This window comes from Crocodylus siamensis, chromosome 3 (assembly GCF_052110815.1).
Source record: "Crocodylus siamensis isolate JL-2025a chromosome 3, ASM5211081v1, whole genome shotgun sequence".
Classification (NCBI taxonomy): Eukaryota; Metazoa; Chordata; order Crocodylia; family Crocodylidae; genus Crocodylus; species Crocodylus siamensis.
In genome coordinates this window covers 245,424,610-245,568,788 of record NC_143397.1, presented here as the reverse complement: position 1 = coordinate 245,568,788, position 144,179 = coordinate 245,424,610, and positions in this window count along the sequence as shown.

The following is a 144,179-nucleotide window of genomic DNA, read 5'->3' as shown; positions in this document are numbered from 1 at the left end:
AAGGTTTTAATTATCTTCAAAAACTTCTGCAGATACCCTCAATTTTCATAGGGTTACTTATTATTTTTGCTTGGAGACATTTTATTATTACAGTTTCATTATTTGTACTTCTGCTGTGCTCAAAATATAATCTATGAAGACAGATCCTGCCTTTTGGAGCATCAGTAGTAAATCTGCTGAGCAACAATAAAAGAACAAGAAACTGAATGAAAAAAGGAGATTAATTTTCATCCTGTTTAAAGATGTCTACACAGCTTTGGGCTTTTCTTGTAGTCTGCTTTGAAGACCAGAGAAAATACTTATACTTACAGATGTGTTTCAATGCACAAAGGTAAATATTAGTAATATCTGCCATGAATATGGAGACTTTTACCTTGAAGGATTCCAAATACCTTTACAAAGATGTAGAGTATAAATATACAGGGTACTAAGCTACCTGAAAGCATGTCTCTTTCTATCCCATCCTTATAGTCGGTCCAATAAAAGAACACCCACGAGAATTCTTGCATTTTACAACTACAGCGAGCCATTCAACCACCACCATAATGCAACCCGCTCTGGTGTGAAATTTGGCAATAGGGTTCAATTACCGAAAGTAATAAAGATAAATACTGTATCCAAATATTACTGCAATAAAAACATGGCTCACCAGCTTGTGACCTCACAAGGTGGCATATAGTCGGATAGTAATGCAAATAGCCATATGCTTGAGAAAACTGGTCTGGGAAGGGATAAATTCAGAAGTAATGTGAAAAGAGGTGTACATTATATCTAAGACCCCTTCTACATATGCAGATAAAGGTGCGATAGGATCTAATGCGCAATTCACACAATCACATCTCCTGCCATGCCACGCGTGCACATGGAGGCGCAATTGTGGGATCACACATTAGATACCATGGCACCTTATTGCCAAAGCAGGGGAAGCTTGATGCAGGGCTCCCCACAGCTGGCAAGAAGCAAGCTCCCATGGCTGGGAGCCCCATTTACCCCATGATGGGAGCCCTAAACAGTCTCAGGACTGAAGGATAACTGTTGCAGTGATATCCTCATCCTTGTGGTGTAGGAAATTACCAGGGCCGGAGGATCACCTTGTGGTGATCCCTTTATCCCCAGGGTGCAGGGAAACCCCAGGGCTGTATGATCACTGCAGGATGATCTCCCCACCCTAGGGGTGTGGGAAACCCCTGGGGCTGGAGGATCATTGTGATCCTTCTGGCATGGGCGTTTCCCGCACCCCAGAGCCCTAGGGATCAGCCCAGTGTCTAGGGCTTTCCCATACCCATGAGCCCTAGGGATTGTGGCAGCCACAATCTCTAGGGCTCAGGGGTGCAGGGAGCCCCAGACTCTGCAGATCAGAGCTCCCTAGGGCTCCAGGGTTTTCTGCTGGGCATGGTGTACCCCTGCAGCTGGGAGCCTCATCAGCTAGTAGGGCTCCCAGCTGCAGGGAAGACCCTACTACATGTGCAAATTAAAGTCTGATAGCAACCAGCTATAACACTGGTCCACATCTGTTAGGTCTACCTTTATAGCTGGTTGGAGCTTTTTACTGTGTGGCAGCTACTTTGCACATGTAGCTGGTCTCCAGGTAATCACAAAATGAACCAGTTAAATGCACAGCACCTGTAATGTGTAGAGGCAGCCTAATCAGACATTGTGACACTCCTGTGATATGCCTACATCCAGCTGAGGGCATGTGTAGGGGAGTCTAAACCAGCTCCTTAAATACCAAGGAGCTGGAAAGTTTGTGGCCAATTAAAGTAGGACATGGATTATTTTTAACCTTCCTATTTCCCTCTCCCCGCTTATCACTCTCTCTTCCTCTGTGGCTTCAATTTTAGGCAGCCCTCTGCAGTTCCCTATAAATTGGCATAGTTTATCTGGCCTGACTCCCACCTCACAAGCTTCATTTCCCTTTCGATGCAGCTTGCTTTCAGTTTGCCTCACTCCAGTGCAATCAGTGCAGCCAGATGGAAAGGGCTTTGAAGCTCACTTTTTAAAATGGGAGCTTTAATTTCTCCTTTGATGTTTCTCATGGAGTTTTCCAGTTGTCCTTGCCCTTCCCATCTGGCCACAGCTTTTGCTCCCTGGCCCTTGCTTACTTCAGGCTTCAAGTCCACAAGCACCTCTATTTGCAGAAACATTTCTGTCCCAGGGACTTGTCACTTGAGCAGTAATCCACACTACTGCCAGCTCCATCCCATTAGGACAGCAACTGAAAATAAACCTACAAAATCTTCTGATAGAGAATTCTCTCCAGCTGCCAAGCAGCTGCAATGGCTTTAGAGTAGTCCGTCACAAGTGGAGGATCAGACAGTAGCAACGTCCATAGAGCAACGGTGCCGAGAACTCCCCAGTGTGAGGCAGGTCAAATCCTGTGTGTGATATCTGAGATGCATGAACAAGTGTGTGCAATATCTGAGATACATGCACTGGACATTTTTAATTAACATCAAACTCTTTATTTAACTCGTAACTTAAATTTTATTCACATGTACATGGCTCCCCTTGTTTACATGGCTTATTAGTCCAATTATGTTCCTGTTCTACTATATTATCTTCTTCTGACCACCTCCACTCTCTCAGGACACGGTCTGGGTCCACTTCAATGTTCAATGCTATTATTACATTGTGCATTTTCCCTATATTAAACCATGCCCGATGCACAAGACTCAAGGAGCCCTTGCCCCTTGCTCACCTGCACAAAGATAAATCATACCTGCAGATCTTTAGTTATATGACTGCAGGAAACTGCTGCTTTCAGACATGATGAAGGAAGCAGACTGTGCCTTATGCACAGCTGCAGCTGCTATGGGAGGATTAGACCTAAACTTCAAAAAAGGAAACGTAGGAGTATGCCTTTAAGTGCGTTTTCCCCAGAAATGAGAAGGGAATTCTTCCTTCCCAGACACTCGGTTGGCAGAGTGTATCCAGGGATGGTAAGATGTGCCAAGCCCTTCCGCAGACACAATCCCCACTGGGCTTTCACCTTTAGGATTAACACTATCTCCATGCCAGCCCCAGGAGCGCTGCACGGACACATGCCTTATCCTCCTGTTCCTGCTCTGTGACTCTGCCAAATCCAGGAAGTGAGGCAATGTAGGCTCCTTAAAATGTCTCTGATCATGCATCAAAGTGCATGGATGAAAGAGAGAGCCTCAGGCCATGTCTAAACCTAGCATGTTTTCTTCGAGATTTTCTTCAAATAGGTAGTGGAAGTATCCCGATCATGGGCCCATTTTTCTCATGGGAGACTTCACACACCCTAGCATCTCCTGGGAGGGCAACACAGAAGTCCACAGGCAATTCAGGAAGTTTTTGGAGAGCTGGGGACAGCTTCCTGGAGCAAGTGCTGAAGAGGCTAATGGGGGCTGTGCTCTTGTTGATCTGCCACTCACAAACAGGGAAGAATTGGTGGGGAATGTAGTAGTGGATGGCCACTTGGGCAGCAGTGACCTCAAGGTGGTTGAGTTCAGGATCCTGAGGAATGGAAAGAAGGACAGCAGCAGAGTAAGGACCCTGGACTTCAGAAAAGCAGACTTTACTCTCTCAGGGAACTGATGGGCAGAATCCCCTAGGAGGCTAGTCTGAGGGAGAGAGGAGTCCAAGAGAGCTGGAAACCTTACTGAGGATGCAGGAATGAACCATCCTGATGTGCAAGAAGACTAGCAAGACTAGCCAAAAAAAAAAAGCAGCTTGGTTCTCAGTGAGCTCAAACATCAAAAGTAAGCTTACAAGGAGTGGAAACTTGAACAAGCGACTAGGGAGGAGTTACAAGAGCATTGCTCAGTCATGCAGGTATGAAATCAGGAAGGCCAAAGCACAAGTGGAGTTGTAGCTAGCAAAGGATGTGAAAGGTGGAACAGCTGCTGCTGGATGCTCCCGTGTCTGGGAATTGGAGAAAGGTGCTTTTGGGGAAAGGGGACAGCGTGTGTTTCTTTGCAGATATCACAGACAGCTGGGGCAGAGGAGAGCTTCTCTTCTCCATGAGGCTCTAGCAGAAAGCAGGACTTTCTGAAGCAGCAGCACCAGCCATGGTGGTTGTGCTGCCAGCATGAAGGAGAGCTGACGTCTTGTTAACTCGGTGTGGTCTTGCTGAAATTCACTGGAGTCTCAAGGTTTAAGCTAGGGAGTTGTACTGAGGGTGCCTTTGATTCAGTGTGTACAGAGTGTTTTAGTTCACTGATACTTGCCTTCGACAATTAGATTATTGATATCGTGTTCTGCTATTAATTTCATTCATATGTTGACTGTTGTGTAAATAATAAACTGTGAAAATAGTTAGACTGTATGTACTCCAGTGTGTGGGGAAACCACAAGAAAGCACTCCACGGAGAGGTGGCCCCAGCCTTAGGGGCTGGGAGGTTGACCGAGGCTATATGCCACCCCAGGACCCTGAATCTGGACAGTCATGGGTAGCACTGTGGCTAGTGTTACAAGGGTAACAAGAAGGGTTTCTACAAGTATGTCAGCAAGAGGAAGATCAGGGAAGTGTGGGTCCCTTACTGAGTGTGGGAGGCAACCTAGTGACAGAGGATGGGGAAAAGGCTGAAATATTCAATACCCTTTTCACCTCGGTCTTCACAGGCAAAGCACCCAGACTACAGCACCAGGCAGCATAGTTTTGAGAGGAAATGAGCAGCCAACAGTGGTGAAAAAGCAGGTTAGGCACTATTTAGAAAAGCTGGATGTGTAGAAATCCAGGGGGCTGGACACAATGAACCTGAGGGTGCTGAGGGAGCTGGCTAACGTTATTGCAGAGACACTGGCCATCATCTTTGAAAACTCCTGGCAATTGGGAGAAGTCCCACATGACTGAAAAAGGGCAAATATAGTATCCATCTTTAAGAAAGGGAATAAGAAGTATCTGGGGAACTACAGACCAGTCAGCCTCATCTCAGTTCCTGGCAAAACCATGGAGCAGATCTTCAAGGAATCCATTTCTTAGCAATTGGAGAAGGAAGTGATTAGGAACAGTCAGCATGTATTCACCAGGGGCAAAGCATGCCTGACCAACCTGATTGCCTTCTATGATGAAATGATTGGCTTTGTCAATGCAGGAAGAGCAGTGGATGTGATATACCTTTAGGACAGCTTTCAATACAGCCTCCCACAACATTCTTGCAAGGAAGCCAAGGAAGTACAGGTTGGATGAATGGACTGTGAGTGGAGAGAAAATTGGCTGAATTAGCAGGCTCAAGGTGTAGTCATTAATCAGTGACTTGATGTTTAGCTGGCAGCTGGTGTCAGGTGCCATGCCCTGGGGGTTGCTCCTTGGGCCAGTTTTGTTTAATATTTTTATCAGTGACCTGGAAGATGGGATGGAGTGCACCTTCAGAAAGTTTGCAGATGATGCCAAACTTGGGGAAGTAGTAGATACTTTGGAGGGTAAGGCTAGGATTCAGAGATATTGAGAAATTGGAGGACTGGACCAAAATAAATCTCATGAAGGTCAATAAGGTCAAGTGCAAAAGTCCTGCACTGAGAACGTAACAACCCTATGTACTGGTGTGGGCTGGGGACTGACTGGCTAAGCAGCAGCTCTGCAGAAAAGGACCTGGGGTTTACAATGGACAATAACCTGGATATGAGCCAGCAGCGGGCATTTATACATGGGATATGGAGCAGGGGGGAAGGGGAGCGCTCTAAGGCACCCAGATAGTCACATTTACCAGCATGCCCATGCTGAAAAATGGCAGCAGGGGTGCTTTAACTAAATTTCATGGAATGAGCTTTAGTTAAAACGCCCCGTTGCCATTTTCCTACACAGGGACACTGACACACATGACACTGGAGTCTCCTGGAACATAGTCATTTCCAGGCTCCACTGAGTCTACTCCAACGCTATGTAATTACAGCATATTGGAGTGGCCTCACTTCACATTTATAGGCCCCCAGTGTGCCTTCTGGCCGAGAAGGCTAATGGCATACTGGGCTGCATTGGTAGGAGCATTCCCAGTGGATCAAGGGAAGAGATTCTTCCCCTTTATTCAGCACTGGTGAAGCCACATCTGGAGTGCTATGTCCATTTTTGGGCCCCCCGTTACAGGAAGGGTGTGGACAAATTGGAGAGAGTCCAGCAGAGGGCAATGAACATGGCTTGGGGGTTGGGGCACATAACTTCTGAGAAGAGGCTGAGGGATCTGGATTTATTTAGTCTGGAGAAGAAGAGACTGAGAGGGGATTTAATTGTAGCCTTTAACTACCTGAAGGGTTGTTCACCAGCAATCAAGCCTTGCATATTTGTTCCAGCTCTGCCTGCTCCCGGGCCTGGTAATTCAGCAGAATAAGGGGCTTAGATGGGTCCTGACCACAAGCTCCAGTGTTGTTCCCACTCTGTCTCATGAGAGAGCAGTAGTTGGCGCTTAATTCTCAGCTGTGTTTCTGGGCTTGACAAAGAGGTCATGTAGACATGCTAACACTTTCATTACTTTATTTCCACAATAGCAATGCCTCCTTCATAAAAATATGGACTTGAAATCTGGATCTTCTTTTAGAAAGCGGGAAGAGATATTTATGTTTCTGACAGTCACATTTCACTCTTGTCTTCCTGTTTTGGTTTTCAACTATTGTATTCTCACTTGGGATTAGTCATTTGGGCTGTAATAAAGATGTTCCCTAGCTTTTTTGAAAAGCCTTTTTGGGGTGGTTCCAGATCTTTGTTGTTATTCACATCAAAGTGAATTTCCACCGAGATGGCAACAGTGGTCATCATCCTGCAACCTGCCAAATTCCTCAAACCTCTGTCATTCAACTCTGTGCCTTGCTGTGGGATTCTTTCTGCAAAACGTATGTTGAGCCTTGCACCCAATGCAAATAGCAGCAGCATCAGAAACAGTACAGGTTGCAATGACTTAAATGTCCACCAAATTTCATTTTCATAGATTTCATAGATTTCATAGACATTAGGGCTGGAAGGGACCTCAGGAGATCATCGAGTCCAGCCCCCTGCCCAAAGGGCAGGAAGTCAGCTGGGGTCATAGGATCCCAACAAGATAAGCATCCAATTTACTCTTGAAGGTGCTCAATGTAGGTGCTTGAACCACCTCCGCTGGCAGACTGTTCCAGCCCTTGGGGGCTCGGACAGTAAAGAAATTCTTCCTTATGTCCAGCCTGTAACGGTCTTGCAGGAGTTTGTGACTGTTCGACCTCGTCATCCCTTGGGGCGCTCTGGTGAACAAGTGTTCCCCGAGATCCTGGTGGTCACCCTTGATAAATTTATAGGTGGCCATCAGATCACCCCTGAGCCTATGCTTTTCCAGGCTAAAGAGTCCCATGGCTCTCAGCCTGTCATCGTAACATCTGTTTTCCTGACCTCTGATCATGCGCGTGGCTCTCCTCTGGACTCTCTCAAGCTTCTCCACATCCTTTTTGAATTGTGGAGCCCAAAACTGGACGCAGTACTCCAGCTGCGGCCTCACCAAGGCCGAGTACAAGGGGAGAATGACGTCCCAGGATTTGCTCGAGAAGCATCGATGGATGCAAGCCAGCATTTTGGTCGCTTTATTAGCCGCAGCATCGCATTGCAGGCTCATGTTCAACTTGTGGTCAATGATGACCACCAAGTCTCTTTCTTCTGTAGTGCTAACCAACGAAGCACTGCCGAGCCTATAAGGGTGCTGCAGGTTTTTCCTCCCAAGGTGGAGAACCTTGCATTTTTTGGTGTTAAACACCATGAGGTTCTCATCTGCCCATTTGCTGAGCTTGTCCAGGTCAGCCTGGATCATCCGCCTGTCCTCTGGCGTGGATGCTTTGCCCCAAAGTTTGGTGTCATCGGCAAACTTGGCCAGTCCACTCCTGACTCCAATGTCCACATCATTAATGAAGATGTTGAACAGGATGGGTCCCAGGACAGAGCCTTGAGGGACCCCACTGGTCACAGGGCACCACAATGAGTGACTGCCATCAATTACAACCCTCTGGGTCTGACCACGAAGCCAATTTCCCAGCCAGCAGATCGTGGTGGAGCCAAGGCCACAACTGGCCAGTTTGGCCAAGAGGTGATCATGGGATACCAGATAAAAGGCTTTTTTGAAGTCAAGATATATGACATCAATCTCTTCTCCCTTGTCCAGGTGATAGGTCACCTGGTCATAGAAGGAAATGAGATTGATCAAACAAGACCTACCCGCAACAAACCCATGCTGGCTGTCCCTTAGAATGTTAGCCTGGGCCAGTCCATCAAGGATGGCCTCCTTAATAAACTTTTCTAAGATCTTCCCCAGGATAGAAATCAGGCTAATGGGCCTGTAGTTAGCCGGATCCACTCTCCTCCCTTTCTTGAAGATCGGCACCACATTGGCCTTCTTCCAGTCTTCGGGCACTACACCAGAGCGCCAGGAGTTTTCAAAGATCCATGCCAGGGGCTGGGCTATGACGCTCGCCAGCTCCTTGAGTACCCTGGGGTGCAGATTTGAGACATGCATCCTAATTTTTCTTTTGACAAATTATGACTGGGAGTTCTTCAAATGGTTTCTGACTCCTGCACTACCTCCTCACCTGCCAAACTCAGGCTCAACAAGAATACCCCATTGCCTGTGGGGTACTGCAGGTACTAAAGAGCTAGCTATGGGAGCTATATACCACCTGGGAATCCCATATGTCAAAGGAATGCCTATCTGTCCTATCTGAGATACCCTGGCAGAGCCCTGACATAAGGGGAAGGAGATGCAAGCCAGATCTGTAGACTTACAGTTTGATTTTCCTCTTACCAGCACTGGTCCAAATCAGGAATAAAAACTGATGGTGTGAAAAAGGCATGAAAGGAGAACAAGGACTTCCAATTTAATTAGAATAAAAGAATCACATAACCTACCTCCCTCTCTCTCCTCTTGAGAGAACCTTTCCAGTTCTGACTTCCGGTGTTAATCTGTTACTGAACCTCAACCTGAAATTATAATACTAATAAAAACAATAATGTTGCCTAAACTAACAAATAGCCTAAAGTAAGAGGGTACATGTGGAGAGGTTTTCTCTTCAGCTATATAATAACCTGATATTAGGTAGCTGGCCAGGGAATATTTCATGCTGCCACCTAGCTGATTTGATAGCTTGATTGTGTTAAAGTAATTGCTAAATTTGTTCCTGCTGGCTCTTTACTGGTCCCCTGAAGTAATCTCTGCTCAAACACACTTGAGACAAAGAGATTATAAAGTAAGTCTTCTCCTTTTAAAGTCTGACACCTTTAATAACACACTCCGCTTTAATTAACTTTTGTAAACATGCATCATCCAGGCAAGTAAGCATTATAAATAACCAGTAAGCAATATAACAATCAATTGCTTCAGGCTTCCCACATTTTGAAATATCTGCTTGAATACAGAATTACAGAAATATTGCACAGTGCAAATTACAGCAACTTGTTTCCTCATTATTTTAGCACAACATCATTCTTGAAGTGACCCATTGGCACTGGAATTCATGATGATGCGTCAAGTCTGCTTTTGGACATGCAGACTCAGAGCTCTTAGTCTGCAGATCTGTGTTAACAATTTTTGGAAATATTTTCCAAGCAAATATTTGTGCTTTTCTGTTTACAGCTCTGTGCAACTTGCACAGATCTTGGACTCCAATCTCTCTGATTTCTAGGGCTAGCATCCATTTAAGTTCTGAAGCTGCTGATACGCTACATCCACTACTTTAATTCTCACAACTGAAAATACAAGATCAAACTGAGGTTACATAGCTTTCTGCCTGAATGATTTTCAAGTCTTGGTCCCATATTGCATTCATGATGTAGGCTTTGGAAGGCTAGAAAGTAGGAGGGAAGATAGCTCTTCATTCTTAAGTATTTCATTTTCTACAGTGCATAATCCTCCAAAAGGCTTTTACTCCCAGGGGGCAAGGGCATGTTAAATATTTTTGTTTCTGAACTTGCTCCAGCCTGAAGAGCCCCGTGTCTGGCAAGAAGAATGAAATCTGTTCACTGCTATCTTCCTGGCAACTCAGCAGTCATTTATTCACCATGCAGCATATGACAAAAATGACATTAGAACAAGTCGCTCTGTGATATTCTGGGTGTTGGTGCTGAAGGTCTAACACTTTCCTGTCTATTGAAGTTGAGCAACCTTTTGTTATGAGCTGGTAACAACTTGTACTGTAACACTACTTGCTGGGGTTGTTTGACCCCAGTATTCTTTCCTGCCATGGCAGAGGGTCAGACTTGATGATTTGCTCAGGTCCCTTCCGACCCTAGAAACTATGAAACTATGAAACTATGAAAACTTGAACCAAAGTGGGGGGGCGTTTAATTCTAAAAAGTACCCTTAGGTTTCTCACCTCCCTCCCTCCATATTTGTCGGTGGACACTTCTGGCCTCATGCTAAAATGTATGACAAAACCCATTATTACATTTCCAAGTTGGTTTTGTGCACCACAGACCTAATCCAACTCTGATTCAATAGTTCTCTGAATCAAGGCTTTGAAAAATAAAATAAGGCTGAGCTGAGTATCCTGGCTTCTGAGTAATCACATCTTGGTGGTCTATCACAAATTCTTGATGCAAAGATAGATGCAAGTGTCATGGAGTGGGGCCTAGGAGCGACCGTGATCCCACTAGCGCCCCCTACTGTGTCAATTAGGCGATTCAGCACCCTCTTATCTCGCCTGCCACGTCTTGCTGGTATATATAAGGTTTTATGGGAGGCTGCCTTTTATCTCCTAATGCACGGTGTTATGCTGAACTATCCCCCATTCCATATAAGGTGACTCGGTGCACCCCAGCCTTATGGGCAATGCGTGCCTCCTACCTCCCCTTTAGCACGCCCCAAGCCTCGCAACTCTTCCTGGACATTATCCGGTCCTTAACCTTCTCTGCCCTACCTGGCACCCCTTGGCTTGTCACGCAACCTGCGCCCCTTATCTAGTGCCCCCTGGGTTTGTCACGCAACCTGTGCCCCTCATTTGGCGCCCCTTGGGCTTGTCTCGCAACCGGCGCCCCTTATCTGGCGCCCCCTGGGCTTGTCTCGCAACCGGCGCCCCTTATCTGGCGCCCCCGGGCTTGTATTACAACCGGCGCCCCTTATCTGGCGCCCCCTGGGCCTGTCACGCAACTGACGCCCCTCTCTGGCACCACTGGGCCTGTCACACAACCGACACCCCTCTGTCTGGCACCCCCTGGGCTTATCACGTGACCGGCACCCCTTTGTCCATTAGTCCTCTCAGGCTTATTAACCGTACCCTTATCAGTTGGGCTCCAGCAGCCTAAGACTTACCGGGCCCCTTTGGCCCTTCGGAGTCCCACCACTGTGGAGCTCCTCTAGGACCCTTTCCTGATCGTATCCCCGGTTGGGGTTCAGGCAGCCATAGCCGTGCCTGGCCCCCTAGACCACCATCTGGGTCTTTTGCCTTCCTAGGGCTTCTCTGTGAATCCCCCCACATGGCCGGGGTCAACGGCCCCTGACACGTCCCCCACCGGCGTGAACAGCTGTGCCCGCCCGGCACCGCTCACTGTACCCACTGGGCACCAGGAACCCCCAGATTATTGGGGAGCTCCCGTGAGGCCTCCTCACACCCCTACAGCCTATCACCCAGTCCTCCAGTTTTAGCAACATCCCACAGGGAACACAAAAGCCATGAGCCAACCAGCTGCAATACAACAATAAACCTTCTGGCTATAACATAAGGCCCAGGTCCCACCTGGCTTTCCAGTAAAGGCTCCTAGTCAGGGTTCTCTCCACCCGCGCCGTGATGCAGCTGCTCGTTCTATCAATCTGCTCACCTCGGCTTGACTCCCCTGAAGAGCTCCTACAGCTGCCAGAAGGGAACTGCTAGCTGGGCTTCAGCCTGGGCTGTTTATAAAGGCTCAGCCCTGCCCCCTTCTGGTCACCTGACCAGCATGGTTGCCCCAGCAGCCATCACCTGAGCTGCCCCCGGTGATTGGCAGCTGCCCTTATCCCTTCATAGGAACAGGGCACCTGCGTGACCCTGTGACAGCAAGATGGACTGGAAGAGTCTGTGAGAAGTGAAGTATTGCAAAAGTTTTTTCTGTTATGGGAAAAGGTCCCTAACACATTGGTGTTCGTAAGTGAGAGATGAATAAAACTGGCTAGGACCAAACTAAAAACCAGAAAATCACTACACAAGCTTCCTCCCATTCTTCTGCTACCTTGAACTTCAAACAGCCGTGCAATTATACTCTAGACCCTCTCTTGGGACTAGGTATTCCCAGGACTAGATACAGATATTCAAAAAGCCTGAGGCGGAATCAATCTAAATTATGTGGTTTTCTGTAAGCAGTATAGTTTAGATTGGTAGAAAACAGAATACACTTTTGTCCTTGGGGATGAGGGGGTCGGGTGGTGGTGGTGGTGGGGGGGGGGGTGTTCAAATCTTAGACTGGGTTCTGGCAGGTTTATCCTCACTACAGACCTAGCCATTTTTAAACCAGTCTATATGTGTCAAATTTCTGTTCTATTAGGGGTACAGACTGGTTTTGTGTGCCAAACTTCAGTTCTGTTATGGGTATAGACTGGTTTCTGGTCACTTATACTAGTAAAAGTGTGATGTCTGTATCTGGGGCCTAGGTGTTCAGAAGAGAGACAACTATGAGACAGCATAAGTTCTTCATGTAAGCAGTAGTAGAGGGGTGGATAAGCCAGGCATATGCCACAGCACCACCAAGGGGGAGGGGCATCTGGATGTTGGGGAGGGAGGGGAGGGCACATCCCAGGGTTGCAGCCTTGCTATGCTGGCTCTTTCCTGCCTCAGGAAGCAGGAACCCAAACAGAAGACTTTCTGGGTACTGTAGCTTTGTAGAGCAACAGTGGAGTTTGCTGCTGCTTGGGAAAGAACTGACCTCCATGTTTTTCACCAAACTTAGCAATTTTTTTTGTGTCCTCTGGACATGGGTTCCAGTTGCAAAAAAACTAACTGAAAATTTTCCCCCAGGCAGCAGCAAATTCCATTTCCAGTCTAAAGAACTGCAATTCAGGAAACACCTGAAAGCTTTGAAATGTTACCACCATCAACATCTTCAGAAATCCTCTATATCAACTGGAAGGACAGAAGAATGAACACCAGCATTCTGGTTCAAGCAAACACCACCAGCATTGAAACCATATTGATTTGTCATCAGCTCCTTTGAATAGGGCATGTGATAAGGATGCCTGACAACTGGCTCCTGAAACAAATCCTATACTCCCAACTCATCAATAGTCTCCGCTCTAGAGGTGGGCAAAAGAAGATATTCAAGGATACCCTGAAGGGTAAATCTGAAGAAATGCAATATCAACATCAAGACCAGGGAGACTCAAGTCCTGAAACATCCCCAGTGGCACCACGATGTATGACAAGGCATTGATCATTTCAAGGAAACTTGCCTTGCTATTGAGGTGGATAGACAAGAGACAAAGGGAAATACCTGGGACCTAACTAACACCACCAAATCTACTCCTTCCTCCTAGAATTACCATTGCATCTGCAGTCGAACACGTGGATATTGGATTGTCCTCTTCAGTCATCTGTGGACCCAATGATGACTTTCCAGTTGACCAAAGACTGTCATCCTCATACTGAGGAACCATTAATAACAAGGATTTCCAAAATGCCCTGCACTCTGCCAGGATCTCTGCTCTATTCCTGTGCTTGAAGCAGGCTGGGGGGTGAGGGGAGAGGGGCTGCTCAGGGCACAAATTTTCCACACAATGCATATAAGACACAATAAACTCTTAATTCACAATTTCATTTAAGAATTCAACCATGGTCTCCAGAGATTGTAGGTTAGGGCACTAAGCATTTTTATTACTAAGCCCAGTATGTGAGAAGAACTCAAAGCCAAGTGTGAATCTTCAAAGGAAAACTAAGTGTGATGACCTTCACTCTGTCTGAATTAAAAGAAGGACTGCAGGAAGCCAACTAATCCCCCATTTGTCCTTTTATACAAAAACGTATAAATGTCTGCGTTCTACATATATTTGCAGTCAATAACGAGGCTCCGATACAGGATACACATTAATATTTATGCTGTGTTCATAAACCTCAGAACATTTCTACTTTATGGTTATTTACTTTCTAGAAAGCAACCTACAATGATGTAAAAATGGGAGCTATAAACCAGGGAAATAAGATAAATTTAATACTTTATGCATACGAGCAGTGACAAGTTGAAGGAGGAAAGCAAAGATAAAGAGTGAGTCAGCTATATAAACAGTATTTAATTCATGCTTACAAGGTTTTATTATAATGAAATTGGAACTATAAGGTCTACGGAATCAAATAAAGAGCTTTGGAGCTTGTCACATCCAGTATATCCTAGGAAGGCAACAACCATAACTCAGTAATGCTGGTGTCCATTTGGTATGTTCTTCGAAAGGAATTGGTGTCTGCAGTCAACGTCTTAGTGAGGAAGGCATATGTAGCATGAAAATAGCCAGAAAAACAGGGCGCCACGGTAAACTGTAAGGATAGAATGGATGGATATGGAAACCAAACGGTTTTATTTTCACCACTGGAGGCACTGCTCTCCTCTTACTATTTCTTAGCAGGAAGAGAGAGGGGCATGGCTTTCTCAGTTCTGGATCCTAGGTCTGTAGTGAGGATAAAGCTGCCAGAAACCACCAGAGCCCAAGTCTCTCTCTTTTTAGAGCTCCGCTGAGATTCGGCTTTTCAAGAAACAGTAGAAAGTGGAAAGCACAGGGTTGATTTCCAAACCACCATGAACGATTTTCATTTGACTTCACAACTGACAGTTAAAGTATAGGCAGACATAACAAAGATACCACTATCGAAGGAAATTGATACAAGCAGTTATGATGTAGCTGTTACATATGCCTGAATGTGTAGCTACACAAAGGTAGCAAAACTTCTCCAGCCCTAACTCTGCTTTTAGGGCAATTCTATTAATTTGCATAATTGCAACCAAATGGGACACCACACATCATAACTGTGGATGTGCAGTGAGCCCCAATTGGGAGAAGCCAATTGGGAGAAAGAATAGGGCAGCTGCTCAAGGAGATAAGAACTGGTGTTAGACCAAGGCATAACAAAGTATTCTGATATTTCTGATTTTTTATCCCTTTGTCCTCAGTTTTAGTAAAAGTAAATGTGAGAATATTATTATGTTCTGATTTTGACCAGGCCTACTAAGTGTGGGTATCTACCCACCTTCTCTCCAATGCCCTCTCTCCGTTTCCTCTTTTTCCCATTAAACTTATCCCTTTCCAACTAATTCCACGACCAAAAAAAAAAAATGTATAACTGACACAACATTTTCTGCTACCACATTTCTCACTTGGTTTGTAGCATTTCCTGCATCTTTGCCTATTTAGATAGCAACTGCTTTTGGGCAAGGGCTCACTATTCTGGGTGAAGCTGCTCAATGAATGAGCCTCAACAAGGAGGTGCTCCCAGCACCGCCCAGCCTATGGCCTGCTGATTTGTCTTATGTGTTTTATGTGAGAGGTTAGGGCTTCATTTGTGCACGGTGCGGTGAGCACAGAACCTTGGTTCTCCGGGTCTTCCCTTGTCCTGGGCAGGTGCTGTAACTGCTGGGCTGTCAGACAAGGAGTTGGAAACAGACACTCACGAATGGTTTTCATTTGTTCTTTTCAGTTTGGATACCTGTACTGCACAAAACAAATAATCACACCCTTTCCTTTGGTAGGCCTACTGAATGTACTTTGGCTTTTTGCAGAAATAACAATGCAAAATAGTAGGTAATGACATACTCTGGGGTTTGCACTACTTCTTAGTTAAAAGTGTGAAACCAATTTTATTGTAATTATAACTTGCTTTATGGTATTTTCAGTTTACCTCAATATCCACAGCGTGACGCTTCTTTGAGAGAAAGACAGTGATCAATATATCTGGCACTGTTAATGCATTCACCGTGTGTGCCATATTGACTGGGATGAGAGAATGTGCTGGGGTATTATAATTCTGTTTGATGTGATGTTCAGTTGGTTGTTATCAATCAAACATTGTACTTTATCTCAATGTTATCTAATTTAGATAACACCAAAGCTGCATGTTATTTAGACATCACTGAAAAAAGACAACAGGCATAGTATCATAGACTCGTAGACAATTCGGGTTGCAAGGGACCTCAGGAGTCAACTAGTCCAACCCCCTCCTCAAAGCAGGACCATCCCCAACTAGATCATTCTAGTCTGGGCTTTGTCAGTCCTCCAAGGATGGAGATTCCACCACCTCTCTGGGTAACTTGTTCCAGTGCTCCACCACCTTCCCAATGAGAGAGTTTTTCCAAATATCCAACCTATCCCTTGCTGCAACTGAGACCATTTCTCCTTATTCTGTCATCTGTCACCAGTGAGAACAGTCTATATCCATGCAGTTGACATAAAAATGATTTCAGCTCACTATTATAAACATGGGTAGAATATGTGTGTAGATTGCAAGGCGAAAGGAGAGGAAAGAGAAAGTCAGACCCCACTCCCCCTAATATTTCATAGATTTCATAGATTTCATAGACATTAGGGCTGGAAGGGATCTCGGGAGATCATCGAGTCCAGCCCCCTGCCCAAAGGGCAGGAAGTCAGCTGGGGTCATAGGATCCCAGCAAGATAAGCATCCAATTTACTCTTGAAGGTGTTCAATGCAGGTGCTTGAACCGCCTCCGCTGGCAGGCTGTTCCAGACCTTGGGGGCTCGGACAGTAAAGAAATTCTTCCTTATGTCCAGCCTGAAACGGTCTTGCAGGAGTTTGTGACCGTTCAACCTAGTCATCCCTTGGGGCGCTCTGGTGAACAGACGTTCCCCCAGATCCTGGTGGTCACCCCTGATAAACTTATAGGTGGCCATCAGATCACCACTGAGCCTATGCTTTTCCAGGCTAAAGAGTCCCATGGCTCTCAGCCTGTCATTGTAAGATCTGTTTTTCTGACCTCTGATCATGCGCGTGGCTCTCCTCTGGACTCTCTCAAGCTTCTCCACATCCTTTTTGAATTGTGGAGCCAAAACTGGAGGCAGTACTCCAGCTGCGGCCTCACCAAGGCCGAGTACAAGGGGAGAATGACGTCCCGGGATTTGCTCGAGAAGCATCTATGGATGCAAGCCAGGTTTTGGTCGCTTTACTAGCCGCAGCATCGCATTGCAGGCTCATGTTCATCTTGTGGTCAATGATGACCCCCAAGTCTCTTTCTTCTGTAGTGCTATCCAATGTAGCACTGCCGAGCCTATAAGGATGCTGCAGGTTTTTCCTCCCAAGGTGGAGAATCTTGCATTTTTTGGTGTTAAACACCATCAGGTTCTCGTCCGCCCATTTGCTGAGCTTGTCCAGGTCAGCCTGGATCATCCGCCTATCTTCTGGCATGGATGCTCTGCCCCAAAGTTTGGTGTCATCGGCGAACTTAGGCCAGTCCACTCCTGACTCCAATGTCCACATCGTTAATGAAGATGTTGAACAGTATGGGTCCCAGGACAGAGCCTTGAGGGACCCCACTGGTCACAGGGCACCACGATGAGTGACTCCCATCAATTACAACCCTCTGGGTCCAACCATGGAGCCAGTTTCCCAGCCAGCGGATCGTGGTGGAGCCAAGGCCACAACTGGGCAGTTTGGCCATGAGGTGATCATGGGATACTAGATCAAAGGCTTTTTTGAAGTCAAGATATATGACATCAATCTCTTCTCCCTTGTCCAGGTGATAGGTCACCTGGTCATAGAAGGAAATGAGATTGGTGAAACAAGACCTACCCGCAACAAACCCGTGCTGGCTATCCCTTAGGATGTTAGCCTGGGCCAGTCCATCAAGGATGGCCTCCTTAATAAACTTTTCTAAGATCTTCCCCAGGATAGAAGTCAGGCTAATGGGCCTGTAGTTAGCCGGATCCACTCTCTTCCCTTTCTTGAAGATCGGCACCACATTGGCCTTCTTCCAGTCTTCGGGCACTACACCAGAGCGCCAGGAGTTTTCAAAGATCCGTGCCAGGGGCTGGGCTATGACGCTCGCCAGCTCCTTGAGTACCCTGGGGTGCAGATTGTCAGGGCCAGCTGACTTGAAGGTATCCAGCTTCTCAAGGTGTTCCTTCACGAGGTCAGCATTGATGGAGGGTAGGGGATCCCCCTCACCCAGATTTCCCTGTCCCATAGCAGGCAGGCATGATGAAAGACTGACGCAAAGTACCTATTTAATAGGTTGGCTTTTTCCTGGGCATCAGTTGTCAGTTGCCCCATCTGGTTTAGCAGGGGTCCAACATTGCCCTTGCTTTTCCTCCGGCTCCCCACATATCTGAAAAAGGACTTTTTGTTGTCCTTGATGCTTGAAGCTAGTTGGAGTTCAGTTGCAGCCTTGGCTTTCCTGGTTTGCTCCCTGCAGAACCGGACCAGCGCAGAATAATTCTCCTTGGAGGTGAATCCCATCCTCCATCTTTTGTAGGCTTTCCTTTTTAGCCGCAGGAGGTCTGCTAGGTCCCTAGAGAGCCAGGAGGGCTGCTGTGCCTTCTTGCTGCCTTTCCTCTGTGTTGGGATAGATTTAGCTTGTGCATTGAGGATCGCTTCCTTGAGAAGCAACCACTCTTCTTGAACTCCCATCTCCCTGGGGTCACGGTCCCTGAGGGACTGACCGACAAGCCTCCTGAGCTTGTCAAAGTCGGCTTTTCTGAAGTCAAGGACTTCTGTGTTGCTGACTGACTTGCCTGCTTTACAGCGGATGGTGAAGGTGATCAGCTCGTGGTCGCTGTCACCCAGCTTCCCATCGATCACTAGGTCACCGATTAGGTCGTCCCCCGTAGCCAGTACCAGATCGAGCAGCGCTTTGCCTCTCATTGTCCCATAGACTTCTTGAGTCAGGTAGAGGTCATCCACACATGAGAGAAAGCTTTGCGCCCCCTCAGATTTTGCTGAGTGATCTTCCCATGAGATGTCCGGGTAATTGAAGTCACCCATGACAACCAAGGTCCTGGAGCAAGCGGCCTCAGTCAGTTCCCGGGCGAACTCCTGGTCAAGCTCAGGACTTTGAGTGGGAGGTCTGTAGTAGACTCCCACCATTGTGTCCCCTGTGCCGTTTTCCCCACGTATTTTAACCCAGAGGGTCTCTAGCTGTCCATTCCGGTCACCAACATCAGTTTGCAGGGACGTGTAGCTTTCCTTCACATAGAGAGCTACACCCCTGCTCCTTCTGTCAACACGATCCCTCCTGTACAGGGTATAGCCCTCTATACCCGTGGTCCAGTCATGGGTGGAGTCCCACCAGGTCTCCGTTATCCCAATGACGTCATAATTCTTTGCACTGAGCAGGAGGACAAGCTCCTCTTGCTTGTTACCCAGGCTCCTGGCATTAGTGTTCAGGCAGGCAAGTGTGCCCTTGGGGGCTCTTGCCTTGCCCACAGATTGTGCCAGGGCTGGGGCAGGGGTGGGCTCCCTTAAGTGTCTTGGTGTGCTGGCTTTGCAAGAGTCGCTCAGTGGGCCAACAGTGGCAGTAGTCCCCCCATCCCCCAGCGGGCTTAGTTTAAAGCCCGGTGGAGCAGGTCAGCCAGCCTGGCTGAGAAGAGCCTCCTCCCCAGGGGAGAGAGGTGGAGGCCATCTCTTCCCAGCAGCTCGCTGCCTCTCTCGCCAAAGAGCGGGCTGTGGTCATGGAAGCCAAAGCCTTCCCGATGACACCAGCTCCGCAGTCTTTGGTTCACTGCATGGATCCTCCTCTCCCTCCTCAGCCCATAGCCCGAGACTGGGAGGATCGACGAAAACACCACCTGAGCTCCCAGAGCCCTAAGCCCCGCTCCCAACTCCCTGTAGCGCCTCATGACCTGGCTGGGGGTGTTCCGAGCCATGTCATTGGTGCCCATGTGAATAAGGAGCATGGTGTAGTGGTCTGTGGGCCGGAGGAGCTGCGGGATCCTCTCCGCAATGTCTCGAATGCGGGCCCCTGGGAAGCAGCAGACTTCCCGGGCTAAGGGGTCGGGGCGGCAGATTGCCCCCTCAGTGCCCCGCAGGATGGAGTCTCCCACAACAAACACCTTTTGCTTTGAGTTGGGGAGAGCGGGGCCAGTAGCTGCGGTTGAGCCTGGGTTGCCTGCAGGAGCTGGCAACTGAGCAGGTTCTGCTGGGGCTGCAAGAGGTGCAAACCTGTTGCTAAGCTCCGACAAGGAGGGGAGCCTTGGTGCGGCAGGCCTTCGGGCCCTTGACCACCTTGGTCCATGCCCTTGACTGGGCAAAGCGGGAGGTCCCAGAGTCCTCCTTAGTCCTGGAGGGAGATGGTGCTCTACCCTGTGGCTCCCGGGGGAGAAGGGTCTGGCAGTAGTTGTCTATCTCCTGCTCGCAGTCCCTGATGGTGCGCAGTCTCTGGACTGTGGCCTGGAGCTCCTCCAGCTGGTGCGCTAGAGACCCCAGTAGGGAACAGACCCTGCAAGGGGAGTTGGCCATGCTCCCGGGCCCCAGAGCCTGAAAAAGGGACAGGCAGCCCCCGCAGCCAAGAGCCAGGGGCTCCGTCTGCGTGAAGCCCGGAATCATGGGCTCCGTCTGGGTGGCCGTCTCTGAGGTGCCCAATGGGGGGGCCGCAGAGCCCAAGGGGACCCTCAGGGTGCGGCGCGTGCCCATCCGTGTCATGCCTCTGGTAGGCTGGCTACGGCTGGGGCTGAGTACTCTGGGGGGGTCGCAGGCAGGGTCTCGTGCCATCCCGCGCCCTCCCCTGCATGAACTCCACGCTAACTCGAGCGCCTGTTTACACAGCCTGTTCGCGTGGCTCCAGTCTCCCTGGGGGGCTGGGCCAAGTAGGGGCCTGGGCGGGGGCTTGACCCGGCCCGGCACCAGACAGTGGCCTCCTCCCAGGGAGTGAGGAGTTAACCCCTTCCCACCACAAGCCTCTTACCTCTGGCTGTGCTGGGGTCGGCAGGGGGCTCTGTGGCTGCTATGGAGGTATCTGGGGGGCTTCCGGGGAGCGGGGGTGCAGCGGGCTTCACCCGCGTGTCTCTCACCACTCCAGAGCCTAACTGTCTATCTCTTGATTCATTACTGATTCCACGGCAACGCACTGTCGTCCTTCTAGGACCCATTCTGAAGACCACAGAGCTGGAAGGGAGATGAGTTCAACCAAGAACTTGGCCAGCAGAAGACCAGGTGAGCTCATGCTTGGGGACGCTTTAATTGACCAATCTACAACATCATGATCTTTTTAGTATCTAGAAGGCAGGGTAGATTTTCACCATATGGACCAATCAAAGCAGAGTACTTAGCACAAGATTTCATGGGTTGAAGCTCACTTCATCAAATGCTGCATCTGATATCTACTTTGGGTAGTCTAGAAGTGCAAATCTACCTTGCCTTTAACCTGACTTCAGACTAACAAAGGCATCTTTTAATATCTGTCAGATTCCAGTAGTATGCAATTACTCTTCGTCCCTCCAGGTCATTTTAGGTTCTTTGGGTAGGTGAGGGAATTAGGAAGGGTAACATGGAGTCAAAGGGCAGAGGGAAGCCAGAAAGTTTTCATGCTTGGCCATGGACAAGTGTTGTGTTTATACTGGGAGAATCGCTATTCTTTCATTAGAAACCACAAATGTATAGATGCTTGTGGTGTTTCTCCCAGACCAAAAATAGTGGTTCTGGGAGAAAAATAACCAAACTTCAACCTAGTAGAAGTTGTTCCTGTGAAAGTGAAAGTCAGTACACTTCCAATGGCTTAACTCCTCCCACAGACCAGGAAAAGTCAAGCCATGGAAAAAGATTCCTGCCTCCCAGAGACCATTAGCCTCCCAGGGTCACCATTAGCTGCCCCCCAGTGTCTACTCATGCACTGTGAGAAACTGGAAGTGGGTTTACAGTGCTGCTTCCTCTGCTTGGTGTTCAAGAGTTGAGCAGACAAAGCAGCACAGCAAAGCCCATGAGGGCTTTCCTTCAGGGACTCCGGTGTGATGAGCTGGTAGGGGCTTCCCTGAGGTTTGGTGCACTGGAGCAGCCACTGGTCCTCATGTTTCTCAAAAGGTACAAGAGAGGGGGCCATTGCAGGCAGTTGCAGACAGTACTGCTTCCTTTCCAGGAGTCATTTCTAGCAGTGGAAATTTTCCACCAGTAGAAATAAATACTTGCATACAGCCTCTACAATGTAATTGTACAGATGTCTACTCATTCACCTGAAATCTTCCAGCTAGTATAAAGGAAGAAGGTGCAGTGGATCAATGTTCCCTCTAAGGTGTAGTGATCCATGAGCGCGCCGCTTCAATCTGTGAGTGCGATGCTTTGGTCTGTTCCCAAATTGGTCCCGCCTCCCCATTTTGGCACACACCAGGGGAATGACTGCATTCTGGAGCATAAGACAAGAAGGGTCCTTGTACCTGGGAGGTCTCTCAATACCTCCAGGGGCACCAGCACCCCCTCTCCCAGCCCATCTCCCACCTCTGGCTGTGGCCAATGACCAGAGCTTAAAGCTGAGAGGGGCAACCTCTTCCTTGCTTCTTCAGGTGATCAGCAGAAGTCCTGAAGCCTGGGACTACAACCCACCAATCTCCTCTCACAAGGCAGGTTCTCCATTCCTCCAACCACCCCGGGCCAGGGAGACACATTGCATTGGAGCTCAGGGTGAAGCTCACCTGAAGGGGTTGGGGAGCAGAGCAGTTCCCCAGAGCTGGCGGAGGCTGCATGGTGCCCAGCTCTTCCCCAGCTCCCATCCCCACCCCTGCTTCACCTCGGGGAGGAGCTGCTGCCAGCCCCATGCCACCCACCCTCCCCACGGGGATGCTGGCGCAGTGAGAAGCAGAGCGGAGCAGCCCCCATGCAGCCGAGCGGTAACGTACTGCTGGTAAGTGTCCTGTGCCAGCCTTGGTGCCTCCGCCGTGATCTGCGCCCAAAGTTTACAGGAAGCCACAGCTGAGCTCCTCTCTGGGTGGGTGTGTGGCATTAAAAAGTTACTGCGTGGCAAGATTTTTTTATTTTGCATGGCCACGCATGTGCGCAGCTTAGAGGGAACCTTGCAGTGGATGTGGGGAGTAGATGGAAAAGGTCATCCTAGAATGAAGCACCATTATACCCAGTTTACCACTGCCTTAAAGCCTCTGGATCTATGCTAGTGGTGTGAGTAAAAGCTGCCACCCTTCAGATCTCACTGAAAATTATGCCTGGTCCAAGGGGCTTTAGAGCAGGAAGCCACAAGCAGCTTTTTGTCAAGTGAGCCTCCCTTGCCTGAATCAAGCCCAGTATCTCAGAAGGAAACCCAAATCCTTAGGTAGGCAATACCTCTGGGACAAATAACTTGAAGAAAGCAGTAAAAAGTCACCACAATTTGCACCCTCTTCATCAAGCAATTGAAACAACCCATGTCTCTGTTTCTGAGGGTATACTTGGTAAGCTGTTGAGTCAGATCTTATAATTTAATTGAGAAGACTAGCTCAAGGGAGAGCTGTATGAAGTAAACTATAAGATACAAGGTATAGACTTCTCCTTAATCACACTGTCTGGATTCAAAATGCCAATGGGCTATACAAGGCAGAAAGAAAGGAAAAGGTAAGTATGAAATATGGAGGAATGTCTCATCACTCTCCAAATTAACTAACACCGGTAAGACTTACTGTGTAGATAACAGGTATCTTTATGCAGGACTTCTTGACAGGCTGCCAGAAAGATACTGGTTTTCTAACAAACTGTTGGTAAATAGCTGAAAATGCCCAATTGTCATTAATTAGCTTGAGGAGAGCTGCTCTGTATTCTGCACATCTTTTTTTTTTTTTAAATAACCAGGGACCTTTGGTATAGAAATGTTAGTAATTAAAGGAAGATTTTCCATTCCCAAAATGCTTTCAGCTTATCTGAAATGTGTAGGGTGTTGCCTCCCGCCTTCGCTTCTCATTTTAAAGAGCTTCTGTCTTAATTGCAAGGATTACTACAGAGTGAGCAAGGACAGAGTTATGAGCCATTTGGAAATGCACAGGTGAGTGCTGCTTTCTCTCCTGTCTCTGATTATAGCCCCAGATACTGAGGTCGTGTGATCACTGTAATGCTGTGCGCTGTTAAAGATGTTCACCTTCTTGATAAAAGCAAATATTGTTAATAAACCATTTTTCATAAAGAAATTAAATTAGACCAGTAACATTAACACTGTTCCATAAGTCTTTGTGGTGCTCGGCATAATCTGCTTGATCTGTGTGATGCTGCTTCAGCCTCCTCGGTGACTGGAGCAGGTGTCTGTTGTCCCCATTGCCTCTGACTCTCCTCTGAGCAGCCTTCCTGAGTCAGCTTGTGTGTAGTCTCCAGCAGTTCTCTCTTCCTATACTCCTCCCCTAGTTCAGGACTGCATTGCAAGCATCTACTCTTACATGGAAAAGATTGTCCATCCTGAGTCGATACACCATAAAGTCATGGAGCATCCTTACAAATAAACCATGCTTTCTGTTCCCAGCTTTCGCCATTATAAATACAACCTGTATCACTGGATTTCAGTGCGTGCAATGACCTTGACCCTTTGTCATAATACAGTTTTTGTTTAGCTATGGCCTTTTGCTGATACCTATGCAAATTAATGTCAGTCCTGTGATTTTTTTTTACTGTCAGTCCGGGTAACCTACTTCTCAACTTTCTGTTAAATAAAATCCCAGCAGGTGACAGGCCATGTGCTAGAGCAGCTAATTTGTAATTCAGAATTGTTAAATATGGATCACCATCTCAATTATTGGCTTTCTTTTAAGAACTTCTTTATTATCTTAACACCATTTTCCACAATACCATTAGACGGTGGGTATCTTGGGCTCCATGTAACATGCCAAAACCCATAGTCCCATGCAATTTTTTAAAATTTGTGTCCTGAAAACTGGGAGCCATTGTCAGATATAACCCTATGTGGCATTCAGTGTCTGGAAAAGATTGATTTAAGGTGCAGTATAATCTTCTGTGCTATCATATCATCCAATAAAGCAACTTCAAGATAGTGAGAAAAAATCATCTAAAACCAACAGATAATCTTTGCCAGCTAGTATAAACAAATCAATTCCCACTTTGTACCATGTCTCTTGAATATCATTGTCTATCCACATTGGTTCCTTCTTATTCTTAGGCTGCTATTTCTGGCACGTATCACATTCATATACAACATTTTCTATCAGACTATTCATGACTGGCTAATACAATACCTCCCTGACCCTCCTTTTGCATTTTTCAATGTCCAGATGACCCTCATGTGTTCTTTTATCTCATATCTGCTTGTAGTACTTTAAGGCATGTGTAGGCAAAACGGGGGGCCCTAAATTGAAGCAATGGGTTTTAAAAAACATTGCTTCAATTTAGGGCTGATTAAACCCCTGTGTCATGCACACACACTGACTTACCTACCTCTCCGGCAGGGAGAGAAGGGCAAGCTGCCGACAGGCGGAGCAGTCCCTGGGCTGTGAGACGGCTGGTGCTTCCCTCCGTGGCAGCAGTGGCCTCCCCTGGAGACAGCACCTGCCCACAGGCACCCAGCTCGGGTGGTCCGGGGGGGCACCGCAGCTATGGAGGGAAGCACCGTGTCCCTGCACAGCTCAGGCAGGCAGGAAGGCTCCAGTGGGGGGGTGGGGGAGAAAAAAAGATCAGGTTTGCCACTTTTTTTGGATGAAGCCTGCTTTCCCAGGCTGCTGCCAGGCTGCCTGCGGGGCGTCCTGCAGACCTGCAGCACTGCACGGAGCCTGGTGCTTCACTCTGCAGCTGTAGGGGCAGCAAACAAACTCCTCAGAGATGCGTTACGCCGCCAAATTTCCTACAGCGGCTGGAATTAATGCATAATATGCCACTGAGGCGTGCAAACACCAACACCATTAAAGCAGTACAAAAGCATTTAGCCCACTTTATAGTGTTGTGCACACGCCCCTGGTTTTTTCTACATGTAGCCTTAGGTACTACCATCTTGTGACCCTTGAACAAAAGACCATTAATCACGGAGAGCTCTGAATCAAATCGGAGTCCTCTGAATCAATTCAGAGAGCTTCAGAAAGATTTGGCAATTCGGATATAGACACCGTTTTAAATGTTTTCTCTACATGCCTCAAGGTACCAGGTGGCTCATGAATGCTGCGGTGGTGGGGTGGATGGAGCTCGCCACAGGAGCATGGGGGGGTCCCCAGCACACTCGGTGGTGGACCTGGAAGTGGACCAGAAGCACTTTCAGTCCACTTCTGGGTCTGCTGGGGAGCATGCAGGCTCCCACCCCCAGATTTTTTTGGCTCAGCAACTGGTGCCTCCTGGGTCTGGGGGGTATCCAGGGTCTCCCTGTGGCCAATCACCAAGCCAGGGGAGCATGGGAGGGCCCCCCAGCGTGCTCCCCAGTGGACCCAGAAGTGAACCAGAAATACTTCCGGTCCACTTCCGGGTTCACCACAAGCATGCGGGGAGGCCCCCCGTGCTCTTGTGGGATGCTCCATCTGCCCCACCATTGCAGCATTCACGAGCCGTGCCTGGTACCTCGAGGTATGTAGAAAAAACATTTAAAGCTGTGTCTATGGCCAAATCACTGATTCACCCAATCAGTATCAAATCTTCAGATTCAGCTGAATTGAATCGGGGACAGTGATCCGAAACAACATATTGAATCACTTTCCCCAATTCCAGCCAAATCTGAATCGAATATGGCCCATTTTGCACCCCCCTAATGGAGAGTAACTTCTGCTGCCTGGCACACACTCACTGCTTTGCCTAGGGCCATATTCACATCCTCCAGGAGTTTTTTCTGTAGTTTCAAATCTCCAATTCCTATTACAGTCTGATCTGTTATGATAGACTCAGGTAGCTGCCCAAAGTTGCAGCCTTGGCTCATCAGCTTCAGGTCTGTTAGGAATTCCTCAAAGGATTCACCCTGTTTTTTGCACTCTTTTGTGAAACTTGTATCTCTCAAATGTCTCACTTGTATTTGGTATGCAGTATTCTGCAAACTTCTGTAACGCAGCCGCATAGATATTCCTCTTGTCCTGGTTTAGCTGCATGGTATTAAAGACATCAACAGCCTCAGGTCCGGCTATATTCAGGAACGTGGCTATTTTCTGCTTATCTTCCTTTGCTGCATACCCTGTTGCTTGCATGGATATGTCAAAACTTTGTTTATATTTTTTTCCATGATTTAGCAGCCTTACCTGTCAGTCTCAGCTCCTTGGGGGTTTTCAGGTGCTCCACCTCTTCAGTAGTTTCTTATCTTCCCCTTCACTATGTTCGCACCCCACCCCTGGTACCATGTAATGATGAGTGCTGTGAAAGAAGTGCACCTTCCTGATAAAAGCAAATGTTGTTTATTATCTTCATGAAAGACTCTGGCAATGTTTTGCAGACAACTCTTTACAACAACCAGCAGCTCCGGGCTCTCAACGGGTCTCTGCCAATTCGGAATAACAAATCGAACTGCTCTGTTTCAGTTTCCAGGAACTGTTCTATTAAAGAGACAGAGTACTATCCCCACAATCGCATGAAACGTTCACCTTACACTGGGGAGAAAAGTAAGCTTCTTGCCTTTGTATTTGTTAAGAAAACAGATATAGAAAACATGAACTCCTAAGGCTCAGAGGAGAAATAGGCCGACCAAAATGTACTATTTCAGAATAAGACATCTTCAGTTTTTTAAGCCAATGTCATGATTTTGGGGGCCAGACTCATGTCTCAGAGGGCATAGTACTGGCATGAGTGTGATTGTCCCCTCAGCTTTGTGCCTGTAGGAAAGGAAGAGAAAAATGGTACCATTCAAGTCTTTTGTTCCATCTGCTACTTAGGCCTGCTGTGTTTGCTTCTCTCCCAGAGGCCTGAAGAAGGATACTGCGATACCTGAAAGCTTGAGTGTCTCCATCCCAACCATGCAGTTGGTTCAATAAAAGATACCACCCACAATAATTCTTGTCTCTTGAGTATTTCCTGAAATGTCACAGCAACAGCATCATTTCAACTGTACCACTTCCTACCCATCAAATTATTATCTGGCTAAGGGGCAAGAGAAAAAGACGGTCACATTTTATGCCTATATTGGTATATATTTTTCTTCTGTAAGTATTATATGCATCACCTTCTTATTTAAAGTTAAAGATTTGTTAGGAGGCCTGAGTCGATGGGGATCTACAACATGTTAATAAAAATTCAAATATTGTAAGTATAAGAAATAATTATTTTTGATGAATGTATGTACTGTGTCAAAAGAAGTAGAATATAATGTAATTTCTCTACATACCCTACGGATCCTCTGTTTCTGCACAGCAATATTCCTGAAATTAATTTATGCAGGGTGACAGGTAATGATTTATTGATCTGTCATTCATTTAGGGCTCTCGTCTTTGTAAACATATTGTCTGGAACATAAACCACAACTCTGTTAGAGCATTGTACAAATTTGCTTGACCTGCATATATTTCTTTGTCACTACTCTTTTGTTTATCTAAGTCAATATTCCCACCCGCCCCCTCTTTAGTATTTTGCATTCAAATTCACACTTGCTTGGATTCAGTCACAGAGTTTAAATAAGGCAGGACAAACCAAAGAAGACAGGACCAAAGACCAAGAAGTCATTGACCAAACTTTCATAGATTTCATAGACATTAGGGCTGGAAGGGACCTCAGAAGTTCATCAAATCCAGCCCCCTGCCCTAGGGGCAGGAAGTCTGCTGGGGTCATAGGATCCCAGCAAGATAAGCATCCAAATTTCTCTTGAAGGTGTTCAGTGTGGGTGCTCGAACCACATTCGATGGCAGGCTGTTCCAGACTTTGGGGGGCTGGACAGAAAGAAAGAAATTCTTCCTTATGTCCAGCCTGAAATGGTCTTGCAGTAGTTTATAACTATTCGACCTTGCCATCCCTTGGGGTGCTCTGGTGAACAATCATTCCCTCAGATCCTGGTGAAGACCCCTGATAAACTTATAGGTGGCCATCAGATCACCCCTGAGCCTGTGCTTTTCCAGGCTAAAGAGCCCCATGGCTCTCAGCCCGTTGTCGTAAGGTCTGTTTTCCTGACCTCTGATCATGCATGTGGCTCTCATCTGCATGAGCTCTCAAGCTTTTCCACATCCTTTTTGAATTGTGGAGCCCAAAACTGGACGCAGTACTCCAGCTGCGGCCTCACCAAGGCCGAGTACAACGGGAGAATGACATCGTGGGATTTGCTTGAGAAGCATCTATGGATGCAAGCCAGCATTTTGCTCACTTTACTAGCCGCAGGATCTCATTGCAGGCTCATGTTCATCTTGTGGTCAATGATGACCCCCAAGTCCTTTTCATCCATAGTGCTAGCCAGTGTAGCACTGCCGAGCCTATAAGGTTTTTCCTCCCAACGTGGAGAACCTTGCATTTTTCAGTGTTAAACACCATCAGGTTCTCATCTGCCCGTTTCCTGAGTCTGTCCAGGTCAGCCTGGATCACCCTCCTGTCCTCAGGTGTGGATGCCTTACCCCAGAGTTTGGTATCATCAGCGAACTTGGCCAGTCCGCCCCTGACTCCAATGTCCACATCATTAATGAAGATGTTGAACAATACAGGTCCAAGGACAGAGCCTTGGGGGACCCCACTGGTCACAGCACACCATGATGATTGACTTCCATCAACCACCACCCTCTGGGTCCGACCATGGAGCCAATTCCCCCACCAGCGGATTGTGGTGGAACTGACGCTGCAGTTGGCCAGTTTTGCCAAGAGGTGATTATGGGATACCAGAACGAAGGCTTTTTTAAGTCAAGATATATGAAATCAATCTCTTCTCCCTTGTCCAGGTGATAGGTCACCTGGTCATAGAAGGAAATGAGATTGGTCAAGCAAGATCTACCCACAACAAACCCATGCTGGGTATCCCTCAGGATATTGCCGTCAGCTAGTCTGTCAAGGATGGCCTCCTTGATAATCTTTTCCAAGACCTTGCCCAGGATAGAGGTCAGGCTGATGGGCCTGTAGTTTGCTGGATCAACTTTCCTCCAGTTGAACTTCTGGTGTATTGTTTTCCTTCAGGTATCCTTTCCGTTTTGTATTAATTGGCTGTGCTAATTTGTAGCGATTATTTTTGGCTGATGTTTAATTTGCACTGTTTTGTTTTTTAAGTGTATATTTAATAGTCACTGGAGACAGTGAACACTGACAGAAGTCATGTGACATAGGTAAGCAATTGTGGCCAGGCAAAATGAGGTATCCTATAAAAGCAACACTGTTTCATAGTTTCATAGTTTGTAGGGTCGGAAGGGACCTGAGCAGATCATCTAGTCCAACCCCCTGCCATGGCAGGAAAGAGTACTGGGGTCAAATGACCCCAGCAAGGTGTTCATCCAACCTCCTCTTAAAGACCCCCAGGGTAGGAGCCAGCACCACTTCTCTTGGAAGCTGGTTCCAGACCCTAGCCGCCCTGACCGTGAAGTAGCACCTCCTGATGTCTAACCTAAACCTGCCCTCTGCCAGCTTGTGACCGTTATTCCTGGTCACTCCTGGCAGTGCTCGGGGAAACAGTGACTTCCCCAATGCCCGCTGGTCCCCCCTGACTAGTTTATAACAGGCCACAAGATCCCCCCTCAGTCTTCTCTTTTGGAGGCTGAACAGGTTCAGGTCCCACAGCCTGTCCTCATAGGGCCTGCCCTGCTGTCCCCTGATCATATGAGTGGCCCTCCTCTGTTATCAGACCATCCTTATATAGAGCATAACTTCAAAAGTCCAGCTTTCAAAATTCCAGAAATCTCAAAACTGGCACTTTTTAAAAATCCAGTACACTACATTATTGCATTAAAAAATAGCTTCCCAATAATCCAGAAATTTCTCCGGAAAACTGGCACTTCTTTGACTGCCATTGTATTTGTTCATCAGCCTACAGCTGTTGTTTCAAACTATATTCAGTCACGTGTATAGTGTAATAGCAAAGAAAGTTCTCCCAAGGCTATGCACTTCCCTTATGTTTCAGAAAGTCAGAATTTTCAAATTTCCAGCAGATGCTAGGTCCCAAGGATGCCAGATTTATGAGGTTATACTGTATTTATATATGACCTTGGAGATACATGTGTGTGTGTGTATATATCAAAGATATACCATAGAGAAACATGAACAGAGATCACAGTGTCCTACTTCTTACTTTTTCCTCCTTTTTTGCATTTCTAGTTCTCTTTATTAAAGTTTCAAAGCGACAGGTCAAAGGACAGATTAATGTTGCACAAATCCTTTCTTTCTCCCTCCGAAAGCTTTCTAGAAAAAACTGGTTTGGATCTGTCGCACCTAACACAGACCTCTGCAAAAGAGGTTGTCTCCTTTAGACAAACGTTATTTTCGGGAGGGGGGCCGGCGGGGAGGAGGTTCATTGATATTCTAAGAAAGCTAAAACTAGCTAATCACATGAACTTGATATCTGATGACACATTAGCATTGGGTACCCTGTTGCCTCTCACTTGCTGCATCTACGCGAGATGCTGACTGAGCAGTAGCTTGTTACTGCTATGCAGTACAATCTAACTGTACTGACTGTACAGTCAGCCTCACCAAAAAGCTGTTCAGCGATGCTGCTGTGTAGTAGCTCCAGTTACTCTGCAGCCATTTAGTACTTGTGTATGCAAGTACTAAATGACTGCACAGTAACAACTGCACAGATATGGCTACTAATAATCAAAATCTTTATTCCATTCATCTGTTGAAATGCTTTCATCAGGCATTTTCCACACAAACATGGAAACTTCTTCAAATAAAAATCACAGTGTTCCTCTTCCATCACACCCACACTTGGCATTTCCAAGGACAAAAGGGCACATAACCTGTCACTGGCAATGAAAGTTATGAACAGGCACCAAGCTGGGTTTATATGAAGTACACAGAGTACAGCTTTCTGCCAGCTTAATTTTATTTTGCTGCCTACACTTGTAATTAATCTTTAGAGCAATGTATATTATTCTGATGGGCATTACTGAGTAGTGCATATTATAGTGCAATGTCAAATAGTAGTGGTACACATGGCACTACCCACCAAAAAGAGGCAAATCAGATTACTAGACAAAATGAATCATAAGCTTAGTAAACTTCCTGTACAACAACTAAGCCCTCATCCTACAAAGACCCATGGTTAACTGTAAGCACTGAAAGTAACATTAAGCATTGACTTCAATGAGCCTACACAGTGTCTGAAAAATCAATGATGAACATAAATCCTTGAAGGAACAAGTCCTTACTGGGTGTCTCATTTTAATTCATTTTAAGAAGGGAGTACCACAGATGGGTGTGGTGGCTCTTCCTTTTAACATCAGGATCCATTACAGTCCATTACCAGCGCTTTCCTTCTCTTGAGTAGTAGCAGCTGTTCAAGCTTCCCAGTGGAGAAGGAATCAGAGAGGCAGTCAGGGCATGGTCTAAGTGTAACTTGCTTTATTTATACTCATACAGCACTGTTGGAACCAAAGTGACTAAGCAAATGCAAGGCAATCACCTGGTTATGCATTTGGGATGGAATAATAGCATGCACAAATGCAGGCAGGTAAGTGACTTGCTAGGCTGCAGTACTGCAGACAAGGATTAGGGGGTTAGGGCAGACCATAAACTGAATATGAGTCAACAATGTGCTCTTGTTGCAAAAAAGGCTAACAGCAAACTGGGTATTATTAACAGCAATGCCACTTGCAAATCAAAGGAAGTGATTCTTCTACTCAGTTCAGCACTGGTGAGACCTCACCTGGCATCCTGTTTCCGGTCATGGGCCTTGCGCTTCAAAACAGGTGTGGACAGATTAGAAAGGGTTAGCACAGAGCAACATGAATGATTAGGGGCCTGGGAGAAGTGACTTACGAAGCAAGGCTGAAAGAACTAGGGTTAATTAGTCTGGAGAAGAGAAGATCAAGTGGGGATTTGATACCCACTTACCTTAAAGGCTATTAGAGAGAGGATGGAGACAGCCGTTTCTCTGTAGCTGTAGGGGACAGGACTAGGAGCAACAGTCACAAGCTGCAGCAGGGGGGAAGTTTAGGCTGGAGATTAGGAGGAGTTTTCTGGCTGTGAGGGTGGTCAAGCATTGGAACAGACTACTTAAAGAAATGTTGTAATCTCTATCTTTGAAGGTTTTCAAGCATAAATTAGATGGACACTTGGCCAGGATGGTTTAGTTAGGGATGTTCCTGCCTCAAAAAGGGGGTTGGACTAGATGACCTTGTGAAGTCTTTTTCAACCCTCCTTTCCAATGATCTAGGAATGCCTAGTTTCTAGACAGCAAATCTGCTTTGAGTATTGAATGTCATCATAGGAAAAGTGGGGGGTTAGACTAGACAGGGCTGCAAGGGACTTCCCAAGGTTATTTTTCTGATTCCACACGACAAAAATCTTTCTACTGCTCAAGTAAGATCCTCAAAGGATCTCCCTCTCTGTACAAAACCTTGGATAGCCACAAATTAAGGCAGCATATCTTCTGAAGGCAGAACATTTGATCCTATCTTAAATAAAAAGGATTTATAACAGTATGTTCAGTGGGTGCCACCTGTGCCTACCTATCATCATGATGATTCTGGATTAATTTTGAAGTGTTTAGCTATAATAATAAGCTATAAATAACTGTTTTATATACCAGTGTCCCTCTTCAACACTTACAGCACCCCTGCAAGATAGATCAGGGCTGTCCAACTTTGGTGCTGGCAGGGGCCACACACAGGCTGCATGCTACAACAATGACCCCTCGGATGTCCACCTCACAACCATATAGTGCTGCCAAGAAACGGCTCCTCTACCCTACACAATGTGGGCAGCACACATACTTTGCCTGGACCCTGGAGCCCTTCTCCACCACGCAGGAGCAGGAGAAGGGGTGGCCAGGGTGCTGGGACCACATGTTCACCACTTGCAGGCTGTGCACAGTCCATGGGCCACATACTGGCCCCTCACAGGCCACATGTGGCCTTTGGACTGCCAGTTGGACAGCCTTGAAGTAGACATTATTTTGTCCAAATTAATGCCAGGAAAACCAAGATGGACATATTGGGCCAGATACACCAGGCCATGTCCCATGCTGCTCCAGCTTTGCAAAACATCTGTACATCTAGTTTAATTTTCCAGTTAATTCAGTTTTCAGCTGCTTTTGCCTGAGTGTAGAAAACATGACACACCAGGGAACGTGGCATACTCAGTGACTTGTGACAGCCCAAGTATAAAGCATATACCAAAACTGGGGTTAGGACACAGGTGTTTCCAGGTACAGCATCACACCTGCAAGGGACCTGACCTTGAAAGCTTCTGAGCACCTGAGAAAGCAGTGTGTGCGTGCATGTGAGTGTGTGTGCACGCGCGTGCATGTGCACATAACTTAATAGGCTAATGCAACAATTATAGGAACAAAATGGCTCCCATCTGTTGTGGGAGGAAGTGTTTCTGTTTTTGTCTTTTTGGGGGTTTTGGTCTTCAGGAGAGGACTTTGTTGGCCTCTCCCAATTAAAATACAATAAAATAAAAGCCAACAAAACTTACAGATGGCCGAGGTAAACAATTTTCCTATTAATCAATCTGAGATTGCTTTGAGAATCTAATCGTAGGCTTCCCAGAAATACCAGACTTAATGAATTTCTGAGAGATGTTAAAGCTTTTGTTTTATATTAGGATTCTGGCATTCTAAAAAGTACATATATTGAAATACAGATATTTTTAGCTATAACAGCACTAGAAGAAATGTTGGGCTTTCAGCTTGGCCAAGTAAACACTGAATTTAACAGATAATATTGCCTGATTTCAAATCAATTAATAGTAACATTTGATACACTTCATCTCATCTAGCAGCTTTCTTCAAATGATAAAAGTGGTATCTGTAAGACTATTGCACTTAGAATCCACAGCAAAGACCCAGATACTACGGATGGACTTCCCTGTCCCTCTGCCTGACTAAATGGCAGTTTTTAGCTTAGTAAATGCCAAAAAAATTGACATCTAAGTAGTCATTCTATTCACCTGACAGTGTGGACACATAAATGCATCTCTGGTCTAAGCATATGCACTACACTGTGTATTGAGCACATATATGGCTAGGTACACAGAGCTGATGTGGATGCATACAAGTGTCTAAGGGATGAAAGCATTAATAGCAGATACTAGTCTCAACAAGAAGAGCCCTCTCCCCTCATGTTTTAGCTCCAGCAGCTGAGTGGTTAGGGCAGTTGCCCAGACAGCAAGATATGTAGGTTTTAGGGCCCTCTTGCCCAGAGGAGGTTTGAGCCTCCATCTCTGACTTCCCAGCAAAGTACTCAGGCCACTACACCACGTATTAGGCATTCACAAGAACGTTCTCTGGTGCTCCTTTTTGAAGTTGATCTGCTAGGCACTCATGGGAGGTATGTCAGACCAGGAGAGTCAAGTTCACGATTGGGTCAGAGATTGTGTGGTGCAAGGAGGTAGCAGCTGAGCTAGAAAGGAGCAGGTGTTGACCGCGATACCTAAAGTTCCAGCGTTTGCTACTTTCCCCCCAGCCCCAATTCTGTCCTGTGACTATTAAATGGAAAGAGCAATGGCTCCATTTCAAAAAGAGTACTGAAATAGCTTCCTTACTTCCTTATATTCTCACTTGGGTCTGTGTCCATATGTTGTCCCTTGTTTTCTGATAAAATATAGGCTCTATGGGGAAGGGACCTTTTTTTGCTTCTGTGGTTGTACCTGACACAGTGGGATACTAGTCCAATAGGCATGATGGGGAAGACCACATCAATTCCATTGATGTCCAAACAAGACTTATGTAGACTTTATGCATCTAAATTCAAACCAGCTCTGCTCCAGCAGGCACAATTCACATAAGATGCTTAAATTCATTTGCTGCCTCTACTTTAGACTTCAAAATGATCTGGGCAGATTTGATAAACTAGGCACACAGCTATAGTTTTAATCCCATCACAATCTACATTGCAATGGGATTAAACCCTGCCAAAGTCCCCAGGGAGACCCAAACCATTAAGCATAGTCCAAGCATCTGAACTCACATTGTCCTCAAATTCAGATTAACACCAACAGCAGATGTCAGTGGTGGTGCCTACTTCTTTGCAGAATAGCTCAGGACATTATTTGTGGAAAAGAAGAAGAACTAGGTTCTGGACCCTCCTCCATTAAACCCTGAATGGATTCAAATTTACATCTCCCACTTCCCAAGAGAGTGACTAATGGCTACCTGGGATAGTTGGGTGGGAGTGTTTGAGTCCTATTGAAGAAACTGTCCACTGTGCTACCAATACTGCAAGGGTAATGGGGCCAAAGAAAGAAAAAAGTGGGGTGGGGGGTGACTCTCTAGACTAGTGGTTCAGGCACTTAGCTTGGAGAAGGGAAAACAAGCTTCAGCTTTCTCAGGGAAGGAAAACCCCCTCCCTTTACCCAGGGGAGTACACTCATCACTGAGCTACACAGTCACTCTGCCCCTTGCTTGCTTCCCTTTTCTCTCTCTGCCTCTTATATTCCTGGCTGCACAGTGGGGATGCTTCTTCAGTAAGAAGGTGCCCCTGTTTAAACTGTTCTGTAGCTTAATAGTAAGGGCACTCTCTTGGGAAGTAGCAGATGTGAGTTTAAATCTCCTAAGGCCTGGAACCAAGTCTCCTATTTTCTGGGCAAGGGCTCTACCTCTCAAGCTATTAGGGGAAAGGTAAAAACCATCATCTCCCAGTAAGCAGCTTGATCCCAGGTACCTATACTTTGGAGAGGGACAGGAGGGTAGATGTGCCCTGTGCTTGGGGTTTCCAGCTAGCTGTAAGGGCCTCCAGGCTTTCTGAGTCACCCTTTGGTAGCACCTACCTTTCCCCATTCTTTGTATAAAACACCAAGGTACCAAATCCCACCTATAGGGATCAGTCTTGAGAGGTCCCTAATTCTTCACCGTGTCTGCCTAGGAAACCTAGGTACCTAAACGTTGTCAGTGTAGATCACTTCTTGTAGCAAGGCAGTCCAGAAATCCCAAAATCCTAAGAGTAAGCACATATATGACCAAACTGGATCTGGCTTTAGGATAATACAACCCCCACCCCAACCCCCCAACAACAAACAAACATCATGTTTGTGGCTGGGCCAGAAACAGAACTATATCCCTTTCTACCCAGTTTTGTGTCTTATCCGATAGGCAAAGCTTATAGTTTCATAGTTTCATAGTTTCTAGGGTCGGAAGGGACCTGAGCAGATCATCTAGTCCGACCCCCTGCCACGGCAGGAAAGGTTACTGGGGTCAAATGACCCCAGCAAGGTGTTCATCTAACCTCCTCTTAAACACCCTCAGGGTAGGAGCCTGCACCACTTCTCTTGGAAGTTGGTTCCAGACCCTAGCCGCCCTCACCGTGAAGTCGCGCCTCTTGATATCTAGCCTAAACCTACCCTCTGCCAGCTTGTGACCGTTATTCCTGGTCACTCCTGGCGGTGCTCGGGGGAACAGTGACTCCCCCAATGCCTGATGATCCCCCCTGACTAGTTTATAACAGGCCACAAGATCCCCCCTCAGCCTTCTCTTGTGGAGGCTGAACAGGTTCAGGTCCCGTAGCCTCTCCTCATAGGGTCTGCCCTGTTGTCCCCTGATCATGCGAGTGGCCTCCTCTGGACCCTCTCCATGCTGTCCACATTCCTCTTGAAGTGCGGCACTCAGAACTGGACGCAGTACTCCAAGTGCGGCCTGACCAGTGCCGCATAGAGGGGGAGGATCACCTCTCTGGACCTGCTTGAGATGCATCTGTGGATGCATGCCAAGGTGCGGTTGGCCTTCCTGACTGCCTCTCCACACTGCCGGCTCATGTTCATCTTGGCATCAATAATGACTCCAAGATCCCTTTCCGCCTCTGTGCTGACAAGAGGGGAGTTCCCCAACCTGTAGGTATGGTGCCGGTTGTTCCTCCCAAGGTGCATCACCTTGCACTTGTCTGTGTTGAAACCCATCCTATTCTCGTCCGCCCACCCTTGTAACCTGTCTAGGTCAGATTGTAGCCTGTTGCATCCTTCCAGTGTGCCCACATCCCCCCACATCTTAGTGTCATCAGCAAATTTGAACAGGGTGCTTCTTACCCCCTTGTCCAAATCACTGATGACGATGTTGAACAGTGTGGGCCCGAGGACCGAGCCCTGCGGGACCCCACTGCCCACGTCCTTCCAGGTTGAGAAGGACCCATCCACCACCACCCTCTGGGTGCAGTCCTCCAGCAAGTTGGCGACCCATTTGACTGTGTGGGTGTCAACACCACAGCCCCCCAGTTTCTTAATGAGAACGGGGTGAGAGACAGTGTCAAAAGCCTTCCAGAAGTCCAGGAAGACTATATCCACTGCTACCCCTGCATCTAATGATCTGGTGATCTGATCGTAAAAGGCCACCAGGTTGGTCTGACAGGACCTGCCACTGATGAACCCCTGTTGGTTGCCCCTAAGCATGCAGTCCCCTGCTGGCCCGTCATCGATGTGTGCCAGCATAATTTTCTCGAACAGCTTGCCTAGGATCGAGGTAAGACTAATCGGCCTATAGTTTCCCGGGTCTTCCTTCCTGCCTTTTTTGAAGATGGGGACCACGTTGGCCCTCTTCCAGTCCTCCGGTACCTCACCAGAGCACCACGAGTGCTCATACAGCTGTGCCAGGGGACTTGCAATGGCCTCGGCCAGTTCCTTTAGAACTCTAGGGTAGACATCATCTGGGCCGGCTGACTTGAATACGTCCAACCCCTCCAGAAGCTCCCTAACTAAATCCTCGCTAACCCGTGGCCCAAGTGTGCCTCCCCCGGGGCCCGAGGGAGGCCCAGCAGGGAGGTGGCTGTTCTGGTCCCTACTTAGGAAGACGGTGGCAAAGAAATCGTTAAACATGTTAGCTTTGCCGTCGGGTGTGACGACCTAGTTTCCCAACACGTCCTGCAAGGGTCCCACATTACCCGGGACCTTCTTTTTACCCACTATGTATTTAAAAAAGGACTTCTTATTGTCCTTAATCTAGGAAGCTAGTCCGAGTTCCATCTCTGCCTTGGCCTTCCTGACTGCCCCCCCTACATCCCCGAGTGACTGCAGTATAGTCATCCCTGGTGATGTCCCCTTCTTTCCATTGGGTGTAGGCCTCCTTTTTAGCAAGGAGACATTCCCGGATGCTTTTGGTGAGCCACGGAGGCTTGTGTGCTCTCCTGCTCCCTTTGATCCTCATTGGGATTACCTTCCTTTGGGCTTGGAGGATCATCTCCTTAAGGAGTGACCACTCTCCTTGGACACCTGGCTCCCCTCCCCTTCGGGACCTCAGCGCTTCTCCAACTATCCTCCTTAGCTCATTGAAATCAGCCCTCTTAAAATCTAGGGCCGCTGCCTTACTGCATGCCTTTGCCACCTCGCGCTGGATGGTGAATTCCAGCAGGCAATGATCGCTGTCACCCAGGTGGTCGAGCACCTGCAGCCCCCTCCCCAGGTCATCACCTGTGGCCAGCACTAGGTCCAACAAGGCATCTCCCCTGGTGGGGCTGTGCACCTCCTGGGTTAGATGGATGTCCTGCACTCTGGCCAAGAACCTACGTGAGCGTTCAGACCTGGCTGACTGCTCTTCCCAGCAGATGTCTGGGAAGTTCAGGTCCCCCATGACTACCACATCCTTAGTCTTCACTACCTCTGTGAGCTGACCCAAGAATTCCTGGTCAAGCTCTTCCCCCTGGTTGGGAGGTCTGTAGTAGACTCCCACTGTTAAGTCTCTTTCCCCTCGACAGCCTTGTACTCTAACCCAAAGCACTTCAGAGTGCCCCTCCCCTGACTCCTTGCTAATTGACGAGGATGTGTATTCCTCCTTAATATAGAGCGCCATGCCTCCCACCCCTCTTTCCTATCCTGTCCCTCCTATAGCCCTTGACATTCACCGCCCAATCACGCGTTTCGTCCCACCACGTTTCCATAATCCCCACTATGTCCGGGCTGGTGTCAGCCAGCAGGAGGGTGAGTTCCTCCTGCTTGTTACCCATACTACGAGCATTTGTGTAGAGGCATTTGAGGCCTCCTGTGGATGTGTGTACTGACCCCCTAGTCCCAGCGTTGCCCTGACCCCTATCTCTTACCTGTTTGATTGCTTCGCTTGTTGGTCTAGGCTGGGCTGTAGTTGTGGGTATTGTTTGGTCTGGTAGTCTGATGTTTCCTCCGCCCTCATCTTCCCCTTCCCCTGACGAGCCTAGTTTAAAGCCCGCCAGAGGAGGTCCGCCAACCTAGAAGAGAACACACACTTACCTTTAGGGGAAAGGTGGAGCCCGTCCCACCCCAGCATGTCTCTTGTCGTGATGTGCCGGTCATAGCTGAGGAAGCCAAAGCCCTCCTCGAAGCACCATTCCTGCAGCCACCAGTTGGTCTCCGCAATGCACGTTTCATGCCATCTGCCTCGTCCACTCACTGGGAGGATAGAAGAGAAAACCACCTGTGCACCCATCTCCTTCAGCATGCACCCCAGAGCATGGTAGTCCTCCATCAGGCAATCAGGGCTTCTCCTGGCTGCATCATTAGTGCCCACATGGACTGGGACCATGGGGTAATAATCGGTGGGCTGGATTATGGTTTGGAGCATCCCTTTCACGTCCTGAACCCTCGCTCCAGGTAGGCAGTATATCTCGCGTGCCGAGGGGTCCTGGTGACAGATGGGGCCCTCCGTACCTCTCAGGATGGAGTCACCAATGACGATCACGCGACGCTTCTTCCTCCTGGCCTTCTTGCCTCCTTTACTGCCTGATCCTTTACTGTTTATACAGTAGGACAAAACCATTAGACTGCAAGGACACCTTATACCAGGAAACCCTCTGGACTGGAAAATTCCTGCATCGCCTACTTCAATGATTTCCTGTTCTCTTATTTTCCTTCTCCCATCTCAGACCTGTTCAGGAATAGCTACCTCACAGGCAGCATCCAGCTTATATAAACTGAAAATCTTGCTACTTCCATCTCCCAAATGAGGAAAAGTGTCTTTTGATACCACAAGATAACTTGCATTTTAAAACTGAAATGCAAGTTCCCAACCAGGGATAAACCTGCTTTTTTGCTAATTAAGCAGAGTTTGCAAAGCACAGTTTCAAACCTTATGGGCTCAGGTGCCAGAGAGTTCACAGTCTAGTACCATTCAAAATACGGCAGATAAGTTCCTCCTTCTCACCTCTAAAAAAATTGCTTCATATATTATTCTCTGCCATAAACTTTTCTACTTTGCTTAGGCTTCAAATACTTTCTACCTTTTAAATGGCTTGAAAAAGAGGTTAGACAACCTGGTACTCCCACCCAGTTCCTAGTTTGTTGCAGAGGAATAGCAAAATTGAAGGATTTGAAGCTTTAAATGTTCACTCGAAGAAGGAAACCCTTGGGGCCAGATCAATATGAACCTAAATCTGGAGTAACTCAGATGATTTTAGTGGGGTAATTCTGGTGCACTCTATTTTAACTGAGATCAGAATTCATCTCACTGCAGCAGGCCTGATGGATTGGATATTCTATTATCAATGCTAATTTTGAGAACCAAATAGAGAAGCAGTTGACAACCTCTCTAAGGACACTTTATTGTGAGAAAGCAACACTGTAATGATTGCAATTAGTAAGGCAAACCAACATGACAGATCAAGTGGTAAGACAGTAACAGATACCAAAGACAACTTCATGGTTGTTTTACAAGAATTTTAACGGAAAAGGAGCTTCAGAATATAAAACAGTTTTAAAAACATTACACTCATGGAGAATCACTTAACATAAGTGCTGTTAATGAGAGGTTGATAACTGTTAATTTTACACTGCTTTACCTGGGAATCTGCCCCACCCATATAATAGTTTCTGCAAACAGGAGGTGGAATCTGCACATGCCAAATTGACATGATGTACATAATGGAGAATATTGGACAAAAATCAAAGGGAAATATTTATAAAAAGTAATATAATACATAACATCTGGGAGCAAATGCAGAGTGGGTTGCATTAATTAAACAGATAGCCTAGCACTTATGATAATGTGAACAGTGGGTAAAGCTGCATTGCTCTTTCCATTATTTGTGAACTAGTGGTGAAAACATGGAAGGAACAATTTCTTGGTGGAGCCATGCTAACAACTCTGTCTTCTGTTAGCAAATAACCCTATGCATGTTAAGTGAGAACCAGATGTGCAGGTAACAATACAGAAGCTCTTGCATCAACCTGCTGCAATATGGTGACGGTGTGAGCATAGGGGTTTGTCTCCCTTGGCTAGCCAGAGAAAGGATGAAAGACCAGAGCTGAAAGAAGCTCCTGTCCAGATTAAGTAACATGATCTGTGTGGGGTTTTCATTCCGGATCCAGAAAACAGCATATATGCCAGTCCAGGTACAGTTTCCCTAGATGCTTTAACTAACTAGCACACGAGACTAGTGTAGTTTAAATCTCTCATGGTGGTTCAAAGTATCCAATCTTCCAGCCAATGTATATAGTTGTATTTTTCTCCTTCCACAGGTACAAGTTTTCTGGAGCAGTTCTCTTACACCTGGAAGAAGTAATCTGCTCCATAGCCTATTACACATTCGGCATGCAGTTCAAGTCACTGCTGCAGACAAATACTACTTTTGATTTTCCCTGTGGTGACATTAAAAGTGGGCACAATCTAGATCAATATAAATTGGATAAACAATACAATTTAGACACATAATAGTCCTGATTCCGAGAAGATGTCTGATTTCTAAGTGGTACAGATTACTTTGGAACCCAACTTTTAATGCACTTCTTCCCATGATAAGTTAAAACTGATTAGTCTAATGGAAGAAGTGTTTAAAGGAAGAATTTGGAGAAGAAGAGAGTAGGTGACTGGTGTACAAGAAATTCTGAGAATAAAGAAGATGGTTTCAGGGAAATGAAAGGCAATCAAAGAGAAATCAGTAGGGAAGTCGAGATGGGCAGAGAGATATGTGGCATCTGGGCTCTGAAGCTAGGAGCTTGAACTACATGTACAAGTAAGTAGAAGGTCAGCTTACCATGAAGGAGACAGCATGGCTTTATCTGTAGGAGAAGAAAGTGATCTTAGCAGCTAGTTTATGGTACAGATGAAATAGGGGGAAAACATGATGAAAGGTGGCCAGGAAGCAGGAAAATGATAGTGAAGGTTTGGCCAAGGAACAGGGATGAAAAGTGGAGTTTTGATGCAATGGAGAAGGACAGAAGGGTGAAGAAGGCAGGGATGGAGTGGTGCAGGGGATTTCCTGGATATAAAAGAAACCATGAGAAGGTAGTTGGCGGCCCAGGATCAACATGTAAAAATGTTCTAGGAAACTATTACGTTATTAGACAGATAAAACTTAGATATTTTATCTTCAGGGGATTCTATATATTTCTGGGCATCTAGACTGTATCAGATTGTTCTCCCAAGAGCTCTGCTGGCATCAATATTAATCCAGAAGCGCTGTTGCTATTGTGGCAGAGCAGAGCTCCATAACAGAAAGAACCCAATGGACAAGCTACATCATTGGAAAAGTCCAATCTGCACCATTTTGACAAGCTACCAGCAAAGCTAGGATCAGGAGTAAGGCAGAATGGCTCCTAATTCTGAATTCAGGGTTTGCTCCAGTATCGAAAACAAAGAGCTCTAAAATCTGGTCTTAGCAGGTAAAAAGTCTTTTGAACTTAAAATAAACCAGAATTTTAAAATGCCAGCTAGGTTTATGTCTAATCATATTAATGCTTTAAACTCCTCATCTGGAGTTTAAATTTAGAAGATCTTATCTAGAGTTTTCTCATCCTTAATTATAACTTTGCAATTAGAATGGGGTAAAAAGCACAGGCCTCACTAGAGAGTTGATCAGTGCCTATACTGATCATATAAAGGGGCTGGCTGAAGCGATGACCAGCACAGGCGTCACTAGAGCCATGACCAATATGCAAACTGCTTACACAAGCTTAAACTGGAATATGCAGGCATGATTAGGTTGTGCTCTTTCATCACAAGTTAACAGTTAAGGCTGGTACTGGATGGTCTAAAACACACAAGGTGGTGGTAGATTGTGTAAGGCAGAGGAGGATTCATACATGGAGTAGGAGGATCTTGTAAAATGTTTTAAGTAAAGGCAACAGGATGTGTATGATGTAAACAGGATTTGTTGAGATCACTCTTTAAAAGGAGAACTGGAAACCCTTGGAATTCCTGGCAGATCCAAAAATTTGAAAAGTGGGGTGTGGGAGCAGCACTAGTGCTGTCGGGGTGACTGCATCCTTGTTCCCAGCCCCCCACCCACAATCAGGGTAGGCAGGCCACACGCAGCAACAGTAAAGTCCCTGAATCAGGTACCCCCTCCCCCTGCCCCCAGTATTGGAGCATATCGCCTTCCCTGCCCACCTCACTCTCTCTACTTATGCCCCTGGCTGGAGGAAAGGGAGACCTGCCACTACTATCTTGGCCACTCCTGCCTTGCTGTAGCTGGGACTGCAAGGAGTGGCTGTACGGGGAGTTAGCCTCCACTGGGGACAGCAGTGGTGGTGGGGACAGGTTCCCCTTCCTGCGCCTGCTCCCAGGTAGGTAGAGAACACTCAGAAGGATCAGGCAGGGATGGGGAGCCTACCTGTCACCCCCACTGATATTGTCCCCTGCACAACCTGGCTTGAGTGGGAGAGGAACAGCTCTGGAGCTCTCCCAACTACTTCCCTCCCCCAGGGCAGCTGAGGACCACAGCCGCAGCAGGAAAGGGAGGGGGAGAATGGGAGGGAAAGTGTTAATGAGAATGGGTGGGAAGGGGGCAAGAGGTGAATTCTTTCTTGTTCCAGGTGTCTCTAGTGGGTTATGGAATAGAGAAAGATCCCACACAATTTACTGATTCGTTTGATGCGCCTGGCTGGGGGAGTATTTGGTTGATTGCACAATTTCACAATGGTTGCACACTTAATTCATACAACACAATTTTTTTTTTAAATTCCTTGCTACACATATAACACTGCTTAGCTTTAAGAAATCCTTCCCAAACAACGCTATAAGAATTAGTATTACAAAAACAAATACGATTACAAGTAAAGGTTATTTCTCATGGTATACTTACAATCCTAGAATTCCGAGAAACCAAATCCCCAGATATACTTTCATTCTTTAGTTATGGTTTTAGGGTTGGTCTCAGCAGTGATAGGAACAAGTCCCCTTCCTTCAGTCCCACTCGGGCGCTCCGCGGCTTCAGCGTGAACGGGAGTTCTTGTTCACGGAGAGGGCGGTTCAGGTGATCAGTCTGATCCGGCCTACGCTTGCGATTCTTCCTTCGGTGTTCTGCAAGTGAGGTTACCTCCAAATTGGGTCTGTAGGTTACAGTTTTTATTGGGTGAGTTACCATCTTGGGCCCCTCCTACCCAAACCTGTCACTACTCCCAAATTGGGGCTCGGATCTTACTTAACAGATTTCTGCTGAGTGGTCAGTTTGTATTCTTGCTTTTTGGAGATTTTCCACACCACTGCGGTGACCTCTCTTCCCCACCCCCTTTCAAAAGCCCCTAGGTTTTGATCTCAGAATGTTTGCTTAAGGGTTGTTTTTAGGTTAACTTTGTTAAAGGCCTCTAAAGATAAAATCCAAGAACCAAGACTTTCAGCATGTAGGCAAAAACAAGCAATGAGCCTAGATAAGAAGATGAACCTTGCCTTTTTTCTAAACTGGCTAATGGGTATTTATGACAAACATTCAAACTATTACATTCAACTTGACATCAAAAACTTAAAAGTCCCCAGCTACTGTTCCCATGGCATGGTCTGAAAGGGAGACTGTAACTGTGCCACCACCCCCCTGCTGGATTCACCTCTGAACTCAGTACTAGGCCTAGGGGATGCATGTGAGTGGGTCCTGTATCTTACCGCAAGCATCCAAGGCTGACACTATGCAGCCCACTAGTATGTGTGTTATGGAATAAGTAACAAGCCTGACGAAGCCTTTGACTTGCAACTGAGCCCGTACTCATTCTTTCTACAACACTGGGGTCTTCAAGGGAACACACACTGCCTGCAGCAGCAGTACAGACAGCACTTCCAAAGAGCACGCACGCAGACAAATACGCTGGCCACATGAAACAGCAGGATGGCAAAAAATGTTGTATTATTCTATCACTGTAACATCTCCCTCTGACATTTTTCCCCTGCTTTCCTCCCCCTCCCTTCCCTGCTTTGCCTTTTGTCTTGCTTATCCCTACCTATTTACATTCTCACTGACATCCTGCTGCACTTTTAGCTTCTCTCATTCCTTGGAGTCTTAGACCAACAGAGACTCCCTATGCCTGATAAAGGGTGACTGCACCCGAAAGCTGGCTAAGAAGTTTTTTCCAACTACTCAGTTGGTCTAATATAACATATCTCAGCTACCCAAAGAACCTTGCCCATCTGGAAAAATAATACATTTTTCCTCAAAAGATTGTACCTTGGCAGCTTTTGGAGTCATGTCTTCTGATTTTAATGACTTAAGTAACTTTTTCTCATCTGTAAAGCAGAGAGACGAGAAAAGAATTATTCTGCCAACTCCTATATGCATCATCTGTACTCTACTTTTTTGCAGTCAGCTATACCTTATAAAAGTTATTACATTTCCATGGGTACTGCTGAAGACACAAAATGAAGATCACAAAGCTGCATAGGTACCATTGAACCTTTACGATGAGTGACAGTGAGCAAGATGGAAAGAACGAAGGTCAGTGTTTGCAATCCAGGCTTGCTGCATCTGGCTGGCATGCAGGAAAATAATATTTGTAAATGGAGCGTTTTATACTGCAGCCATTAAAAAATATAGATCTCCACAGTAGCATTTTGACAGTTAATTCTCAAATAACTTCTCCTGCTGCTCACCAGCCAACTATAATTCAAATGGAGGTAATTTAGCTACAATTGCTCTAACTATTCTGATTCTAGCATTAACAGCATGTAGGACAGGAGCGCTCACAGTTCATGTTCATGCATTTACCAAAAGCATCCAGGAATGTCTCCTAGCTAAAAGAGAGGTGTACACCCAATGGAAGGGAGGGGACATCATCAGGGATGACTATACTGCAGTTGCTCGGTGATGCAGGGGAGCAGTCAGGAAGGCCAAGGCAGAGATGGAACCGGGACTAGCTTCCCGCACCAAGGACAACAAGAAGTCCTTTTTTCATAGTTTCATAGTTTCATAGTTTGTAGGGTCAGAAGGGACCTGAGCAGATCCTCTAGTCCGACCCCCTGCCATGGCAGGAAAGAGTACTGGGGTCAAACGACCCCAGCTAGATGTTCATCTAACCTCCTCTTAAACACCCCCAGGGTAGTAGCCTGCACCACTTCTCTTGGAAGCTGGTTCCAGACCCTAGCCGCCCTGACCGTGAAGTAGTGCCGCCTGATATCTAACCTTAACCTACCCTCTGCCAGCTTGTGACCATTATTCCTGGTCACTCCTGGCGGTGCTCGGGGCAACAGTGACTCCCCCAATGCCTGCTGATCCACCTGACTAGTTTGTAACAGGCCACAAGATACCCCCTCAGCCTTCTCTTGTGGAGGCTGAACAGGTTCAGGTCCCGCAGCCTGTCCTAATAGGGCCTGCCCTGTTGTCCCCTGATCATGCGAGAGGCCTCCTCTGGACCCTCTCGATGCCGATGACATCCCTCTTGAAGTGCGGTGCCCAGAACTGGACGCAGTACTCCAGCTGCGGCCTGACCAGTGCCGCATAGAGGGGGAGGATCACCTCCTTGGACCTACTCGAGATGCATCTGTGGATGCATGACAAGGTGCGGTTGGCCTTCCTGACTGCCTCCCCACACTGCCTGCCCATGTTCATCTTGGAGTCAATGATCACTCCCAGATCCCTTTCCGCCTCCATGCTGACAAGAGGGGAGATCCCCAGCCTGTAGGCATGGTGCCGGTTGTTCCTCCCGAGGTGCATCACCTTGCACTTGTCTGTGTTGAAGCCCATCCTATTCTCGTCCACCCACCCTTGTAACCTGTCGAGGTCTGATTGTAGCCTGTTGCATCCTTCCAATGTACCCACGTCCCCCGACATCTTAGTGTCATCAGCAAATTTGAACAGGGTGCTTTTTACCCCCTCGTCCAAATTGCTGATGAAGATGTTGAACAGTGCAGGCCCGAGGACCGAGCCCTGCAGGACCCCACTGCCCACGTCCTTCCAGGTTGAGAAGGACCCATCCACTACCACCCTCTGGGTGCGGCTCTCCAGCCAGTTGGCGACCCATTTGACTGTGTGGGTGTCAACACCACAGCCCCCCAGTTTCTTAATGAGAACGGGGTGAGAGACAGTGTCAAAAGCCTTCCCGAAGTCCAGGAAGACTATATCCACTGCTACCCCTGCATCTAATGATCTGGTGTTCTAATCGTAAAAGGCCACCAGGTTGGTCTGACAGGACCTGCCACTGATGAACCCATGTTGGTTGCCCCTAAGCATGTAGTCTCCCGCTGGACCCTCCTGGATGTGTGCCAGCATAATTTTCTCGAACAGCTTGCCTAGGATCGAGGTGAAACTAACCGGCCTATAGTTTCCTGGGTCCTCCTTCCTGCCTTTTTTGAAGATGGGGACCACGTTGGCCCTCTTCCAGTCCTCCGGTACCTCACCAGAGCACCACGAGTGCTCGTAAAGTTGTGCCAGGGGACTTGCAATGACCTCGGCCAGTTCCTTTAGAACTCTAGGGTGGAGATCATCCGGGCCGGCTGACTTGAATACGTCCTGCCCCTCCAGAAGCTCCCTAACTAAATCCTCGCTAACCCGTGGCCCAGGTGTGCCTTCCCCGGGGCCAGAGGGGGGCCCAGCAGGGAGGTGGCTGTTTTGGTCCCTACTTAGGAAGACGGAGGCAAAGAAATCGTTAAACATGTTAGCTTTGCCGTCTGGTGTGATGACCACGTTACCCATGTCATCCTGCAAGGGCCCCACATTACCTGGGACCTTCTTTTTACCCCCTACGTATTTAAAAAAAGACTTCTTATTGTCCTTAATCTGGGAAGCCAGTCCCAGTTCCATCTCTGCCTCGGCCTTTCTAACTGCCCCCCTACATCCCCGAGCAACTACAGAATAGTCCTCCCTGGTGATGACCCCTTCTTTCCACTGGGTATAAGCCTCCTTTTTAGCAAGGAGACCTTCCCGGATTCTTTTGGTGAGCCACAGAGGCTTGTGTGCTCTCCTGCTCCCTTTGATCCTCGTTGGGATTACTTTTCTTTTGGCTTGGAGGATCATCTTCTTAAGGAGCAACCACTCTCCTTGGACACCTGGCTTCCCACCTCCACGGGACCTCAGCGCTTCTCCAACTATCCTCCTTAGCTCGTTGAAGTCTGCCCTCCTAAAATCCAGGGCTGCTGTCTTACTGCATGCCTTTGCCACCTTGCGCTGGATGGTGAATTCCAGCAGGCGATGATCGCTGTCGCCCAGGTGGTCGAGCACCCGCAGCCCCCTCCCCAGGTCATCACCTGTGGCCAGCACTAGGTCCAACAAGGCATCCCTCCTGGTGGGGGGATGCCTTAAATACATAGGGGGCAAAAAGAAGGTTCCGGGTAACGTGGGGCCCCTCCAGGACATGTTAGGAAATTTGGTTGTCATACCAGACGACAAAGCCAACATATTTAATGATTACTTTGCCTCCATTTTCCTAAGCAGGGACCGGAACAGTCACCCCCCGCTGGGCCCCCCTCAGGCCCCAGGGGAGGCGAACCTAGGCCAAGGGTTAGTGAGGATCTAGTCAGGGAACTTCTGGAGGGACTGGATGTATTCAAGTCAGCTGGTCCAGATGATCTCCACCCTACAGTACTGAGGGAATTGGCTGAGGTAATTGCAGGACCCCTGGCATGGCTTTACAAGCACTCGTGGTGCTCTAGTGTGGTGCCAGAGGACTGGAAGTTGGCCAACATGGTTCCCATCTTCAAAAAGGAGAAGAAGGAGGAACCGGGGAACTATAGGCCAGTTAGTCTTACCTCGATCCTGGGCAGGCTTTTTGAGAAAATTATTTTGGCGCATATCCATGGGGGGCCAGCAGGGGAGATCATGCTTAGGGGCAACCAAAACTGAGAGTGGTGGTGGATGGGTCATTTTCGACCTGGAGGGATGTGGGCAGTGGGGTCCTCCAAGGCTCGGTCCTCAGGCCTGCACTGTTCAACATCTTCATCAGTGACTTGGACGAGGGGGTAAAAAGCACCCTGTTCAAATTTGCTGATGACACTAAGATGTGGGGGGATGTGGGCACACTAGAAGGAAGCAACAGGCTACAATCGGACCTAGACAGGTTACAAGGGTGGGTGCATGAGAATAGGATGGGTTTCAACACCGACAAGTGCAAAGTGATGCACCTGGAGAAGAACAACTGGCACCATACCTACAGGTTGAGGAACTCCCTTCTTGTCAGTACAGAGGTGGAAAAGGATCTTGGAGTCATCATTGACTCCAAGATAAACATGGGCCGGCAGTGTGAGGATGCAGTCAGGAAGGCCAACCATACCTTGTCATGCATCAACAGATGCACCTCAAGCAGGTTCAAGGAGGTGATCCTCCCCCTCTATGAGGCACTGGTCAGGCCACAGCTGGAGTACTGTGTCCAGTTCTGGGCGCCACACTTCAGGAGGGACAACATGGAGAGGGCCCAGAGGAGGCCACTCGCATGATCAGGGGGCAACAGGGCAGGCCCCACGAGGAGAGGCTATGGGACCTGAACCTGTTCAGCCTCCACAAGAGAAGGCTGAGGGGGGATCTAGTGGCCTGTTACAAACTAGTCAGAGGGGACCAGCAGGCACTGGGGAAGTCCCTGTTTCCCTGAGCACCGCCAGGAGTGACCAGGAATAATGGTCACAAGCTGGCAGAGGGTAGGTTTAGGTTAGATATCAGGCGGCGCTACTTCGCAGTCTGGGCGGCTAGGATCTGGAACCAACTTCCAAGAGAAGTGGTGCAGGCTCCTACCCTGGGGGTCTCTAAGAGGAGGCTAGACGAACACTTTGCTGGGGCCGTTTGATCCCAGCACTCTTCCTGCCATGGCAGGGGGTTGGACTAGATGATCTACTCAGGTCCCTTCCAACCCCAGAAACTATGAAACTTTGTTATCTAGACAAAATCAGGTCTGTGCAAGAGAGAAATAAGAACCTTCTCCACATATTCTATTGCAGCCTTGCCTGCTTCTGTAACTCTTGCTGTGAATAAAAACCTTCTTTCAATATTTCTTATGTTTGCATGTTCAAGGTTGAGTTGGAAATCACATGAAGAACCTGGACTTTGCTTGTGAAGTTTTCCACACGTAAGAAGCCTGGCTAGATTTTCGAACTCTATGGAAGACTCCCTAACTTCTACTTGACTAGATCTGTTCACAGCAGATTCGGTGTCAAGTTTCAGAGGATTTCATCAAGAGCACCATACCAAAACCCTCTTGCAACACAGAATCCAGTCATACAATCCTGACAAATAAAGGAAACTACTAGACTTAAAAGCCTTTCTCATACATCCTTCTGTATTAAGGCTTTATTTGGGAAACTGTTATAGGCTGGCATGATCAGGACTGGTAAAAGGATATACCAGGACAGAAATACTATTTGCAAATCCAGTAGTTAGTCATGTCAGCCTGAAGTCAGTTAGTCTATAAGGTGTAAATCTATCCTGCCTTCTTTCTCGCTAATAAGGCACAAGAAACAGAACTCCTTTTCTGGTCAATAAATACCAGAGTCAGAGGTGAGGAGGTAGAGTGATTTTGCCAGAAACTCTAGAAACAGCCAGGCTGTGGGAGAAAGTGTTGGTGGGGGTTTGTCCCTCTAAAGGAGTGTGCTTGATTTTCCATAGCTCTCATAGATTTTATATGGAGCATGATGGGAACGGTACCAGATCAAATGTTCTACTCTCTTCCAATTTAACAGGAAACTCCGACCACTAATTCTAACCCTGCTTCATAAATATGTACCTATCCACTCCAGATATATTTCCTTCTCACTCCATGCCACTTGTCATGACCATCTACAATGGGTAAGCACAAACTGGCTCTTGGACCCCAACTGGACTGCTTTTCAGAGGGCCTTGGACTTAACAATTGTGTCCCTAAACCAATAACTTTTAACTCTCTAGAAGTCAAGGCATGCTAACTTCTCATCTTGTCAGGTGTGCAATTGTTCATATAATCAGAAAGGTAATGATCTAAATAGCCCCAGAGATGATATTGTGGATATATAGGTATCTTGAGGGATGGGTAAAGTTACAGGGTTTCACAGTGAGCTGCAATTGAAGGGGAAGAGGCCACTGGTTTTAAAGAAGTAGCTCTTGCTGATGTCAACAGGCTTGTTTTGTTTGATTGACAATTGATCCTGTGTTGCAAGATGTCTGGTCTGGATTAAAAGGGAGCAGACCCTATGCTTCCCTGACAACCATTGGCAATGCGTAGGGGGTGCATGCGGATGCACGTGCACCCCCTGAGATTGGCTGTGCACCCCCTGGAAATCCCGGCCGCGAAGCCAGAAGTGCCGGCAGAAGTGCACTTCCGTTTTTGCTGATGGTGATTTCGGGCTTGGCAATCAGCTGCTGGGAGACACCCCTCGCCTTCGGTCGGTGATCAGCGGCTGAGAACACCCCCCCTCCAAAATCGGTGATTGACTGCTGGGGGACCCCACTCCTGGTCAGCAATCTGTTGCTCCCCTGCCACTTGAGAGGCACCAGTGGCTCATGCTGACAACTATTCCAGAGAGTTGGCTGTGACCTCTCTAGCCGCACTTGCATATATTCTGCAGAAATATTTTAGTTTTAGTTTGACTTGGGAGGCTTTGTATACTTGATGCCTTGCCTATGGGCATAATGCTAGTCCTCTGCAGAGTTCTGTGCACCTGGACTTATTTCTGTTCTCTTGCATCCCAGGTATTCAATGAACCTAAGAGCAACTCAAAAAGATTTACTAGTTTGCTGTGGACCAGTGAGGGCAGCTGACATTGTACCTCCTAGAAAGCTGTTTTGGTCCATTCTGGTTCTACTTACCCCTCACTTTCCCCAGGTGAGATCCTGTATCAACTTTTAACACAGTCACTGGTTTACTATGTTTGATGTTTCCCTCTAGGGACTGACACCGGGATCTGGGTTATAGAGTGTTAAATCCTATAGCGGACATATTATAATTTTAGTATTTGCGTCCTGTTCAATTTTCTCCAGGTTTCTTTCTTCTTTGCCAATAAGCCTACCAACAACATTGTTATATATCAATACCTTCAAGAGAATTTCATCTGTAAGTCTGGTATCCTGAGCTTCTTTTTACGTGATCTCAATGATAATTTTATAAGCTGTTGAGCAGCCCTCAGGAGTAGAGTGGATGGTAATTGGTTTCTCTGCAGCAACTGTATTTTCTTGATGATGAATATCAATTTTGGACTGTGACAAATTAGAAAGAGTCCAGTGGAGGGCAATGATGGACAATATGCTTAATAAGCTGAATATGAGCCAACAGTGTACAAAGAAGGCTAACAACATACTAGGTTGCATTAGAAGAGTTTTGCAGTAGATCCAGGGAAGTGACTCTTCCCCTGTTTTTGGCACTGGTCAGGACACATCTGAAGTACCGTGTCCAGTTTTGGCCCCCCACTACAGAAAGGATGTGGACAAATTGGAGAGAGTCCAGTGGAGGGCAACGAAAATGGTCGGGGGCTGGGGAACATTACTTATGAGGAGAGGCTGAGGAAGCTGGACTTATTAAGTCTGTAGAAGAGAAGACTGAGAGAGGATTTAATAGCAGCCTTTAACTGCCTGAATGGGGTCCAAAGAGGATGGAGGTGGTCTGTTCTCAGTGGTGACAGATGACAGAACAAGGAGCAATGGGCTCAAGTTGCAGCAAAGGAAGTTTTCGTTAGATATTAGGAAAAACTCTCTCAGGAGGAAGATAGTAAAGCACTGGGACAGAGAGGTGGTGGAAGCTCCATCCTTGGAGGTTTTTAAGACCTGACTAGACAAAGCCTTGGCTGGGATGATCTACGTGGGGATGGTCCTGCTTGGAGCAGGGGGTTGGACTAACTGACCTCCTGAGGTCCCTTCAAACCTGAATTTTCTGTGGTCTGCTACTTTCTCGCAGCTCAGGTTTGAAAGGTGAATTTTCCATCAGCTCAGGTGGTACACAAGCCTGTGCTTTTGATGCTGAAGATTCCCAGTCTAAATCCTGAAAGTCTTGTGTTCTCCATAGCTATACCTACACTGAGCCAGTTTGGGTATCTATGCAGCACTGCATCATTCAACATAGACATACACAGCTTGTGTTCAGCCACAGCTCGTTGCCCACTGAGAATAAGAAATATATACAGTCCTTTAACTATATGGAGTCCTTTAAATACAATTCAATTTTACTCTGGAGGAAAAAAAAATGGATGAAAGGCTGAAGAAAGATTCTGAAGGAAAACAGCTACAATCAAAATAACCAAAGCTATGCACAAAAGCTATTTTCACAATGGCCTAACAGAAAAGTGAGCACACATTTCATTTGTTCCTGGAAACCTCACAGACTAAAACCTCCCTTCCTCACTCACATGAATGGTCAAGGGGACTGATCTGGTAAGAACTGCTACATGCAGCTAAGGTTGCAGGGTTGGTATCAGAGTAATCATAGCCTCAAAACATCACCAATGTAAGCTGGAAGCCTTACAACCAATTTTCTGAGTAATCTGTCCAAAAAAACAAAAAAAAGGCTGTTTCTGTTCAGTGATTTAATGTAAAAATAAACTCATTGTTTCATACTTAAAGGGAGGTCTGGGGTTTTTTGGGGGTTTTGTTTGTCATCAAATAATTCTTCCAAAGCCTGTGCTGGCTAACATGGATCCCTACAACTATTATTTATTACATTTCCAGCAGATATTTTACCTTCCTTCCTCTTCGTTTCATTTTTAACATTCTAGCCTAAGTCGAACACCATTAAAAAAACCAGCTTCAATTGACTTTCAAACCCTTGCTGTTCTACCTGGATTCAAAAGAAAACAGAAACAGGTTGACTCCTCTCTAACTTATGTTCTGGTAGAAGGTAGGTGGCACCTCAGGGTGCGTTCCTGCAAGTAAGAACGTATGTTTCCCTGGGGATAACTAGCAGCAGCACGTATTTGTGCCACTGCTAGTTGGCCCCAGGCATGTCCCTGCACACCCACTGTGGCACGCAGCAGATTGCCCCGGGTGGGGTACGGAAGGCTGGACCAGCTCCTGGGCTGGCCCCAGCAGCCTTATCTGGGGTCCTGGGGGCCTCCTGCGACTGCAGCAGCAATCCAGATGCACAGAGCCTGGCCAGCAGCCAGAGCAGGGCTCTGACACCAGCCAAGCTCCGGTTTTGGGCAGCGCATGCTGCTATGCTGCCTTTTTGGTGTGGTTTTTTTTGACACCAGGACATTTCAGCTAAAAAAAAACAAACAAACCAGCAACAAACCTCACTGCATTGCAAATTAGTAATGTGGTGAAAGGGTGCACATGTGGCATGTGCACTTTGTGGTGCCACAGCCAGGTTTGCAGCACCACAAACCGCACACGTGTAAGCTCATGGGGATGCAGCCTCAGAGACTAACTGGCTGAAATCCCCCTTCCTTCCCACCCCAACCTGTCCTTCACCCCCTGATGTCTCCATTTCATCAGCTTTTGTGTCATCTGATGAAGTAGGTTTTTGGCTATGAAAACTCATGCCTCTTTGAACTAGTTAGTCTAGGAGGTGCTTCCCTTCCTTACCTATTGCCTGACTTTAGACTGCCGTGGCTAACCACCTCTGGTTACATCCTGGTGAGAGTCATGTTTTGTTTCATCCATTTGCTTGGCTCAGTCTGTAGGCATAAGGAGACTGAAGCATCATGCACTATGAGACATAAGCGGCATGCTTTCTGGAAACAGATCTTTCATGGATCAGTGGTTGAATGCACTATGGATTCCATCCAAAATAATCAGGTGCATTAGCTCAGTTCTGCCCCTGTAACAGCTTCCTATTGTTAGTATAATTCACAGTGCTGGAAACCTTCTGAGATCAAAGGTCCTGAAAACCAACTGAGATCCAAAGTCCATTGAACTCAACTGAAAGACTCCCATTAGCTTCAATGGATTTTGGCTCACACCAACAGCTAGCACATTAGCTAGCAGCATTTAAGGACTCATTCCCTGAACCTAACAGAGGATTTTAGTCATCTTTGTATAGCATTACGTCCTTGTCACTTACTGTCTTTGCAGAGCAGTTGTTAACATACCTAAATTAGAGCACCTCATCCCAGGTTCTCCGCTGATGCCCTCCTGAAAATAAACCTGCCATATACCAGCTTTCTGGCATGGCACCATGGTTGTTTTGTTATGACACAATAACACATTATGATTATTCCAGTGTTTCACTTCTACCCAAAGTATACAAGTCACAGATGTACTTAGTAAAGTAACCAGAAACCAAGAAGTCACCACAGACACACCGCATTGAACCCTCCAAGTAAGAAAAGTGCTAAGGAACAACACTAATGGGCTGAAAGACTTGTTTTAGTTCTGTTGGTCCACCAGCATTTTTAAGTCTCTTTTCCATTTATCCAAATCAGCAATTTTTCTACGTTGTCCTTCAAGATCAATAAAGCTTGTTATGTTCATAACCACATTTATACCCATACCATTATCTGCAATCACTGCATTCATACCTATACTTTATCAGCGGGCACGATAGAACCTCTACAACTATTCATAAGGTTGTTTCTAACTAGTCTTCCCACTATCTTCCTCCATCATATTCCACTTCTTAATATCTGTTTTTTCCCTATGGCTAACCTGCCCTTGGCATTTATTCTGTGTTTGGAACAAAATGATCTCTCCCCTCTCTCTGTGTGTGTCATTGGAAGGGAAAGTATTTTTACCTCCATCACATCATTTGGGGGAAAAAGAAGATCTAAAGTTAGAAGTTAGCATCTAAATCATTTGGATTTAGATGCTAACTTTCATACAGTCTTCACAGCAAGAAAACCAGACCAATCTAAACGGTGGATTATTCCTAACACCACTTTCTTTCAAATCTTTTTTGCTCTATTTCTAAAATATGATGGCTCTTTAAATATTATGCTCCACCATACCAAGAACACTAGCAAACAAGCACAGTAATCATTCCAATTAGTGCTTAATTACTATGGTAATGTCAGATTATAGTGCCCAACTCATTTGGCACCCAACATCTGGATCCGGACTACAGGGCTGCTAACAGGCCAGATCTGGGCCATGAGACCACATAACTCTCCTCTGGCAGCATGGCGATGGCTTGTCAGAGCAGCTGCTGGAACCACAGCATTCATGTGGCTCCAGAAACCCAGGGGCGAATGCCACTGCCGCTCATCCCCTTTTTTCCTGGCCACCAATTTTAGTCAGCAATGTGATTTAAGACCCTGAATTGAGTGGTGGGCAAAGGGGTTGAGGAGATAGCACTGGTGGTGTTTAGCCCTGGGTTGTGAAGCCATGCCAACTAGCCTTGAGGGCCACACTTGGCCAAGTGTACAGTCTGTAGTGTAGAATACTCTAGGGCTTTTTATAGGGCTAGGTTGCCTTAGTTATATACTATCTAAACTGTCAGGTTTTAGTTCTCATAATCTTAATTTGTTCAGTCAGTGTTAGAAATATTTTTAATAAATGCCTCTGGTGGAAACACTATTGACACTAATCATTTTTCTCCACATAACCTTTACAAAGAATATTATCAAGCTCATATATTAGTCCTTAGCGGCAAACTTTAAGGCTTGCGTCTGGCGAGATCCAAGATCAAAATATGATCAGCTTTGACACATTCTCACTAGGGTTCAAGTCTCAGCTGGGCCTCAGCTGCAGATGTAATGGTTGGAAAGAGGAAACAATAGCTGACGAATTAAAGGAGTTGGGCAACTTGACCATCAGGGAGTCTAAGATCCCCATTAATCACAAAATTTTAATATGACAGAAGCAATCATATGCTGTTATCTAAAACAGAGTCCTTGTTAAGTTGTGGCTTTATCTTACTCTGAAATATAATCCTCTTTGATTCCTTGTAGAAACAAGTTTCAGCCTCTAGCCCTTTTAATAGAATATTTCCACAAGGGATGTTTTGGCATATTATCTGTGGTATGTGAGTACTTCTAGTGCAGGATTTCTAGAGAGTAGCCCCTGAAAGATTGTAGGTACAATATAAACATGTGCAGTGATAAATTTAGATACTCCCTTAACTCACTTCCATTTTAAGCTGTTGTCCTTAATCCAACCTACAGTAATCCATGGTCACTTTAAGCCTATTGCATCTAATTATTCTTTACTGAACCACTATTGGTGGTTTTCCCTTTTCTAAATACTGAAGCCTTCAGAATATTCATAGATGTCTTCCACGGTAGATGACCTTCCCTACCATATTTAAATGCAATATGGGCTTCAACCAAAACTTTGGGTCACTGTCCAAATTTGGTGCATTTTGAAATCGTATCATAGATTTTATTTACATTTTGCAAATGGCCCCTCCTTCAAACATGAACAAAGCTAAAACTGAGACATAAACACACCTGGGCTTTGGGATGGTTGAAGGCTCTTTTTATGATTTATGCATCAAAATGCTCTCCCCAGCTTCTACTAATGAAGGGAGCAGGAGGGGACAGATAGTGTTGCAGTATTTTCCTTTTTGATGTTCCCTCCTGTATGTACAATTTCTGTCCAAGGTCCTGGCAGTTGGGTCAGAAAATCATGAGAAATGATCATTTGAGGTTAAAATGAAGTAGCAACTACAAAAGATCCCCCAAAGAATCCCTGCTTCTCAAAAGGTCTCCAGGCACATTTTGTAGCTCTCAGAAGTGAGAATAGCTCACAAAAAGCTTTGACCAAAAAACCATATTTTTGATACACATTCCTACTACCAAATCCTTTGATTTTCTCTTTGCCACTCAAAGTAGTATCGAAATCACTGTTGTTTCTTCACTTATTTCTTATGGTTCCCTAGTAAAATGTATTTGAGAATACATTCAACCAATACATCAACTTCAGCACATGGGTGTAACTGAAAGTTGAATTTGCCTCTGTAGACCAAAATGATCAAGAGACCAGAACCCGAGTTGCTGCCAAAAGGAACAGCCACCCAACATGTGTTGCTTGCATGTCTGCATGGCCCAGAGCACTGATACCCAAACTAGGTTTTAGTGACCCAGTTCGGGTACTGGGAGCACAGTAAATCAGCCCAAGCAAAACTCTTGCCTTACTCTGGACAAACTGTACTTTTACATAGAACCAGCCCCTTGCTCATACATTCATGAAGATGGGAAAGCTGATGGTACCCTAGTCAGGCTGGAAAGCAGTCAACCAATATCCCTTCTGGATATTCAGGGATGCATTAGGACAGAACAGTCCTCAAGCAGAGTTTTGCTGGGAGATGAAGAGGACCCATGCACTCTCTTCCCAAAAAGCCAAAAATGAATTTTTCTATAAATTTGTAACTTAAGTAGTTAAGGAGTCAAATTATTTTTTATTTACTCATTTCTTTTCTGAAGAAAAATAATCCTCCATTGAAAACCCATGGGACTCCTAGCCAACTGGAGAAAGGGAGCTGTCATTTGATGGCAGGGTTAGTTTCCATTTCAAATAAAAGGCTATGTTCCTAGCTTTCACAGAAGCAGAGAAAAGCATGAAAATGTGATCTGAGCATAACCTAGAGACTCCAATACTAGGAAGCAGATTGAAAGAATACAGCTTTGCAATAACATCTCATGATATTTAAGCCAACCTCATGATAATGGGGACCTAATTCGTGATTTTTTTCAATGCCGGGGTTAGCAATACCGAGTTAGGGACATTATTTACTTACTTTAAATGAACTCAGTAGGAGGTATGGGTAAAGAGCTCCAACATAAGTCCATGCCTAACTGACAGCAAAATCTACTGGGGACGTGGATAATAAACAAATAAAATAAAATGTCACTAATGGTGTCAAGCAAATTCTACCGCAGAGCGAGGGGTTTTGTGGATACCGTTCTTAGCTTTGAACTTTGCTAATGTCCTCTGTTTCTGTTGCTTTCACTTGGTGTCCTTGCGCTGTTTCTATGAGTCAGGGGGAGACTCTAGGCTAAGGCTGAGCCTAGGAGTGGGGCTGAGGCTGAGCCTGTGCTCAGAAATCAGAACTGTTCAATCTGCCTCAGGAAGGGCTGAAAAAAATTCAAATTACTGTTAAAAAGACTCATTCCCTTGAGCTGACCCTGCATCTTTTTAAAATCAAACCACACCTCCTGTATCAATCAGCAAGAAGGTCGGAACTAAAATGCTGCTTGGCCCATTTTCTTCTGCTGGCCTTCACTGAAACACTAACCAAAATCTTAACATTTCCCTCATCATGGTAAAGGGGGGGAGGTGGGAATCAATAGACATCAGGCCCACTTCAGTCTATCTGACTATCTGTGTCCTTTCCACTAGATGAAAGGACATCAGCGTACAACAAAAAAGGAACAAATCAATGTACTTACACTGGCAGAGCTGATTGGATCATCTGCCACAGTGGTCTGGAAGAGTAATTAGCATTGTGAAGGGAATTATTTCAACAGGGAAGTGTCAAACTAACTAAATTAACATTGTCCTTCTCCCCTCACTCACGGGACTAAACAAGAGATAATCCAGACCGGTAAAAAAAATCTGGATTTAGCCCCATTCTGGATGACATTTCAGTTTGGACACAGGTCATTCAGTATTAGCTGGTTCTAGCTGAGGCTATGGATTTCTTTTAAATTTGCCTGAGAAAGTGCTAGCTGATGCCACGAGAAGCCGCAAGCATAATTTTCAGACCTCTCCGTGTTTGTTTGCACAACAGAGTGCCGGGGTTCTCCAAAATTAGCCGTCGGGTTAAAGCTGACAATTCAATACCATGCTAGATAATGTATTTCGGACTGTCTGCACACACATGGACATTTCCAACCTCTTCCCCCTCCCCAAAAGAGAGATGAAACAAGCAGACAAGGAAACAATTCAGGAGGTGCCCAACATGAATTCTGCTTCTCTGCTGTAACTCCCCCTCACTTCTCCATCACTCTACCCAAAAACAACCTCCACCCCTCTCCTCCCCACACGCATACTGAGCTGCAAGCTTCCCCTTTCATGCACACACCCATCACCAGCATGTCACAGGCTCCAGCTGCTCCCCACTCACAGGCCTCTCCCTACCCACTGCCTCCTTGAGAACATTCAGCTCCTTAGATCTTTGATCCTGTTTCTCCCACATGGATTTCTTGAACCGCTCCTGGGATGGGGAAACTTAATCCCGAGTCTGGGTCTGTGCTCAGACTTCAGAGCTCCACAAAGCTATTCCATAGACAGGTGGAAATTTTTCTTGTATGCATGCATATAAGCATTGCCCTCTATTCTCAGTGCTGGGAAGCCCGAGTGCAGGACAGGGGCTAACTACACCACCCTGCCTTGATAGCACTGGCTGCATCTACACAAGCCACTTTACTGCACATTAGACTAATCTAATGCACAGTAAAGCATCACTGTCTACACAAACTGCATTTTCTAGTACATACTGGTACTAGAAAATGGCATATTTATACAGCAAAGTGCATATGCAGACCCTGACTGGAAGCAATTTGCTCCCAGTCAGCCCAAGCAGCAGGGGGCCACAACTGCTGCCTGGCTCAGCTCTGATCTTTGAGTGGCTGGGAGTGAGCTGGGAAAGCTCTCCCCCAGAGCCCAGGCCTAACTCCTGTGCCCCCTCCCAACCTGGGGTGGGTACCTGGGGAAGCCTGGAGTATCTCCTGGCTGCTGCAGTGGGGCATGAGCAGTCCTGAATTGAACTGCTCCCATTGGGAGCAAATTTGCTCCTGATGGGCACATGTTCAAATACATGCCCAGGCACAGTTTAATGCACAGAAAATTCAGGCATATTAATTGCACATGCAGACTCAACCACTAAGTGGAGGTACAAGGAAGCTACAGCAGGAGTGGTCAATTCAATGGCCCCATATTTATTTTAAGAAAGATCAAGAAACCGTAGTGGCACACATTTGCCAAGACACTCTACTTTATTTCAGTTGGTAAGGTTCACACAAACAAAAGAAACCACCTGTAAGCCCTTTGCTAGGTACTCCCCAGTCCAAGGGAGTCCCTGGCAAGTATACAGCCAAAGAAGCAGGCTCTTACTCATAATACATAAATAGAAATGCCCCTTCTAGAGCCTCTTCATTACTTATTTTATAAGTCCATTTTACTTATGATAGTCTATGCCAACATCTGCACTGAAAGCTGTTCAACAGGCATTAGCATTTGCCAGGACTCTAGGTAAGAGGACATTTTAGACGTTACTTGCAAAGACCTTAGTTTTAGTGGTTTTACTAATATTATTCTACTTCCACATCACATTGCAGTGCTTGCTTTCTCTTCCAAACATGACATCAAATGCACTACTGCTACTGTTAGGAACGATGCTATCCAGTTCATTTAATTTGTTAACAGATTTCAAGGCTTCACCTTGAAGGCAAATAAGTTTATCAGTAGATAAGTTAAATTTCATTGCTTCTCTTTTTGATTTATGAAATAATAAAGCCTATTTGTTTGGCAGAATCTGCAGGACCATCTGTCTTTCATCATATATCTTCAGCCGATTTATTGCTGAGACAGATGTTGTCTGGAAAGTCTAAAACTCTGAGCTTATCATCTATTCTTGCAATACCTGATTCTGGACTGAGGATCTGTGCCATGCCAGTGTCAATAGAGACTACAAACAATACAGGGGAAAAGAAGCAAAAACTTGTGTGCCACCAATATTAATGTTAAACTGCCTCGTTAGCTCTTGGTTTATAATTCCTGTACACTCTGCAATCTGATACAGGTTTCTAGTAATCTGAATATTAAATCTATATGGCTATTGATACCATAAATTCACTCTATGTACATTATCCAGTACCCTTTTGGATATCCATGAAATTCATGATTACCAACAGCAGGGATCACCATCCCATTCAAATTTTCTTCTTAACACACTTGTCTTTAAGAGCTAAAATTAAATACTTCAAAGGATATCTGCCCCTGGGCTGAAATCTGTCCTCCCCTGCCTCCGTGGTTGACATTCTCCCCATTCTGCTTCTAAACTTAAGACCTGATGTGTGATACTAAGTAGGTCTCTTAAGATTAGATCCAAAAGGTACCCAGTATCTAGAAGTGGAATTTATCCCTTACAAAGTGCACCACTTGCTTTCTGATCAGAACGTATATGCTCACCTTTTCCCCTATTTGTGTGATTCAGTAAAATCCTACCTGAATACTTATGCCCGTGTGAAATCCAAGGTGATTCAGCACAGATACATGCATTCTAGTACCAAGGTAAGAATGGGCCTTGGACCAAGGAATCTGAGAATCTACCTATAGCATATGCTTGGTATATCTGCCATTTTGGTGGAGAGGTGCATACTAGTGTCTCAGTCCTGCCAACATGGTCTAGTATTTACAAACCACAGATCCATACATCCAAGTCCCCTGAGAACAGTGCTGTAGCAATGAAGTTTGGCACCTGGGGCAAAGCCTGCAGTGGCAGCCCGCTCTCACCACGTGCACAGATCTGGGGGGCACCCCTCCAATACTTGCCTTGGCGTGCATGCAGTAGCAGGAGCTACCCTTCCCCCATCCCCACACTCGCCCAAACAAGCAACTTGCGGCTCACTCCCGTGCCCTCCCACAGCTGGGCAGCACCTCTTGGTGCCCCTTCACTTGGGCACTTGGGGCAGTCACCCCACTCCCCCTCCCCTTGCTGTGGCGCTGCCTTGGAAGCCAAGTCATTAGGGCATATAGCCTAAAAGTGGAAGAATTGAGTTCTAGGCCTTCCTTGGCCAAAGGAAGGTGCATGACTGCTGCCCAGTGAGGCAGGCACTCCTTTGGGAGGGAACCCTGGGATTGTTTATGCACTTTGCATTATGCAGTTGTTAGATAAACTTCAATGGGGGAAGAATTCAGGGCTTTCTCCCTTCCAGACCAGTGTCCTTCTCAGTGGCTAAATCAAACTTGCTCTCCTTCCAGCCCCATGATTCTTGCACTCTTGACTACCTGGTGACCCACCTTCAATAAAAGGTATGGCCGATGCCATCAGCCCCATAGCCTAGTGCTTTGGGTACTTTCCTGGAAAAGAGGAGGGCCTTGAGCCTCATTTCTCAGTCAAGTAAAGAAGTTATTGGGCAAAAGGTGGAAGGGTCCTGCTCTGGAGAGAAGCATTTGGGACATATGTCCCTCTTCTGAATTCTCATTGGCTGCATTGCCCTGCAGTGCATTCTGGCTCTTGTGAATCCCAACCAAAAGGCACTTAAAGTTGCCCTATTAAGGTACAGAAAACCAGCACATGCATCTTGTTTTTCACTTTCCATCTATATGCATGCATTTGAGGTGAGAAAATGCAGTTTCACCTACACTAGGTGCTTTTTTTTTTTAATTGGGTCTTTGCCCAATAGTCTCTCTGTGTCCTGGCATGTTCTAGCCATAAAATGTGACCATAGCAGTCGCCTTCCCCCAGCGCTCAGGAACTGATAATAGACAGTGCAGTAATGAAGACCTCCTAAGCGCACCCATGACGTCACTTTACCACTTGTTATTCCTGACACAGCTTGGGCCAAATTATTACGCAAAACATATGACTCGGATAAAGTTAGTGAGAGCTTTGATGACATGCTGACTAACAGCCGGTCAGGCAGGCTAAAGGTATATGTGGGCGAAAATTACCATTTAATTTGAGTCCAAGAGCCAGATTTCTTTCACATTATTCAAAGATGGACTTACCATGGTATAGGAGGGAACAGAAGAGAGACTTCATTCCTTTCTGTTGGGCTTTGATTCCAGCTGGTAATAACTAAAGCTTAAATTATATATTTTTCAGTTTGCTGGATTACTTTTTTCAAAAATTTCTAAAGGTTGCCCTTTTCTGGGTTTACTTTTTAATATTGTTCAAACAGTTACTAAAAGGTGTGGGAGTCTAAGTGAGTTTTCTAATTAAATTTCTTTCCTTATGCGCTTCAGTGAATTCTGTTTATCATTTGTACACAGTAGTTTTTGATTTTGTATGTGAAAGCCACTAAAAACAACTTCCCTCCCTTCCTTTCTGTTTCATTCATCTTGTAAAAGGGCAATTATATCCATCATTATTACCTGGATTAAATATAAACCCGTACCTTGTAAATCTCCTTTACATCTGTGGATTTTGCAATATAATTTAATTGAATCACCATTTTCTGCCAGCTGTTAATAACCTTTTCCTGTTCTTACTGCCACTGTGAAAAGAAAGTGCTCTTATTTGGCTACGGAATATAGTATAATGATGGCACATGTTCACACTCAGTCCGCAGTCAGCCTGTTTCTGTGAAAGACGGGAATAATTCAGGAACCATTCTGGTTTCAGTGGCAGATCCAAAACAAGTCATAGTTTTCCAAGACTGACTCTGAGATTGACTACGATCCTAGAATTCATAGTGATTGCATGTTAGAGCCCTGGGCTCTTTTTCCACGTAAAATGAATATAATTGCTCACCTAATCAAAGCTGAGTGGAAGACATGCAGACCGGCTGACTTAGTTGAAGATCCGGTGGCTTTAGGAGACATTGCCAGTTGTAAGACAAATACAGACTAAGGAACTGAGTGGTGAAAGAGGAACTAACAGGATATAAATGAATAGATGACTATGCACAGAGGCTAAGTGGTACCAAGTATTTAAGAGGGAATCAGTTACTCAAAAGGGATGCAATAGGTGTGCCCTAAAAAAACATTTGTCACATGCCTTTCCAATAGGAGTTTACCCTGATTTCTGGGCTTTTGGTGAATATTGCAGGCACAGATTTCTCAGGAGAAATCCCAGCTCTGCTGAACTCTGCAGGAGTCTGACATTGACCGGAACAAAATTTAATCCATTGTCATTTAAGAGTGACAATATGGCGACATCAAGCAGAGATGGCCAAACAATATGAAAAAGGTGGCATGCTGTCATTATTCAGGTGGCTGTACTGTTTGTTGCACTCAAGTATCTTCCTAGTCATCAGTTTACCTGAAGAAACACAATTCTCACAAACTGCACAGATGATTTACTCTTACAAGACAGTGGTTAGGATCTGTGTGCTGTGATTACTTATTACTCGTTGTTTCACTGTCCTCACCCCCCTCACATCATTTTGTTGTAGCCACCTATTCACTCTCATCTTATTCTTAGATTGGAAGCAGCTAAGGGCAACAACAAAAAATGACAACTATAACAACAACGTCATAAAGTCATGCCGGGCTCTTTTCTCCTGCTTGAAAAGCTTGTCTTCCAAGCAGGGAGCCAAAATGATTGCAGTTCTTGCAATTTCTCTCTTTTCATCCCCCAGATGCATCAATTCAAGCAAATGGTAGAAGACGAGAATCATTCCTCTTTTCTTTTCCAGGTTTCATTTCTCACATGAGGTTCAAATTGCAAATCCAAATAGCTTTTCCTGTAACTAACACAGATATCATATTTTCCTGTCAATCCTTCTGCTGGAGCCAAAGTTAGGCTGAAAGAGTGCATTACCAGTGATTTTCAATATCATGATTCCTAAACACAGAAATGAGACCCACTGTGAGCAAAAAAAACCCACACCCCCACACAACAGGCTATGTGAACGCTTCACATTTAGAAGTTCCTAAGATATACAAGAAGTAAAAGGCCACTAGGAAAGGGTCTTTGGAAGGGGCATACTTATATATACACCCACGACAGAACGGCTCATGTGCAAACCCTATCTTTGAGGATGACCACATAATAAAATGCAAAGCTATGTGATAAATTATTTACAATGCACTGCTGATGCCTCTTCTGGCTTTCTGCGCAGCAATACCAACTCTCTTATGTTTCCACCTGCCTCATTAGTGGATCCTTCCTCCTCCTTTTTGCATTTATTTTTACATGGAACATACACAAGATCATGTTCTTAGTCGCAGTTTAATGGAGTTCAAATAGTCAGGATTAGCCAACTCAAGCTTGCGTCTCTACCCTGACTGCTGCACTTTCAATGATTCAAGTACATTAATTCATTTTTCCCCCTTTTATTTCTATCAAGTACTTCAAATGGGTTGAAGACTACTGGCATCCAATAAACCTAAGAAGTAGACTCCATCCTAGAAGGCAGCACAGCCTCTGACATGGCCCCCAGGCTGAATTCATCACAGCTTCTCCCCTGTCTCCTTAATCAAAACTTCACCAGGAAAAGCCTCAAGAAATGCTCCTAAATTATTATTACCGCTTATTACTGGAATTGCAGTTCTGCCTAGGAATCCCAATCCTGCCCAATGTGAAAAGCTCAGAACGAATACAGATCAAAAAGATGGTACCTGCTTCAAAGAGGTCTCAGTCAAAAGCCGAGTCTGCACAGTAATCTTACTGAATCAGAAGACAGCATTTTCCAATGGCCCACAGGGCTCTGTGAAAGCTGCCCCCTAAACCAGAAGCAATGTAACCATGTTCACCCAGCTCTGCAGGCAATTAATTAGCATGGGGGGAAAGGGAGATAATTGACTTTGTCGCTCAGCAGTGCTAATTAGCTCACACAGAGTGATAGACAAACACAGCTTCAGTGCTTTTTGGGTGGGAGGCAGCCCAGGAACAGAAGTGCAGCAGGTTTAAGGTACATCTACCTGGCAACGTAAGTTTGCCATGACCTAAGAGATGTGAAACCCACACTCCAGCTAAAAAACGGCAGGAAATCAGGGCTGTGCAAAATTTCGCCAGCAGTTTGGCTTCCGACGCTGTTTCGACTTGTTTCAAGCTTGAAACAAAACAGAGAGCTTCGAAACAGCCTCAAAATGAAATGAGGCAAGTTGAAATGCTTCAAAATGTTTTGAGTTTTGAAGCTCAAGCTGGGCTTGCCTGCAGGGAAACAGAAACGAAAGTAAGGAGAGGGAGGGGGAAGAGGGAGGATGGAGTGCTCTCATTATTGACTGTGTAGCTGGCCAATGGCTGTGAGCCTTTCCTGAGGTCCCTTCCAATCCCAGTGCTCTGGGGGAGGGATGGAAAAACTGCATAAAAAGCAGCATTGTTGTACCTGTCAGCAGCCGGAGGTGCAGGGCCCTAACCGAGACCCTCCTGCACCCATCTCCTTGAGAGCTGGCAGACTTTGTGGCTGCAGCAGGGCTTAGCAGGCCTGCAGCTTTCACCCCCCTGTGCCCCAAGACAGACACAGACGCACAAGCACCCATGTCATGAGTTTTGCCTGTCAGCAGCCAGAGGTGCAGGGCCCCAGAAGTCCTTGCACCTATCTCCTTAACAGCTGGCAGGCTTCATGGCCACAGCAGAGGCTAGCAAGCCTGCAGCTTTCATCCTGCTGTGCCTTTGCACACACAGTGTCACCTATGTCACGAGTTTTGCTTGTCCACAGCTTGAGGCACAGTTTTCCCCAAAACCCCCATACTTATCTCCTTGAAACTTGGCAGGTTTTGTGGCCTCTGCAGGGGGCAGCACACCTGCAGTTTTAATCCCACTGTGGCTTAACACGTACACGTGATGTGAGTTTTGCTTTCAGGACGTTGAGGTACAGTTTCTCCGAATCTCCTGGACCTATCTCCTTGACACATGACAGACTTCATGTCCTCAGAAGGAGCTACCATTCCTGCAAGTTACATCCAAATCAGGGCAGGAATGACTGTTACAGGTTGTTTTGAGCTTCCCCATTACAGCATGTGGGCGAAACGGTGAAACGGCATCGAAACAGGAAACCTGTTTTGATGAAACAGTGGATGGGCATCTGGCTGGGGTCATCTGAACCCAGCATGCTTTCCTGCCTATGCAGGGGGTCGGACTCGGTGATTGTTGCGGTCCCTTCCAACCCTAACATCTGTGAAATGAAACAGAACAGCGGTTTCAAACCAAAATGAAATTTGAAATAAAACACCGTTCCGTTGAAACACAAGTCGAAATGGAACGGGGCCGTTTCACACAGTCCTACAGGACATACCTTTTGGAGTCATGGTCCTCTCACTAATACCTTCCTGTCATCAGCCTTTCCTTATTAATACCAAGGTCTAGCCAACTCAAGTACTTTGGACAATTGCAGCTGCCACTCTATCATGGGAGATTTGGGGCCATCCTTCAGGTAGACATTTAAAATCATTAGATGAACCAAATGATCCGAGAGCGGGAGTCAGACTCATCAGTAATGCTGCTGGTAAACGCACAGTGAGTTTAGTCCCTAGTGCTGGGATCCTGAGAAGCAAAATTCATTATCAACTTACAAAGGTCACAGAAGTTCCAGTGGGCATCAGGACATGGCTAGGTCTGATGTTACAGCCAAGTAACTCCCAGAAGGCAAATGTTGTGACAGACTCCAAAAGGGCAAGCTCTAAACCACAATGGAAAAAAAATGAAGAACAAGCTCACAGGTCAAACAAAACAAAATGCCCTAAGCACAGCAAAATTGGCATAGACACTCATTGAGATGCTGTGCAGGCAGCAACAAGTAGGAAAACTAAGGAGGAAAGGCAAAGAGAAACCAGTTATGGAGAACAGCAAAGGTGTTTATTGGGATTAAGAGACTTGTGCAAATAACACAATTGAAGGATAGAGCAGGGGGTGCAAGGCTGGGTGTGGGCTGGAAATAAAAAGAGTAGAGAGATGATATAAAAACCCAGTTAGGGTGAATCCTAATCACATTAAAATGCCACATCCCAGAGGTGGCCACAAGCGGTGGGGGCAGCCTCTGTGCGAGGCTCACTGAAGATCAGGGAGGGAGCACTGAACACAGCAGCAGAAAGGGCAGGGAGCAGAAAGCAGAGCAGAGGACTGGGCAGGGAGATATGACAAGGGGCAGAAAGCAGAACAACAGATGGGACCCCGGGATAGGTGTAGGCACACCTGCCAAAAAGGCTGGCTTTCTCTGCCATGTCCAATAGAAGCAAGATGGATGCATATGGTTGTGAATGGGGCAACATCTAGAGCAGTGGTTGTCAGACTTTTTTTTTCGCGGACCACTTGAAAATTGCTGAGGGTCTCAGCAGACCACTTAAGTTATTTTTTTTGGTACTACAAATCAAAACACACAACTCATATTTTAATATTAGTAGTCTTCCCTTCCTAATGTGATGGATATGCCCTTTTTTTGGAGCAAAGTTCTGGGAAGTCGGGGATGATGTTTGTCAGCTTTAGCCTTAGGTCGCCTTTCTGTGGACCACCTGAATGAAGCTCAGACCACAGTTTGGGAACCTCTGATCTAGAGACATGCTGTTACTGAGACTGGTGGAGCAATGGAAAAAAAAATGTATTGGCCTTTTCCCACCAGTCCTTACTGCAGATAGTGATGGAGGAATTTTGATTCCAGAGGCATATTTATGGCTGTTCCGAGTTCCTCTCTGATGAGGACTGAAGTCTTGGGGGGAAGTAGTAGAAGAATTTAAGGATCTCGAAGGCAGTAAATCAGTGGTAGTAGGTGGCTTTCATCCATGGGTTCTGAAGGAAACTGAGTGTGGAATAGCTGAGATAACTGGCAATGATCCTATTACTTTGCACATACAAAAGATGTGCAGAGCACCCTGCTGTAGTAGCAACAGGGTCTTTATGGTCTTCCAAGCCTCCTGGGAGAAATGTAATTGGAAATTTCTAATTCCCACTTGCTACTTTTGTATTTTTCTGTGTGTTTGCCCACATCTCAGCAGCTCTACCAAATTCCTCCTACTTAGCAAACACCTTCTCCGGGCCTACCAAGTACTCTGTCCTTCTCTTTGATTCTCCCTTTTTCCCCCTCTCACTTTTCTCTCCCTCCTTCCCAATTATTCTCACTGCCTTTGCATACTTCAAACCATTCCTTCTTATGTTCCCCTTATTCCTACCTTCTTTTTGTTTTCTCTGTTGGGAGAACACTAAATATACGCTTCATCCCTTTCTCCCACTCTTTGTTTGAACTCCCGTAGATTGTAAGCATTTGAGGATAAAGGCAGTCTTTTGCTAAAAGTGCTGTCTGACAGATAGGAATCCTGATATTGGTTGAGTAGTTTTGTCACGTATATATTAAATAATAATAATAATAATAATAGAGGCTCTTCCTCACAGCAGCTCTCATTTAACCTAGTGTTTTTACTCTGTGTTGTTTTATTAGAAATGATTTAGCTCAACCCCAGATGAAAAGTGCATGGTATGCAAGGCTGAGGGGAATGCAAAATCAAGCAAAAAAGAGTTTTCATGTTTATTTTTAATGAATCTGTTATGAGAGTTAACCTAATTTGTTTGAACTTGTGGTAAAATTAGTATCAGTTCAAAATGTGGGCAAACTATGTGGGTTTCATGAAGATTACCATTTTCATTTAAAAAGGATTATGCCTCTTCCTGAACCCTCCCCATCTCAGAGCCATCAGGGATCAAACTCAATCAGTAAGTACCCTAACAGGAAACCAATGACATGACAGCAGAGTGGGAGTAATAGGGCTTGTTATCCAAAATGTTCCTGACACCATCACACCCCTCAGAGTGTTTGTTAAATAATATATTAATAGCATACAGAGCTCAGTAAACGTAATACTGAACAGCAGATGCTTTAGGGAAGGCTTATGTTGTAATCACCGGGGTAATGAAGCAAGCTGATTTCATACCACGGGCCTGGCAGTGAGGGCCACTCGGTCACATTGATGCTTCCCTTCAGCATTTCCTGCCATGGTGGCCCCAACACCTTTATGGCTGCAAGCTTCTGTTTGCAAGCTCAGACACAGAACCAGCAAGGCTGTTGCACTGCACTGCACCAACTTCCCGGGTTTATTCCATGCGTTGTATGCTGTGACTTACTCCTTCTGTCTCACGCACATTTTTAGGATGCTTCTGCAAAGTGAAAACATCCCCCCAGGAGCCTCCAAACAGCAAAACATTAAGCAGGCCTAGTTTTCAAAACCCTAATGCTAAACTGTTCTTACCAGCAATATACATGCTCCTACATACACGCATGCGTGCGCACACACACGTTTCTTCCATGTTTGTATACACAGATGGGGTAAAAGCGCCACTCCTGGGTGATGCAATAGGGCTTGAAGCCGGGATCTCTTTGGCTATAATGCACTGGCTGCTATAGCCTGTGCTAAAGAGCCAAGACTGTGGCGCTGACTATTGTAACCACCAGCACCGTCTGCAGAGAAGGCTCCATAAACCCCTGGTCCCCAGTGGACTACGAACACAGACTGGGAACAGCACACACATCTACCCATCAACTTCTGTACACCACAGGAGCCCATGTTTCACGTTCAGGATTGATGATGCCTTGAAAAAGCAGTTGGTTAACTGAAGTTTGCAGCTTTCTGGAGCTTATCCAAACTGGGCACTCCAGGCTCTCAACCTGCAAGCACATGTCTCTCAGGGGCTCTCAGTTGCTACCAAGAACAAACTTGAGTGCCCTACCTATTTCTTGGAGGGACAGCTCCCATTTCTTTGTATAGTCTTAAGAAGGTCTCATAAAAAAAGATCAACTGAACAACCAAAACATAGAGGAATAACGGTGGGTTCGTCACTACTCCGAAGTCAAAACAGGATATCTTTTCAAAGGTTAGAGTCGAGGTTATGTACTTCATGCAGGAATTACAGGATAAATTCTACTGCACATTGTCCTCAGAAACTAAATGGTAAGAAGAGTCTCTTCTCACCTTTAAACCTGCAATTCGATGAACAATCAAATAAATATTGACATGCACTGCCCAGTACAAGAGCCTTTCAGCAGTTGCATTAATTCAAGAGTGCTCACAGATATGATAGTAGCAGGTCAGTCTGGACATTCTCCAAACTTACCTTCAATACTTGATTTCAGGTATTGAGGACAAAGGTCTAATACAATTTCCAGCACAAAATATTATTTTTAGAAGACAGTGAACATACTCCAAGGACAAACATGTGTTATCACTTGTGGGGATTTGGGGTGGAGAAGTTTATCCTAATATACGGTTGGATTACAAGAATTTAACTTTGCCCATTGTAATGTATTGTTGGGGTACATCAGCTCCCTCAAGATGGTCTGGTAACATGCTTGGACATGCCACCAGGAGAAGAAGGAAATTTTGGTGAAGTAAATGCAGGTGAGATTGGCTTTTTGGGACAGCCTTGTTTATTTTTTTAAAAAATCTGCTCTGGGTGAGGGATGATGTGGGATTTGAGTTGGTGTGGAGCAGGAGAAAGAGCAGGAGAAAGTGCTGAGAAAAAACAAGAGTGGGTAGTATTAAAAAGGCATTTCTAAAGGGCAGGACAGGAGTGGGATTTAAAACAGTCTTATGGACACTTCAACTCAGAGGCAAGTAATGGAGGGTCAAAAACACCAAGCAATTCAGGCTCCTCTCCTTGATAAGCTCTCAAACACACATCTGGTCTAACTGAAGATCCTTTACTAGGGGCTGTCAAAAGAAGTAAGATATATTATAGTAAACTGTATATAAGATATATATATATATAGCGTGTGTGTGTGTGTGTGTGTGTGTGTGTGTGTGTGTATTGTAGCAAACTGTAGCAAAAATAGCTACAGTTCTTACCTCAGCCACTAGGGCAAAGTCATACAGGAATAATTAATCTTAGGTGCTTCTATGGTCTCTGGAACCATAGGATGTGAGCTCTTCACAATCCTTCATGTATCCATCCCCCCAGTACCGCTGTGATGGAGAGAAGTGTTATTATCCCCATTTTACAGATGGAGAAGCAGAGGCACAGGGAGACTTAGGGCTGCACTTGAATAATTTTACCAACCTAATTAAATTAATTGGGGGTGGGATTTTTTTTTTTTGCCAACAAGACAGTACAGGTAATAGCTCTAGAATGCATGCATGGAAGGGAGGCCTTACACCTGCAGAACCTGTTTTGTTTCCAAACAAGAACATGTCATGCACATATAGTATATGCACTTTTAAATGGGTATAGCTCAATTCCCCCTAGGGTGGGGGTGCTGGTGTTGCTTCAGACATACCAGCACCAAGGGTAGAACTGGGGAGGGGGGGAGGACCTGCAGCTTTATGGATGCACCCCCTTTCCGTTGACCATACCAGGGGATCAGCAGATAGGAGCTTCTTTAAGTCCCTGAGGCAAGTAAGGATCCCCTATCCCTTCCCCTGTGTGCTCAGCAGGATGTCCCTTTCCCTTTCCCCCTTCCTCACCCACCACTGTCTCCAGCTGTCCCAGGGGCAGGGGTGGTGAGCAGAGCTCCACTCTTGCCCTCCAGTTGGACTCAGCCAGGGACAGCAGCAGCAGCAGGCAGGCTCCTGCTCCCTGCCCAGGTCCCCCCATGTGGTCCTTGCCAGCCTGGAAGCAGGTACAAGGGAAAGGAAAGCACCTGCTACTGCTGCTGTCTGACTGCAGTGGGACAGAAGCAGCTCTGAAGCCCCCTCCAAGTTGGTAAAACTTGAACGCTGCAGCCTGGGTCTCACCATGAGTCTGCACTACACCCTCCTTTACAAAATCCTGGATCCACCTATGACTAGAACAGTTAAAGCAGAAAAACTCCTGTAAGTATAGCAAGCCTTAAGCAACCTGCTCTAGTTCACACAACAATTTTGGGTCAGAGCAAAGAATGGCACCCTAGATAGCTCAATTATAGGCTATTGCTAAAATCACCAGACCATCCTTCTGATCCTAGACAAATTTGGGGCGAACTACAGTGGTACATTAGGGCAGATCTTGAGGGTCAGCCTCAGCCAGCCTCAACCATCCAAGCTACTCTTCCTTTCTGTGTCTTACTTAGCAGCTAGCACCCAAGTCATTCCTTGTGCTTCCTGTTCCTCAAGCAGAGCACTTCAGGAAGCCAGTCAGAATTGCTCATCTCTCCTTCTTTGCACATGTGGGTGGGGGCTGTAACACTCCCTCCTGTTTGCAGACCGTTCCTGGGCATCCCTGGGGGTCTTCTAGGCAGCAACAGGTTGCTTCCCAGCCTGGTTCTTCACTTCCCAAACCCAGCTCTCAGGGCTTGTCCTTCCCTTAGCTTCTAGGCTGCTATTTCTGAAAAATACATCCTCCAGGCCCCTTCTGACCTCAAGTGATACTTCAAGTCTGGCCCTGGAGATTATGATGCTCCCTGCTAATTGGGGCCAGGCTGCAGGGCAGTGAGCTTTGTTCAAGTAATATTTGGGCTGCAGGTAACACGGCACATTTTAATGATATCTTTTTAACAGTTTAGAGCCTGGACCCATGAGGAAATGTTGGGGCCTTTCCTCTTCCCCTGCCCAACAGCAAATGAAACCTTAAGGTAATATTCTGCTTTCAGTTTGACACATGTAGAAAGACTAAAATGATAGGGCAGAGATCTGAGAGGACAGCATGATCTACTAGCCTGAACCTAACCTTACTGATGTCAATGGAAAGTTCCTGCTCACTTCACTGTGTTTTGAGTCAGGCCACAAAAGAAGCAGCAAGGTCTCATGGGATTTAAAGTTTCTGGCACCATTTTCAGGTGACTGCTCCCTAGAGAGGTCTGCACAGAATAACACCCCCACCCCTAACACCCGCACACCTCAGCAACCTAGCTGAAAGCTGTTTTACGTCCAAGTGCAAAGAAAATGAAAAAGTCTTAAAATGCCAGTGTTATGTTTTGTGGGAAGGCTTTTTTGGTCTGTTTGTTCCTAGAACTGTAAGAGCCTGACAGCTTCTCATTTCTTTATAGATTTATGTTATATTTTCTGACTGAGATTGCTCATAGGAAGAACACAAAGGAACAACTTTTGATCCTGACTTCAGAGCAAAATTTAGCATTCAGCTGAGAAAAGAAGTCAAACTTAATGTGAAAAAGAGGGAAAGAGTTAGCCTCTGGTTACTCTATGCACAGTGGCCATTGGCTCCAGACTTCATCCCGTGGACACATATGAAAGAAGGGAGGCAGGACGTATTGTAAGTAGCTTAGGTTTCTGCTAAGCTTTATGACAGTATAATCATATTTTGAGCTGGGCTCCTGCTGCTCTGGGGTGCTTAGAATTGGCGCTGTGGTTTGGCCAGTCTCTCACAGTGCACTACAATGCAGTTTGCTCTGCGTTCACTTGTCAGAGACATCAGTTATGTTGTCACTTTTGATTGCCTCTATATGAGTCCTATCGTTACTTTACCTGGCTCCAGCCAGTGCAGTCTGGTGACAAACATATCAGTCACCGATTTGGGACCCTATCCTGCCAACCACAATGCAATTTTTAGGGCACCATCTATATGTTCAAAATATAACCCATTTCCAGATAACTGTTTTAAAATGCATCCTTGCACTTCAAAGTATGTAAAAATGTATTATGCATGAGGGCAAAGCCATTGTAAAAACCTTGCTTTGTTCCCATCGTTTTTATTAATCTTCCTGGTAGCTGAACACTAATTAAAAAAAAAAATTTCACGCCATCTGTTTGCTGTTCAAGCATAAATAGAATGAGAGCAAAAACAGTGCAACATTCAGACTTAATTCTTTCCTCCAAAATGTCCATCCTCAGTTAGCAAGCATTTCCTCAAAAAAAGCACTTTCCAAGATGCTATAAATAACACTATGATAGTCCCCTTCCCCTTTCTTCCCAAATTAGGATGTATCATAACATCCCTTCACATGAGAGAGCACAGTTAAACATCATCATTACCTGCTTATTCTCTTAAATTCCCATGAAGGCTATACCCTCCTGGCAATACTACCATATTATGACTGAACACCAAGCTTTCTTTTTGCTAACTCTTATCTTGTTTGGAAGGTTTATTCTTTCACACCTTAGTTCTGCATAACCTCCTGCATGTACATTTGCAGGTGGTTTGATTTTGTAACTAGTGCTTATGGCAGCAGAAGACAACCCGACCTTTAGCTTTTCTGGGCACATGGTATTTTGAGAGTCTGCTCTAGCATCTGTTGGCTACTTATCCATCTATGCCCCCATCCCTCCATTTCCTGTCTCTCAAGTCTCACCGGAGTATGGAATTTCCCCATCTACCACATCTTGGCATTTGCCCTGCGTGTCTGTAGCAAGTAGGTCCACTGCTGCATTATCTGACTTGCTTCAAAATGCAGGATTTCTCCTAAAAGATCAGTTTGATCCCAGTTGTACTTGGGGGAAATCTTTAGCTTTACCAGCAATTGTAACATGGGGTGATAGGAACAAAGGTGCACATGCATTTTTGACATGAAGCATTGTAGCAGGCTAGCGTTCATGCTGCTGGTGATAACACGCTTCCATTCAGGAATAGCTTGCCATAGACGTATTTTTTTTTCCCTTACCAGAATCTTTGTAATTTTAGCTTCCAGTTCAGCTTTGACATCTGGCTGTGTGTGAAACAGTGACGATATGAAATGAATGACATCCCTGGGTAAATTGTACAAACTCACTGCAAATAAACCAAGACTCATTACCTGCAAATATACAGCCGGGGAAATGTGGAACTGTTTCATTGCTTTGAGTAAGATGGTCATGGTGGTACTGTCTGGCAGGTCATCTATTTCCCAGACTCTGAATACCCGTCTGCAGTAATGAGGTAGTTAGTGAATTTTGTAGTGAAAAGTTCCATTTTTACTTTGTTCCACAGTCTACTCATTTGCATTGTTTCGTTTTGCTGCTTGGCCAGTATTTCCCTACACATACCATAACTGCTTGCCACAGCTCTGATACTCAAGATCTCGCGTAGCTACTATACAGCACGTCGGGCTTTACGGATTCAGGCATCTGTTCTATGATAGCTCTGATGCATTGTTGAGGGCATTATTGCGCTCTGTTCTGGGTATTATGCTCCAACACTCGTTATACATGATGCCCACTTGTGTATTCAGCTTAACACAAAACATGCAGTATTTCGAGAGGCAGGTGGGCGTGGGAGAATGACGTACAAGCACCTGTAAATCTTGGCTAAGTTTTTGCTCGGATTCTGCTTAGGAACTAACTTGCAACTGGCATATCTATGGCTTAGTTTATGTGGATTTTTTAATGTCTTGTGGTGCTTTCTGTATTACTGTTGGGTTTATCTGCTGTATGTACAGCCTGCAAGCCTGCTCTGAATGTCAGCCATCTGGATCTAGCCACAGGTGAGCAGAATGTGGTGAGGGAAGGGCTCTGCTTCTCTTGTGCCCACGTTTGGCATCCAATACAGGGAATATTTTCTTTCTGCTATGTCAGGCAAAATCTATTCAGTTCTAGGTCTTTGGTAGTGAACTCTTTTCACCAGTTTAAGTCACTTGGGGCTATGCTAATGTGAATGTGCCTACCATGCTGCTTATCCAACTTGTTTGTGGGCTGTATAAATTTAGCAGCACTGCCTTCCTTTTCCCATTTGCTCAATTTTCCCATTATTTGTTTTACTCCCTCTTAATGCAATGGGTCATCTGCCAGGCAGGTGCCGCTACCTGAATCATTTAATTTATATCCAGGTGTAATAAGCCTGGAAGACTTCCCAGCCCACAGTTCAAGAGCCATCAAAGCACTCCTTTAGCAGCTTTGCTGTAGAGATGTCACAATGTATTGTCTGCTCCAGGTGGCTTTTTTTCCTTGGATTGTGTGAATCACTTGTCCCAGATAGTGTCACTAGGCTCATGAATTCACTTTGTTTAAGCAGAAAACAGTAGCATCTCTATAGTCTGTACTACCTGAAATTTCATTCTTTTTTGAGTGCTTTTTTTGGCAGTCTGAATTGCTATAAGATAGAGCTCGACAAGTTTAGAGCGAGGACAATAATAGGGTACGGGTGTGTTCTTGGAACAGTAACCACAAGATGTGCTCTGTGGATTTGATTTCTCTGAATGGGACTGAAAGAAAATTCAGATTCTGTGCAGGGGGCGGGAGAAGTCTAATCATCTCAAGCTTAAGGGCTTCTTATCTGGAAAGGCCAAGAATATTTTCATTCTTCCAGTGAATGTTTCCTTTTGGCTTCTTTTTTCCTTTCTTATGCATGTAAGGTCAAATTGACCCCCAAATCTGAGAGCAGGAGAGTTTTTTTCTGCCCCTCTCCCTTCCCCCCATTCATCTCAGCTGCATCAAACCACTTCAAAGCAGCTGCATCCTTTCTGGGGAACAGATGCATTTAGTTGGACCTAATTTCAGGAAAACAACAGTCTTTCAGGAGTGTGGTAATGCAAAAACCCGTGAGAATCACCACAACGTGGAAGGAACAGACATCTCAACTGGAAGAAACATTACAGACAAGGAAGGCTGTGGGATGATGTTGCGTTTATAGAATTATAGGCCTGGAAGGACCCTCAGGAACTCACCTAATCCAACCTCCTGCTCCAGGCAGGTTCATTTTTGTCTGAGCCAAGCGTCTGTCTAAACTGCTGTTAAGTTTCCAAGAGCACGGCTACAACCAGCATCCAATGATGAATGCAATTATTCCATCCCAAGTGCGGGGCTTTGCATTTTGCCCTTGTTGAGTCTCGTCTCATTGATTGTAGACAATTTCTCCATTCTCTCGAGGTCATTCTGGATCCCAGCCCTGCTCTGCTTGCCACTCAATATGGACTCATCTGCAAATTTCCTATGCATGCACTCTATCCCATCTTTCAAATCATTAATGAATATATTCAACAATATAGGACCCATGACAGACCCCTAGGGAACCCCACCTGCTACCTGCTCCCAGCTAGACATTAAGCTTTTGAGGACATCGTACTTGCCCAGTACGATGCTGCAAGCAGTTATGTATCCACTGCACAGTGCTTCCATCTACTCTGCATTTGCTTTGACTCTTAACGAGAATGTCATGGGAGACGGTGTAAAAAATTTTGCTAAAAAGTCAAGGTGTACCACCATCCACTGCTCTTCCTTCATCCACAGAGCCTGTCACTTTATCATTGAGAAATGCAGGATGACACATCACAATTAGAGGTGCTGGGAAGAATGAGGCAACAGGAGTGATAATAGTTATAAATGATGGTAATTAGGGATAGTCAATAGCAAAGTAGCTTTAAAAGCTGCTTTTTGGCTGTTCAGCTTCTTGGGGGAACAATGGCAGGCCACTGTGGTAGAGGCACATGGCCCAGAGAATATTTTTAAAAGTACCTATGATTTTGGACAAAATTTTTAGACAAACTGGTGCTTGTGAGTACCAGGGACTGGACTCAATGGCTTAGGAGGCTCCTTCCAGTCCTGTTTAGTCATCAGTTTATGCTATCTTACTGTACTGGGATGCATCTCTGAATGCAACTGTGGCACCCCCTTATAGCCACACTAAGCTTATTCCCTCTCCTCTGGCTGCTCAGAGTACACCATGTCCTTGCCTGCTATGTCTTTAATGGAAAATAAGTATGTAACATGGGAAGCTTGCCCCTGTCTCCTAGAAAACTCCTTGAGGTGTTTTTTTTCTGCCTAGTTCAGTTCTCTGGGCCTACTCACCCTTCATGTATGTCTCTGTTACTGGCCCCTCCTCTCTGGGGTGTGCCAACTCTTTGATCACAGTGGGGTCATGGTGCCGCTACCCTCAGCAAACTTTCTCAATACTAGTTGGGCTCCAGCTCTCTTCCCATCTTCGCAATGCCTTCCCCAGGCACACACTGTGGCTTTGTAGGGCCACAGCCCTTAGTGAGCCACCACCCTCAATACAGTGGGAGGCACTCCTCTGTGACCTCTGACCAGCCCTTTGGCCACCATGCCTCACAGCTTAAACAGCAACATAAAAAAGCACCAAACCCTAAATCCAGGGCTGGATTAACCCTTAGTGGGCCCTAGGCAAACAGATTCATGGGCCCTAGGCCAGTTGAGACCCCCCCAACCCCAGCACTGCCACCCATGGGGAGCGGGGCTCCGACCCACCACTAGGAAGCCACTGCTGTGGCAGTGATACCGGAGCAGTGTTGCCAACTCTCATGAGAAAAAAAAGGGGGGCATTGCCTTTAAAAACAAGCCCAACATATTTCAAAGAGATGGGAGTGGTGGTGGGAGGGGCATGTGTGTGGGGGAAACAATAGGGTATGTTGGGGTGTATGTGGGAGAGGAGTTGTAGAAGCAGTGTGTGAGGAAGGGTGGGGTGGTGGGGAGACCCTTCCCTGCACATATTCCCCCCATGGTGCACAGCCCCTGCTGCCAGCAGTGGGAGCACTTGGGGCACTCGTGGCCTGCACACATGCCGTCACCCGGTGACACGCAGCTGCAGCTAGCGCTGCACAGTGGTGGTGAAGAGCACAGCCCCACCGGCCACCTCTTGCACTGGGCTTCATGCAGCCCACATGCAGTTCTGCACTACTGGGGGGAACTGGTGTGGGCTGGAGCTAGCTACCTTCCCCATTCCCTGCCTCCCATGACCTACATGGCAGGGGATGGTGAAGACAGCCAGCTTCGGGCTTTCCCGGTAGAGCAGCACTGCATATGCACTGCATGGAGCCGGGTGTGGGAGAAGCGGTCAGTGGAAGTGTGCCCTTCACTTCCACCATGCAGCACTGGCTGGAGGCGTGCACCCAGGCCTGTGAGGGCCACAAGTGGCCTGAGGGCTGCTGCTACTGGAGGCAGGGGCTGTGTGCCATGTGGGGTGCGGAAAAGAGTATGTGGGGGGTCCCCAAGCCCCCCCCTCACACCCACATCCTGCCCCGCTGAGTTCTGTGCTCCTCCCACCCCCCTGGGCACGCTGCCCACCCACACCCAGCTTCAGCCCACCCCTCCACACAGCCGCCCTCTCCTTACCTGGTGCCTGGAGCAAGCTGGATGCTGGGAAAGGCACACGGGTCCCTGGGGTGGCAGCAGAAGCAGCCCTGCCAAGAAGCTGCATGCTGGCCAGGCCAGGCCCTTCCACACCTCACCTTATTTCTGCAACTGGGACCCACAGTTTGGGAAGCGCTGTATTACAGAAACACCCCAAATAAGCAACCTTTACATTTAAAGAGCCCAAAAAACCACAACCCGTGACTCGTTTATAAATAAATTTATTCATAAATATCAAAGCAGCTTTTTCAAAAACAAGCCTAATTCTGCTTATTATAAGGAAAATTGGCAGCATTGCAGTGGACGGGAAAGGAAGAGAGGCAGACAGGGCCACTCACACTGCCACCAGAGAGGGAAGGACCCCCTAGCTCAGGGCATGTGCCTAGTCTGCCTATGTATTAATCCAGCCCTGCCTAAATCTCTTTAGTTTCTGAGACTAGGAGAATAAGACTCCCTGCAGAGCTCCTTCTCTGAGCCGAGCAAGGACCAGGTTACAGAGCCCTTTGCTTCTACCCCTTCCATTCACCTGACTTTTGATCCTCAGGTGAGAGAGGCCACAGGGGTTTTCCATTTGGCTTCATCAGCAGTGCCCTCAGTTCTGCTGCAATCATTGCCTAATTAGCTGCCTGCTGGTCGCCATCTGGAATCCTGCAGCTTTCTAATGGCGCCTGGTCCCACTCTCAGGAACAGGAGTAGAAGCCCCCGTTACACCCAGTAACATTATAATTAGGCCTTCGTAGCACTTGTCTCAGTTTTTGCTTTCTTCTCTGTACATAGCTGAGGAAGTCTTTAGGGCCTAACACCCACGGAGCGATGTCTAGTTGTCTATTTGGCGTTCGGTTTCCTGGTTTTGTTGTGGACTAATGCCTTGCACGCGCATCTGGCACTGGTGTTGACTTTGCAAACCACTTTTATTTGCTGTTTTACACACATTAATATCATGTATATGCAAAATATCAGCCCCTGAATGAGTTGACTTTTTTGAAATAGTGCATTTTTTTCTTGTCTGGAGGCACTGGCCTGATGATTTCACTTGCCAAAATGATTTCATATGACCTCATATGCGAGGGCATTTTTCATTATCACACTTTTCTTCCCTGAATCTATGAGTTGTTTGCAATTTATTTGCTGCCTCTGATGTTTGTTTGTGCTTTTGATCTTACATGGATTTTGGTGTATTTTTCTTCGTGTTTTTATGCTTTCTCTCTTATACTTGGTGAATTAGTTGTCACCCCAGTTGCACTGTATATTTGAACATGACCTTTTTTTAGTTTTGGACATGTCTACTCTTCATAGAGCTTTTCCCTATCTATTTTGCATTCAAACTCCTGCATCTTTATCCCTTATATTCATTTAGCAAAATTGGTTAAACTTTTAAGATTTGATAATCCCATGTGGACAGTTAACTCTGCATTATACTTATCAAATATCTCTCTATATTCAACACCTGTTGAAATTATAGCTGTCATACCTTTTTCCTTGTGGTTTGAAAACGCTTTGGGGTTTTATCTGGGCTTGAACAGGCTGCTGCTGATATCCAGATGCTGTTGGAGCAGGTAGTAACCCCGTGTGACTAACAGCTATTGTAGCCACTATACTTGGAACTTCTTTTATATTGTTTTTCTTTTTATTCAGCTTGCTGATATTTTGTGATTTTTCCCATTGTGACACTGTAACGAATATGTAATTACTAAACACATTTCCTTTTGTGTCCATCGACTTATGGACTGGTATGCTTTCATAAACTATGATTCTTTCTCTCTCTCTCTCCCCTATCCTTCAATGAAGAAAGTTGTTGCCTATGAGAGACGATGTTTCTCTGAATTAGTAGTCACTGCGTACCACCCTGCCCTATCTTCTCCTTTTTTGGGGAGGGAGAGGAGGGGAAGAGTGGAAAGGCATTAGTTCTATCATATGCGAGGCACCTTTTTGCATACAGTCTGATGTGGATATTTGTTGAGTCTAGCTGGAGACAGAGAGATGTCCGAAGCATTAATCTGACCAAAGTCTCTCTTGTTGCCAAAGAAAAGGAGATGGAGTGTTTGTCCATTATGTTGATCTAATTTTGTATCTGGATCTCTCCCAGTTTTTAATGCATGTAGCTTTGGGGATTTTCTTGCTGCAGGGTTAAATCAAGGCATTCATTGTGGCTAAAATACCCTTAGCTGAGGAAAAATAAAAAATGGCCTTTCAGTCATAGTTGGAAAATGAATCAAATCATTTTTCATGTCAGATTGCGCTGAAAAACTTTGTAGCTACATATATTGATGTTTCTTACAGCTGCAATCTGATATTACATTCATTGCATTAAAAGAAATATTTTTATTTCTAAAAAATTGTGCCATATACTTATTTTCCTATGCTTTAATTCTGTTAACAAACTGACTGCTACATTTTTATTCATATTTTTTTTATAATGGGAGTGACAGACCTTTTGTGCTTTCCATTAACTATCTGATTTTTTTCCCCAAATAAATAGGATATTTCTTCCAATTCGGCATTATCCAGTTTGACATAATCTAGGACAACAGAATTTGATACTGCAAGTATTTTAATTTCTGTATCAACCCACCAAGCATTTTCTGAAGGATTACACCACATTGTAATGGTGTAATCCTTCTATGGTTCTAAATTTAGTTCTTAATTATATATACACTTTTACATCAGAGCCATATATTTATATACTGTATACCTTATATATAATATAATATTGTATATTATATATTTATATACATTTAATAGAGACACAAACCTATAATTTTTAGATTCTTCTTCCCCTCTGCCTTTTTTATCCCAAGGAGTGATGAATTTTGGCATAAGGCATTACTTTCCTTTTGATTCTAGGCTTTTTATTTTGCCACATTAAGTTGTCAATTTTTTTCAGTTGGCTAAAACATATTATAGGCAAACTTATGGGCAAGCTAGACACTATGTATCACATTTTAGGGAGGACCATCATCTTCCCAGTTTTGATTCTGCCCAACCTACTTATTACCAGATTTTGCCAAGAAATTCATTCTTTTTCAGTTTGTTCAATGAGACGTACAAGGTTTGCTTTGTACAAGGTCCTGGGGGGGTCTTTCTCCCAGGTACTTGATTTCAGCTTGTTCTGCTTTCACTAGGATTATACTGTCGAGCGGTCATCACAATCTCTATAGCAAAAATCAATGCAGAGGATTTATAATAAGCTTATTTGATGTTCTGCCATGTTGCCATAAGCTTCAATAGTTCTTACATTTTTGTCTACTGATCTGCTCAGCTGATATGTATGCATGCATCTGTATATGTATGCATGCATCTGTATATGTATGCATGCATATCAGCTGAGCAGATCAGTAGACAAAGATGTAAGAACTATTGAAGCTTATGGCAACATGGCAGATAGCAGGGAGCATAAAGTTTGTTATATGCAACAAACCTTATGCTCCCTTCCTCCCAATATCTTTGTTCTTTCTAATACTTTGAGCTAGTACTTCAAGGGTTAGATTAAAACAACCCGCTCTTGTATCTCTCTTTGACCAAAAGGGCTCAGTGACAGTATTGTTGATTTGCGATTTAGGTTCTTTATAAATTGCAGCAAAGTCAGGTAACAAAATTCCCAGCAAACTCCGTTTTTCTCCAAGTCTTAAATAAAAAAGGCCGTTCAATCCTGTCAAATGCACTCTTAACTGCTGTTCTTCGGTGCTCTTCACTTCGCGTACTATATTCTCGGTTCTTCTGATGTTATCCAATCCAAATCTGCCAGGGATATAGCCAGCTTGGTCTAGATTTATCAGTGTGGCAACAACAATATTCAATCCATTAGCTGAAGTTTTTAAATAGGATTTTGAAATCTACATTTAACAGAGCTATGGGCCTATACTTTTTTAGATTCTTCTTCTCTTCTGACTTCTTTATGACAAGGCATGATGAATAGAAGGTTTTCGGCAGTTCTTTGGCATCCATTATGTTGTTATAGACCTTCACAAGATAGGTTCAATTTCTTTAGCATATAATGTATAAAATTCTCCTGGGTAGCCATCTGTGCCTGAGGCCTTGTTATTAGAAAGGGACTGGTTTCCAGGATTTTATCTGATGTAGCACTTTCATTTCATTCAGACATTTGTGCACTACTTTAGGAGGGGAGGATACTTTTCTCCAGAAATTCCCTAATTCCTGATCTGTTATGGCAGGGGTGTCAAATATAAGGCCTGTGAAGCCTATCCAGCCTCCCATCATGAACATCAACATGCCCCCGGAGGCTGGGAGGCATGGCAAGTTCCCACAGGCAGTCGCGGCACTGTCGTTGGCGGTGGGGCAGGGGAGGCAAGATCCAACCAGTGGTCGGCAACCATGCGCAGACGATACTGGCAGCATCGGCAGTGGCCAGTGGCGATTGTGGGGCTGGGGGTAGGGTGGCAAGCAGCAGCCATCCACAGGTGCCACCGGCAGCGTCAGCGGTGCCTTTTTGCAGGGGGTGCACCGCCACGCTCAGGGGGTGCACGTGTACCTGTGTGCACCCCCTACACATCGCAAATGCCTCCCTGCATACCAGCAGGCACTGGAAGCTGTGGGGCATGGCCTGCCACAGAATCTGTGGCCCTTTGGCCCCACTAGGCATGGCTATCAGTGGTGGGCTTGGGGAGTTGCCACCCCTGGACTTGACCCCGCAGATCTGTTCCCATTAGTGGACCCCTCACCAATGCCACTGGACCCCTCACTGGCACTGGCCATTGCAACAGCCCTCACACCCAGGCTGGATCCAGCCCATAAGGAGTCCTGCAGCCTGGATCTAGCCTGTGCCTTGGGTGAATCTGACACCCATGTGTTAGGGCTTTGGGGAGTATACAAAGTTTTATAAAAGGCCTGAAATTGTGCTTTAATTTCTACCTGGTTTGTTGGACATCCTATTAATATTTTTTGTCTTTGTTTTTAAAAGAAATTGAGCCAGTGCTATATCCACCTTATTACCTTTTCCATGAAAATATTTTCTAGAGCCCCCGGTGTTTTTTCTGTCCTTCCTATTTCAATTTCAGCTGTCTATTCCCTAATTTTTACCAGTTCTAATAAAATGACCTTTCTATGGGGCAATTTATGGCATTCCTCTGCCTTTTGGAACTGTAAATATAAGTTGTTCAGTTGTTTTGAGATTTCCTTATTAATATAATTAATCACTTCAATAGATTTGCCTCTAATAACTGCTTTGGCAACGTCCAATAATACTAAGGGTAATAGCTTAAGTAGATTGTTCTTCAGGATATAATTTCAAATGGCTTCTTTAATTTGATCTATCATCCTAGGTTTCTGCATTAGAATTTTATTCATACCCCAAATTTTCCTTATTACTCTTGATCTGTCCTAAAATACATGTTTTTCAGAAGTATGTGATCTGAAATATTGATGGGGCCAATAGTACACTTAATGAATTTATTCACTGTAGTGCTATCAGTGAGAATATAATCAATTCTTATTTAAGAATGAGGGAGTAAACACAGGGTATAGTCTCTTTCTGTAGAATTAGGGATCCTCCAAATATCTTTGTATTCATTTTCATCTAGGAAGTGTTTCATGGCCCCTTTATCTAACTTGTCCATTTTAGTTTTATCCAGCAGCATAAATGCACAGTTCAAATCCACATTTATTGCTAGAATGCCTTTGCTAGTTTTTCTTTTTGGAAAACTTTACCTTTTAAAAATTCTAGCAATTTTTTATCAGGAGCCTAAGTTTTCACAAGAATCACTACATCTTCCCCATTATGCCTCCATATATATATTTTTTTTTTGGAGCACAGGAAAAGAAATAGCTATTGATCCATGTTGCTTTAAGTTCAGTGCGTCTTTTGCAATATGCACGTATTTGCATTTTGTTCTTTTAGCCAATTTGTAAATTTGTTGTCATTTTCTTTTTCGTCCTTTTTTTTTAGGAGAATTCATCCCTTTAATGTTTAAAGAGATACCTTTTAACCTACCCAGGGTTTTTCTTTACCATACCCTCCTTTATTTCACCATTGTTGATTTTGTACAGTCTTATGCCACTTCTGCTACTTCTAGGAGGTTTTGTGACAAAGACATCCCATTCTTTATCAGACCATTTAAAGACTGTCATCACAATATATCCCATTAAGTTCATCTTAATATATAAGATTTCTTGTATTAAAAAGCTCCCTAGCTCTATATATAACCCCTACTAACCATAAAACGCAAAGTGTTTCATGTCACTCCCAAATGAATGCTTTTATATAGCTTTGCTATACTTAAGACCAGCATTTGTTTCCCCATGCCACAAGAAAATAGGCAAAGACCTATTTAATCTCAGGTAAACAGTAGGCCTGTGTGAAATTTCGCTACCAGTTTTGGTTTGACGCTGTTTCGACTTGTTTCAAGGTCAAAACAGCAAAATTGGAATGAAACAGATATGGTCAAAATAGCCTCGAAATAAAACACGGCAAGTCGAAATGTTTTGCCGTTTTGACCCTCTTTCGACATTTTGCCCATAGGCTATAAGGTGGAAGGTTAAAAAAGCCTATAACTTTGTCATTTCTGGCCTGATTTAGACAACACTTGCAGGGATGGTAGCCCCTTTGAGGGGCATGAAGCCTACCAAGTTTCAAGGAGATAGGTGCAGGGGATTCAGGGAAACTGCACCACAAACTCTTAAAAGCAAAATTCACATCACATGTATGTGTTGAGCCACAGCAGGGTCAAAACTGCAGGCTTCACTCAGGGACGATTGCATAACACAGTAGCTAGCTACGATAATAAGTTAATGAGCAAGGATTAACACCTACAAAACCACAGACTAAGGAGAGGAAAGAATCAATACAGAGTGGGGAACTCCTTCAAACTTCACTGTTAAAGGTACAGAAGCCCCAGTTTGAACTAATGAATGACTGACTCTTGGGACTGAATACTCCCCAATCAACCACTCCCAGAGCCCTAGTCATCATGGCAGTGAATTAACCAAAATTCATCACTGGACTCCCGAGACTGCATGTACTTGCAGATGTGACCCCTGGGGCTGACAGCTGTCATCCAGCAGCCACCCAGGGGGACGTCCCATGAGGTCAATGACTGCTGGATTGGATAAGCCTGAGAATTGGGGAGTCACCAAAGTCTGCCAGGGAGGGCTAAAGGCAGTGAAGAATGACCCCCAATGGCGCCCTTTTTGACCTGACCAGCACCGTGCTGGTCCAGCCAGAAGTACCAGCTGGTGACCCCCTTCTGAAGCAACATGGCACTGAAAGAAGCCTCGACTGGCCATCAACAGCAGACTCCAGCACTTGGGGACAGGTATATCTTGACACCGGTGCTCAGCTACTGAGAGTGTGTATTTCTGAATAAATGTGCGTGTGTTTGAGGGGATCAGCCCCAAGGTTTATGACCTGACTTTTGCATCCATCTAATAAACTCGAATTTTATGATGATCCTGCAAGTTGGTCCTTTGTAGCTAACGTTGTGGCTGCAACAGGGGCTAGCAGGCCTGCAGTTTTCACCCCCCTCTTCCCCAAGACAGACACAGTCAGTTGCACAAGCACTCATGTCACAAGTTTAGCCTGGCACCAGCCAGAGGTGCAGGGCTCCAGAGCCCCCCTGCACCTATCTCCTTGACAGCTGGCAGGCGTTGTGGCCTCAGCAGGGGCTCCCAGACCTGCAGCCTTCACCCTGCTGCGCCTTAACACACACAGTGTCACCCATGGCACGAGTTGTGCTTGTCTGCAGCTTGAGGTGCAGTTTTCCCTAAACCCATGCACCTACCTCCTTGAAACTGGGCAGGTTTGTGGCCTCACCAGGGACAAGCACACCTGCAGTTTTGACCCTGCTGTGGCTTAACACATACACGTGACATGAGTTTTGCTTTCACAATTTTGAGGTGCAACCCGAACCCCCTGCACCTATCTCCTTGAGACTTGGCAGGCTCTGTGCCCTTAGAAGGGACTACCATTCCTGCAAGTTTCATCAAAATCAAGCCAGAAATGACAAAGTTATAGGCTGTTTCGACCTTCCCTATTACATCCTATGGGTGAAACATCGAGACAGGGTTGAAATGGCAACACGTTGCGCCGGATTGGAACGGACCAGCTATTTCGACTTGAAACAAAATTCAGAAAGGAACGCTGTTCCATCAAAACGCTGGTCAAAACTGAACGGTGCCATTTCGCGCAGCCCTAGTAAACAGCACAGTTACTCTCACTCTCCTGTCCTCCTCTGCAGCTTTCAGCACACGGTCTGGTTTATTTTTAACAGGCAGGATTTTGCCTATATATACTATAAGGGCAAATTGACCACATCATTCCACAACCATTTTCCTGAAGTACATTGGTTATCTGCAGCACCCTTAACAGGATTTCACAGAGCCATGGTTAAGAATCACTAAGATTACTTTTGGCCTCCAAACAACAGAATCAGTATAAAAGGCCCTTAAGTTAAAGCATTTGAAAGAAAGACCAATGGTTGCATCTTCCTCCTCAATATAACCTACCAATCCCTATTTTTTTGTATATATATTTTTACAGATTTAGGCGCCAATCCTAACTCACTACAAAACATATCACAGGTCTCCCTAAAACGAAAGGAAATGTGAATTAGTAGTTTCATTAGTAGGAGCATTGCTGGCAGATCTAGGGAAGTAATTATTCCCTTCTATTCAGCACTGGTGAGGCCAGATCTGGAGCACGGTGTCCAGTTTTGGGCCCCCCACTACAGAAAGGATGTGGACAAGTTGGAGAAAGTCCAGTGGAGGGCAACAAAAATGATTGGGGGGCTGGGGCACATGACTTCCGAGGCTGAGGAAACTGGGTTTATTTAGTCTGAAGAAGAGAAGACAGAGGGGATTTAACAGCAGCCTTCAACTACCTAAAGAGTGGTTCCAAAGAGGATGGAGCTGGACTGGTCTCGGTGGGGGCAGATGACACGACAAGGAGCAGTGGGCTCAAGTTGCAGCAAGGGAAGTTTAAGTTAGATATTAGGAAAACTTTTCTCACTAGGAGGGTAGCAAAACACTGGAACATGTTACCCAGAGGGGTGGTGGGATCTTCGTCCTTGAAGGTTTTTAAGACCTAGGTAGGCAAAACCTTGGCTGGGATGACACAGTTGGGGACGACCCTGCTTTGAGCAGAGGGCTGGATTAGATGACTTCTTTATGTTGCTTTTTGAGAAATGTTGCTCTGGGAATGTTACTTTCTGCCAGGCCATGGCCTCAGAGCCCTGTGTATAAGCTCTGTATCTGGAGGTTTGAGCAAGGAGAACAATTTCAGTGCAGCACATGGATTTCTATATGAATGTTATATAGTTGTCTTCCTCAATGCCTTCCTTCAAACCCAAAAAGTGGAGAATAACCCTCTGGTTACTTGTTTTTAGATCTTCAATCCTGTCAGAGAAGAATTCCACTTCTTTCATCAGGGACAATTTCCTCCCACCTCCAGGGTATTGTGATCTTTCAGGTCAGAAATTCTGGCATCTGCGTGTAACCCGGGTGGCGGCCCAGTAGTTGCCACCCCTGCCCAAATATCAGTAATGGTGTGGAGAGCCAGCACCAATTTACTTTCCAGCGGGCCCCTGCTCCGCACAAAGCAGCCCGTGGTCCCAAGAAGGTCTAACACTTAACTGATTTAACTATTTACACTTCATTTACAAAACAAGAATAATAGGAAAGGTTATTTACAAGTGAACTGAAACGGCACAACCAGAATCACAACATGAACCAGATTGCGCCAGTCAACCCTTGACTCAAGACCCACAGGCAGGGTAACTGGCTCCAACAGTGTAGGCTCTTCTGGTCTGCAGCAATCAAATTGTACCAAACCCCAACCTCACCAAAGGAGCTGCAGGGTGGCCTATGGCAACCAAAAAGGCAAGCAACAGTAGGCTCCTGCCGCAATCAGCATGACCCAAGCACAAAGCTCAGGGACTCCATCCGATGACAATCAGCTGCAGAATAAGGGACAGGACCGAGTCCCCTCTGAGGCAGTCAGTGGCAGAGGGTCAGCAGCACTGGCAGCTCCCAGGGGTCGTTGCTCTAAACCCCTGCTTCAGATGACTGGCCAGGGACCCCATATGCCTCACAGCTTGCCAATCCCGCTCTGAGCGCCAGCCTGCACCCCAAGCTCCCAAGGACCCTCGTCCAGGTGCTCTGCTGCTCCTCAGGATCCCAGTGCCTTGCCTGCTGCTGTCCCGCTAACCCAGGGGAGGTAAGGGGTTTCCTCAACTCACCGGCCCAGCTCCCTGCTCTGGATAAGGATGCCGCCTGCGCTCCTGACCACTGTCTCGTCCCCGCAGTGGAGTAGGGGGCGACTGCCGTCCCTAGCCTCCGGGTCACCCAGCACATCCAGCATACTGCGATGGGGCCTTGGGGCACCAGCTCTCTGCCCCAAGCCCTGGCGGCAGCTCCCTCTCCGCTGCAGGGCTGGAGGCACAGCCGACCGCCTCTGCCGCCTTCTCCCAGGGCCTTCGAGGCTCTTCAGAGGGGTCTCCCTGCTCCCTCCGCTGGCTCAGCTCACCCCAGCTCTTCCTAGGCCTCCCGCATCGCTCCCCAGAGTCACTGTCTGCTTTTATATACTTTATGTATCCACCTGTATTGTCCTTCCCTTGAATGAATAGGAGCATGGTTTGAATCTCAGAGCTCTGGGCCCTGAAACGTTAGCCCCTATAGCCTGAGCTAGACGATCCACTTTCCTCAGTCAGGTTTCTAACAGCTCTGTCAACCTCTGTGTTATTTTTACCCAGGCAAAATGAATGGATAGAGTGCTACCTTGAGTAAGCATGATTTATACAGGGCTTGGATTAAGGCAAGGGTGGGCAATTATTTGAGCTGGAAGGCCATTTAGGGAGTTTTGATGGGCTGTTGTAGGCTAAGTCAGCCCCCGGCCCACAATAGCTCACCAAAACTCCTTAAGTGACTTTACCCCAAGACCTGTCCCTACATTGCCACTGCCTGGCAATTCAGCCTAGCCCTGGGGTCTCCATGGACAATGGCCCAGGACCTGTGGGGGCAGGACTTGCTTGGCCAGGTGGATGGGAAGGGGCGACGGGAAGGTAGGGAGCAGTGTCCAGGAGCGAGACAAGAGGGTAGGGATCATGAGGCAGGATCACAGGGTGGTGACAGTGCGGGGCCAGGGCCTGGGGCCAAGCCAAGATCAGCTCCCAGCATGCCCTTGCCCATGGAACCGATGCCCATTGCAGGGACATACGGGCAGCGGATCGTGACTCAGGCTCTGGCCCTGCACTGTCACCACCTCATGATCCCAGCCCCACTTGGTCCTGCTCCTGGACATGGATCCCCACCTGCCTGTGGCCCCATCCCATCCACCTGGCTGAGCATGCCCTGCCTTCATGGCTCCCAGGCTAGTCTTAATGGAGACCCCGCCTGCCCACCCTGTCCAGAGCCCCTAGCGGTGGGTGAGGGACAGACAAGTCAGGGTGCCCAGGCAGCGGGGTTGGATCCGGCAGTGGCAACAACACTGGCAGCAGCAGCTGGAAGGAGCCAGCACTGCTGCTGGGACTGCCGGGAAGCAGTCTTGCAGCCATGCCCCCCCAGCCCTGCAGGAGCACTGGGACCGGCCACATGCACAATAGCCTGGGCTGCCCCCACCATGTCTGGGCTGGGTGGGGAAGAGGGGCCCACTGCAGGCCAGATAAAGTCCCTTGGTAGGCCAATTCGGCCTGCAGGCCATATTATACCCAGCCTTGGATTAAGGATATCACAGACCACACACACCCGCTTCTACATTGAGCTTCTCCATGACTGCTATTTCATCCAGGCCACTCCTTTCCCCTCCAATTGGTAGCCAGGCGTTTAATTTAGGGTTACCATCTTTTTAAAATGTAAAGGCAGGACACATGCCTCCCCCCACCCACTGCCTCACAAGTGGCAGAGCTGAGCAGGGTGGGAGTAGATATGAGCTGCTTGCTACAGGCTCATGGCTCCCTGCACTGCTGCCCCCCACCTTCCCCCAGAAACCCTGTGCCAGCCATGCACTCCTTGCCCACCCAGCAGGAGTGGGGGGCACAGTTCTGTGCCACTGCAGCCACTGCAGTTGCTACTGCTGGGAGGGCAGGGGGAACATGGCCATGGGGGTGCAGGACTCCCAGGGCAAGGGTAGCAGGGTGCTTTTCATGTCGCATATTTAATGTTTTGTGTTCCAATAAATGCGATGTTGTGCCTTATCCCCTGAGAAGACTCCTGCTTGTTTTTAATTCACACTGTACGCCCAGCTGGGGCTGGGACATTACATTCTGGCTCCGGGGGCTGCCTGCTGCTGGGGTGGGGACAATGTCCCTCCTGCCCTGGCAGCAGGGAGCTCCTGGCTCTGGCTCCCTGCTCAGGGGCCGGGGACTTGGAACGAGCTGCAAGAGAGGGGCAGGTCCCAGCCTTCTACCCCAAGGTGCTGGTGGGGCAGCTAGCAACTAGTTTGCTACTAGCTGCCCCACTGGCAGATTGGGGCAAGAGCTGGGACCTACCCCACCCCTGCAGCTCTTTCCAAGTCCTGTGCCTCGATCACCCAAATGGGGCAAGGGGCTGTGACCTACCCCTGACCAGGACAGTTCCCAGCCCCTGCTCCACAACTGCAGGGTGGAGGCCGAGCAGCTTGTTACCCGCTCAGGTCCATGAGCATGAAGATGGGTGGGGAACAGTCTGGGGACCTTGCTCCTCACTCAGGTCCATAAGCATGGAGCTGGGTGGGGAACAGATGGGGGAGCTTCTTCCCCACTCAACTTCATGAGCACCGAGCTGGGTGGGGAACAGGCTACGGAGCCTCTTCCCTGCCCAGCTCAGCGTTTATGGAGCTGAGCAGGGAAGGAGCTCTCCAGGCTGTTCCCCACCCAGCTCCACAATCAGGGAGCTGAACAGAGAACAGGTTACCCTTCGCCTGCCAGCAGGGAGCTCCCAGCACCAGCTCATGGGGCCAGTGCTGGGAGAGTCTTATTGTGGGGCATCGGCCCCATGATCGTGGAGCTGGCACTGGGAGATAAGGGTCTCCCAGCCCAAGCCCCATGACCCTCTTGCTCAGACTGGGAGGTAAGGATCTCCTAGCACTGGCCCGAGGACTGCAGAGCTGACACTGGGAGATAAGAGTCTCCCAGTCCCCCAACCACAGTCTCTGGACAGGAGGCTTGCAGCTCCCTGCTGCCGGAGCAGGGGGACATAGTCGCCACCTGGGCTCCTGCGGTGGAGCCTCCCCAGCAGCAGGCAGCTCCTGGGGGCAGGGAGCAATCTCACACTTCCTGGTGGCTGGCTGAGCAGAAGCAGATTTGCTTCCAGTCAGGCACCTACGTAAGCGCTACTGCACCGTCATTAATTGAGAGAAAATTTGCTACTTCCATTTGCAAGTAGCAAATTTACTTATTATTAGCAAGGTTTACTGAGCAGTGAGCATGTGCACATGTAGACGCACTTGTTTACTGGTCAGTAAACTACGCTACTTTGCAGTAAAGCATCTCGTGTCAACACATCCACTGTTGATCTTTTGATGTAGTGCAGGGGTCTGCTACTTCAGTGGACTTCACTGGCAGCTTAACTTACTCTATCAGGTAGATCAACTGTCCTGCTTTCTTGCCAGAAGGGATTAATATAAAATTAATAAGCATGCAAATAACACCATCTGGCTACAGTAAATTTGACTGTTTTAATGTTTTTTTTCACCTCTCCTCCCATTTCACTGATTATTAGAAGTCTAACATTTGCAAATATCTTTATGCCTTGGCTCCGTTTCTTCTTTTCTCTAGTACATGTGACATTCTTCAGGAGTTGCACAGCATTGCCTAAGATCTGAAAATAGTCCCTTATATTCTGCTGTAAGGTTCTGTATTTGTTCATTAAAGCTAAGTGCTTCCCTGTGTCAGCTTCTCTTTCCCCAACTGGCTGGGTCAAACATAGACTATAAGACTATAAGCCTTCTATGACCAGGTCACCAAATCCTTAGATGCAGGGGTAGCAGTAGACATAGTCTTCCTGGACTTTTGGAAGGCCTTCGACACTGTCTCTCACCCCGTTCTCATTAAAAAGCTAGGGGACTGTGATGTCGACACCCACACAGTCATATGGGTCACCAACTGGCTGGAGGGCCGCACCCAGAGAGTGGTGGTGGATGGGTCATTGTTGACCTGGAAGGACGTGGGCAGTGGGGTCCCCCAGGGCTCGGTCCTCGGGCCGGCACTGTTCAACATCTTCATCAGTGACTTGGACAAGGGGGTAAAAAGCACCCTGTTCAAATTTGCTGATGACATTAAGATGTGGGGGGATGTGGGCATGCTAGAAGGCAGGAATAGGCTACAATCAGACCTAGACATGTTACAGGGGTGGGTGGATGAGAATAGGATGGGATTTAACACCGACAAGTGCAAGGTGCTGCACCTGGGGAGGAAGAACCGGCACCATACCTACGGGATGGGGAACTCCCTTCTCGTCAGTGCAGAGGCAGAAAAGGATTTTGGAGTCATCACTGATGCCAAGATGAACATGGGCCGGCAGTGTGGGGGTGCAGTCAGGAAGGCCAACCGCACCGTGTCATGCATCCACAGATGCATCTGGAGCAGGTCCAAGGTGATCCTCCCCCTCTATGCGGCACTGGTCAGGCCGCAGCTGGAGTACTGCGTCCAGTTCTGGGCCCCGCACTTCAGGAGGGATGTGGACAGCATGGAGGGGGTCCAGAGGAGGCCACTCGCATGATCAGGGGGCAGCAGGGCAGGCCCCACCAGGAGAGGCTACGGGACCTGAACCTGTTCAGCCTCCACAAGAGAAGGCTAAGGGGGGATCTAGTGGCCTGTTACAAACTGGCTGGGGGGACCAGCAGGCATTGGGGGAGTCCCTGTCCCCTTGAGTGCTACCAGGAGTAACTAGAAATAACTGTCACAAGCTGGCAGAGGGTAGATTCAGACTAGATATGAGGAGGTGCTACTTCATGGTCGGTGCGTCTAGGATCTGAAACCAACTTCCAAGCGAAGTGGTGCAGGCTTCTACCCTGGGGGTCTTTAAGAGGAGGTTAGATGCACACCTTGCTGGGGTCGTTTGACTCAGTACTCTTTCCCACCATGGCAGGGGGTCAGACTCGATGATCTACTCAGGTCCCTTCTGACCCTAGAAACTATGAAACTATGAAATATGTAACAGAACTGTTTATTGATAGTAATATAATTTTAATCCAGCCATTAGAAATTAGAATGAATCTGGGTCTTTTCTGATGATCGAAATTAGATTTATAAATTCTCTGGAGCTTTCCTCACCATCCTGCTGCTTTTGTCTCATGCTCTTGTTCCTGACTTGTCAGTTGTGCTGCCACTTGTGATTAAGATGCTCCTTCCAGATGTGTCTGCTCTTACCAGTTTTGCCCGCTACTTTGGGGTGTGCTCATTTATTAGGGCTAGGGTCTTGGTAATTCTATCAATGTGCTGCTTGTGTTACTTGTGTTTCTATACGGAGCTGTATCTCTCCCTTCTGCAAGCCCTCACCCCCAATGGAGCTATCTTGCAGGACTCAGTTCAGTGGGGCTGGGTTCCTCCAGTCCCCAAATCAGTCACACACACAAACACACACAGATTAACATGACACGCCTGACCTGGCCGGGTTGATCAGCATGGACAGGCTGACACCCTCATATGCCAAGAATCAGTTCATCAGAGCAACAATAACCATAGTCAGACACAAGCACACAATTAAACAGAATACCTCTGAATCCGGCTGGGTGTCCAGATGACACCCCCATGGGCCAGCATTCAATTCACTAGGGCACATCTGAGCCAAACTGGGTCAATCAGCCTGTACAAGCTGATCCCCTTAGGTGTTTCGAACTCAGCACATCCCAATCTTTTAGTCTCTTGATGAGCAGACCCCACAGTATTTCTAGGCTTCACAGGGATCTTTAGCTTAGGTAACAGGGGCGTTGCTACAGAGCAAGTGGGGAAAGAGAAGTAAAGAAGGCAAAATATACCCAGTTACCACCAGTTTGACTATAAAAGTTATTTATTGCTAAGTAGATGAAATATATATATATTGACACTAGTAGTGATAGACATGCAAAGGAAAACAAACACAAACAGTCACAGTATACCCTGGTTTCACTAAGTATTTGGGGAAACTTAGCTCAAGCTTAACTAATACAGTTCAAGTTCAGAAATCTATGCCTAGAGAGAGAGAAGAGAAAAGAGAGAGCGAGCTGGGATCTCCCCAGTCCAAGGCACTCGGGCGGCAAAGCTGACAGGTCAAAGTTCTCAGCACGATCCTTGAAGGGAGACGATCTGCCTCCTGCCGCCTCTCCAGAAGAAAGCGAGTGGTGTCGGCACACACACTGCTGCTTCTTTTACAGATTTTTATACCCCCAGTTCAGTTTCTTTCAAGCATTCTCAATAGTGGAAATCAAATGGTCTTTTCTATTGACAAGGGGTTATCTGAGTAGAACATCTCAGGAACTTGGTTGATACTCAGGAAACACCTACTTGGAGCCAGCTTGATAGCAGATATACTTGATGGGATCTCTCTTGGTGTCTTCAGAAACAATAGATTGCAGCATCAGGGTTTTGGATTTTTACTTGCTGTGAACAAGTCTCAGCTTAGCATGACTTTTCCAGATCTTATTATAGTCTTTTAACAGACTTAAGGCAATTATTAGAGTGTTCATAACCTGTTGTGGAGAGGACTTCCACCAGTCGTCTCGGGAAAACTATGACAACACTTGTGGTCAGGGCTCCAACGGGCTGGACGCTGTGATGAACCCTGTACCATTGTTCAAATGTTGCCCGTACCCCCTCGGACTCGGTCTATTGCCTCAGCACTCCCTAACCCGGCAACCGAGTTGTAGCCGATTAAGTTTACATCGGCCTCCCGTAGTGGGACCGGGGAACGTACAGCCTGAGATGCCCAATAAACTTACTTTTGCTTAGAGGGGAGGGTGGGGGAGGAAAAGTCCTTTGTAAATGCTGAGCTGGGTGTGGGGGTTGATTAGCATTTGGAACACAGCTTCCCATCATGCACTGCTTCCCTGCTTTGCTGATCCCAGAATTCACTGCAGTCTCTGCTTCAGGTTTTCTGTTCTCCATCTCCCATGTAAATGAATGGTCATCTGTTCCCATCTCAGATGCAAATGAGACCTATGGCACTTGTTGCACTTTTGTCACGCTTATCTGGAGGGTTTTAGGTGTGTCTCACACTGCATCTTAATCAGTTTCTGTTTAGGTGGGGGGGGGGATGGCGATTCTTTGTGAGTCGGACAGTCTGTGTCCTGTGTCAGGGTTCCCCAAGAACATGGAGCTGACAGGTAACACTGCCAAGCCCATACTCATCCCTTCTTGAAAAGTGATAATCCCTGAACAGGTACATTTCGAAGATAATGCATATGTCTTTAGAGGATTTGTGGTTTAGACTGATGTTCCCGAGACCAGGGAGAGAGTTTTCACATAATCTCACTTCTGTTCAGTCTCTGAGGGAAGCGTGGGGCTGTACCCTCTGTAAGTCGGTGAGCAGGATTGGGCCGGGGGACACCTGAGGACTGCACCCGTCAAACTGGAGGACTTTGAAGTCTGAATCCAGGGGAGTCAGGGAAGGGTAGGGGAAAGAGGAGATTACGCAGCAATTCCTGAATCCCCAGAGGTTATGGAACAAGCAAACGCTTCTGGAGTTGGAGCCCAGTGTGCCCCTGCCCTGGCTGCTGGAGGGAATGCATTTCTGCCCTGAGGTGTCTGTCCCTTCCAGCCCAGCAAATTGCGGGGCTCCAAGTCATCTGTGCAAGAGTTAGAACCAGGAAGCCAGGTGCTTCCTGCTATGATAAAGTATCTCCCTGTGGGGAGGACATGCTTCAGTATGATTGTATGTAGGAACTTTAGGCTAAATTCCTGACCGATCGCATCACCTGAGCCTACAAATTAGGCAAAGTGTGGGGCTTGGGTACCTGTCTGAGTAGCTCTGAGCATGCCCTGTAGCGCCATACTGAGACTCCGCAGACACAGCGAGCCAGCCGGAAACACACGCAGGACGCTCAAGCACGCAGAGCTCAGGGGAACGCTTTGGAGTGGGAGTAAGACACAAGCTGGGAAGAAGTCTTTCAAACTGGCTTTTGTACTAGAAGATGGAGACCATTGCAAGACTGAGAGAATCAAGGGGTTGTGATCCAGGAGAGGACACCTGCTAAACTGGAACAAGCGACTGAGAGGTGTGACATTGGAGAGCGCCTGCTGTTCCTGACCTGACAGTGCAATGAGCTACCTGGAAATGTCATGGGCTAGCTGGTAGTGATTTAGCCCAGGGGTTTTGAAAGGGTAGAAGATGGTTGGAAGACTTGGGATTCCCTGTCTGCACCAATCAGGCCCCAGAGACTCACCCTCCATATCCCCTGACTGGCCCCTTGGCAGTAAAAGGGGCAGTGCAGCTGACTCAGGGAGACCAGCGAGGGACCACAAGGAAGGAGCTTCAAAGAGCTGGCAAGAGCTGAGCCAGCGGGGTGGGAGCAGTGCCCCAGAAGAGCCTGAAGCAGTGGGACCTGCAGGCAGCAGTGGGACCCTCAGCAGCACGGCGTGCGGCCGGCAGGAGAGGCTCCCGCTGGGCTCCAGGATCCCCTGGGAGAGGCTGCGGCCAGCAGGCGAGGCTCCCCAGCTCCAGCCGGGATCTGAGCAGCGACCCGAGAGGTTCCCAGCCCTGCTCCCAGCTCCTCCAGTCAGAGGCCAGGCAGCTCGACGTGAGGCGGGGCTCCAGGAAGGCCAAGACCCCTGGCAGCTTGGCACAGAAACCTGGGAGTTTCTGCTGACCACGTGGGAGATCTGCATTCAAGTCCCAGCGGGGGTGACTTCAGATGAGTGAAGTAACAGGGAGAAACCCATGTTGCAGTGGAAAGGGGTCATTGTGTTTTCTGCCTTTCTCCCCCTCCAGGTGCGTAGGCCCTATGTTCCTTGTCATTTGACATTTTGTATTTTGCGCCTTTTATATTTCACAAACCAGCAGTGTTTGTTCTGCTGTTTGTGTTTTATATTTTGTTAACCCTGTCTTTTGTCAATGATTGTAAGTGTCTAACCTTTGTTGAAACCTGCCCCCTCGGGGTGTTGTAGTGTCCCCTATACCCCCTGGTCTATGCCCGTTATGTTCCCAGTACTGTTCTCTCATTAAAAGGTATATGGTTAAGTCCCAATTGGTGGTCTGGCTCTACTCTATAGGGGAAGGAGGTGCCCTACACCTCCCAGAGCACTTGTGCACCTGCTCTGATCCCTTCAACTGGAGAGGGGGTACCTCTTGGAGTACTGCCTGGGTTACAGAAAAGTCCTGTTGTCAGAGGGCCGTGTAGACTGGGGACTGAGAGCGGGATGGCAGACCCTTTCATCTCATGCTCACAGGTTCCAATACCTCTTCAGTCTCCGAGAAAAAGTAAGTTATTTCCATCTTCTAATCTTTGAAGTGAGTCAGGGTTTCCGACCCACCTTCAGTGGGAGAAGTACCCACGTCTCTCAAACTCTCACCATGGCTGATGGCATCAGGACCAACTAATGCCAGTCTCAACTGAGAGGTTAAAGACTGTATCGGCTGTAGGAATGGAGTTCATCCTCAAAGGATTCTTGCCAGAGCAGAACTGAAGCACTTTGGCCACTGATGCTACAGCAGCCTAGCGTCATATGTAGATGTAGCCAGTCTATGGAAGAAATGTGTTCAGTTTGTGCTGTTTGTGTTCTGTGGCTAAGTAGGGGTTGTCAGTCCCTGGTCCTGACAGCCTGGTATCTGTCACTGGCACTGAAATTATTTATTCCAACAAGTTTGGGTTTTGTCCATTTTGCATTCATGGACTTTGGATTTGTCCAAGAAGCTCAGGGGAACACTCTGGAATAGGTGTGAGACACAAGCTGGGAAGAAACCCTTAGTCGATTTGATTTTTGTACTATGGGGAAAATTGTGTGTTTAGGAGAATAAAGGGCATGTGATCCAAGAACCGCCATGTTCTCCTCTGGGAGTTGTGACCTTGGAGAGTACCCTCCATTCCTGGCTCAGCGCTCACCTCAGCTGTGTGATGTAGGGGCAAGTCACTTCCTTTCTCTGTCCCTCCGTTCATCCTACTGAGAATGACGCTGATTTGCAGAACAGGCATATGGGGCTGAATTAATCATTGTCACTGAAGCAGTTGGAAACCATTGGACTACAGGAATCACAGGTACTTTTCTCATTATTTTCAAACTCTATCTGAAATTACCAGTCTTGGAGATTGAGGTGGAGATTGATTGGAGATTGAGCTGGAGATTGAGTGGAGATACCTGGAGAACCGGTGCCGTAATGACTTCTGTTTGGTACTGTACTGCCGGTGGCATCACAACCACAGTCATACAGCTACTTCCCCCTCCTCACCCACACACCAACTTGTTGCCCCAGTTGCCCTGCTGTAGTTACACCTCTGGGTCCATGTGGCCAGTCACTCAGAGGCCAGACTCCATGCAGGGCTTAGCCCATCAGACCCCATGTAGGACTCGCCAGAGACTGAAGATTCATCATAGGCCTATTGATCTTCCCACCACACACCAGCCTCATGAAAAGCTCCACATTGAGCTTTATGAGACACACCAACCCTATGCACTTCTACAAGCTTTAGAGGAGTCATTTAGCACTCCCTGGGAAATGCTGAGGCTAAAATGCTGGAGGAAAATGCATATTCCACAATTCTATCTCCGGGAAAGCTCCATATACTGTGCGCCACCTAAGAGCAAAATAAAACAGAGACCATCCTGAGATCCCCAGCTGAGGCTCCTCCCCTGTAGACAAGCAAGCTCTTTGAGGGCAGCTGTGGCACCATTGACAGTAATGGCTTTGCCTCTTAATTAACCATGCTGTTCTCAATACAGGGGCAGATCTCTTCTTGTAGCTGGTGCTAAGATGGATCTGAGCTATTGTGTCTGTTCGTTACTCTGACAAGGTGCCTACTGCAGCTCTTATCTTTTAAACCTCCTAGCCTCTTTTTACTTTCCAGGCCTTTGCCTCTTTGCGAGCACAATGGTCTTTCTAACCTCTCTGGCTCCACAGGCTACTTTGGTTGTCCTTTGTTGCTGAATCTTCAATAAACTGTTAGAAAGCTCTAAAGATTTCCCTGCTCATATCAGCTATTACACATGAATCAAACGCTCTGTCATTTTTCTGACTTTCCATCTTATTAATGGTTCTCCTCCAGGCAGGCCTGATGTCACTCAATTAACTTAACCATTTTTATCACATTTCTGTTGCTATTGCCCTCACCAGTAGCATCATTTATTAAATGAGGCTTTATTTTTCTTTCTGAAAAACACATGCTGTCTACTGTGGTGTTTAACTAAGGATTCCTCAGAAAAGGTAAAACTTCCTCTGAAAATATGTAAAGAGACAGATCAGAGTTATGCTAATTTATACCAAGTGAAATAATGCCCCCATAGTTTAGCTATGTAACTCTTCAAACAAAATATATGAAGCCTACAAATAAACTGTGCTAAAGTTTTGCAATTTCTCATTCCAAAACTGGGGATGAATATAAGATTTAAAATGGTCCCCCTAAAAGAAAAATCCCAGAACATCCCTAACTATAGCAGCATTATCAGTGCCTTCATGATGTGATATTATACAAACAGTGTGCAGTGTGTAAGGAATTAAATATTCCCTTTAAATATTCCAAAGTGTGTGGCTTTGAAGAATAAATTAGGCAATGTTTTCTTAAAATGAATAAGGCAAGCCTTAAACCCTTCTCACAATGTCAATAAAATGAACCCCTGACCCTGAAAAAACTCCATGTTTCAGAATGCAGCAGCTCACTTTACTTATAAATATTGTTGCCAAATAACACAACACTTCACCACTCCACTCTACATACTGTGTCCTGGTGTGATAGTGGGAGGTACCTGTTGGAGTGACACTGAAGTGGCTAGCCCCCCGGGAGGTGTCCCCAGTGGCATCAGGGAATGGAGAATAGCCCAGTAAGGGCAGAAGATGGTTTCTGTGTGTTGGTAGGGTATGATGGAGCAGTGAATACAGCATTTGCCCCACTTTGTAAGCTTATACTCACTGAGAATTGGCAGGCGTGCTGGGATTGACGTCATATCTGTGCACCCCATGCTGAGAAGAGGAAAGAGGGAGGAAGCAAAAAGGCAGCATGGAGGGCTGTGTAGCAATAAGACACCAGCAAGCATTGCCCAAGTGGGTGAAGAGATCATCTTTGCAGCCTGGAAGCCCAGAGGGCTTTCATCTTTAGGGGGGCTTAAAACCCAAGAGGAGCAGTAGGGCTCACATACTGGTGACCTTGCCTGCTGCAGTTGCAACAGTATCCTTGGATTGGAGGGAACCACACAGGTGGAGGCCATAAGTGACCTGCAGACCTATAGGGCCTGTGCACATCCCAGGCCCTATTTTCTTTGTTTAATTGATTTTGGCTAGAGGAGCCAATTTAAGTTAAAAAGGGGAATTAATGTGCCCACTGATTCTAAGAAAGAATGAATTGTGGGGTGCGATTGATGTGATGAATTGGACTTCAAATTGATCTAGATGTACATGGGCTATCTATTTATTGAAAAATTACTTTACTTATGAATTGTTGAAATTAATGAACTGGTGCTGTGGGCTGGACTACAGGGACTAGGTTGCCCATGAATTAATCTGAAATAATGTCAAAAAACTTGTTTATTTGGAAAATTGATTTATTTATTGCCTGAAGGACTTAATGGATTCCTGATGAGCATGGTTAGCCCAGGTGCTCATCTCCTAGGCTAATAGCCTAGGACTCCACACATTAGGGGACAAAGTGTGGAGCCCACTTAGAGACACAGTTGGCATATGGAAGGGGTGAAAGGGGAGGAGGAGCCCTAAAACATCTGTTATATGCACATCTTCTGACAGCTATTATGTATGACCAAGGACCCTCCCTCTAATTTACAAAATCAAGGTGTGGCAGATGAGTTGAGGGATAAGCCCTGTGAGTGAGACACCTTATGAGTGAAATTGTGCGGCCCCAGGAGTTAGCTCCTCAGAAGTAAGAGTGCAGAAGCCCTGCGGCAAAGCCTATAGTGACACAACCGCTCACAATTGGCTTCCTGCCAAATACAAAGTCAAATTCCAGTTCTACCTCAAAAGTCATTTATTAAATTGACCAGTGTATCTGAGAGATTGCACTTCTCTTTCTCTGCAGTCATGACCTCTGGACCCAGGGACTATCTGAGTCAATAGATTTGACCACCTTATTACTAAATGGGAGGCTAAATAGAGTCCCCAACATGTGAACAGTTCTGCTGCTCTGGAAGAATGGAGCCATCGGCTTCCATGGTGAGACATAGGAGCAGTGGTGGTGGCAATCTTCAGCATTACACATTTTATAAAAAAAATCCCAGTATCAAAGGAAAGGAAAGCAATGGATCTTATCAAAAGAATGCTTTAGCTCTTTGAAGGTGATGTACTCCCATCCTGGTATGAAAACTGGAGGTGGGGGGTCTTGACTTGTAGTCAATTTTGATGGGATTTGGCACCTAGCGCCCATAGGAGCAGAAAATTCTTAGAAAATCCCAGCCTAAATCAGTAATTATCACTCAGGTCTTACTCCAAGCAATTTAATATGCAAAATAACAAGGCATTTGCCCAAGTGAAATTAGCCCCAAGGTTTCTGGTTCTGGCCCAGTACCAATATGACAATTTTCTAGTATTCAGAATAAAATTTGTGTGATTGATTGTTCACCTGTGTTTTGCTGAAGCAGAGATCAGTGACACTCCAAAATGCTTCTCTCACATTCATGCCAAGCACAAGTATTTCTTAACCAAGTATTAATCAAGAGCCATACAGTAAAACATAGATTCTAAATGTCCTCATCTGCAGGTTTGGGGTACATATCTAGTATGTTTAACCTTGTATAACATGACCTTTAAGAGATACCTAACTTTAAATGCTCTCCCATTACAAGTTCCATATTGTAAAAGACTTGTCTCTGTAGTTATGGCTCTGGTTAATTAAAATGAAACTTAATCAGTCTAAAATATTTGTTAATTTGCAATCTTGGTCCTTAAAAAAAGAACGGTGTTTCTGAACAATGTGAGCTGTGTGGTTTAATTAACAAGGAATAGGATTCTTCATTCAGCCCCATGTGATATCTAGTATAAAATTATGTTTCTAATCCTGCATTAATTTAGTCCTCACCACAACTGCACAGTTCAAAGACAAAAATTAATATTTTCAGGTCTTAGCTCTGCAACTTATCTTGTCCTCTATCTTTTAATCTTGATATCCACCCACGCAGCAGCTCTCTGAACAAGAGGATTAAGAAAATAGGACACTGCATTACTGCCACTGTACTCTCTCATATTCAAAAGTTACTGGAGGATAAAGCAACACTTTATTTAACAGCAACCTACTTTAGAAGTCCGCTCCTCAAGTTATGTTTAACTGTCATGCCAAATAGGATTAGATTTTCTACTCCCTGGCTCCCTGCATTCTCTCTGATGCTTGTACAAAAGGCTAGCATCCTAGCTGCAGAGCGTTTCATACTCTGTGCAGGGGTGGTATGAACCTAGATGTAGGACCATGAAGAATCAGCTGCATATGTTTTAAGCCTAGAGCCCTCAAACCATAACTCCTTCCTTATATGATTTCAGTCCTAGGTAGGTCATCTTGATAGGACTCTTCTGTTGGAAGTCTGGGGTCACCTTCACAGACAGCAGTATAATCACTAACTCTACCCTGAGGAAGAGCCTGATCTTCCACAGCAGCAGATGGTGTCTCGGCAGCACAAATATTGTGCAAAGTGTGGGAAGCCAGATGCAAGGAACCTGACAGGTTGTGTGTGTTTCATCATTGCCTGAGTCGTAGCCTGCTGCCTACGAGGCGATACATAGGGAGCTGGAAAGAATGTGGCATGGTTGGATTGTACAGGAGGGATGAAGTGGTTCTGAATTATCCACTGCTACGTGAGTGCCCTCTGCTCTGTATGAGAATCTGCAGAGGGCCTTTGGGTCTCTATGCTCTGCAGTCACACCACAGACTTCTCCTTCCTCCCATATATTTGTGCAGTAACCCCTCATTGGCTTAGGGACTGGAACTTACTGAATCACTAGTGGGCCACTTATACAATTTTTAAAATAAGAAATAGACGTTTTCCTGTGATAGGTCATGACTATGCCCCATGCAGGTACACAGAAACATGAGAGGGACTTAGGTCTATGCAGTCTCACTCTAGGCCAAGGTAGGAAAGTAGACATGGTGCATGAGCTATCCCTTTCCCCCCCATCTTCAGGGAAGCAAAAGGTGGGAGAAACAAGGAACTTTGGCATTATTCTGTCAACAGCCCCCTATGTATAACTTAAACTTATGTGTCTACTAATCCAGGAGCAGAATATCATGGTCAATAGTTGTGGAGAAGAAAGTGCTTCAGATACACTAGGCTATAATGGGTTGCAAATGCAGGAGACAAAATTCCTGAAAGTGAGCGAGGTCATTGAGGGGGCACATTTTTTAGGGCTGCCTGGGAGAAACCCAATTCAGAATACCTACCTTATCACTCATCACTTGGGGAAGAGTCAGTCTGAGCTGCCACTAGAGGCAAACATAGCTCTGTGCTCCCCTAGTGAAACTATTTTGACCGAAAGGGTGGAATGAATAAAAGGAGTCCAGGACTAGGGACAGATATTCAACAACCTTGAGCCTGAATTGATTCAATCTTTTCAGGTTAGTCTAATCTGGCTAGGCTGAATCAGTTTGTAACTTTACAGATATCCCAGGCATACAGGCACATGCCTGCCATGGCTCAGGCTATAAACCAGGGGGGAAGCTAGAGCAGCCCTCCCTTCCCTTCCAGTGCTGAGCTGAGGTGGGCATGGCCAGGCCCCGGCAGGATGCTCTTATTGGGGAGGAGTTCCCCCCTTCTAATCAGCCCAGCAGGAAAAGTGTTTATGACCCCTAACTCAGTCTTTATCTCCCCATTAAGAAAACAGAGGGGTATTACCAGCTACCTGTTGATTATGCTTTTGTCCCATCTGCCATAGCATGGACTGTAGCCAGCATGTGGTCTGCTAGCTAATGATGAGAGGTGTCTGTGTAAGGCAGGAGAGGGGGAAGGGAGGGGGGGAGCAGTCTGATGTCTGCCATCTCTGCCAGAGCTTCAGTCAGGGAGCAGAGGGGAGGGGCCAACTCTGCTGTGGAGCAGAGAGCCCCACCCACCCCGGGGAGCATGCTGGGATGCTGATTTAAGTTAAACCAGCAAGGGGTCTGGGACAGACATTGCATAAACTGGTTTGACTCAAATTAGTTAAGTCTGATGCTACATTCAACCAGTTTTATCTCAAACTGGTTTCAGTCATTTTGAAATGGGCTTATGTGCACTGAACATCTGTTCTGCTACAGGTTTAAACCAGTTTTGATCACTTAAGCCAGTTTACGTGTAATGTCTATCCCTAGCCCAGGAGTTTAGCGTTGTTCTGCTCCCTCCACCCTACTCTCCTTTTCTGAGCTACAGGACAGCTCCTCTCCTGCTGTACATCTTGGCACATGTCTCTTTCAAATAAAAAAGTCTTTTGCATTATTTTCAAAATTTATCTTCAGTCGGGTAGCAGTTGCTTCTCCTTAGAGGAAAGGAAGATCAATACCTTTAACATTTCTTCAGAGCATAGGGCCTAAGCTTCTTCTGAGGAAGGCTGGTGTAGCGCAAGAGATACAAGAGAAGCAGAGGTGAGGCTTGAGGGAAGTGAAGAAACAGGAAAAGACTTAATGGGGGAATGGAAAAACAGGGTTGATGGAAGCGTCTTGAGTGGAAGTTTGGGGCAAAATTAATTGCCGAGATGGGCATGTGGCAGATTTGGAGCTAATAGTGGACACCCACATTTTTCAGGGCACTTGCAATAATGACAGAGTGCAACAGTATTAGTGAATTACTCCCTCCAGGGTTTGGTCTGAAGGTCTCTGCAGGTTTCTTGCCAGGGTGCTATCGCTCCTTCTGCCCCTCTGCACTTGCATCTGGGTGATGATGATCATGTTTGTAATGAATGTAACATTGTCCCTCGCTTGTTTGAGGCCATTCTGGAAAATGGACGAAGAATCTTGCTTCCCTTCAGATAACTATTTTTACATCCTCTTTGTTGCCGGTGTCATGCAGGATGCATTGTGTCTCCCTGGCTACGTGGAGCAGAGTTCAGCGATTCAGTGCCATTACATTTAATGGCCAATCTGCTTAGATTCTTCTCCCTCCTCTTTCAGTTGGTGAAAAGTCAGCTGGATTCTGAGCCCTCATTACTGTCCAAATCTTTGCTGTTTGTCTTCTACTATTGTGTACGTGCATTAGAACATAAGAAATCGATATTTGAGTCTAAAATTACTTCACCAGACACTAGTATATAAATATAACTGCTCTCACAAAGAAATGGAAGGTATATTTTCCAAGGCAAAAAACATGTGAATTTATATAGCAATTTAGGACAATTTAAATGTACAGGAGTATCATGGAGTGATGACACGAGTTTACAATAGCCAATAAGCCTGATTATTATTATTATGATCATTATTGTTATCCAAAGCCTGATTTAGATGTAGATTGGGGTAAGATTTTCATGACCTTCCATGTGATATAGGAGCCAATGTCCCATTGACTTCCTAAGTCACATGTTGCACCGTTCTATGCCCTGCCTTAGATTACCACTAACACGTCCCACCCACTTGCTTTCCCATACTGCACTGCATTTTCGAAATCATAGAAAATTAGCGTTGGAAGAGACTTCAAGAGGCCATCTAATGCAACCTCCCGCTCAAAATGGGACCAACTAAATCATCCCAGCCAAGGCTTTGTCTAGCCAGGTCTTAAAAACCCCCAAGGATGGAGGTTCCACCATCTGTCTGGGTAACCTGTTCCAGTGTTGTACTACCCTCCTTACGACAAAGTTTTTCCTAACATCTAAATGAAACAGTGCACAGAGCTTCCTGAGCTTCCTCAACACCACTCTCAGGCTTTCTGTTCTGAGTGTGTTTCTGGATATGTTTCTTGATCTGTTCTGGGTAAGTTCAGGGCTTAAGCTCAGGGCCACTTTAAGACAGTTACACTGCCTCTTTGCCAGGTTTTGGCACACATATGGACGTTTGCTATATTTTTAGCAATGTAAGAGTGATGTTGTAGCCCTGATGGGCCAGAAATTATGCAAGAGGCAAATTTTCCTTAGGATGATATCTTTTTTGGACCAACTATATAGTTGGGATAAAGGACTTTCAAATGAAAGACTTTCTTTGCCAGGTCTCTGATCACAGGAAGCCAGGCACAGTGCAGTGAAACACAGCAGAGGGGAGGAGTGGAGAGAAATTCACAGCAGTAGCTGAAACACAATTAGCAGACTTTGTAGGTAACTGAAAAATGCCAGTTTGCTTTAAAAAAAAGATACAGATTTTGCTTTCTAATCTTTGACTGGCAGGAACGTTTCAAGCAAACAGATTTTTTTTTTCCATAAAAATGCTCGTTGTGTTCAAAATGCAAAAAATAGTATACCTCGTCAAAAAGGTATTGCAATGAAAAACTCTTGGCAAACTTTATTCTCTTTATTAGTCAAGTAAATAAACTGCATGGACATAAATGCATAATCAAAGTATTCATAGTCACGTCTGTTTTCATCACCACCTCTCACATTCCTGAGGAAGAATGTCAATCTCATTCCATTAACATTAACCAATAAAACACATATTAGTATTTATAGCTATATATAAATATATAGTTATAAATACTAACTTATAAAATATGCCCCCCCCCCCCCACACACACAGTTTTACGATGTCTTGGTTTGTTATCTCATGCCTTTATGGCAATTTTTGTAGCTTCTTTACAATTTTTTATCTGAAATTATGTAATTTATACTCACTTTTTTTTGGTTTTGGTTTTCGACCTTTGCTTACTTTTACAAACAATGTTATATAGTGTGTTGAATCAGACTTTTATTACTTTAGACAAATTAGGGAAGGTCTATACTGCCTAGAGACCACACTAGGGACTGAAGTATGGTTCTCCTGCTCTGCCCGGACCCCAAACATGGGTGTAAAGAAAGCACCATACAGCAGTGCAGGCATGCACCAGTGTGCATGCCTGAGACAGCTTTAAGGCAGCTACACTGAATCTATTTTGCCATGCAGCATGGCCAACGTTGGAGTGCCGTGCTTCAACATGGTGTTCCCTATCTCTGATCTGGAGACAGTGCATTTATGCCCTGGATTACAGGCCTCTACACAGCAAAGCCTGGCATATCTCTCTCTCAGCTGAAGAAGTCTCTTTCATTATTTTCAGTCAGGTAGCAGTCACTTCTCCTTGAAGGAAAGGAAAATCAATAGCTTTAATATTTCTTCAGAACATAGGTCCTGATCTTTCGTGGCACTGGCCAACCTAAACTTCTGTTGAGGTAAACAAGCGTTCAAAGCTGCTCACCAGAATACTTATGTAGGGGATCTAGGCCAAATTTCAGCTTTGAATGGTTAGTTATCTATTCTGCATTTTAGGTGGTCATGGTATTCCTCTGTTGTGTAATATTTCTGGGTGTTGCTGAACAGCTTAACACCAGACAGAGCAATATTTTCTTGGTGAGAAGTTTGATTATTATATAGAGACTGGGAAAGCCAATATACAGCTATATATTGCTTCTTGTTGTGTTGTGCTACCAAAAATCATAGTTCCACCCAAAACGTCTGATGTCTGAAGCAGAAGAAATACCTATATCAAGCAACCTGTTTCATGAGAGGTAACCAGGCCAGAGAAGCATTAAAGATGTTAGACAAAGTGCTGTCATGGTGTGGAAAAGAGTCATATTCCATGAAAACCTTTATTTTTGCCCTTGTTATTTCCCAAATTGCTGGTTTGAGTGAACTACACAGAGCAGATTGGTGGCAAAGAGACATTCTTGCAGTGATATGTTGCTGTTTACTGTATACCTTAACCTGTTCTCTGTTCCAGACTAGTGAGCTGTCATAATGGCTAAATGTCTATTTGAGGTCCATATCAGGTAAAACAGAATCCCGCAGGCCCAGACTGTCAAACTGAATAATATGAAGCAAAAAAAAAAGTGTAATTCTGAGGAATATTTTGGATAAAGAGACCTTCATAACAGAATTGGTCATTTAATAAGAAAATATCCTCCATTTCACCACAGCTAGAAAAAAGATTTCCAGTGAAGGCTTTTCCTGCACAGATCAAATCAAATCAAAACAAATCAAATAATATATTTTTGGTATGGTCTTTTGATACAATATTTAATACAGAGTGTATTTATATGAGATATTTTACTGAAAAGTAGGGTAGTTTACTGACAGTAAGCATGTGCATGTGTAGATGCACATGCTTACTGCGAAGTAAACCTCACTAATCATGAGTCAATTCGCTACCTGCAAATGCAAATAGCAAATTTACTCTCGAGTAGTTACTGCACAGTAATGCACATGTAGATACCTAACCGGGAGCAAATCTGCTCCTGGTCAGCTGGCCACCAGGGGATGGGAGATTGCTCCCTGCTGGCAGGATGGGCTCCACCACTGAAGCCCTGGTGGGGTCTATCTTCCCCCACCCTGGCAGCAGGAAGCTCCAAGTCCCTTGCTCTGAGATCACTCCCCTTGCTCCTCAGCCTGCTCCCCAGCCAGCTTTGCACTCACAGAGCTGAGCGGTGAACAAGCTGTTCAGCCCCCTGCCACACCATCATGGCATGGTGGCTGGGAACTGTCTCAGTTAGGGGAAGGTCCTAGCCCCGCAACCTGATTGGACAATTGGGATGTACTTGGAAAGAGCTGCAGAGGAGGAGCAGGTCCCAGCCTTTGCCCTGCAACCTCCTCCTCTGCAGCTCTTTCCTGCCCTGATCAGGATGCTAGGACTGGGAGCTCCCTGCTATTGGGGCAGGGGGACATTGTCCCCACCCCAGCAGCAGACAACCCCTCGGGGGCAGGGAGCAATGTCCCAGTCCTGACCACTGAGCTGGTACCCAGGGGATCCTAGAGCTCTCCCAGGTGGTGGCAGAGGCCCATTACAGGGCTACAGGAAGTGCTCCTAGCAGCAAATCTGCTCCCACATCCCTGCATGTGAAGATGCCTGCCCTGAAGCATGTCCTCACAAATAGTTTACTTGCATGTAAACTGATCCCAGATCAAATGCATGTGTAGATGTACTCAGCAATCAGAAAACTCCTATGTTTTAAATAACAAGCAGCATTTCATCATTCACATATGCTTTTATGCATGGAATAACACACTGAAATAATCAATATGGCCACTATTGTTGTTATTTGTTGTTAGTACTTAGGTGGTACTCTGAGACTCCCTGCCCCAAAGATCTTCACATCTAAGTAGACAACGCAGAAAAATAAAGAATCAAAGAAGTGAAACATTAATATCTCCTGGTTTTGGTATGAGGAAACAAGATTAAATAACAAATCCAAGGTCAAATAAGAAACCTATTGCTGACCTAGAAAATGAACCCCAGATTTCTGAGTCTTAGTATTATACCTGAAACATAAGACCACTTTCCTTCAAACTCTGCTGTTCTTTTTGGCCTCAATAGTCTCTTCTCTTAAATCATTCACCAAGGTCTGGAACAGTCTGCCAGCGGAGGTGGTTCAAGCACCTACATTGAACACCTTCAAGAGTAAACTGGATGCTTATCTTGCTGGGATCCTATGAGCCCAGCTGACTTCCTGCCCTTTGGGCAGGGGGCTGGACTCAATGATCTCCCGAGGTCCCTTCCAGCCCTAATGTCTATGAAATCTATGAAATCTATGAAGGTCCACATCTACCATGCTACCTTAAGGAAATTAGCCAAGCAGTAATGACGTGATAGACAATCAGCTCTGGATAGGGTAAAGGCAAACAACCTAATAGGTACAAATAGGGAACATATACACCCTCCAAGTTTAAACCATATTAAAAGATACAAAGAGAGTCCAATCCCCTCTAGAGATTATTCATTTCCCAGCCCATTTACATCATCTCCATCTCAGATGAACTGAGCCATAGCCAATTCAGCGGCTGACTCTCTGAATCCGAATCAAATCAGGAGACCCTTTAATCTCTCTGAATTGAATTGGAGCTCTCCAAATCAATTTGGAGAGATTCAACAATTCAGATCTAGGCACAGCTTTATATGTTTTTCTACATACCCCAAGGTACCAGGTGGCTCATGAATACTGAGATGGTGGGGTGGTTGGAGCATCCCATGGGAGCACAGGGGGGTCCCCAGTGTGCTCGGTGGCAGACCCAGAAGTGGACCAGAAGTGCTTCTGGTCCACTTCCGGGTCCACCGTGGTGTGCGCAGGGGACCTCCCCACCCCCCAGCTCAGCGACTGGTGCCTTCTGGGTCTGGGGGGGCAGCCAGGGTTCCCTTACAGCTGATAGCTGAGCCAGGGGAACACAGGATGGGGGGTCCCCCATGCACTTAGTGGTGGACCTAGAAGTGGACTGGAAGTGCTTCTGGTCTACTTCTGGGTCTGCCACCGAGCATGTGGCGCACCCCCCCCCCCCACTCCTGTGAGACGTTCCATCTGCCCCACCATCTCAGCGTTCACGGGCCATGTCTGGTACCTTGAGGTAGATAGAAAAAACATTTAAATCCGTGTCTATGGCTGAATCGCTGATTCTTTGAATCAGGATCAAATCTTCAGATTCGGATTTGGCTGAATCAAATTGGGACAGTGATCTGAATCAGTGAATCGAATCACTGTCCCCTGAATTGGGTTGAATCCGAATCTGAATCTGTGTGAAGCAGACTGTATTTACAGCCTGCTTCACACACCCCTACTAGACAGCTCTCATTCTCACCTCAAACTAAGCCAAATATAAGAAAGGCAAAGACACCATCAGGAGCCGATGAGAAAACAATGGAATGAGAAGTGTTAATTGTACTGGTGGTACTGCTGCTCCCACCACACTTTCAATTCAGCAATGCATTTATCCATACTATTTTAATTGCCTTCTTTCTCCAGGAGTTTCCTGGTTTTTATAATTCTGTAATCACACTAGAAAAGCACCAAATGACATCCAAACTGAATGCAGGGCTCCATTCCCCAAAGCAAGGTAATTCAGGATTCCAATTTCAGCTTTGTCCTTTACTCACACTCTGTCATGCAACGATTCCTCACTGCATGTGCCCTGTATTGTACCAGTACGTGTTGCAATACTCTCACCCGGCTGAACAAAGAAAGGGTTGTGTTGTGCCTTCTGTATGAATTCCTATGTACGTCCAAGTTAATTTCTAATGCTAATTGGACCTATTTTGTACTTAAATGAGTTTCTGTTTTAATATTCCACTTGATCCTTAATAGCGATATGTTGTTATGGAGACCTGAGTCACTCCAGTCATTAACAACTTTCTTCACACAGGAACTTGAGTATAATAATGTTCTTCCAGAAAGAATTACATTCTTTCCAATTATTCACTTGACAATAGCATCAAAGAAGTCTAAATAGATACACTGCGCAAGATATTTGTTAATCTCATGTAAATCTTACTCAGAAAGTATCCATATCACATAAGCTGATATACAAAGAATCGTTGTGATTTAAAAAAACACTTAAAGAATCACTTTTCATTTAGTGGTAAGAAGGTTCAGGTATTACAAGTGTTGGTTACATTTTATACTAAAACTCAATTATTAAATACTGTATAGCAGTATATTAAATGGCCTGGCACATAGTGGTAGTTTTATTAATATGGAATAGCTGAATAAATGTATATAAAACAAGGATTTTTAATTCACTTCGAAACCAAACTATACCCAAACCTTTTTTTAAAAAAAAGGTAGTAGGATTGGAGTGTCTTAACTGTGATGGTCTGGGAAATACATGAGAAGCAAGGCCTTTTATCACCAAAAATCACCTGCGTCTTGCTAAAAATTCAAGATCTTTTTTATTTTAAAATTGCATGTTTCTGCACATTCTGAAGTTGGCTGCTCAGAAAAGAACCAATATTCCCAAAGTGTGTACTGGAAGATTGAAAGGCAAAACTTGCTTTTGTGACTTTCGGTATGCAACTCAAATCCAAACAACTCAGGCAATCCTCAGATTAACATCTGAATTCTTGGGTGGTTTTCACACTAAACTTCTCCTTCTTTAGAGAGATTTATCAATAATATAATTTTATGATGAAACTAGAAAGCTGGGGTTTTGACTAAATGAATATTACATCAAAGGGCATCTTCCTTCCATGGAGAGTTTTGTTTGTTGGGAAAAATGCAAAGACGCAAAACCTGAACAACTTCAGAAGAAACCTGAAAACTTCAGAAGAAACCTGAAAATTGGGTGGCTGAAAGACAACTGTTTGAATGGGCAGTGCTGCCCCAGAGCTCCTACAGGAGTGCATGGGAATCAGTAAGCCTTGGTTCACTGACCTGATGTGTATCTGAACAAGGCAGAAGGCAGGGTAGATTTGCACCTTGTAGACCAACCTAGTGATTCTCAGTCAGGCTGCCAGGGTACCCTGGGGTGCCACCAGATCCTTTAAACTGTGCCACAAAATGTGAGGAGATAAGTGAGGTGTGAGGAAATAAGCATGTAAGCTAGGCTCAGGCTTGTCCCCACCTGGACGATTTCCCACCCCTATTGCTCAGTTCCTGTGTAAGGAGGTGAGCACTGCAATATATAAAATAGTTGGGTTTTGTTTTTAAATTGGGTGCCACTCAATTCACAGACTTTATGAAGAGTGCCCTGAGTCAAGTGAGGGGTGTTTCAGGTCCAGCAAGGCCTACCTTGAGTCCAAAAAGTTTGTGAAGCATTGGGCTAAGCAAACCATAGATGTATAGCATAAGCTTCTGCAAGCAGAGGACTTATTTCATCAGATGCTGTGAAACTACCTCTGTCTGACTTTGAACAGAATATATCACATTCATGCCTCTATTCTACTTCTACTCTTAGTTTTAGGCAGTGCCCTATCTGAGATGAACCCTCACATTATTTTTAGAAGTAGTGTCTGGCACTCTCTTTATTTATCTTATTGCTTCATACCCTTGAGAAGTGTCTAACCGATCCAAGTAACAGTTTGATAAAGGTAGCATTGCATTACTAGGATTTCTACCAGGAGACATAGGGTACAAAGTACCCCAATATACATAAGCCCTCGTTCTTCATTTCTGGAAAGTCTCTGAAATTTATAAATACCCCAGCAGCTCTCATCTACTCAAACAATCCCTTTCTGGTTGAATGACAACAAAAATAACTATTTTCCTTCTACCAGTGCCTAGGCATGATTATTATTAGCATGTATTATTTAGACATGGGTTTCTAATATCCTTCAGCACAATATTTTTGTTTGTTTTGTTGTTTTTTTAATATTAAACTCGCAGAAAGTACTGACCCTTTTTTTCTCATCAGAAGCAAACTCTAAAATAACACTAATATTTGTCACTGGCAGAGATCACAGCCAGTCTTACCTCCTGGCCAACAATGCTACTCATTGGATGCATCTACACATCACCACATGGTGACATTATTACAGCACCGTGCTTTAGTAATTTCTTTTGGAAATACTGCACCATGTATAGGGCGCATGGTTAAATTTTCTCTACCCAATAACATGGAAAAAGCTGACTTTTTCTTGAAATGTTGGTTAGGCCAGGTTTGTGTGACTTGAAAAGAAAATGCTTTCAGCATTTGAAAATTTCCCAGGGTTGATGATCCATTTGCATGAGTGACTGGTGCCTCCTAAATCTGGGGGGGCACCCACAGAAGCCGCCAACAGTGGTGGCCCTGTCAGGGGGGCACCAGCCCTACTGAGAGCATCAGTATTCGCCGACAGGGGGGCACCAGCACCATTGGGGGGGAAACGTGCACCTCCATGAACCTCCTACCAGTCGCCTATGTCCATTTGCTAAGCTATTACTACCCTTTCAAATTCCCAGTGGCATGCTCAAATTCCCCTCTCATGCCTAATAGCTATGGTCACCATGTGATTTTCATGTCCAGTTGCAATGTCACTTCATCAAAGCCAAATTATATTTGAAAATACCACAGCAACCATTTTGGCTGACACCTTGGGGGCTGACCTGGGGACTTGCAAAGTTGAAAGCACAGCTTGAACTAAAGAGCAGTGACTGCGTGGCCGGGGTGGTGACAGGCATATAACTTCTGAGGATCAGACTCTGGAGAGAACTGTAGTTCACATTTGCTGTCAGGTTACAAAAATGCAGACCATCAGGCAGCTTCAGTACAAGGGGCTAGATCAGTGACGATTTGGGTGCTACCAGAGGAGAGGAGAAAAGCAAGGTAGGCGCAGGCTCCACTAAGGAGATAAATGTAGGTCCTTCCCTTCCAGTTGCACCTCCTTCTTCCCGGCCCTTCTTTAAGCAAATATGCACTATAATAAATAAAATAGTTTTGGAAATGGGGTGTCACGCAATTCACCAAAATTATGGAGGGTGCCATGAGTCTAAAAAGGTGGAGAACCACTGAGCTAGAGTCTTAAATACACCAAGACCACTTCCCAGCACCTTGCAATACAAAGGAACCTTCAAATTTACAGAAATACAAATTATGGTCAACTCTGAGGACACCATATCCAGTCAGAATGATGTAGAGTTTGAAGAGAATCAGGTCCCAGGACTACATGAGAGGTATGTGGCATGTTGGGTTTGACATAACCGAAACCTTGTGCATTGAGTAACAGTGCAGAAGAGAATTTGAGTTTCTGGTCCCAGCCTTGAGTGGTGCAGCCCAAATTTGAGCTGGACAATTGCCTTCCCAATTCTGAGCCCAAGGAGATCCTGTCTGTCTCTTGCTACAACCTCAAGCAACCCTGCTGTAATCTTGAGGGGTCAGGCCTCTTCTTCCTCGTTCTGCTCCATGGCAGTCTTACAAATTCTGATTCATTTCTAACTTGCTCCCTCCGTGTTCGCTCCTGTGTGAGTTCGATGCCGAATTGTATAAGGACTGAATTAAGCACAGGCTCAGACCTGGATGTTCAATTTAAAACTTTTATTGTTTCACAAAGTCATAAACTAAAGGAGGTCTGTTGGTTCATGAGGTTCCCAAATCAAGACCTTGCTCTCTAACCCAGAGGCTAGGTGTGGCTGCCTGATTCAGTAGTCTCAGAACTGGTCAACAGCTCAGTTAAAAGGAGTCCCTTATCTTTTTTTAGACAAAAGATACAAAACTGTCCCCATGTTGGCAGTGAGGCAGCTAACATAATTTTACTATTACTTATATATGATAACACTTATACATATGCATTTCTAATTCTTACTTCTATTGGTTATTTAGTTAACTTATAATGTCAGGTGATATGCTTTGTATTATAATTTTTACGCTACTTCTGTTAATTCTTAATGACCTTTATATTCTTTATGTTAATTCTCAATAACCTTTATGTTTCTATATGTGTTGCTGTCTTTAGCAGGGTTAAAATGTCAAAGCTGACATAGTATGTGGTTGTTTTTCATCTTTGTGGTTTAGCCACGCGGTTTCCTGTTTTAACAACATAAGTTGCTTGGCTGCAATTTTTTATCATTGTCCAAGGGCCAGAAGGTCAGCATTTTTATCTAAGGGTCAGAAAGTGAGTACCAGAATGTCAGACGTTGACTCCTCAACCTCCTTGAAGCATTCTGGGAGTTTTAGTGCATTGCTTCTATGCTAGGCCTTGCTTAGCATAAGCACTATCTCACAGCTCCTGTAAAAAGTATTACCATTCTGAAATACTTTTTTTTTAACACTCTCATCACCCAGGGGTAAATGATAACACACATAACACACATTCCAGTGTAGCACAAAGGTCAAAACCCCAGCCTTTTTTCTTCAGAAGCGTTGCCTCCAGCCTCTATAAAACACTGAGCACACAAGACACAATATGTTTTTCCCTTTTTCCCATTTCAACAGACACTCTATTTTTCACAAGAATAAAAGATTTAAGTCTCTCTCTCTCAAAAAAAGTAAGGGGGGAAAAAAAGACCACCTTACGCAAACTCACAAAGGGAAAAAAGAAAATATACCAGAGTCTCCAAAGAAGAGACACAATGAACTGCTTTCCTCTGAATAATAGAGAAATCCTAAAGTAAAGGAAGCTTTTATCTAATAGGTAATGGGAATGATCTCTATTGAATCCTTTATGGAAATACACCGGGCCCGTCTACACGTGATAACAGTGTGATGTAATAAACTCCAGCGCAGTTCATGCCAGACTTCATTGCTTCTAGGTGCTGCGTTTACATGTGTGCCCAGCACTGTAGCACATTGAGCAGGATCAGAGCAGCCCTGGCTGGCAGGGGCCTGGGAGGTCAGCATACCAGCCTGGGGCTGCTCCATCCCAGCTCAACCTGCTGCAAAGGGGCTGGCTGGGGCATGAAGGTGTTGGAGCGTAGAATTGCCAGCAGGCAGTTCCCACACTGAAGCACCCTCCTGCCCCAGCCAGCCCTGTCAGCATCTACATGTGTGTTGCAGTACACTAAATAACACCACCTTAGAATAGCACTAGTTTTTACAAGCACTATTCTATGGCAGTGTTCATTAATTTACCACAACCTAATACAGCCGCACTTGTAAACGCTGAGACTTTACTGTGGAGCTGATTAGTCAGCGCTGCAGTAAATAGCTCTTGTAGATGTGCCCTGCTTCTCTGCTCAGTTAAACCAGTGTAAATCTGGTGTTGTCTAAGAAACAAAATGACGTTTCTCCAGATTCACACCAGTGGACCTGAGACAAAATTTTACACTAAGCAAATGAAACGGTACCCTTCTAAATTAAGGTTAGAGTTATAAATCATTTAAAAGGGTTAACACATGATTAATTTAAGTTTTCCTAAATGATTACCCTGTTATTACAGAATTGGCATGCCAAGAATTTGCTTGCAGCAAAAGCTTATTGCCATCCATAGCAGTGGTTCTCAACATTTTTGGTACCAGGATCCATTTGTAAAAGTCAGTGGCCAGTACCGACCCCATAAATAGTTTAATCAGAAAACATCCTCCTGGCCCTGCCAGTGCCTTTCACTCCCAACCCCAAGTCTCCCACCTCCCCAACCCTGCTGGTGCCCCTCACTCCTGAACTGTGCCCCCTATCCCCAGGCCCCAGCCCCCCAGTGTGTGGGGTAGGGCATGGGTGTGTGGGGCAGGAGGGGGGAGGCATGGGGGGGCATGTGCACCCACAGCAGGCAGCAGGCACCAGGCTGCAGCCTGGCTGGACTATCATGGGCAGGAGCCACCTCCGTGGCCCAGCAGGCAGGACTTGGCACAGGAGGGCAGAACAAGGCAGTGAGACTCATTGGTGCCACTGCCACCAGAAAACCCACGCCAGCCACACCACCAGCAGTGCAAAAAGTAACAGAAACAGACAGGGAGAAGGGGGGGTCTATCCTGCCCTCACCTTCTCCCGCCATCAGCCATTCATTTGCTGGGCCAAAGCTTTACCCTACCACCGTGACCCGGCTGCCACTGCCACTCCCCTCAGGCCACATCTCTACCCCAAAGCAGAAATGCGTTGGTTGGCACTGTTTCCCGTGCCCACCTACCCCTTGACTTATCATCTAAGCTACCCCCCCACCCCAACCCCATAGACTTACCTATGGGGAGCTGCAGGGTCTGCTCTCCACACTGCTGGCTGCCACGTGCATGTGTGCATGCATATATGCACGTGGCACCCCCTGCCTGATTGTCCTGCTCCCTCTCCCCCTGGCCCCAAGCAGCCCCTTGCATGTTGGAGCTTTGTCAGCCTGTAAGGAGAAACCTGAAGTTTCCCATGTTTTTCTCCTTTAAAGGAGAATCTGTTTTTAAAGTTTGTTTACAAGCCTTTCATATATTCTTCCAACCCAATTTTGGGTGGCAACCCACCAGTTGAGAAACGCTGGTCTATAGTATTCTTCTTCCAGTGATGTAACAGTATCTGTAGCACATTTTCTATTTATGTCTATAATACACTACTAAACCCCTCAATCATTCATTAACCTTTTATAAAAGGAATCCAAATGTAATATGTGACCATGAGATATTTCCAGCGCATTTCTACTTTTACATCACATACATACTCCAGCCCTAATCCTGTAGCTCTATTCTGTTTCAGCTCTATCGAACTTCAGTGGGAGTTTTGTCTGGGTAAAGATTAAATGAAGAAATTGCCATAGGAAAACTAGCCAGGAAGTTTTCTGGATCTAAATTTTCTAGGCATCAAAAAAGAACTATTTCATCTTTTGTAGGTTGTGATACTGAAATTCTAAGGTGAAATCCTGGCCTCATTGAAGTCAATAGGAGTTTTGCCATTAAATTTACTGAGACTGAGCTTCTTTATGGTAACTGGTTTGATCCCTTACAGAAGGAAAGAAAACCCTGTCAATTTTCTTATAAAACCAATGGATGATAATGCTGTTAAATACCACACTGTATTGGAAAGAACTGAACTAATGGTACAGCTGCGCTGCCATGCTGTGTTTATATATGTCTATAAGGGGTCTATCAACTCAGACCCCAGTTGAAAAAATTGGGGCTGGATCAGAATTGACACCTGCGTTCATCTGAAGTGCTTTTTCCTGTGCTTTATAAAGCGTTGCTCACATTTAGGAAGCTATAGAAATCACAATGGCAAAGGGCATGGCAAGAAAGGCTGGTAAGAGGGTCACCGCAGAAAGGGCTAGTGAAAAAGGTAGGTCTTTGGCCCTAAGTATAGTCTCATGTAACACTTACCTTGTGTATTACTTCTTCTTCACTTACTGTAATACCTTGTTAGAATCTTTATATAGTGTTTCTACCTATTTTGCCCCTTTCTTTTCTGGCAGGCATGGATTCTTTACCCATCCTGTGTTTGGCAGCAGCACAGCATGGCTGTGTTGCTTACTTGGTCTTTTGTGCATCACCATTAATAGTCAACATAAGGCTAGGTGTGGGAGTCGAACTTGTTGGCTCTGAAGGAACACAGCACAGGAAAAATCCTGTTCCCATGACTCATGAGAGCTGTCCTGGCAGCATCAGTGTTAGAAGTGCCTTTTCAGAAATATGGCACCAGAAACAGCTGAGCCCTAGGAAATAATAGGACTAAGCCCTCTCAACAGTGTCTCAGTTGGGGTAGTGGGATTAGCGTAGTGCAAGGTGTAATGCCATCTACTCTGTTGGCTCTACTGGTGGGACTGGAGTCAGTTGCATTAAACCTGAAGTGCCCTGGATGACCAGCAGGATTTCCTCAGTAGTACTAAAGGCTGCTGTTTACACTCATTCTTTGGGCTCTGTGTGACACCTCGCTGCAGTAGTCAAACTGCAGTAAATGAGCTTCCTTGATACAATGCTGGTCTTACTCCAGGATAACCTGTTTTCTATTACCCACAGCCCTCCACCTGGGACCTCCTGAGCGTATGTTAAGAACCCTTTATAGAAGCAGGACATTGGCTGCCATGGTTTCTGCTTTCCCAGTGACAGGTTCGGGTGTTACCTTGTGTTGTGTCAGGGCTGACAGTAGTTTTACGAAGAGTTGAGATCAATGGTTTTCAACCTTTTTTCAGTTGCAGCCTCCTTAACAACTTTGAATGCAGGTGCAGACCCCTTTGAATTGCAAGTGTAGGTGTTCACATACTTTTGATTGACATTAGCCATCATTTGTGGACCCCTTAGACATAGCCTGTAGACCCCCCAGGTTTCTTCAGACTGCAGGCTGAAAACCACTGATTTAGATTATGGATTTGTATAGGATGGTCCTGCCTCAGGTAGGGGGTTGGACTACATGACCTCTGGAGGTCCATACGAGCTTTACTTTTCTGTGATTCTATGATGACCTGTTTTAGGTGGCAGCTGCCTCTGGAGGCAACCATTTTCTTTCCTAATCTTTCATCATTTCATGTAATTGGCATCTTTCCCCTTTGTTTCTTATGGAAAACAAACAAAAAGACCTGGTCTATGGTCATGCTCAGGCAAAACTCCTATAGATTCTGGACATGGTGATAGACTCTCTACAGTCTCCCATCTTGTCACCACCATAAAAAATGGCAAGAACCAGAAGTTTTCATATGACTCAGGCTTCTTCTGCTGCCTGAATTACTATCTTGCTATTTCTTAGGTGCCAATTTGCACCTTCTTCTTTGTTATGTGTGAGACAAACAATTCTTGCCTTTGGATCTCATAATCAATATAGCTGATATATGAGAAGCAAGCCAAAAATACTTAGAAGTTATGTAGAAGGCACAGCTAATTGTTTAGGCTAAAAGTAACTTCTAAGAAAAAAAGTCGTTAATGTTTCAAATAGTTAATTAAAAAAATCCATACAATATTACCATCTAGGAGAGAGTAGCTGTTTGATTGCAAGTTGAATTGTAACCCTAATTTACCTAATAATGGGCACATCTACATGAGACATTTACTGCACTCTTGACTAATTAGCTGCACAGTAAACTTCTCAGCATCTACATATGCACCCCTATTAGGCTGGAGTAAATTAATTTGCTCTGCAGCAGCACATGTTTAGAGGCGACCCGGCTGGCTGAGGCATGAGGGTGCTTCAGTGCAGGGAGCAGCCTGCTGACTAGCCCCACACTGAAGCTCTCTCATGCCCCAGCCAGCCCCTCTGAAGCATACTGAGCTGGAGGGAGCAGCCCCAGGCTGTCAGACTGATCCCCAGGACTCTGCCAGCTGGGGCTGCTCTGCCCAGGCTCCACATGCTGCACCTGAATAAACTGCAGCGCTTATTACTTTGAAGTGAATTGCTCCCAGGTGTGCGTTCAAACAGTGCACCCGAAGCAATTAACTCCAGAGCAATAAGCTCCACGATTTATTCAGGCACCATAACTGCATGTTCAGACATGGCAAATGTCACTTTAATGTAGCTAACTTTCTTTTTTTATATGACATGAAAATTAAATCTTGGCCAGAGGTGAAGCACAGTCTCAAGTCTAAAAAGTCTGGTGCTAACAAAAGAAAGAAGACATTTAAAGAAGCAATGGCTACAGGCTGCACTTTTCACTTGCAATCTAGTAACGGGCAGACAAATATTTTACTTTCATTTAATCGGTAGAGAACCATAAATAGGAGACTGATAATAGTCAAAGAACAGCTAGGTCACTTATTCTAATCTGGCTCAGGTCAGTAGTAATCAAAACCATTGTGCTCAGTTAAGTCAGGGGCGGGCAATTATTCCAGGCAGAGGGCCACTTACTGAGTTTTGGCAAGCCATGGAAGGCCTCGTGACAGGAAGCCAGGGGCAGGTAAATATTAATTTTCTACATTTTTTAGGGGCTCCGTAGGCCAGATAGAATGGCCTGGTGGGCTGCATCTAGCCCGCAGGCCGCATTTTGCCCACCCCTGAGTTAAGTGTTCTCCTGTATGTAATGTTTTTTTAAAAAATCTTTTTAAACACACATAGTGAAATCCTGGCCCCAGTATATTCTATAGTGAAACTCGCACCTTAGATACTTATCTAGTCTGAAGTACTATAGTATCTGGGCACTTCAAAATATTCAATGTGTTTATCCTCATAATACCCCCAGGAAGTGCCATTATCAACATTTTTCAGACAGAGAACAGAGTCCCAGAGACCCAGATCCATAAAGGATTTAGGCTTCAGGTATTTCAGTGAGATTTGGGTGCCAAAAAACCTTGAGGGATCTCAGTCAGAGAAACTAAGGGTCACATTTTGCATAATATGTCAAGGTATTGTAATGTTTGAAAGGGATTGCCACCAGCAAAGCTGGGGTATTTAACTGGATCTTGACCCCTGATTCTGGGCTTCTGGCTAAGCCTCTGTAGCAGGCCTCAGTTCCAACTCTGAATCAGATCCTTGCTCTAATCACTGCTCCACTGGACCATCTTCTCTCAGTCATGACAATTTTAGCAACTCAAGCCCCAAAGGAGAAAACCAGAAATAAGGCACTGACCAATTGTTCAGTGACCAACCTATGGACAACACTTGGTATCATACAGGTGCGTTCCCTTTGAGAAAGAATAAAAACTTGCAAGAGAGGGTAGACTTATTGCAAGGGATGACTGCAGATGATGTTGAGGCCCAGGTTTCCCTCTCTCCAGTATCCCAAGCCCCCATCCCTGAATAAAGGATTCCATTGCCAGAAAATTGTGATGGTCCACAACAGCAATTTCAGGTGTTTCTGACCTTGTGTTACCACGTGTGATATAGGATCTGTGATATCTTGCACAGATTCTGGACCCCCTAGCCTAGATATTCCTATTGCTAGAGATATCTAGTCCTGTCATGAATAAGTCTGAGGGCTTTGCTAGCTCTGGCAGTGGCCTCTGATGGACACATCAAATCCATACCAACAAAGCTGAAGTGAAAGATCTCAAGGAGGGTTATTACTTGGTAACCAAGTATGCACTGGATTTCTAGCAGCAGGTAAAAGTGGAAGTATGCCACCAGAGGCATCTTTCTTGTTGTAGAAATAAGGATAAAGTAGAAATGACTCACCTACCAAGCGGAAAGGCTTCGTGTATTTACATCGTCAAACTGATACCCAGTTGGCCAAATGAAGATACAAGAGAACTGGGGCACCTTGCAGGACCCTATTAGTTCCCCATTAAAATTTCCTGGTGATTCTTTTCCTCAGTTCATGCATCTGGAAGCTGCTTTCGCCTGTCTCACCTGGGAAGGAAAGGGCAGGTGCTTAAGGGATGCATGATGTCTTTATTGTGGTGAGCCAACGTGCTTAGCTCTTCCTTGGAGTTTCAGAGGCAGCCCTAATTTTTCCCTGCTCAATGCCACATGGGCTCTGGCATGTCCTGCACAACCTTGCCACAACCACGCTCAGTTCTTTTACCGGACTCTCAGGAATATACTATTCTGGAACTACTTCCTTCTCGGAGGTATGCCAAAATGCTTCGTTTCGTTCCCTGCCAAAAACTTCCCACATCCAAGGAGTTAGCACAGTTCTTTCTTGACCGTGCATTGCTCAGAGTCCTGTTGCAGCATTGGGGTTCACCCTTTATTTCCACTTTGGAATTAATTCTTTAGTCTTTTGAAGGTGAAACTTGGGCACACCTCTGCATACTGCCTGCAAATCAATAGGCAACTGGAATAAGTGAACCAGGCACTAGAAAAAAAATACGCTACTTTCTCAGCTGCTATTGGGGCAGCTGGGTGTCACTCATAAAGGAAAGTGGCCAGCAGAAGGATGATGACTACCCAGCACTTCACAAGCCTGTAACTCTGCCTGGGTCCTGTCTTCAAGCCTTACCTCCTAACCTTGTCTTGGATCCCACTTCAGCTTTAGCTACAGCCCCTGTTCTATTCCTGTCCAGGTGTTCCCAGTGTCTCCCCTGGACATTTCAGTTACTGATCTTCAACTCTTTTCCTGGTACTGGCACCAGAAATGTAGACTCCAAGAGTGTTTAGGTGTATTTGGGGTTCAGCAAGGTTTTGGGACTGCCAGGATAAGTGACATCTAAGTTGTCATGGTTCACAAGGGCATCAGGCCTAGTAGGTGCAGTCATAAGTGAAGACAAGCAGGGTTGCACAGATGAAGTGTGAGTTGGGAGCAACCAAGGGCAGCTCAAGTTTCAACTGAGGGATAGGTACTAAAGCCCAGAGTTGAAAACCAAACTGAAGGACTAATGAGGAGAAGCACGCTGAGGTCAAAGTGAAGTCCAGACACAGAGCTGGAGGGTTAACCAGGAATCAGAGGGCCAGAGGAGTTACTGGGACAAGACCCATGCAAGAACTGGAGATCAGGAAGTTGTGCAGCAAAGCTGTGGTACTGAAGGGGTTCCTCATGAGCACACCTAAAACCAGTCGGTGGGAAGGGGCAAAGGCTCGGCTGGTGCTGGTTAGTTTATTAGGCTCAGTTACTGTGGCTGCAAGGCCCTGGTTAGTTCATTGGGTTCAGCTGACCAAGTTCATTAAGCTGAAGGGCATGAGCCTCACTTAGTCTAATCCTGACACAAGTTACCCTTTTGAACCTAGCTCCCCACAGGCACCTCGTTTCAATGAGGCAGACACTTAATTACCATCAGAAAGATGGCACTACATAATTAATCCAACGTTTTATGAAAATCACTGGGCAAGCAAAGAACTAGCCCCATGTTTTTCCAAGTTCTGCATTAGCAACCTAGAGCCTTGAAGCTGTCTCTCGGCTCTTTGTGCTAGCAAACTTTAAAAATGCTACCCAACACATGCCACTCAAAGGAATGCCCTTTTCTTAGAGAAGGCAGTCAAAAAGATCTTACCTGGCAAAGCATTGACCTCTGTGATGCTCATACATGGCATGGCAAGGAAAACAGTGCCGTCAGTGGATGACAGTGGCTTTCTACTGATGGACAAGGACAAGGGGTCCATGCTGAGTAGCTTCATCACAAGCAACCACAAGGCATTAGCGTGCTGCCTCCTGACTCTTGTGATGGGTCTTCATGTGGGGGTTCTGTAGCTTTACTTTTGTTAAATATTTAAATGCAGCCACAAAAGGAAGCTGTGCAACATTGTGGGCCATATTGCAATCCATATGGTGATGACAGTCTGCTCCACTTTGCCAAACCTCCGTTTTCCAGCCTCATTATGCTCCTAATGTAGCAGACATATGACTTTGAATGAAAGTGAAGAGACCGTGACTCATCCTGGTTAAGAGGAAAGTGCTGTTACTTGGTAGAGGGAAGCATTTGCTTCAGCTGGCAGACGTGATTGCCTTGTGATGATACACAGTCAGTCATTATTCTTGAACTCCTCGAGAGCAATGATGGCTTCTAATGCCTTTTAACACTCGTGACCTGGAGACTGAAGCCATTTTTCTTGTGTCTTTCACGTTGGTCACGTATATTTGCTTGACTGTGGCTGGTTTAATGCTACCCTTAAACACCATCCAAAGGCTTCAGCTAATAGGAAATGTATGCCTACAGGGAGATTTTCAAAAATGTCTGAGTGTGTTAGCCATGAATACCTTACATCCTGGCAGGGAAGAAGTGTGGTTCAGTGGCTAAAGAGCAAACCAAGGACATAAGAGACCTGTATTCAACTCCTGCTCTGTCACAGACTTGCTGTATAACCTTGGGCAACTTTATCCTCTCTGGTTCACTTCCCCAACTGTATGTTAGGAATAACTGCTTTTCCTTCCCTACAAGGATACAATGAGGATGAAAGCATTCAGGATTCAGAGATGCTTATGTACAAAGGTAATGGGGCGATATAGCTAAGATAGATAACGCTTACATAGCTAGAATTTCAGTTTGCATACCCCACGCTTGAGAGAGACAGACTTCTTCACACAAGTCCCTCTATGGTAGAAATTAACCCTGTCCACAGCCTGTCTGATGAGGAGTTTAGTAACCTTAGAATAGATTAATGTGTCTTGCTTAGCATTTCAGTAAGAGCCATGACGACTCTCACAGCTTCTTTATGTATTTGATCTTACTAAATGAATTTCCTAGCTGTCCTGGCCATAAACTCCACGGAAATCTGTGAATAATAACAATTACCAGGCTCCCGAGCCTTCCAATCTCCCAAGTTTAATATATGTTTAAATCAGCTGCTGATATTTAATTAACATATGTTCATTATCCCAAACACCCAGAATAAAACATGTTCCGAAAGGCAGCTCATTTAAAGTGTTACACAGTCATTTTCAAGTTATTTCCATTTGCATATCAGAAAATGAAATCCATAATTTTTTAAATATTTAGAAAGTGTGTGATGTCTGCAACTGTTTTCACAGCCCCTGCGACGGGGGATGGGGAATATGAGCACTTTTCTTTCCCCTGAAGTTCTGCAATCCCGCGCGAAACTAATTTGATGCTGCACAGCCCCACCTACTGGGCAGAAGCCATGGCAAGCTGGAAATAGCACATCTTCTGCCAGGGACACATGTTCATTTGCATTTTTCAACAACTCCAGCTCACATGATGACAAAGTATGTTACCTGTATTTATGAATGACGGTTCTGTAGCCACCCTAGAGAATTTTCTTCTACTCTTATGCTGTAGTCCCTCATTTTCCCCTTACCTGCCCGGGTAGGTACAGTTAGCTCCTATAAATTCATTCTTTTCATATGTATAATTTCTCATTTGCATATTACTAGACCACAGTCTCCCTTTTAAAACACCAGGAAGCAGCTGAAAAAGGCAAATCTATGCTCTTTGCTGACTGCACCTCCTGTGGGCAAATCCACAGGCAGAGAGCAGGGGGTGGGAAAACTGCACTAGGGTCTGGAGAGCTGCCTTTGGAGCTTTCCACTGGGGGACCTTGCTGAAGAATCAGGGAGCTCATACCTGATTCAGACCTGCAGAATCTGCAGGAATCTCAGAAGACCGGACATTTGGAGGAATCTCGGAGGATTGGATGCAAGGGAGTCCAAACAGCTGAGGGTCACTTTAGACCTGCTCTCAGCTAGCACTTTTCCCAAAAGGGGGCTTTTACTGAATACAAGTGCATTTCTATCTTCTGGGTTGTGAATAAAGCCTTTTATTCCCATAATATTACTGATTTGCCTTGAGACATGGACTTATGAACCAGGCATAAATCTGATGCAGTGGTGCTTGGCAAAGCACGAAAGCCAGCACTTGGAGAGGTGCAAACTGTCCCCATCCATTCCAAGGGAGAGTTTAGCCTTAAGTTTAATGGCAAAAAAATCCCAACTATTTAATGGGTACTTTGACTGCACAAGAAATGAAGGGGACGTTCAAATGATGACAATCTGCCTAATCAATTGTAAGTAGCACCGCATGAATGATAAATCTTAAGTTGTGGACAGACTTGGGCAAGTTCTATCACTTTAATTTTCCTAGTCTGACCCTTGGTTGTGCTTTTATGCTGTCTCTTACCCTTTTTGCTCCTCTCCACCAATACCTATCAGCCCAAATTCTATACAACTTCTGGTATCCCATCATAGCACCTGGCCCTGGAGTATCTTAAAGTGGCTGTACTTACATGGATTTCTCTTCTGGGAAGATATCCTAAAGAACAGTAGGAGAGATGAAACAGGCTTCTCACCATATCATCTGTAGCCTTTTAGAGTCATCCATGAATTCAGGGCAAAATGAGGATAGAAAGGGCCACTAAAATGTTGTGTTGATCAGGATTTAAGCATATTATTAGAATGTATTAACTAACACATTCTACAACTCCAGAAGAGATAAGACAAATTCTGTTTTTCCATTTGCTACTGAGCAAGTTTTAGTCTTGGCTTGGCTAACAAGCATTTGTAAAAGGCTGCCCTGTCTTGTCCACACTAGAGTGCTTGAATGTATTAGCTCTTTCCTTCTAAAAATACACCTTTCAATCCTAATCAAGATAAAGCTTAAAACTGTTGATACTTCTTGTCCCTAACACACATTATTGTGCAAGGGGCCCTTTCTTTCCCAAATCTAGAAGGTACCATCTGGCCCAGAGAGCAAAATTCACCCTAAGAATCATTAATCCACTTGCAAACTGAACAATGCATGGCATTAGATATTAGGGACTATTGATTTCTCTCGAGGTGCTTGCACAAAATCAATTGTGGGCTCTTTGTTTTAGTACAAGGAGTAAGAAGGAAGGGGCGGGGGTGGGGATGGACACATGTGCCAGGACTTAAGTAAAAATACCCAGGGCCGAGCGATGCAAGAATTCCATGGGGTTATTTTTCATAACGAACAAGGGTTAAGACACAAGGCAAAACCTAGGTATTTCTTCAGGTTTTTCCTGTGGGGTGACTGAAGGCTATGGGTTTCTTCAACCTTTTTTTGGTTGTTTGGAAAGTTCTTTATTGTTTGCAATTATGATTCATTTTAACAGACACATTAAAATCTAATAGGAATGAAATGCCTTTCTGTTTTGGTAGAGGGCTTTGCTTCCTGCAGAGTCAAACCCATGCAACCTTGTACCTTGCTTGCAAACCCCTGCCTACAACAGATGAGTGATCAAAAGCTAGGTCACTGGAGCAAATCCAGGCCATATCAGTAGAGCTCAAAAGCATCTTAAAACTGTTTGGTGACAAAGATGACTGATGATCTCAGTTTACTTCCCAGTGGACAGGTGGGACCACAGCACAGCAATTTTTACCATCAGCTAACACCTTTCCTAGCAGCAGCATCAGTGACCGGGTTGAAAAGAGGATTGCACAAATCCATGCAGGATAAGTGCATCAGGGGATGCTGACCAACTTACTAGCATGAAGGTTAGGGGAGCAGCCTCCAAATTAGGATGTCTTATACACCTCTAAATGCTTGAAGCTGTGAGGAAAGACCAGTCTAGGCAGTCCCTGCATAAATCCTCTTTCCCTTAGCATCCTCTCACTGCTGCTGTTATAGAGGCACAGGCCTATATGTTATGCCCAGAGCTGTGAGATAAAGTATATTGAACTAGATGGACCTGTGGTTGTCCCCAGTATCGCATTCTCTTATGTTCTTAATGGATTAGCATTTAAAAATAATGACATAACATTTCATTTCTTGTTCAGTTATTGTGTGGCAGCTTGTACTGCCACTCCCCATGATGTATTTAGCTAGGTGATGAGAAGTTTATTTTTTCTGGGCCTCAATGAAGCTCCTTTCAATGAGCCCTGAATTCACATAAAACACTACAAAACACCTTGCTTATGGCAGACCTTATAATGGTATTATCAACATTATACAACAATGTAAAGAATGGGGAGGAAGACCTTGTACAATCAAATCCACAGAAAATTTAAGATGGGGAATGTAATTACAGAAATGCCTAATATGTGATAAAGCATCTAGAAAGCAGCAAAGGCGGCAATTTATAATGAATCATTTATTCAAAGAATTTAACCTCTGTTTTTGTTTTCAGATTGCCCTTAAACAAGTGGTGAAATTCTCTCTTTTATTAATTGTTTAAAATCAATCAAGACTTCTGAGACATGAAGCTATTTAGCAGATGGTTCTTGAGCTGCAAATTGCTTCTGTTACAGTTCATTGGCGCTATTAGAGAACTGTGCTGTGTCGAATGGTTACGAAAGATACATTGGAGTTGAAATACTGGCCCAGGATTGCCAACTGTCGATAAATTTATGGACGCTCCATAAAAAACCTCCCTAAAAATTTGTGTCTCTGAAAATCCATAAAAACATTTTTCCCTCCATAAAAATACAGAGGCATGGCATGGAGCAGGGTTAAAAGACAAATGGCACACAGCAATGCTACCTGCCATCTGAGTGGGAGCATAGTGCCCTGCTTACATGAAGCTCTTGTCAGGGTTTTGCTAGATCCCTTCCTCCTTTCTAGCAATGTGCTGCCACTGAGTCCCTATGCCTGTTCACTACATCTAACACAGCTGGAGGGCTGCTTAATGAGTTTTGGTGAGCTGTCCAGGGGTCCAATGCTAGCCCTGCCCCACCCGCGGTCACTGTCTTGGGACCAGAAGTTCTGCCCTCTGAGCTCTGACCATTGCCACTAGAAGTCCTATCCCCTCACCTTGCCTCTGGAAGATAGGGTTGCCAACTGTCTGAATCTATTTTGGGAGGTTTCGTCACATAGTATAATGACATTAATGACTGATCTACTGTACTATACTCCAGAAGGCACATGTACATTACTATTGCATTTTTAAAGCCCACTGGATTACTATATAAATTGGATTCAACAGTTAATATTTATTTTAATGAGTGCCCTATCATTTATCTCCCGGGTGACTCTCAACAGTCTCGTGGAGATTATATCTAATTCCTGGAGACTCCAGGGCAACCCCTTTGGTGTTGACAACTCTACTAGAAGCACTCATTTTACAGCGGGGTTGCCATCTTAGAACTGGTAAAGATCCAAATAATATACTAAAAGTCAACATCTAATTCTAACATATTTTAATTCTATTTCAAAAAATATTTTTGTCCTGATTTATGTGTGTTTGCATAGTGTATATAGACGGGATTGCATAATAGCTCAAAATACAGTCTTCCTCGTATATATTGTGTGTGGGGGAGGGTGTAGGGTCTGGTTTGGAGGGTGTTAATGGTGAGGTATGGGGTGTATATGTGGGTGATTGTGTATGGGGCTTGCAAAGGGGTGTGGCTGTGTGTATGTAAGGTATGTTGGTGGGGTTTGGGTATTTGTATATGTGAGGTGGTTGTCGGGGTGGACAGGGTGTGGGGATGTGTGGGGAGTCTGTGGTGTGTAAATGACAGGGAGTGTGGGGACCCCCCCACATGCCTCCCCATGGTCCACAACCCTTGGTGCTGGCTCATGGCTTATGCAGGTGCAGCTGCCCAGTGTCATGCGACTCCAGCCAGTACCAGGAGTTGCACACGGCAGCAAGGAGTAGAGCCAGGCCAGCTTCCCTCTATCACACAGAGCTCCTAGGACTCACACACCACCAAGGGGAAGCCCTGTGTGATGGATCTGGCTGCCTTTCCCACTCTCTGCCACCATGTGCAGTCCCTGTGAAACAACACTTACACCCAGTGCTGCTTCCCCAGCATCACAAATGTACCCTGCGCTGCTGGGCCATGCCACACCTGACCTACTAACCTGTCATGACTTGATGTTCCAAGATGACCCTGTAATCACCTGGAAGTGATCCAGTGGTTCTCTGTGAGCCAGATGTGATTGTAGTGGTGCATCTTCTGTGGGGCTCCTTCCTCCTTACACCCCACCCATTTTCACGTAGGTGTTATTGCCATTCATTGGAACATCATAGGCATTTGTCACGTGGGCTGCCCCACAGTGTTAGAGTGTAGGCTGGATCCTTAGGGGTATATCCCCTGCTCACATTAATGGAGGAATAAAAGAAAGATAACTAAACAGATAAGATAAACTCAAAGCAGCTCAGCTTGACAGCCAGGTAGGGCACTGTTGCCTCACTGCCCCGAGCTTCTTTCACTTTTTTGGGGTGCAAATTACTTTGGGCCTTCATAATTTCATAGTTTCATATTTGGTAGGGTCAGAAGGGACCTGAGCAGATCATCAAGTCTGACCCCCTGCCATGGCAGGAAAAAGTACTTGGGTGCAGCTCCCAGAACTGGTGCAGTACTCCAGCTGCGGCCTGACCAGTGTCGCATAGAAGGGGAGGATCACCTCTTTGGACCTGCTTGAGATGCTTCTGTGGATGCACGGTTGGCCTTTCTGACCACGTCCCCACACTGCTGGCCCATGTTCATCTTGGCATCAATAATGACTCCAAAATCCTTTTCTGCCTCTGCACTGACAAGAAGGGAGTTCCCAGCCTGTAGGTATGGTGCTGGTTCTTCTTCCCCAGGTGTAGAACCTTGCACTTGTCAGTGTTGAAACCCATCCAGTTCTCATCTGCCCACCCCTGTAACCTGTCCAGATCCAATTGCAGCCTATTCCTCCCTTCTAGCATGCCCACTTCTCCCCATACCTTAGTGTCATCTGTGAATTTGAACAGGGTGCTTTTTACACCCCTAAGTCACTGATGAAGATGTCAGGAGGCTCTGGTCAGACTGTAGTTGGAATACTGCATCCAGTTTTGGGTGCCACACTTTAAGAGGGATGTGGAAAACCTGGAGAGGGTCCAGAGGAGGGCCACTCATACGGTTAAGGGCTTGCAGGCCAAGCCCTATGAGGAGAGACTAGGGCACCTGGACCTCTTCAGCCTCCGCAGGAGAAGGTTGAGAGGCAACCTTGTGGCTGCCTATAAATTCATCATGGGGGCGCAGAAGGGAATCAGTGAGGTTCTACTCACCAAGGCGCCCCTGGGGGTTACAAAAAATAATGGCTATAAGCTAGCACAGAGCAGATTTAGACTGGACATTAAGAAGAACTTCTTCACAGTGGCCAAAATCTGGAATTGGCTCCCAAGGGAGGTGGTGCTCTCCCCTACCCTGGGAGTCTTCAAGAGGAAGTTGGATAGGCATCTGAACCCAGCACACTTTCCTGCCTATGCAGGGGGTCCAAATTGATGATCTATTGAGGTCCCTTCTGACCCTAACATCTATGAATCTATGAATCTATGTTGAACAGTGCGGGCCCGAGGACCGAGCCCTGGGGAACCCCACTGCCCACATCCCTCCAGGTTGAAAATGTTCCAACCTCCACCACTTCCTGGGTGTGGCCCTCCAGCCAACTAGTATCCCATTTGACTGTGTAGGTGTTGACGCCACAGGCTTCTAGTTTTTTAATGAGAACAGAGTGAGAGACAGTGTCAAAGGCCTTCATAAAGTCCAGAAAGACTATGTCCACTGCTACACCTGCATCTAAGGACTTGGTGACCTGCTCATAGAAGGCCACTAGGTTGGTCTGACAGGACCTGCCCCTAATGAATAATCTGCCCCGCTGGCCCCTTGCAGACATGCGCCAGGATAACTCTCTCAAAAAGCTTACCCAGGACCGAGGTAAGACTGACTGGCCTATAGTATCCTGAGTCCTCCTTCCTCCCTTTTTTGAAAATGGGAACCCCCTCCCATGTTCTTATTGGGCCACTTGTTCCCCTTGGGTATGTGACTTCTCCCGGTGGACTCTTTCCGGGTTGGCACCTGGCCAGATGTGGCTTCACCTTAGCCAGTGGCCAGTGCTGCACCCCAATAAAGCCAGTGATGTCTTCCAGCTGCCTCCTGGAGATTTCCTGGGCCATGGGTGCCACCAGTAGGCCTGTACAGTTCTGGCAGTGCTTCAAAGAGCTCTTCCCCAGGTCCCCCCTGTGGGTGGCCTCTAAGTACCTGTCGCCGATTCCTCTGGTGGGGGTCTCTAGGAATATTCTCAGCCTCTTCTGCACCATGGGTAGGGCCCAGCTATGCACTGCCCACCAAGAGACCTGTTGGCAGTGTTCCTCCAGTGCTCTTTGTGGGCACCATACTCACTGGGCCTCCAGAAGTCTCCTCCAGGTGAGATGCAGCTGGTTCCTCAGCTACCACATGGGACAGGCTGGCTGTCTAGCCCCTGTGAAGCACACAGCCCATGCCCCCTTCATTTCCCCCACAGCAGGGAGAGCATCCTGTGCTCTGGTGGTGGTGAGAATGGCCGAACCCATTTTTGGTCCCTCAGCTGCCATTTCTCCCCTGCCTCTGTCTCCAGCACATTTTTGACCCATTGCCCTGGGGCTCCAAGCCAATCAGAAGTGCACTTCTGGCTGTCATGGTGCCAACCCACCCACTTAGTTTCAAGGCTCCATGCTGCTGTGGGCAGGTGAGTCAGGCGAAGGACTGTCATACCCTTTGATGCCGCTGGAAGTGGCAGCAGGACACTGATCCTTGCTACCATGTGCAATGCCTGGAACTGGCTAGAGCCATGCGCCACTGGGCCACTACACCTGCATGGGCCATGAGCACCCTTAGGGCCTGCTGTGTGCTGCTACTGCCACCGGCAGTGGGAGCTGTGTTCCATGGGGGATGTAAGGAGGGGGCCTCACACTCCCCCACCCTCCCTCACACCCTACAGACCCCCACACCCTCAAACCCCTGCCCACCCAGGCTCCATGCTCCCATGAGCCCCATACTCCACAGTCCCACTCAGCTGCAGCCTCCCTAGCTGCTGCACAGAGCAAGCACTGCAGCAAGGACATGAGGAGGAGCTGCTGTAGGATGAGGAAGCTGAACGGGTCCTTCAGCAACTGCAGCAGTGGCACAGCAGCTCCTCCCAGAAGCTGTGCTGGGGCCAGGGCCTTCCCTTGCATGAGGTTGGGAGCAAAGCGTGTGGGCTGGGCAGGGTACAATTAATTGATGGGTGCCTGCAGGCCAGATAAAATTACCTGGTGGGTTGGATCTGGCCTGCTGGCTGTATTTTGCCTGCCCCTGTTCTAGCAGCTACTTGCATTGAAAATACAGGCTTGTGGGTGGGAGGGTGTGGCCAGGAAAAGCTGGGGGCAGGAGAGATAGAGGCTGTGGGGGTGAGGGCAGTCTGTGCTAGGACAGAGGGAGCATGGCTGGTAGGGGTCTGGCTGGGGGACAGCATGGTGCAGGGTTCAGTCACGGGTGTCAATGTGGGGGGACCCCTGAGGTGTGGGCAGTAAATTATAAAATCTCTGCTGGAGTCACACAAGAGCTACCCAGCCATGTAAAAAATAAAAAGACATATCAGGAAAAGACTGTATCTGTCATTAAAATTGTGCAGGTTGTCAGGAAAAAATAATTTCTCAGGTCAGCACCCCTATACTGGTTCCAGCGGAAGTCAGTGACAAAGCTCAGTGAGGGCAGGGATTCACCTGTAGTATTGCAATAGGGACAATCTAAATTGGTATTTACCTATTTTGATAATATAGCCCCTAAAAAATAGATCCAGGAGCATGAGCCCTAAGACACAGAGTTAGGTGCCTAGATTCTTTGTACAAAGAATGGAGAAAGTTAGGTATCTCCAGAGTGCAATTCAGAAAATGCATAGGAAATGCCAAACTCAAAGGTGAACCTGAACTCTTTGTCCCTCTGTGGAGCAGAGGCACCTAATTCAGAGCTGCACAGTAAGCGCCTCTATTCCAGAGTGCCTCGTTCTGCGTCTGAGATTAGAAGCCTAATGAAGAAGGTGGGAGTAATCACCATCTTTTGCAAAATGGCCTAATAAAATATCCTCGCAGAAAGTAGAGTGCTGGGCTCTAGGCCCTGCTCAGCCTGTGGGAATTCAAACCAACTTCTCTTGCTTCCAAAAAGACTAGTCTAACCATCAGCTATAAATTATATTGTGTAGGCAATGCCCTCTTTAGCCTAGCCTGCACTCCATTCCCCTGTCCCACGTCCGATCTCACGGTTCGGGCACTCTCCTAAGAGATGGCAGATGCAGGTTTGAATTCTCTCACACTGAGGAACACTTCAAATGCTGCTCTGTACTATGTGTGCAACTGCTCTAACTACTAGTCTAGCATACAAATGATGAGCCTTGCCATCCCCACCTCACAGTATTTTAGAATTAGAGTGTGGCCTATTCACTGAACATATTTGTATTGGTCTGAGCTACCACCCTCAGAGCCTGCCTACTGGATCAGAGCCCTCGGACTTATATGCTGAGCAGACTAAACAATATCTGGCCTTGAGTATTTGTAGTGCCCAGCACAGATCCCAGCAGCGGTGGATCTAGAAGGGGTAACCGGTGAGGTCACACCCCACTTTCAGACCACATTGCAGAAGCAGCAGTCAGGGACTTTTTTGAGTCCCCAGAGCAAGTAAGAATTCCCCCTCCCCCTTCTACTCTGTTCTCAGTGGCACTTATCATCTCAACACCCTCCCCCTCGTCCCCCCACACATACACCACCACCATTTACATTGTTCCCAGTTGACCCAAGGAAAGAAGAAGTTCCAGAGTCACTTCTGCCCAGCTTGGGCCAATCTGCATGAGGACCTGAGCTCCCTTCCTAGTCCCCCGCTAGGTGTTTCCCACCACCCTGAGAGCAGACACAGGATGGGGGAACCTGCCTGCTACTGTTGCTGTCACTAACTCAGCCTGGATCTCCATGCAGCCTGGCTAGAGGCAGGCAGAAGCAGCTCTGGAGCTCACCCCACCCCCATGTCAACCACGGACAGATGCAGCTGTGGAGAAGGGAAGGCTGGGAGGGGAAGGCAGGGCAGGAAAGGATCTACTGAGCATGGAGGAGAAGAAAGGAGGTGCCAAGATGGAATAAAGGTGGGGAAACACTTACCAGATGTGGGGACTTTAAGAAGTCCCCAGCTGTTTCTCCTATGGCATGTTCTACCCACCCAATAAGGAGGAAGCTGAGAGTAGGGGTACCGCCACCCCTGCCTCTCCAGTCACTGCTTCCACACCTCCCTGTACAAATTCCTGGACCTGCCCATGTATCTCATTAGTAAGCTCTGGGCACTACTACAATACATAGTATCAATTCTAGAATTATGTCTATTCAAGAAAAATCTTTTTTTCAGTAATCACCCATTTTTAATCTACAAATATTATAAGAAGTTCTAAAGCTGCAGCACGTAACCTTTTGGCTACATGGGCCATAAGAGGGGTGGGGGGCTGGTCTGCAGGCTGGATCAGACCCCATGCGCCAGGTTTAAGGCCCAAGGTCCACACTCCACCCCTGCTTGTCAGAATCAGGCCCCAGGTCCCACATCACCCTCTCCCAGTCCTGTATGACAGACCTGGACTTTAGAGGCCCTGTGCTACCTCTGCCCAGTCCCACGTACAGGGATTGGACTCTGGGGAGTCCTGTACCCTGCCATGGATCGGGAATTGGGTTCTACGCTGCTCTGCGCATATGACCGAGTATGGAGGGCCATAGCCTTTGGGCCTTTCCATGGACCTGTGGGGGGCCCTGTGGGCTAGACGACATAACACCAGGGGCTAGATCTGGCCCGCAGGCTGGGGGTTGAGAATCCTAGTTCTAAAGGGTATATAAATGGGTGCAGCAAGAAAGACGGCTACATTTTGCTGTCTAGGGTATCTCGTTGGCATTAATTTTCTTAAGCAGTAGGAGGGTTTCCCAAACCTTCCCCCATGAAAACCAGTGGAATTTTTGTGCTTTACTCCAGTGGATGCTCGATCACGTCCTGAATCACAGCCTTCACAAACTTTTGAACTATGCAGACTTTCTCCCTAGCCTCTTTTTAGGTTCTTTAGCAATTGCTCTAGAATGACTCATTGTGAAAGATAACACTAGTCTAAAATAAGAACCATATCAGTGGTTTTAAGGATCCTGGCTGTATTCAATGCAAATTTCATCCTCATTTTAGAACTTGAACAATATATATAGTTTGTGATGGGCAAAATGGTTGGGATAAAAAAAGATTGCCCATTTATCTGTCCCCTTCAAATTGTCAAATTTTAACAATTCACTAACCCTTTTCCTCTTGGCTAATTTGACACCCCTGGGTTATACTCTGACGCCAGAAGTGTCTTTTCCGGTCAGATTTCCATCTCCATTTTCATGATATGGTTAGTTCTCATTATCATTCAAATAATAGCCTCAAGATCTGGTGGCTTTTCAAAAGCAGATAACTGAATCCTATGGCCCTGATAAGATAAACACCTGGGCATGTGGTTAACTTCACCCATAATTAATAGCTGAAGTCAGTGAAGATACAGATAGTGTATATAATTAAGGACATGAGTACTTGCAGGCTCATAGCTCGTCCCTCTTGTCTTGGTTATTCAGCACTTGGAGAAGTGTCCACCAAGGGAAGAAGCCCCAGGATATGAGTCCAATATGTTTTATTAATGTTCACTTACAGTTTCTACTACAGTCTCCAAGAAGCCATTTACACTTTGTGTGTCTCACCCATCTGCACACCTGGAAGAAGAATAGGCCTATTCATTCATGTTTGTAAATAATTTTTGAGTCCCTAGATAGAAAGTGCCACAGAAGTACAATGTATATTATTATTGGGTTCTGCAAAAGTCTGGAAAAACACAGAACAAACCACTGGGGGGAAAATGGATCTATTTTTTTTTCACACTGACCTGAATTACAACAAATGGTTTCTAGTTTCTGCTAAAACAATTTCCTGTTAGACACATTGAGATTAAATCTATATAATTTAGATGCCAAAACACCACTAAAAGCCAATAGGATTTTGTCTCCTGAATCAGCCAGATATTTTGTTTAATTTAACCCACGGAGACTTTCACTAAAAAATGACAATAGTGAAGCTCAAGCATAGCTAAAGGTCAGAGGTGGTGGGCAATTATAAGGCTGAGATAAATTAAGTCACCAACAGCAGCCCCTCCATACAAGGATGATAGTCTTCCAGTAAATAGGGAAATCATTGGTGAGTTCAGAGGTCAGCCCAAGGCCAACCCAAGATCCACATGTTCAACTGCAGATGTGGCAAGTAGTTTAGAGAAGGACTAGATCCTGGTGATGTCAGGTCACAGCTCCTTCCCTGTCTCTTATCTATCTGCCTCCACAGTGAGGTGAGTTGAATTTATTCTACATGATCAATGCCTTATCATACCTCACAGTGTCATTGGGGATGAGTGCTTGAGTCTCCTAGATATTGATATTAACATCACGTTTCTTCAGATTGGACTTCAAGGTGTCCTCAGATCTCTTCTTTGCCCACTTCTAGAGTGGTGACCATCAGTGAGTTGGGACTATAAGACCTCTTTTGGCAGCCAGTCAATGGAGCTGGTGCCATATATACCTGGCTTCAAAGTGGTGCTTGCTTGAGCCAGAACGCTGGCATTCATTCTTCCATCCTTCCGATTAACATGGGGGATTTTCCAAAGATACCACTGAATGTAATGTTTTGAGTTTTCGGGTGTTTCTTATACGTTACGCAAGGTTCACATCCATACAATAGGAGCAACAAGAGCCTGGTAAATGAGAAGTTTGGTTTGGGTCCTGAAGTCACAATCACTGAAGACACAATTTCAGAGACATCCAAAAGTGCACTGGCAGATTTGATCTGATCTTGAATACTGTCATCTGTGTTTACTTTTTGGGACAGGGGGCTACCCAGGTAGCAAAACACTCGACATTCTCCAAGAGCTGCCCTCTAGTTGTAGGATGTGGAAGAGTAGCTGGCTGGTTTGGCGTGGGTTGGTAAGGTATGTTGGTTTTCATGAAGTTGACAGTGAGGCTGAGGGACATTAAGTCATGCAGGAACATGAAAAGCTAGGGCGAAACAAGTGGGATAACACTAGAATGGCTTTCATTTACAGTCAAAATTGTACAACTTTTACATGTCCTGTTTCCCTACAATAGTAGTGGAACAGCATCAGTGTAATTTAGCAATTATTCGGTGCATCTACATGAGACGCTACATCACTGTAGCTATGTAGCGCTGGCAGGCACAAACTGTGATGCCAGTGCTACTGCATGGTAGCAGCAAGCTCATTGCTACTGAGCAGCAGAATTGGAAACGACTCGTGTGCTGCCTGGACTGCGCAGTAACACCGCTTTTAGTAAAGTAAGTACTAAATGACCACGCAGTAACAACTGCGCAGTTGGGGACACGTGTAGACACATCCACTGAGTGGGATTTATGTGGAGCACAGGCTTAGTGCTGGTATGTGGATTAATTTCAGCTTGAGGAAGAATTCCTCAAATTAAATCTTTTCTTCTGCCTCCTGTTCTACACTTCTCTTGGCCTCCCTTGTTATTTAAAATCTTGGCTTTCTCTTTACATTTTTATGGCTCACTTAAGTAATTTCAACCCTTCCTCTTCTCTTTTCTTCCCAAAAACTTTCCTTCCCCAAAAACATTTTCTTAGAACAAGGTTTTGCTCCATTGACTTTGCTTGAGGGGTGCAGTTCTGAGAGACAGCAGCAACTGCTGTTATTGTAGGCGTTTGCCAGGCTCCCCTACATCTTGCTTTGATTTTGATTCATTATTCATATTTGGGGAACACATTCTGATCAAAATATTAAAACTCGCCCCATGCTTTTGACTTTTCTGAAACTAAATCTACCATCACTGCCTACCAGTTGCACTCAAACTTTAAGAAAAGTATTTGATGTTCCTGCGGTATTGTTAAGAGAGATATTTTATTCCAATTTATCTTTCCTTTTTATCCCCCTCCAGCTCTTCCTTCTTTCCTTTCCACTCTGTGAGAAGTGTAATCATGACGGTAGGAACTGCAGACAAAACAAGCCAGCATTTCAGCATCAGAAGACCAAATACCTTTGACTGGGTTTTTCTTTCTTCATGGCTGCAGAGTTGCAAATAGAAAAATATATTATCCTAGCTTAAAGAATTTCCCAGTAGGAAAGTTAAATGTAATTGGGGTTATGAGTGAGTTTAGAGAAATTGTTCATATGACTAACAGGAGTGGTACATTGTGCTCCAGTACTTGGTAGACAAGAAATTGTGCAACCAACATTTTTGCATATCTCCTGTTTCCCTACAATAGTAGTGGAACAGGTTTTCTCAGGGGCAGGAAAAAAAATAGTTCTTTTCAGATGGGGTAGGATATCTGTAACTACTCAGCTACCTCCAGACATGGAGACATCCCCAGACATCTTATTACTGTAGTATTCTTTTGCATTATGGTACTTTGTAAAGCTCCCAGGTACATCGTGTTAGACAGTGGACAAAAATCAAAGCTTAAATAGCTTAAGATTTTAGGGTAGTGGTCCACTGGTTGGGACTTCAGCCAAGAATTGTGGTGACATTGATTCAAGTCCCTCCTTTCCCACCAGCTTTTTGTGCGACCATGGGTCAGCCATTTACCTCCTCTGTGCTTCAGTTCCTAATCTATGAAATGGGGATGGCAGTGCTTTCCTATCTGAGGGGTACTCCAGGGATAAATGTGTTAAAAATCCTCAAGTGCTCAGATACAACGGTAACCAGAGCCACGTATCTAAGAAAGATAAACAAGATGTGGGTGTATTCAACAGATGGAGGGAGCTCAAACTAAGAGTGAGATGATTAGGAACAATATAATAAGCAATGTTGCAGCACACCAGCTGCCTCATCCCTGCTGAGCTTTTTATGGACGTTTCAGCCTTCAAGAATTTTAGAAATTAGAGTTCACCTGCAGGCAGGGTATGAGTTTTATTCTGCAGGCTGTACTCTGCTGTTCCATGGAGGGCACTGTTGTTTCTGGAAGTCCTCCCTCTTGAAATATGGCAGCTCCAGGATGCAACCTCTCGTACTTGGAAAGTATATGCTGACTTCTACTCTGCAGCAGCAGCCAGCAGTGTATGGACCTTTGTGACTTCAAATTAATAGATTCATAGATATTTGGGTCAGAAGGGACCTGAGTAGATCATCTAGTCTGACCCCCTGCCCTGGGCAGGAAAGAGTACTGGGTCAGCCAACCCCAGCCAGGTGCATGTCCAGCCTCCTCTTAAAGACCCCCAAGGTAGAGGAGAGCACCACCTCCCTTGGAAGCCAATTCCAGATTCTGGGAGCCCTTATCATAAAGAAGTTCTTCCTGACGTCTAACTTAAATCTGCTCTCTGTCAGTTTGTGGCCATTGTTCCTAGTTATGCCAGGAGGTGCCCTGGTAAACAGCCTTCTCTTGCAGAGGCTGAAAAGATCCAGGTCCCTCAGTCTCTCTTCATAGGGCTTTGCCTGCAGGCCCCTAACCATACAAGTGGCCCTCCTCTGAACTCTCTCGGGGTTGTCTGCATCCCTGTTGAAGTGCGGCGCCCAAAACTGGGTGCAGTACTCCAACTGCAGCATAACCGATGCCGCATAGAGGGGAAGTATGACCTTCTTGGACCTGTTCATCATGCACCTGCTAATGCACGATAAAGTGCAGTTATCTTTACTGATCACTTTGTCACATTGACGTTGAAATGGAAGATGCAGAGTTTTTGCTGGTAAAATAATGTTTATTTTCAAGCCTGCTTTGAACATTCATTTACCTAAGGAGCTTGACAGGGGCCAGGAACTTTCTCATGCTTCGCTGCCACTGCCTGACTGGTGGGATGGAAGCCAGCCTGAGTGGAGCACAAACACTGGTGTTATTCAGAAAGCTACTGTCCCAAACAGTGACTACCCAA